General features: G+C 41.2%; 7 protein-coding genes across 7 annotated transcripts; 6 read left to right on the top strand and 1 right to left on the bottom strand.

The window, feature by feature from the left end:
• The first annotated feature begins 11,354 nt into the window (after positions 1–11,354).
• On the top strand, positions 11,355–14,548 carry LOC139468225 (uncharacterized). The gene is made up of 4 exons (XM_071250053.1): positions 11,355–11,376; positions 12,982–13,194; positions 13,694–14,008; positions 14,445–14,548. The coding sequence occupies exons 1-4, from the start codon at positions 11,355–11,357 to the stop codon at positions 14,546–14,548; spliced, it is 654 nt and encodes a 217-aa protein (XP_071106154.1).
• A 6,211-nt stretch (positions 14,549–20,759) lies between these two features.
• LOC139468656 (uncharacterized) lies at positions 20,760–24,309 on the top strand. The gene is made up of 4 exons (XM_071250778.1): positions 20,760–20,835; positions 21,496–22,053; positions 22,724–22,789; positions 23,720–24,309. Exons 1-4 carry the CDS (start codon positions 20,760–20,762, stop codon positions 24,307–24,309), a joined length of 1,290 nt encoding a protein of 429 aa, XP_071106879.1.
• Positions 24,310–29,545: 5,236 nt separating this feature from the next.
• On the top strand, positions 29,546–30,557 carry LOC139468788 (uncharacterized). The gene is made up of 2 exons (XM_071250924.1): positions 29,546–29,588; positions 29,980–30,557. Exons 1-2 carry the CDS (start codon positions 29,546–29,548, stop codon positions 30,555–30,557), a joined length of 621 nt encoding a protein of 206 aa, XP_071107025.1.
• A 29,896-nt stretch (positions 30,558–60,453) lies between these two features.
• On the top strand, positions 60,454–61,068 carry LOC139469618 (uncharacterized). Its single transcript, XM_071251838.1, has one exon. The coding sequence runs from the start codon at positions 60,454–60,456 to the stop codon at positions 61,066–61,068; it is 615 nt and encodes a 204-aa protein (XP_071107939.1).
• Positions 61,069–62,868: 1,800 nt separating this feature from the next.
• On the top strand, positions 62,869–72,888 carry LOC139468654 (growth hormone-inducible transmembrane protein-like). The gene is made up of 8 exons (XM_071250776.1): positions 62,869–62,971; positions 64,972–65,234; positions 65,905–66,016; positions 67,011–67,152; positions 67,712–67,910; positions 68,597–68,695; positions 69,425–69,596; positions 71,927–72,888. The coding sequence occupies exons 2-8, from the start codon at positions 65,027–65,029 to the stop codon at positions 72,009–72,011; spliced, it is 1,017 nt and encodes a 338-aa protein (XP_071106877.1). The 5' UTR covers positions 62,869–62,971; positions 64,972–65,026; the 3' UTR covers positions 72,012–72,888.
• Positions 72,889–76,879: 3,991 nt separating this feature from the next.
• LOC139469614 (octapeptide-repeat protein T2-like) lies at positions 76,880–77,227 on the bottom strand. The gene has a single exon (XM_071251829.1). It carries the CDS (start codon positions 77,225–77,227, stop codon positions 76,880–76,882), a length of 348 nt encoding a protein of 115 aa, XP_071107930.1.
• Positions 77,228–90,625: 13,398 nt separating this feature from the next.
• Positions 90,626–108,563, top strand: LOC139468653 (visual pigment-like receptor peropsin). Its single transcript, XM_071250775.1, has 6 exons — positions 90,626–90,763; positions 98,504–98,666; positions 102,448–102,575; positions 103,437–103,533; positions 105,480–105,717; positions 106,978–108,563. Exons 1-6 carry the CDS (start codon positions 90,700–90,702, stop codon positions 107,218–107,220), a joined length of 933 nt encoding a protein of 310 aa, XP_071106876.1. The 5' UTR covers positions 90,626–90,699; the 3' UTR covers positions 107,221–108,563.
• The last annotated feature ends 9,672 nt before the right edge of the window (positions 108,564–118,235 follow it).

Raw genomic sequence — 118,235 nt, 5'->3', positions numbered from 1 at the left:
CGAGAGAGAGAACAAACTATTCATTTAAACAGACACCATATTATTATGTGGTCTTTGATTTAAACATTCTCCTCCACAACCAAATACTTCCTCCCTAAGGAAACAGAAAGACAATCGTTTTAATTGCTTGCTACTTTAGGAAATGGAAATGCGATCTATTTAATTACTTGGTTTATGGATACGCCGACCAACCAACTCTCAAATGTGGAATAAATTATATAGTTTTCAGAATGTTCTTGGACTTAAGACCGTTTTGACAGCTGCTATGAGTGTAACATATCATCTGCTGTGTGGGAAGTAACACAATTTATGGTGCTGATCGGGTGCAGGCTAAAACGGCACCTCAGCAAAACGTCACCGATTTCTCTGGCGAAAACGGCACCGCATTTGGCTAAAACGGCTGCCATGTGTCGGGCGAAAACGCCACCTCTATTTTAAATAAAGACACGAACGATTTATGTAGTAGTATATCTTCTATAGTCTATCTATAGTTAGAGTAGAGGCTAATTTCTAATGTAAAGTTGTTTTACCATTTCAGTTTATTTTCATTTATTTGAGCAAGGTAAAAAAAAAAAATAAGGTGCCGTTTTCCCCAGGCAATAGTAACCGTTTTCGCTTGCTGATCACGTGATATTTTGTGAAATGCTTTTTTAAAATTGATTATAAATAATAGATAAATTTATAAATACAAATTATAGTAATAACATTCCGATATGGCAATTACTGTTGACGGCTCGGACTGAGTATATTAGTAATACACCCTCATCTTTTCGGTTTGGCTTGGCTTTGGCTTTGGCTTATGTTGTTTTACTTATTCAGTGTTCATGAAATCTTAGCCTGCCATCCCATTATTTCACTACTGTCACTTATCTGGACACCTTTCACTAAAATATTGCAGTGCATACTTTATTGAAAATATAAACATTAATGCTATTTATTTTTACGGTCAAGCATTGCATAAATTAGAAATGTATTTTGCTAAATCACCAAATTTTAGCATCACATGTTAGTGGAACTACGGTAAGAGTTGTCTTCCCTTCAGGGCAGCGGCGCTACTCTACTTCCTTTCAACTGGAATCCATAGCTGCATCTGCTAGGTGTGTTGACATGCTGATAAAATCCACCTTCATCTTTTGAACGAGAATGCGAAGTTATATATCACCAACGTTATTTGGATATAACATTGATAATGGCATTACTTAGCCGTACTATGTTTTTCCTATGACACGTTAAAAACTGAATATTTACGTGCTGATGCGGGCGTGTAATGGAGATTGTTTTCGTAGGAATCGTAAAATGTGATCAGATCTGTTTAGAGAAAATCCGTAAGGTATGACGACTGCACCACATTTATTTCAGCGTTTGTCTCCAGATACGTACTGCATTTCCATAGATATGGCCATATTTAGAATAAGCAACTAACATAGCAAGGCAGTAGGCCAAGCATGACACAAGGGTTCCCAAACTGTTTATATTTGTGTTCGGCGAGTACGAATTCGTATGGACAGTGTTACTATTTATCTATCTCTTTCACTTGTTGTTTGTGCATGATGATAACTTGACACCTCTTATCTGAAATATAGTGAGAGATTGTTTTTTAACTGATGCAAACATCAAGACATAATAGTCTATAGATCTGTTGACCATAGTGTCTATTGAATATCTTCCAATATGATGCATTATCAGCCCCCTAAGTTCGTTCTTGTTTTTGTTAAGGAGCCAACATAACGTTTTTAGGAGCAAACCCTTTTTTCTCAAGGAGCAAGACAGGGAATCTGAGATAGGACAAGTTTCCAGTGGTTTAATTTGATATGAGACCTATGTTTACAGGGGGTTCATTGTGTGAAAATGGGAATTCAGATGTAATAGACTTGTACATTAAACAATAATGTAAATATTTCCTTTTGATACAATATCAAGTTTAATTCAGGAAAATGCAACATGGTTACAAGTACCCTAGCTCTTTATGAAACCCCTGTAATTGTATTAACTGTAAATAAGTAAACATCATGATGTGAAACATTTTTTATGTATTATGTATTTGTTATTGGCCATGCAATCCCAACTTGATAAACAAGATTTGCAATTTATATCTTAAATAGATATTGTTGCGGGTTGTTTGCTTTTAGGTTAAACTTATAGTTAAACCATGAAATTGAATATGAACGGAATCATAAACATCAAAATGTTACATAATGGTGTGCAGCAACCACGTCAAATACATGCATTGGCACACATTTCGACAAACGTATGTGGTATATTTAATTTACTTTGGCAACTTAAAAGACAATAATTTACAAAAGTAATTACATGGTCATGTGCATGTTGTGTTGGGCAGCAAACCCGCCTGTTATTTTTGGTGAAATGATTAAGATAAGCAGCTGAAAAACTTAGAAACCGTTATTAAGGAAGGAGATTGTACCAAAAGGGAGGAAGGTATCTGGTATACTGCATGCTGAACAAGTTGTTGATTGATAGTTTCACCCCTAACTGCTCTCAACTTCATAGATCCATCTTCTCGAGGCAAGAGAGTTAACTGACTGTAAAAGTCCAGTTTCCATTCTTGCCGAACTAGGCTGGCATTACAGAGTTACATTTTGGCTGGACTAACGAGTCTATGCATAGTCCAATCAAAATCTCACATCGAAATCGGATTAGTAAACTGTCGTACAGATTTCGATAGATTGCAGGATTTGAAAAGCATGTGCACCACCAACTCATCAACAGATATTTTCCAAGTCTTTCCATGTTTTTGATCAAGGTGCTCACATGATTTGATGCACTTGGCCATGTTTTATCACAATATCAGACCGTCTTAACTGGGCGTAGCCATTTTGTTTTAAAGAAATGCAAGTGATACAAGAGGTGAAATCTGATTGGTCGATAGAGGCTTATTAGGGACATAACTCATAATAACCACTGGTGGCACTACGATCGAGCCCAGGAATTCCAGCCTAGTTCGACAAGGGTGCAAGCTGGACTTATAGTCAGTTAACTCCATTGCCTCGGGAAGATGTATAGATATAGCCCTAGTGTAAAAAATGTCTCTTGCGCTTTATGTAAATATCAAAGTGTTTTCAAATTTCTTTGACCTGTTGATGTTTGTGCATGATGAAAATTTGACACCTCTTATCTGAAATATAGTGAGAGATTGTTTTTTTTAACTGATGCAAATGTCAGATGATTAAAATCTAGTCCTTTCAGGGTAGGAGGAGTGTTGACTCAGATTATGTGGTTACAAAAGACATTTTGGGGCCTGTCTTTGATAAAAATAGAAGCTACAGTCACTAACCAGTACCTCATTACTGGTTGTAAGAAATGACGTGCTTGGACCTGGTGGTTAGGCTCAGTAATTGATTGCTGTCATGTCCTGATGGTGTGGACTCTTGGTTTCTGCCACAGGTTTGCCTTGTGAAGACTCACCCGTGAAGATTCCGGGGTAAAATAGGTCTTCAGCAACCCATGCTTGCCGTTTAAGGTGACTATGCTTGTCGTAAAAGGCGACTAACGGGATCGGGTGGTCAGGCTCGCTGACTTAGTTGATGCATGTCATTGATCCCAATTGCGTTGATCGATGCTCATGATATTAATCACTGGATGGTCTGTTCCAGACTCGATTATTTACAGACCGCCGTCATATAGCTGGAATATTGCTGAGTGTGGCGTTAAACAACAAACCAAGCAAACTTGTGAAGACTTGATTATTTACAAGAACCCTGTCTCTGTGATACTGTGTACATCTCGGCTCATTCCACAAAGTGACCTTGGTGCTACGGCCCAAGTCAAAGTATGGGAGTTCTGATCACCTTGGTGCTAAGATAGCTTTGTGTGACAGGACCCTTTAATATTGCTGACATTGAATAAGTCGCTGAACCTCGCATCCAGGGATAATGTAGCACTTTAATTTAAGTAACCATTGATTCAACTATTCCTATTAGTTGTCACCTGTATGTAGAATAAATTCCAAGCTTTGCAACAAAAGCAGATACTGTTTCCTTTATTGAAACAGTATTGAGATAACCTCACATCAGGGAATTATATTATGAAATGGAGCATTCTAGTGCGGGCATGGCACTTTCAATTTTGTAGTATTTCCATCACCATGTTAAATACTCATTTCTGAGATAAAGGTATTGTCCAAACAATGCTTTGGGATACATACACATTTCTGTTCCTAACTTCCTATTTAAGGACTTAAACACAGTGGAGGCTGCCATTATTTAGCTTTATTTTAACTGATGACAATGCAAACCCCCCACGAAGTGTAATTATTCATTTGTATTTATTTTCTTGCAGAGGCAAGATTCAGCAAAGAAGGATGGTGAGTCTTCACTATTTAAAATTTATACTCAATGATAGTGTTTGTGAGAAACATTTGTCTGTAAAAACCAAATTGATTATTTGGGAAGATCCGGGGTAGAATAATTCTTCAGCAACCCATGCTTGTCGTCAAAAGGGGACTAACAGAATTGGGTGGTCAGGCTCACTGACTTGGTTGACCCAAGTCATTGTATCCCAATTGCGTGGATCGATGCTCATTGGTGCCAATCAGTCTGGGCCAGACTCAATCATTTACAAACTGCTGTCATATAGCTGGAATACTGCTGAGTTAAGCATTAGACAACAAACAAAAACAAACTAACTTGGGCACACAGTAATTTTGTCTTTTCACTTTAAACATGATAAATCTTCGGAAATTGATAATCATAAATTCATAATGATTTAATATGATTTAAATCTGAGTTGTTTTCATGCCAACAATGTCTTCTTGATTAAAATTCTTGCATGTGATGCCGATAGTAGCTTCTATGACTCCCAGAAGCTCAGATGTTTTTGCACATGATGAAAACTTGACACCTCTTATCTGAGATACAAAGTGAGAGATTGTTTTTAATCTGAAGCAAACATCAATGTTTCTGCTAATAATGCAAGAAAACTACGGTCTAGCTCCACATGCTCCATGCTTGTCAACTTATTTGATATGTTCATATTTCAGCCTCAGCAGATTTCAGAAATCAAGGACTTTCTCCTAACAGCAAGGAGGAAAGATGCCAAATGTAAGCAAATATCCAGATTATTGAGGAGGTGATGTGATATCAGTCTGTGACTTTTGCTGCTAGCCAGAGTCTAGAACTAGTCTAGTAACATTTGCAAATAAGTCCATTCATTAACACTGAGATCTACAGAGATTGTCGTGCCAGGTTTGGGCTGGTAGACTCAAAAGTGTTTGGCAGACACTAATATGTATGAAAGGATCTGATAGGTTTAAATCCTGTATTTCCCCGTATAAGAATACGATCTTGGTCTTTCGGCACTGCCCACATTTGTTTAACCCAAGTGTTAAGTTTCCTCCCACATTAAGCTGACACATTTTGATATGACTGAAAGACTGTCCAAAGCAGCATTTGACTCTTAATTCATTTACTCAATGTCTGAAATAACCCACTTTGGTTAATTATGAATTCTGAATTTTCACCAAAGTTAAAACATGTTAATGGATATATTTCTTTTCACCTTGATTTTATGGATCTTGTACTTAAAACCTGAAATATTTTTATTTGTCATTCCAGCTGTTAAAATAAAGAAGAACAAGGATAATGTGAAATTCAAGGTGCGATGCAGTCGTTACCTGTACACCCTTGTCATCCAGGACCGAGAAAAGGCTGAGAAACTCCGCCAGTCACTTCCACCAGGTGTGTAACTGGTCCCTCACACATGACCACTTGCTGTAAACTGATGTGGTAATGTTGCAAGAAGTTGTGATCATCATAGGGCATTGCATTGATAGGGGAAGAGACTTTCATTGGTATTCAGGTAGTTAATTATACAATGATGATAATGATGATGATGATTATTATTATCTTACACGTTTATACATACCACATTTATTCGGGTACTAGTATCTGCTCAATTGTGGTTTATTTGCTCCCCCAAAGTGGATCCGTTTGCAGTCCAGTTACCATTTTCAACTCCCTGGGGAGTATACAACCCAAGCTGTCCGGGCGCTAGAGGTTGTTTACATCGACCTCACATATCGGGTGTCCCCTGTTCAGAAAGTGCTGCCAGTCATGAGTTTCTAGCCATTATCCTAAATGTAATAATTAACAGTTCAATTCACACAAAATGAAAACAGTACCATACAAAATTGAGTTATAAAACCTTGCCAAAACTAAGGCACTTCTGTCTCTTAAGCTTGGGAGGATTGTGAATCCAAATTAACTGTGGTTTCCTGGATTTGTCCAGGATTTCAAACTAAGTCCCAATGGCATGCAGTTTCTAAAGAAAATTGATTTGCTCGAATTGGTTACTGAAATTGGACACCTGCACAAAGCCATGACATTTCTTATTACTATATGACATGAATTAGGAAATTTGTAATTCCAATTTGGGAATATGTACTGGCATATGCTGCAGACTGTGCAGGCCTGATAAATCCCTGGGTTTGTCAGAAACGTGGGTTTCACATGAACTTCAGCTGACATGCTGTGATATCACTGAAATACTGTTCAGAATGGTGTTGAATGCAACTCGCTCCCTCCAAGGATCTTTGGCCCCAAAACAAGCAGAATTATCCAGTTTATCTGCACATTTGTTTCTTATGATTCATATAATCTGAATGAAAATATTTCATGATCAAGCCTTCCATTGAATTGGAAATTAAGGATTTGTATTTTGTTTTTCAGGTCTGGCAGTGAAAGAACTCAAGTGAAAATGCTGTAAATAAAAACAAGAAAAATCTCAGTGTTTTCTCTGTTTTATCCATTTGTCCTGTAAAGACCCTTCTGACCTTACGGGTGTGTATTGGAATGTTCTTTCACCAGCAGAACAAACCTTTACTTGAATTCACTAAAATCAGAAGTGGAGTCATTAGTATTGATCAGAGCTACAGATAAGTAGAGTATTTGCGTAAAATACCCCCAAAATATTCAACACTCAATTACAGTAAACTATGTTTATAACGAACACGCTTATACCGAACTGAGGGATATTACGAACTGTTTTGGGGTCCCGTCCATTTGCTGCATTTAGGCTGAATATGTGCCTATAACGAACCAAGTTAGTCCCTTTTAGTTCGTTATAACCTTAGTTTACTGTACTTTCAATTGACCAGGGTACAGAGACGCATGCATTAAATGAAAAACTCATACAACATGCCTAAATACCCAATAAAGCCTTTTCAGCATCGGACAAAGGAGCCAATTTCGGAAACACAATCAATCCTATTTATTTAGACCGTTATGTAATCTAAAACATTATTTCTTTATTTTAGTAAATCAAGGAAATGTTCACTCATTTTTGGAAAAAAAGACAATGGTGATGAAAAGATGAGTGAAAAAATATTGGTCACCCGATGAAAAATGTAATAACCCAATTAAAATAGAAACCTACGAGTAAAAACTCGAGTTATCTGGAGCTCTGATTCACTGTTATGAAATGTGGATCAGGTATTACTAAAATCAAGTGTGTTACTTGAATTGATTACGTTAGAAACCTGAGTCCTCCAAACACTATTGGATGTCATGTTAACCTAGCCAGGTTGATACTGCTTCTACTAAGAGCTTCGTACAACTGGTCACTAGCAAGTGGCGACTGAAATGGATCGTGTTGTCATCTGTCCTCGATTGACTTACTTACTTACTTACTTTGGAGATTTAACGTGCGCTTTCCGACTGATGCGTATTTCGCACACGGTCCTCGGTTGAGTGGGACTTTGCTCTTTTTACCAACCACTGGTTTGTCTCTTCCCAATTATTTACAGGCCATAGTGATGCAGTTGTATTATTGCTGACTTGGGCATGAAGCGACACCGTCGCTGTAAGCCAGAATGTTCCAGCACACAACATGCCTGTTTTCAGGGCTGGCTATCGTGAGGATCTAATGGACGCAGGGTGTGTGGGTGTCATTGTACCTGACAGCATGTGCGAAGTTCATGTTTTCGAGCACTGATCACAAGCTTATTTACAGATGCCACTGATACACTTTCCTTGAACAGTACGTTATGCTGGTGGTGGAGCGGTTCATGGGTTTGCGCACACCTAATACCCGGAATGGATATACCTTTATAGCAGAAATAGGAACATAATCGGGTATTACAAAGTTTCATTCGAAACAGCAACAAACGGATCCTGGCAGCCGACCATTTGATATTCTTAAGTTGTGGGTTGGGGCTCGTAGTTCTAATAACATAAATGTATCTTGTTTTTCAGCTATTGCTGATTTTTTTTTATCTGGTCTCAATACAAAAATGCAGGCCCCTCCACCACCAGAAAATCAAATGGTCGATCCAAAAGCAAGACACGCCTGGACTACTGGGCATTGGTCTCGAAACCAAGCACAGCAAATTGCAGGGCCGGCTTACAAGGAAGGCTTCAGAAACGATCAGTTAAATGTAAAATTGTTGCAGTATAAAGCACGATTCATTCCCCACCCCAAGAGAATCCTTTTCCTGAAAACAAATCCAAAGAAAATATCTTCATAATGTGTAAAAAACTTTCATTATTAATTCATTCGTGAACAACTTAATGCACAACACATTTAAAACGCATTCAGCACCTTCATTTAAGGTTATCAGTTCGCTAGGTGTCCGAAAGTTGGCAAATCGCATTATGCTGTGACTTGCCATTGTTTACCAATGCTTGAACGAGAGTGCATAAACAATCGTTGCACTTCGTACTCAATGACTCCGACACGCCCCCTCATGCGGGTAGGCAGGGTGGGTGACCTCATATTGGTCTTTATTGTTTCAAGGTCTGGAAGGAACAATTTAGGCAAACTACAAATGTCATATTGACGATGAATTCCGAACACACCGTGACGTCATCTTCGATCAGGCATCTGCAAAGGGAGAAAACTTTTTTTCCTGGCTTGACGGAAGATCGAGACCGAATGCATCGGTCCCCACTCGCCACTTTTCGCAACCTGCAAGAAGATTGTCCTGGAATGTTTGTTTGATTGTTTGTTTAACGCTGCAGTCAGCAATATTCCAGCTACATGACGGCGGTCTGTAAATAATCGAGTCTGGACCAGACAATCCAGTGATTGACATCATAAGCATCGATCTATGCAATTGGGATACGATGACATGCATCAAACAAATCAGGGAGCCTGACCACCCGATCCTGTTAGTTGACTCTTATGACAAGCTTAGTCGCCTTTTACGACAAGCATGAGTTGCTGAAGACCTATTCTACCTTATCTTTACTGGTCTGTCCCGGAATGACACGACTTGGGCACGAAAGGCCCTTCAGCTGGAATTTGACTAGTTCGACGGTTGATTTGCGCTAGAGCAAGAGCCCCGGTTTCCTGTAACAGTATACTGGTACATCACGGGACGCGAGCTGCGCACCTGCACCAGGCCCTGACTCTAAACTATGGTCACCATTATTGCAGAGAGAAGACATCATCTGTTACTTTAATCATTTCATTAGCAATAAACTCAATATAATCACGTGTAAATGTACACTGACAGCAATAACAGCGGAAAAATTGACTAGGAGTGAATCAAATTCGCAATGTTTAACATGTTTGAAATATGGTGACTATTGCTGTGTACGGCGTTAAACATTAAACCAACTAACAAAACGTATAAGGTATAGAATTTTACATTTAAGAATGATTGACTAACTAATCTGACAGACTGTCTTTCGCTTGCAACAGTTTTCTCTAATACTGAGACAATGCGTCTCTTTCTCCTATTAAGTGTAACATGCATTGTATGCCTGTATGGCTAGGAGAAAGTCTCATGCATTGCCCATCAGTCTTTGAGAATATCGCATGCATTGGACGCCTGTTTCGGTGAAAGTCGCATGTATTGCCTATGTCTGTCCTGGAGTGAGTGAGTGAGTGAGTATGGTTTTACGCCGCTTTTAGCAATATCACGGCGGGGTACACCAGAAATTGGCTTCACACATTGTACCCATGTCGTGAATCGAACCCGGGTCTTCGGCGTGACGAGCGAAGGCTTTAACCACGAGGCTACCCGACCGCCCCTCTGTCCTGGAGAAGGTCTCCTACGTTACAAGTCTACCAGGGGAAAGTCAGGTGTCTACATTTCTCTGACAAAGTCATACAGAATGTCATATCACCTATAAGTAGTACTGAATGTAATGCATCACTGCAGTGTAATAGTTTGTACTATTGGTGTTGTAAATACGCTGGTGTAAGCATCTGGCGCAATTCATTTTTTGATTCACCAGACAAACATGTAGTCCCCGAAATCATGTTATATTCAAATAATTCTATAAAGGAATACTCTAGTCTTATAAAGGGATGAGTTAAGGTATTTTGTGATTTTTCTATAATGATTTATTCATGAAAACGAATAAATTAATTTGTCTGACTGATTATCTAAAGGTTGGATATTTTTCTAATCACAATTTAAAAAATATAGTTCTTATCATAAAAAGACCCTGACATGTTAAAATTCCTGATCATTAATACTGAACGGTCTCTGTACATACCTACCGTATGTCTACTGAGACAGCAACTGTGAACATGTGCAATTAAGTTACAAATTAACCATTGTAATATTAGCAATTCTTCTTTTGCTTTAGTGATATATTCTCTCTTCGCTTAATTCCATGATCAAGGCGAACAATGCACAAACAATATATCCCTTTTTCAGATTTATCCAAACATGTGTTATCTTAACCTAAAACATCCATTTGATGGGCGTTTTGTTGTAGTCAAGGTCGAGTAGTCACATCTGCCGGACACCGAAGACTGTCGTATGGAACCACAACATATATGATACAAGGGGTCTGACGACCGGTAATTGCGCGTTCCAACTGTGGAACTGCATAAATTCCAACAGAAGGCATTCGTCACAACTTGCCCTTTCCGAAACCGGCTTGTCACGGAACGGTCAAAGAATGTCAGAAGTGCCTATCGCAAAACGATCGGATTTTCCCGGTGAAAATAGAATTTTTTGCGGGTACGGAAAGGGGCGAGGTTGGACGTAAGTAGAAGTGGTCCGCCTATGACGTCATAACGAAGATGACGTCATGATTTATTGATTTACTTCGTCAATACTGATCGTAACATTGAGGGATCCAAAAGGGTGGGTAATCTACAGTGTTTGTTTCCCCTTAATATCACTGTTTTGAAGCAGAAGCTACAAACAGCTTACGATTTAGACAGAAAAAAGCTTACGAAACGCTTCATAATTTTGGTTAGCTTTGTAGGATGTTGTCATGGCGTTGACGCTATTGTGACGTCATAGACAATCGTCATTCAGCACACTAGTCGATCTACTGCCACGCTCTACCAAATCACCATTACCACTGCGTTATTGGTTCTTTGAAACGATATTAACCTACTTTATTGTTTTGGTTGACTGACTGATCAACTTTCGGATGGATTCTAAAAGAAAAAAAGGTAAGAACTATTAAGATTTAGTTGTATGTCATGTTATCGTTCTATATTATCAGCATAATGTAACATCTCTACATTCTTCATGCTTTTGTTTTTAACGTCAACAAATGAAACATATAATACAATATATGATCCTTTCATATTGTATATTGAGAACATTTCGGCACCAGTATAGACAATAATATTCACATATTATATGAAATTCACTTACGCAAAACATGCTAACTAATTTGTGAATCTTCTGTTATCTGACTACTGACAATTGAACAGGTTCACGAATGACGAATTTGTATTACTTGTCGCGGATGCACTGTGTTATTCAACACAAAGATTTGCGTTTCAATTTTAAAACATGTCTTCAATACAAAATAATTGCAGATTCATTTTGTCATTTTGGTCAATATGAACCGGTATTGCCAATTCACGAATAAGCGTGAACTGGTTTAGCTGTGTTTCTCACTAAAATAGCAATGATATGTGCGAATTAAGAAAATTGAATTACCGACAATATAAAGACTTAAGTTCTTTCAATTTTCAATGCTTTCTTTTGTCCCTCAATTTATTAAAAATGTTTTGTACAGTACTGAAATACATGCAAACGTACTGTGTGACCTAAGATTTTGTGTTGTTTGTTTGTTGTTTAACACCGCACTTAGCAATATTCAAGCTATAAGGGGGCGGTCGGGTAGCCTAGTGGTTAAAGCGTTCGCTCGTCACGCCATGGGTACAATGTGTGAAGCCCATTTCTGGTGTCCCCCGCCGTGATATTGCTGGAATAATTGCTAAAAGCAGCGTAAAAACCATATTCACTCACTCACTCAAGCTATAAGACGGCGGTCTGTAAATGATTGAGTCTTGACCAGGCAATTCAGTGATTGACATCATGAGCATCCACACAATTGGGATCGATGACATGCATCAACCAAGTCAGCGAGCCTGACCACTCGATCCCGTTGGTCGCCTATTACGGCAAGCATTGTTTGCTGAAGACCTATTCTACCCCGGTTCTTCAGGGGTAGTGGCCTAAGAGAAATCAACAAGGCCTTTATGAATCAATAGATACTGGGAGATTCAGTTCAAGGTGAATTCGGATTTTTGTTGATTTAAAAAAATTAATGATTCTACTTACTTGATCTTTGTGAATTAATAATACTGAATTAACCTTGTTGTGAAGAGTTATGTCGTATATAAAGGATTCATTTTGAGTTATGAGGTGAGGTGAAATGGGGTTTAACGTCGCGTCCAAGATTATTGCACTTATATAGCGACGTGCATGTACGTGTGTGTGTTTGTGTGGCTGCTTGTACTAGTCCGGACTGATGCCGATTTATAGTGCTAGCTCACTGAGATACCATGCCGCAGTTTAACATGAATACCCCACTCAGACACAGTATACTGACTCAGAGCCGACCAGTCCTTGTTTTAGCCCCTTCATGCCGAGCGCCAGACAGGGTTACAACAAGTACCATCTTTTAACGTCTTTTGGTATGACGCGGTCGGGATCGAACCCCGGACCTTCCGCTCTCCGGGCGGACGCTCTACCACTAGACCACTGATTTTCTGAGTTATTAGACCAAGTTTCTTATCTAGTGACGAATATTCTTCCAGGGGTCAACTGTTTCCCGTACCCAGACACAGCCTGGCCCCGAGTATACAACATGGCCGGCACAGACATGCTCCTGTTTGCTGGAAGGATGGCTTTCCCTTCCGACCTCCAGCCCGCGTCCATTCATTCCGATCTCAGCGTTCCCGAAACATGCACTAGTCCCGTGGATGCCGCCATATTCTGGACGGAAAGACAACTTGACTATGTCCGAAACGGTACGACATCTAAGTAGCACTCCCTCCATCATTTGATGATATAACTGCCCGAATAAATTGAATTCATTGCTTCCTGTTGAAAACTTAACCGATATATCAATTTAAACAACATAAGTATATTTTTTTTAATTATTCAATCCTTAATTAATATTTTCAAAGGAATCTGGGGACATTTTGTTCACGCCCCTCCATCATTTGATATCATAACTCCGAGAATTTATTGTTTTGAATACTTAACCGATATATAAATTTAGAAAATGTATTTAAATTTTTTTTATTATTCAACCCTTAATTTATATTTTCAAGGGATCTGGGAACATTTTGTTCACGCCCCTTCATCATTTGATATTATAACTGCGAGAATTCATTGTGTTGAATACTAAACCGATATATCAATTTAAACAATATAAAAAATTATTTTTTTAATTATTCAACCCTTAATTAATATTTTCAAGGAATCTGGGAACGTTTTGTAATTTGATTAAATTGTTCCTTCCAGACCTTGAAATCATAAAGAAGACCAGTATGAGGTCATCCACCCGTCCGGTACCGCCCACCCTGCCTACCCACATGAGGGGGCGTGTCGGGGTCATTGAGTACGAAGTGCAGGAAGCAGAGAGACTGAGGCAGATCCGAGAAAGTAAACAACGTCGCGAGAGAGAAGCTTTGACTCAGGAGAGAGTAGTGACCAGGGAGGAGAGAGACATGAGAGACACTATGTCGGCTGTGGGATGGAGAAAGAGGAAACTGGAGGAGACAATCAACATGGCGGAAACCAGACCGAAGCGATCTCGGAAACCAAACTCCAAATATGGTAGGCACCGGTTTAGTCTTTTAGTAGTTGAAGAAAGTGGGAGGCTGTGGTGTAATGGTTAAGACCAAAGGTTATGTTCAAACGCAATCTCATCAAAATCAGATCTTTCATCTTGTGCCCGCTAAACAAGGATCTGTATTCAGCTGTTGGGAGAACTGCGATCTGATTTTTAATGAGATTGGTTCAATCGCTACATTTTAGGAAATATGAAAAAAAACAACCCCTGAACATACCGAGTAGACGGTTTATAATAGATTTAAGACATTTATTCATGATTTAAAATTTTGTAAAACTGACTTGAAACGAATCTGAATAAAATCAGATATTTTACGTCGAAACGATAATTCTCTTGAAACCAGGATAACATGAAACTTTGTCAACTTTTCCAACTTAGTAAAAAGCTATTGTTTTCGATGCACATGTTTCTCTCTTGCAGACAGTGGCACCTTCCTCGTCCACAACGTATCGGGCGGCTCCCGCCCATCCTCCAACATCGCCAACAGACTGAGGAGCAGGAGGACTGTGAAACGTGGTCCCTAGGTCAGTACAGGACATTATTAATATCTACACTTCGTGCTGAATAAATGAGTTCGTTGGTTGGTTGGTTTGTTGTTTAACGCCGCACTCAGCAATATTCCAGCTACCGGACGGCGGTCTGTAAATAATCGCGTCTGGACCAGACAATCCAGTCATTAATATCATGGCATGCATCAACCAAGATAGTGAGCCTGACCACCCTATCCCGTTAGTCGCCTCTTACGACAAGCATAGTCGCCTTTTACGGCAAGCATGGGTTGCTGAAGACCTACTCTACCCCGGATCTTCATGAATATATGAGAGTCGGTTTTATGCTGGTAATGTAATCAGCGTTTTTTTATGCTATTATTGTTAATCATCTTGTAGTAATTGGTGATGTCATTGTAGGTAGCAAAATAACTATTCAGAACAAACCAAACCACTCGTTTAGTGTCTTTACTGGCATTGCGTCAGCGTAGGAATGCGTCCCTTCCTTAATTGTGACGTATATTTATTTTCGACGATTTTTTTTATAATGCTACGGAGACGTTTCAATTTTTATTTAATTCCTAATTCATTTGATAGTATTTACAAATATTATTTAATACTATATAATCGTTCATAATTTAATGTTTCTTTTCTTTTGTTTTCAGAAGGTGGCTGCAGCCTAAAGTTACAGCCTGGCTATTATTACATGGAAATTCACGATATAGTGTTTAATACGTCAGAGTACTTACATTGATCTGTGATTGCTTGTGAAGTCTTGTACAACTTCTGACTTTTTACTTAAATTTGTTATATTTTATTTTATTTTTACATTGCAATTTTGTTATTTTTACAATAAATTGTTATGACGTTTACCATATGGCTGTGTTGTAACTGTCAATACGCGATACAGGAACGTTGACTGACTGGGGGCCTGATAACTCCCTACATGAATTCTGTTTGTGAAGCGCATACTTTGTGTATTGGCTGTGAAGCGTTGGGGTACATACCCAAGAGAGACTGATAAAGTGAGGACCGCCTCCGTGGTCTTGTGGTAGAGCGTCCGCCCGGAGAGCGGAAGGTCCAGGGTTCGATCCCGGGCCGCGTCATACAAAAAGACGTTAAAAGATGGTACTTGTTGTTACCCTGTCTGGCGCTCGGCATTAAGGGGCTAAAACAAGGACTGGTCGGCTCTGAGTCAGTATACTGTGTCTGAGTGGGGTATTCATGTTAAACTGCGACATGGTATCTCAGTGAGCTAGCACTATAAATCGGCATCAGTCCGGACTAGTACAAGCAGCCACACATACACGTACATGCACGTCGCTATATAAGTGCCTAAATCTGGGACGCGACGTTAAACCCCATTTCACCTCACCTCACCTCACCTGATAAAGTGAAACCTGTTTTAGAGGAAATACGGTAGAGAGACTCGGATGTGTGATGTGACTCCCCCTATGGGGATTCCAACATTTAACGACTGATCAAGAAATATATGCTCAGTTTTCAGTTGAAAGCTTATCTCAGTAATGGTAAATTCCCGGACTTCATTTTAGTCTGTGAATGTTGGTATTTGGTAACGCAGTCTATCTATCTTAGTATGCTCTCAATCACTGGACCCAACGTGTTGTATTGACAGGCAGGAATATTTCTGAATGCAGTTTCACTCACTCAAGTACATCCACTCAAAGAAGTATAGACGTCGTTGATCCACTTTATGGGGAAATGTCTGGCTATGGGTGCCGTTGTACAGACTGATCGTAGCGCTAAGGTGAACTCCCATACCTTAACATAGAAAGTGAGTGAGTTCGGTTTAACGCCGCTTTTAACAGTTTTCCAGTTATATCACGGCGTGCCAGCTTAATGTGGGAGGAAAGCCCGAAGTGATGCAGGTCTCAGACGTTTACCACTTCGGTGAAACCCACGAGCACGGGTATTGTGCCGACAAACCTAGAAACATAATCGGGTCGAACCGGGATTCGAACCCACAATCATAGGTTCCTGGTGTGTCTAAGGGATGCAACTCTGCACAGCGAATCGCGGCGCCTTAGACGACTGGGCAACCCGTGCCCCCACAGTAACTTAGATAGACTTAAGACAGTCGTAGCGCTAAGGTTGTTTTGTAAAACGGCACCATGATCACAATGGGCAGCACACTTCCGCTTGAGGAGGATACAGGGGAGTAGAAAAAATGTTCTAGTCCAAAGCTAAGAAAACTACCAAGGAACTCGAGTCCATCTTGAATAGTGGTGTGTGAGGACAGGGGTCTGTAGGTTCGAGTAAGGTACGATTTTAAAAATACCCAATATGAACTACTCCCTCTATTTTTTCCGATTTAAAAACGATGTTAAGTTGCACGCAGAGCGGAAGGCCAGGGGTTCAATTTTCGGCCGCGTCATTACAAAATACGTTAAAAGATGGTACTTGTTGTTACCCTGCCTGACGATCGGCATTAAGGGGATAAACAAAGGACTGAGTCAGTATTTTGTGTCTGAGTGGGGTATCAATGTTAAACTGCGGCATGGTGTCTCGGTGGACAAGCACTATGAATTCTGCCTCGTACAAGTAGTACATTATATGGTGAATCTTTCCACAGCAACAACCCGTCATAATGTTTCTGAAGCTACGCCAAGCTAACACTGATGTCCTGCAACGCAGCACACGGCCAACCAGCCACCTTTACATACAGATATGATCGGTAGGTTGGTTTGTTGTTTAACGCCGCACTCAGCAATATTCCAGCTATATGACGGCTGTCTGTAAATATTCGAGTCTGGACCAGACAATCCAGTGTTTGAAAGTTGGGATCGATGACATGCATCAACCAAGTCAGCGAGCTTGACCCCCCGATCCCGTTAGTCGCCTTTTACGACAAGCATAGTCGCCTTTTACGCAAGCATGGGTTGCTGCAGACCTTTTCTACCCCGGATCTTCACGGGTCGTACAGATATGAACCATATACTCTTTATAAGGTCTTTTGCATAAATAATCGCAATTTTAGCGATGACCGTGGCGACTCAGACGAGTGTGTCTTGGGGCCGACGGGGTTCGGGGGCAGATCAGGCAGCGGTGCTTAAAGATAACGGATTACGTTTATCGTGATATGCCGATTGTCGGATACAAGCGCCTCCGGCAGATACAGCGAAGTGATGATAATGATGGAGGGCGGTTAGACCCCTTGCACAGGGCCCAGCATATTTCGTACAGTCATAGCCGACCATTTTGTATTGGTCTTGTTGGCGGTGTCAGTGCTTCAAAACATTCAACATCTTTTATCCCCACAACTAAGCTGCAGTCTCTGCCCCTTAATCTCCCACGAATATGAAACGGTCGACCCCGATTTTCCACACCTGAATTACTTCTGGCTTTCGCGATAATGCTTGTCGAAAGAGGCGGGATCGGGTTGTCAGGCTAGCTGACATGGTTGATGCTTGTCATTGTATCCCAATTGCGCGGGTCGATGCTCATGATGTCAATCACGGGGTTGTCTGGTTTCTTACTCGATTATTTACGGACCGCCGCCACATAGCTTGAATATTGCTGAATGCGGCGTTAAACAATGCACAAACAAACAAAGACTTAATACTTTTCAAAGCGTCGTTAAACCAAACTCACCCACTCAGTCACCGTTTACTACGGCTTTCCTAGCGTTAAACGCCATTCTTCTCTCAGAAGTTCCAGGTAACAATTGATCTTCAGCAACTCATGCTTGTCGTAAGAGGCACCCAACGAGATCGGGTGGTCAGGCTCTGTGACTTGGTTGATGCGTGTCATCGATCCCAATTGTGTGCCATGGCCCAGTCGTCTAAGGCGCCGCGATTCGTTGTGCAGAGTTGCGTCCCTTGGGCACGCCAGAAACCTATGATTGCGGGTTCGAATCCCTGTTCGATTGTTTCTAGGTTTGTCAGCACCATACCCATGCTCCCGACCTGCATCACTTCGGGCTTTCATGTCACATTAAGCTGACACGCCGTGATATAACTGGAATACTATAAAAGCGGCGTTAAACTCAACTCACTCACTAACTCACTATGTTAAGTATGAGAGTTACGAGTTACTACGAGTGCTTCGTGGTATTAAAAGGGGAAGATGGACGATTTGTCCCGGTAAAGGCTGACTTGTACACACGTAATGTATCATGGTTTAATAATTACTTCTATGTATATGTTACAGGAAACAAGTATAATCAGTGATTAAGTCTAATAGCTGGAAATTTCAGTGATTATGTCTAATAACTGATTCACTCGGTGGTTATGTCTAATTACTGAAATCTTCAGTAATTAGACATAATCACTGAAAAGAACCAAGGGATATATATAAAGTATATGTACTTACATGATATTTCTTGTTAAAATAAATTATGAAACTTTATGTATATTTAACTGTTACGTAAAAGTGGTCCTGCACATGTTCAGCACGGTGACATCAGGATTAACATTCGTTTTGTAGCCGACATCACAACTGAACTGAAACAAATCATCGGTCTCAAGTCATCCTGTTGGCGTGTTCAGTCTCTCGTATTATTCTGCATCGTTGTCTCACCCACTCATCTATGGAATCCTAGAAGGGATATCATCGCCTTGTCGCTTTGTTGCGCTTACAAAAACAAACATAAAGTGTCAAATGTAATCAACACGCGAGAATGCGACTTAGTTATTTTACTAAATTTCACTAGATAAGATTTCTTGATGATATATTGTACACAGCTCCATAGAATGAATAATACGCGCCCGGTCGAAACCAGAAACAAGGAGGAGAGTTTGGCACGGAACAAGGAGTTCGGTATAACAAGGTGACACTGTGTACGTCGTTGTGCATCTGGATTGATACACCATAATGTGTCCAGTTAGTAGTGTTTTAAGCCGCTTTTGCAATATTCCAGTTTCACTTCAATTCTTTTCATAGCAACGTTTTTATGTACACTCACTTAATTGTTTACGAGCATAGAGTCAGAATGGCATAGTGAAGTTTCCATGTTAAACTGCGACATGGCTTCTCAGAGGGGTAGCGCTTTAAAACCGGCATTTTCCTGACTCGTTCAAGCAGCCACACCCACATCCACTTACCCACCAACCTACCCACCCACACAAAAGCCCGCACACACACTCCGCTGTGTAAATGCAATAATCTTGAGCGCGATGTTAAATCCCATCTCACCTCACCTCATAATGACAATACAAGATCCAATGCACGCCGTTGTGACCATCCAATCCCCAACTTACTCATCTGTTACAAGTACTGGATCTACAGCCTACCCCAAACCCCTAACCCCGACTTGTCTAGATTAAGCGTAATAACATTCGTAGAATGTTGTTTCCTATGAGAAAAATAACATTAACCGTTATACAACATGATGACAGGCATGGTTATCAGTTACAGCTCATTAACTCCAGGTAAGAATTATGAATTAAACAACCGTTATCGCGTCTCTTTGCATCATGAGGTCCTAGCGTTACGTCATGCCATGGGCTACTTACGACGGACAGCTTAAATAGCCGGTCCTTGCCGTGTAACTACAGTAAACACACAGGAATACATCAGGTAGGTCCGAGAGCATGTAGTGTGATGGCTTTATTTGGCCCACTGATTGGAAAATTTTGTAAATTGTAACAACGCGTTATGAAATGTATCTAAATGACTGTTATCAAGGCAGTATGTTGTGTGATCTTTATTCCCCAACATTTACCGTTTCAAACGACTGTGCTTGTAAGAGGCGACTAATGGGATCGGGTGTTCAGGCTCCAATGTCATCGTACCCAAATTGCGTGGATCGATGCTCATGATGTCAATCACTGGATTGTCTGGTCGAAACTTATTTACAGACCTCGGTCATACATTTTGAATATTGCCGAGTGAGGCGTAGTGCAACAAACAAACAAACATTTGTTTCGTCTGTCTAGGATGAGAACATTCAAAATGGTGACTTCATTCTTCTGTGTCATTTTTCTTTCAACATTTTTATCGGAAAACTTTTCACTGCGTGATTCTTGCAATTCTCAAACTAGATGACAAATACTACAGTAAGTCTGTTGTTTGAGGCAAATATTTTTCCTCCCCTGAAGTTGGCACGCGATGTGTATTACATAAGAGTTTAAGGCAACGTTCATAAAACTCAATCACAATATGAGTCTACCAGACTTTATGAAAAATGTATCTATATCTGTATATAACTGATGAAGCAACGACCCATTCATGCTGTCTGCTTCATACCAGTAATTAAACACCACCCATCTTCAACAACGTCACCGCCATGGTTCCGTCAATCAAGGTCATCGGGACGGCACTGGTCTTCCTCTGTGTGGCGTTAGAGGGTGCCCGCAGCAACTGTGAGTAAACTACACCAACTTGTTCAAAGAAAAGAGGCATTGAGTGAGCATGTACATGTGCGTGTGCGTGTGCGTGTGTGTGTGCGTGTGCGTGTGCGTGCCTGTGTACGTATCAAGGTCATAGGGACGGTCCTGAACGAACACCATTCATTGTTAGGAAAGTCGGTCTCCTTTGCCTTTATCAGTACCATGCCAATACTACTACTACTACTACTACTACTACTACTACTACTTCTACTACTACTACTACTACTAATAATAATGATAATAATAATGATAATAATGATAATAATGATAATCGGAGCAGAATACATAGAGGATATTAGTCTTACTTTGTCAATACCTTCTTTAGCTCATCGAGTGACCAGGGGCGGTCGGGTAGCCTAGTGGTTAAAGCGTTCGCTCGTCACGCCGAAGACCCGCGTTCGATTCCCGACATGGGTACAATATGTGTAGCCCATTTCTGGTGTCCCCCACCGTGATATTGCTGGAATATTGCTAAAAGCGCCGTAAAAACCATACTCACTCACTCACTCACTCACTCACTCATCGAGTGACCAACAAAGTTGATGTTGACATGTTTTTCGTTAAAACGTTTTCTGCCGCTATCAACTAAACTGACTGTACGCTGACTCACAACCATCGCTTTTGTTCCCTCAGACTGTAACGTGGCCATCAACACCGATATCGTCATCGCCATCCACGACAGTGCATCAACGATGCAGTCGTTTTGGGGAGGGTTAGTTATCTCCCCTGGTTTAGCCAACTTTCTCCGCTCATTCGTCACTCTCTTCGACTTGACCAAGGTCCGGATCTCGCTGGTTGCATACGGTACAACGACACGTGAGCTCACCGGTTTCACAAACCAGCCACAAACGCTGCAGACCGCGTTACAATGGAGGCCGGAATTCGGAGCAGCAAGAACCTATGACGCTGTCCGCTTCATCAGCAACCAATTCAGAGCAAACGCCCGCCCCAACACAGCCAAACTCGCAATCTTCCTCACCAACAGAGCGTCTGATAATTATATAGCTACAGTGTCCGAGAGCATACAGTTGAGGGCGGAGGAAGTTGCTGTCATCGGCGTGGCTTTCGGACAGACTCCTACCAGAGAGTTGGTCATGATGGCGGGAGGGAACGGCCAACAAGTCGTCTCAACGACATCGGAGTACCTTCTGGTGCAACAAAGCCCTAGGATCAAGAGGACCATCTGTTATCGTGAGTAGGACGTTAGAGAGGGGCACAGTCTGTTGACCACTTCTAGACTTTTAAAACCAGCAAGCCATTAAGTTCAACTGTCAACATGACACAGGGGGGCACGGGTGCCCGAGTGGCATGCCAGACACTGTTATCGTGGTTCGAATCCCAGTTCGCCCTGATTATGTTTCTTGCTTTGTTAGCACCATACCCGTGCTTGTCGGTTTCACTACAGTGGTAAACGTCTGAAACCTACATCACTTCGGGCTCTCACACATCAAGCTGACACGCCGTGCTACTTAAATACTGTTCAAAGCGGCGGTAAATTCAACTCCCTCTATCACACTACTATCATAGGAACCCGAAGCTCTGATCAAAGTAATGCTATTTTATGCCTTTTGACATACACGTACATGTGTTACAGTCAATGTGTACAATGACTGAAATTTTCACTTAAGCACTTTACCAAACGTCAAACTATTTCAGTCATTTTACAATCATTTTTCCATGTATTATGATAACGAATTCCAAACATTTTATGCTCTATTTCATCACCCAGTGACTGAAAATGATACGATTAAAAGAAAACGAAAGTCAATGTATTTCTTAATATATATTTTTCGGCTTCTATTCCTTTGTAGTAAGTGACTTTTTATGCGTGTTTATATTAACAAGCTTCGTTTTTTTATAGTTGTTCAGCTGTACCAGCAAATATTGGCGAGACGACCCACTACAACTTCGACGGTCACTCCACTCTGTAAGTATTGGGCTCTGTAGAATAGGTCCTCAGCAACCCATGCTTGCCGTAAAAGGCGACTATGCTTGTCGTAAAAGGCGACTAACGGGATCGAGTGATCAGGCTCGCTGACTTGGTTGATGCACGGTCATCGATCCCAATTGAGTGGATCCATGCTCATAATATCAATCACTGGATTGTCTGGTCCAGACTCGATTATTTACAGACCGCCGTCATATAGCTGGAATATTGCTGAGTGCGGTGTTAAACAACAAACAAACAACACAAAATCCTAAGTCACACAGTACGTTTGCATGCATTTCACAGACATGCTGGTCGCTTCCACATTCATCCTTGATTCTAGTTTGACATCGGTGGGGTAGCCTTGTGAGTGAAGCAGTTGCTCGTCACGCTGAAGTCCCGGGTCCGATGCCAATTGCGGACAATGTGTGGCGCATTTCTGGTCTCCCGACGGAACACTGCGTTAATCAATACTCACATACTGATTCTCGTGGGGTTTTCCACTCACAAGAAGTCGGCACGCCGTGATATAACTGAAATACTATTTAAAATGGCTTTTAACATAACTCACCCACTCAAGAAGGAAGCTCTCTAGCAGTGGCATGATCAGCTGACACATCTTATCAGCTATATCAGGACAACCTGGTATTTGGACAAAATGTGCTTGTTAATGGTGATTGTGATACAATATTGATGCACTTACACAAATAAGCATTGCTTTTGGGTCACTGTGACCTAGTGGTGTAATTTGCCGTGCGGAGTTGCGTTCCGTATCCATGCCAGGATCTGATGATGGCTGATTCGATTATACTAATTTTTCTCACCTTCTATTACCCAATCTTGCTTAAAGCGTCGTCAAACTGAGCTCACTATCCCTGAATCGTTTTGGGATTAATAATTTAATACATACTCCTATAATCCGTGTTTCAGCTGTCGTGTCAAACATCATGCTGGTGTTGGACCACTCAGACAGTACCAGACGTTTTTCGGGCCTCACCTTCACCTGGGCTTCTGCTCTTTCCAACTTCGCCAATGCATTTGCCAATCGTATAGCTCCCGCTAACGGAGCCTGTACCATCGGACTCACAACGTTTTCCGACACGGCGACAATACGACAACAACTTACAGGTGACACGACCACCTTCACGAACGCAGTGAATACCGTAGCAGGTGACAGCACCATCCCCTTCGCCGGATCCAACGTCGCAGGTGCCATTACACAGGCTGCCAATGAACTTACGAACAACGGCAACGCAGGAGCTCAGAAGGTGATTTACGTCGTTGTTGACGGGTCTCCGAACGATGCAGCCGCCGTGGAAGCTGCTGCCCAAGCCGCCGCCGCTGCTGGCATCACCGTATACGCTGTCTCTTTGCAGACGCTGAGTGGCCTGGCGGTGACACAGGCGACTCTCGACTCCATCGCACAGGATCCTCTCCGGACATTCCCGAATCGGGTGGACGCAAATCTTGTAGATTTGACAACGAGTCTTCCTACCGCAATCTGTCCCCCTGTCCTCTAGTAATGAAACGGGGACGTGTGTTTCTCACATTAAGATCATTGGTGATCTACGGTGTCGGGTAAATTTATTGCCCATAGAATACGGGTTTGGGTCAGCGTTATTGTGAAGTCTCCCTGATACGCTAATGCTCACTTCAACTCCTTTGGGTGTTGGTCGTCTTAATTAAGTTTAAATCACGATACGGATCTTGGAATACGACTTACGACTATTATGGACTATGAACACTTTCTATAAATGTCACATCAACAGTGCCAGTTTATCGACCCCTAATTATCATCTGTCTTGACTATCAGTAGTCTTGTGCGATTTTGATGTCAACTAAAGATATTTTAAGTGGTGTTTTGATGTATTGTTATCGGGTCAGGCTAATTGCAACAGTGTTTGCGCATGAAGGGCACAGATCTAGCTTATTGTGATACATGTGTTGAATGTAAATATTTATTTTCATTGAATCATCTATGTCATGTAATTTATGAAAGATGAATACATTGTTTAGAATCAATAAATGATTGCCATTTTGTCTTGATTTTGTGTTTTTGTATAGAAGCGTCTGGAACAATGTTTATTGTATTTAGTGTTATTGTTGTCTCATGGTGTTTACACAATACAATGGTAACAGTTAAATGCAACGGATGTGTTGCTACGAACATTATTTGAAATATGCTGGCTTTCGTGACATCCTTGAACTAGAAGAGAACATGATTTCACATGATCCACATGTGCACGATTGAAATGTTTGTATAATATATCTTGGTCCAGTCGTCTAAGGCGCCGCGTTTCGCCATCAAGAGACACGCCCCTTTAGTGTACCCAAGACTTGGGATGGTTGTTTCGAATTCCGGTTCGCCCTGATTATGTTTGTTGGTTTGTCAGCACCATACCCGTGCTCATGTGTTTCCAAAAGTGGTAAACATCTAAGACCTGCATCACAACAGGTTTCCTCTAACACCAAGCCGATACGCCCTGATATGACATACATAGCGTACATACTTGCGTCAAAACCAACTCACTCACTCTTTCGGCAAGTCGGTCGTGTTTAATGATGTTCCATATCACACGTTATGACGGGCCTTGACTTCTCATACCGCGTCATCTTATGTAGTTTATGTATATTCGGAAATAAGCCCTATTCCTTTCATTGGCGATACAGATACTAATGTACAGTAAACTACGTTTATAACGAATATGCTTATAACGAACTGACGGATATAACGAACTTATTTTTAGTCCCGATCATTTGATGTATATATATATATGCTGTAAAAATGCTTACGGACTACGGTTATAACGAACTGAAATTAGTGGTCACTTTGAGTTCGTTATAACCCTAGTTTACTGTATGCCATTAAACACAAGAATATTTCCAAAATCTGTTGAAAACATTCTTGAACATATCAAAGTAGGAACTGACGAAACGAAATAAAGGACCCAGTCAAGAAGGAAAGCGAGTATTCGGCACAACTGTTTGAGCGTGCAATCATCTGCAAAATTCACCTCATTACGATGTCATAAAGTTAAAGGTCACCAAGACGTATTGTAAGGCTGAACATCATATGGTAGAGCTGAAATAACTGGTTCACGAGGTCATGACTTGCACTTCCCATACAGTATCCCAGCAAGATTTGCTGATAGGGGAATGTAATAAACAACAGTAATAATCAGTAACACATATTTCCTACAGCAATAAGATAAAGAGGATTGGATTAAAACAATAGACAATTATTCTATTTTGGTGTTATTCACAGTTAGCAACAGAACGACGTTTTCTTAAAATATAAAATCATACAAGTAGTCATTTATTTACTCAATCTTAAGGCGATGTTCTTGTAACTATCTTGTCACTGGATTTTTGGGTCCCCCGATCACCTAAATGTCTGGCTTGTTTACAGGCCGCCGTCAGGAGTACTACTGCGCGGCGTCAGACAATAAATGTTTACCTTCTTTATGATTTGCGTGGATGGCGTGAACTATCAGCAGGGCAGGACATGCTTGTTCTTTTCGCGAACAGCTGGTGTCTTCACTGATATTAAGTGGTACATTCATATGACTGTCCCAGCTATTTTGGCCTTTACGCCACATGGAATCTGTTTCGGCAGATAAATATATCATATTTGTATGAAGAATGAATAATTGAAAAAAACTCTTTGACTATCAACCTATTCTAAACGGATACAGGGCATATAAAACGTCCTTTATCAGTCAAATATGTTCGTCATTTACAATTACAGTAGAACACGGATATAACGAACCCGGATATAGCGAACAAACGGATACAACGAACTGTTAAAAAATCCCCGATTTATCTCCTATATAATATCACATAAAATTTACGTATATAACGAACTCTCTACAACGAACTAACGGATACAGCGAACTGATATCTGATCACCGACAAGCCCATCAACCACTAATTAGTGACGTAATCTGTTTTTATGTCATTGTAAGATTCAAACGTTCAACTTTTATAAACAAATGTGAAACAGTTCTGAACCTGATCTCTCCCAACAACGTTATCCCACCTGCATTCAAAACGTGAGATATTGCACCGCTGTTGGTGTTTTAAAGAGAAAAAGAGATGATGTACAACACAGTATTTTTATTCATTTCTGATACAAATTTGTTGATTCGGGCCTTCAACTTTGGAAACAAAAGTGAAACATTTCAGGACCTTATCTCATACACCCCTACAACGTACTTCTCAGCTGAATTTACGTAGCAGCCATGTCTCCAGGCAGTGTTTATCATCATAATTATATTAATCTGTTCTAATCAACATGAAGTGACATCGTTCTTGTTTACGCTCGATCTGCGGAATTGGGACTGCGCTGGATGTTTGACCTCAGTCCAGTTTGATCTTGACCCCTGGGCAGTGGCCACTTGGCTATATTAGATGGAACAGTGGAAGCGTTATCATTCTCGTCTGTACATAGTCTGTACTGCGTCCACAGAGAGAGCATTGTATGTTTGTTTCATTTTTGAAACGTACACTATTTTCAGCAAGGTCTGTCTCGGTGGATTTACCGTCAAATGTCCAAAACTGGGTTAGGCTTGAGTGCCATTTAGATGTGATTCTACCATTGGGACTAAAGGCTATTTATTTTGGTGAGAATAATTTGATTCCCTTGTAGACATTCAAGTATTATTGCTCGCTCCATGACAGATGAAAGTCCTGATGTCGTCTGCTCGCCTCCATCTCGTCTGCCTGGTCGTCTGTTTCCTGTTGGGGGGAAATGCCTCTGCTTCACGTGAGTAATCGCGACTGAAACACTTCTTTAATGGAGAAATGTATTTGAAAAGGACAAATGCTATCTTACAGAGCGTCCGTATACTCAGATGTCAAATTACTTTGTGACAAGGATAAACATCATATGATATGACCTAAGTGAATGTAGTATGTATAATATAATAAATGTATATTTTCCTATTCATTTGATATACTACAGTAGACTCTGTGTACACCCGAGTAGGACAAGATTATATATATGGTTGCACTACCCAGGTATCAGTTTATACAAGTGCTGAACTAATTAATATCAGACAGGTTTTACTATTTTACATTTAGTACTGGTGTGTCATGTTTCCTGAGACCAAAAAACCATCGTACGTGATCTACACTCACCACTGATAAACATCGACAACTTTTGATAGATTCAAATGATGTCGAATGAACCATTTCTGGATGTACATCATGCGATACGTTCATAAATATAAACAATCAACGCAAAAGAATAACGATCAACTAAAACATACTGCATTGGGCGTAAAAGACAAAATAAGGGGGGAGTTAAATGAATGGACCCCTGAAACTAAGCACATGCAAAATGTCTGAGCGGGCATATTGGCTCCAGAGGATGATATCTTGTATAATGAAATAGAACTGACAACTCAGAAGATAAAGTACATTACCGCATTTAGGTATCGTGTAATACAGAACACTTTCATTGACCACAACTGTAAAATTAGCATGTGGCTTTATTTGATGACGTTTTCAGCATGTTCGCTGTCCATCGACACCGACGTCGTGATTGCCGTTGCCGACTCCAAGGCGACCATGTATCACAGTTGGGGAGGAATCGTCCTCTCCCCGGGGCTTGTCCACTTCCTGAAAACATTCGTCTCACAGTGTGACTACAGCAAAATACGAATGTCCATTGTCGCAGTCAGCAACACCGTCAGGCTCCTTGCGCCATTTACCAACAACCCAAACGACCTTCACCAAGCCATTCAGTCTTGGAGACCGCAGTTTAAGGGAGCAAAACGCTCTCTAGCTCTGAGGTCCATCAGATCGTACTTCAAGACAGACGCTCGTCCAAACGCTGCTCGCATCGTCATTGTCGTCACCCCACAGCAATCCGAAAACTACTTCGCCACACTGTCCGAGAGCCTGCAGCTGAGGTCGGATCACGTCGCTATCATTGGCGTCGGTTACGGTCGCTTCGCCCCCTCTCAAGAGTTGGCTGCTATGACCGGAAGTCGTAATCGAGTCTTAATAACGGCCAACGATTACTTCCTTATTTACTTCGTGAAGCCAATTAAGCAACTTATTTGTACACGTGAGTAAAAAAGAATTATCAGATCGTGAAAAATAACGTCCATATTACCAACCGAATTAACGGTTAAGATATATAGCTAAAAATGTAAATAATGACAAAACTAAATTGAAACTATACGCCCGTAATTTTATTCATATTTTCTTTGACAGTGAGCCAGGCATTTCAGAACAAATTGACCACAGGTATGTACTTTTATTCACAGAACTGGATACCATAAAAATTTCATAACGGAAAACTACATCCGAAAATCAATACCCCGAGGTGTTCAATTTACATGTCGCAATTCTCCATAGATAACAGTGAGTGAGTGAGTGAGTTGTTTTTACGCCGCTTTTAACAGTATTCCAGTTATATCACGGCGTGTCAGCTTAATGTGGGAGGAAAGCCCGAAGTGACCCCCCTCCCAACCCCCCCCCCCCCCCCCCCCCATAGATATCAAGGTGCGTGAACACCACCCTTCATCTCCAGTGTACGTGGCATCATGGCCAAGTACTAAGCCAGTTATGTAAATGGTCTGGATATCTTAATAGTAATTATTTGATACAGAAATGAAAAAATCAATTTCTAAACGACGTGTTACGCTTTCTATTCCTATTCATTTTGTAGTTTCATTAACTACCTCTACCGCTACTACAACGACACCCACAACAACTACAACGCAAACAACAACGACTACGGCTGTGATGGTTATGACTACGCTGGTTGATGAGGCAACGACAACCGCCGGTAGATACATTACTTTATCAGTCAAACTGCTATCTTTTCAGTCATACATTAGACAGGTTATAAAAAACAGATGTGTTCTGTCAATTTTGCTAGCAATATTTTACCAACTAATCAAAGGCATTATAAGACAATATTTCACCCATGTACCGTTAGTTCAGAAGCTCTGGAACCATACACAGTACCAAGTGTTTTAAATGCCTTCTTATGTGCATTTGGAACATTTTAAGTGATTGAATAGTTTTGTTTATGTCGCCGTCGACTCCAGCTTTATTTTTTTTTCGTAGAATAGTATTGCAGTTATATTGTCATTGTCATTTTTCAACCCATCGAGACCTATTCTGACCCGTAATCCCCGTAATCCCCACGTTTGTTTGTTTGTTTGTTTCGATAGGTACTATGGTGGACATTATGGTGTTGTTAGACCACTCGGCCAGTACAACCCGTTCTCAGGGCATCAATGTCTTCTACAACCCCGCTGTCATTGACTGGTCCAACATGTTCGTCGCCAATCTCCCCCTCGACAGATGTCCCGTCGGCTTCACCATCTTTGAGGACAATGCTCAGACACGACAGACCATCACCAGCGATAACACAATGTTAACCGGCGCCATCAACGTCCTAGCCACCGACAACACCACCCCCTTTGCCGGTTCAGCGGTCGACTTAGGCATCACCGAGGCAACCAGCCAGCTGATCAACAACGGTAATGCTGGAGCGAAGAAGGTGTTGGTAGTCCTTATCGATGGATCGTCCAATAACGATGCTGCTACGGAAGCTGCTGCTATTGCTGCCGAGAATATGGGGGTGGAGACGTGGGTAGTGACACTTCCGACCCTCATGGGCATGGCTATCACACAGCCCCAGCTTGAGGCTATTTCCCGCAATCCAAGTCGTATTATCAGCGTGAACGACGACCAGGAGCTTCCACCGGTTGCAAGCAATTTGGTCTCTAGTGTATGTCCTATGTAGGCCTGGTAGAGCGTGGAGTCAGCGTTTCAGTGTGGTCAACTGTCTGAGATGCTCGTGCAATGTTTGACAATTTCTTTGTTAAAACGGATTGTTCAAAGCTACTTCTCTTTACTGTAGCAAAAGGGGCGGTCGGGTAGCCTAGTGGTTTAACGCCGAAGCTCGTCACGCCGAAGACCCGGGTTCGATTCCCGACATGGGTACATTGTGTGAAGCCCATTTCTGGTGTCCCCCGCCGTGATATTGCTGCTTAAAGCGGCGTAAAACCATACACACCCACCTAAGGCTAACATTGTTTTTCACGATGCGATTCCCCTTGTTTTCTTCGTTGATTTGTGATATCTGTAAACTACTAGTGACGTTTTGATAACGTTTATACTATGTTTGTCAAATACGTTCTTATACACAGCAGTTTTTTACTCAGGTAATGTATAATTAAGGTGTATTTACTGTGTCATGATTGTAAACTAAATGTTTCTTTTCGAAATCGAATAAAACTGATTTATCGGATGAAGTAATTTACTTATATATATTCAAAGTGTATATATGATCATGTCTGAGCTTTAAACACAAAATGTGAACATGCGTCCATCTCCTCGTCTTTTATTACATAGATCCTTAAACCAATGTTTCATTTCAACTTGCGGTGGAGTAGCCTCGTGGTTAAAGCGTTCGCTCATCTCGCTGAAAGCCCGGGTTCGATTCCCCACATGATGTTCCCCGTCCTGAAATTGATGAAATTGTAACAAATATGGCATGGAACCACACATACTCACTTAAACCAACTTGCATGACGCTGTTTTGAGACGCACGAGAAAGGGTCCGGTGCTTGTAAACAATCAATCATACTCAGGACGAATCACGGATTCAAACCTGCAATCATAGGATCCTGTCACGCCTAAGGGAAATAAGTCTGCATGGTAAACAGGTGACTGGGCAACCCATGCCCGTATTTGATTCATAATTTCCATCCTTTCAAACAGTTCAATTTTCCAAATAGTTTTAATAAAGTCTTGACCTCCTGGGGTCATCAGTAGGTTATCAGTACGTCTTTCGTGTCGTAAGGACTAAAACAAAATGAAAATCTCGCGACTTTGTCTCTGGAGAGTACCAAATAGCATGGATCGTTGGTCATGATGCCAGTCACTGTTAAGACTTTGTCATATAGGATTCACCCACTGATTATATATAGGAATAGTGAGTGGCTATAGGAATAGTGAGTGAGTGAGTGAGTGAGTTGGGTATTACGCCACTTTGAACAGTATTCCAGTCATAAGTGTCAGCCTAGTGTGGGAGGGAACGATGCAAGTCTTACGCGTTTACAACTTTGGTGAAACCCACAAGCATATGACGGATTTGGTTCTGGCAAACCAAGAATCCGAGTTGAAACCCATTGGCATACTAAAGGGACGAAAATCCGCACAGCGCCGATGCCTTTGACGACTGCGGGGCCACCATAGCCTCAATTTCGGAAAGATAGATTCAGTGCATTAATCTTTTTAATATCTTTAACTGGGCCCTACTACAGTTACCTGAACGTATTGCAGTTCCGCGCCGGCATGGTCGATGTACGCCATGACCCTACAACTCGCCTGGTCAGCCAAGAGGCATTTAAATCACGGCGTAATTGGTCTATCGTCCCTTAACTCAGAACTATCTCCATCGGCATTACTGTGTCGGCCCTTACACACAAGGAATTAACACAACACCAGGTTTATACTCACAAACGTTTACTAACGCTTCAGTCCATCCTGCAAATACAACTTCTGAACAAGACGGGTTAGACCTCGTTACAGAGTGGGAAAATTGGTAGTGGTATTGAAATGCTTCAGTATACTGTGTTAAACTGGGGTATTCATGGGTATCAGTGGACCCGCCCGCCCGCCCGCCCGCTTGCATGCACGCACGCACGCACGCACGCACGCACGCACGCAAGCACGCACACACACACGCACGCACGCACGCACGCACGCACGCAAGCACGCACCTTTATGTAAGTGCAATAATCTTGAACGCGACGTTAAACCTCACATCCCCTGATCTCACGTTTTATAAGGCTCCATCTAAAGGGCAGACCTTTTTAAAATCAAGACATTGACTGCATGAAAATACTTTGGACATGGTTTGAATTTTATCCATCTTTGTTACAGATCTTATTTCGTGACGATCTAAACTATCATGGTCTACGACCCATACGATGTCACACAGATTATCCGTCCATGACCCGGTGTCCCCGACTCACCGTATTTGTGAAATTATTATTGCCTCGTTGTTATCTTCATTTAATATATAACTTCAACTCCAGAGAATAACCAAACTCGATTTTCCGCCGAAACAGATTACACTGGGCATTAAGGCAAAAAGGCAAAATAGCTGTTAACATTATTTGAATGGATCATCGAAAATCACGATGACACAAGGTATTCGCGAACAGGGTAAGCATGTCCTGCTCTACCGGTAGCACGCGTCACTCACAATTTGCATAAAAACGGAAGTATTTGCTTGTTGCCTGAGGCGGCACAACATTATTCCAACCAATAAGTGTTTCGAGAATGGCAATTATTTCAGCAGAAAATACAGATAGATGAATAAAAAAGCAATACCATAACAGTCAATTCTGAAGGATGGTCATACCCAAATAGTTCTGTTATCACAAATGGCCCCAGAGGCTCTTTGACAATATGTGTAGAGCAAGAATATCTCCCAGTTCGACAAGAAAAAGACTGACCATTTCCAGAACACTACGTTCATACCACGTTTGAAATGTGGGGTCGACAGAACTTTGACGCGGCCAACTCTTTATATCTGTATATCTACTCCGGGCGGTATCAGCACATCATGTATATGGTCACCAAACAGTGCCAATTGTATAAACATTCACCCATGCAAAAATGAACACGTAAGATATTTCCTTACTATACACACGAACTAAAACAAATATAATAACCTTCATTCCTACAATCTCAACCTATGGATTAAGACAGACACGATTGTTTGAAATAGTTCCACTGTTATGCATTTTATATCTAACATCACCACATCTGCTGTGCCAGTTACAAACTACTTCAACCATGGTCAAAGAAAGAAACAATAATTTACATATAGGATGAAGACACAATAATTATGATTGTAGTGATGTAAGTATTTAGAGTGAACATGTCAGATCACTTTTCACGTAATTTTATATCTTCAATTGAAAATAGCTTTTACTTTTTCTGAGAATGTGTTAAATATCATTCCATTAGACCAAATCCTTTTAAGATTTTGAAGACGGACACTCAACCAGATTTGGAAACATTAGTATATATTATAGTAATATACATCTTAGTTTCATATAATGTGTGTGTGTGTGTGTGTGTGAGTGTGAGTGTGTGATGGTGTGTGTGTGTGTGTGTGTGTGTGTGTGTGTGTGTGTGTGTGTGTGTGTGTGTGTGTGTGTGTGTGTGTGTGTGTGTGTGTGTGTGTGTGTGTGTGTGTGAGATGTGTGTGCGTCTATCAACGTTTGTATGGAAAGGGACAAACTCTTTTCCCGACCTTTTTGTAGAGACAAAACAATGTCAACTAAAGCATTTTGGTCGAAAGCTTACCTCTCAATATCATTTATAGTGTTCGGGGGGCATGGGTGGCACAGTCGTCTAAGGCCCCGCGATTCGCTGTGCAGAGTTGCGACCTTTTGGCACGCCAGAAACCTATGATTGTGGGTTCGAATCCCGGTTCGCCCCAATTATGTTTCTAGGTTTGTCAGCACCATACCCGTGCTCGTGGGTTTCACCGAAGTGATAAACGTCTGAGACCTGCATCACTTCGGACTTTCCTCCCACATTAAGCTGACACCCCGCGATATAACTGGAATACTGTTAAAAGCGGCGTTAAACCCAACTCACTCACTCACTGTTTGATTTTCATGAACACATACTTATTATATAGTCGGACTCGTATAATGGACAATTGGTAGAGATTTTTCTCATTTATAATGTTCATACAATGGACTCTGTTTACGATATGTTGATTATGAAATTTTGTGTATGTCGTTTTTGAAAATATTTTTTTCTATATTTGTTGTACACAATTTCAAAACATGTCACTATAATATATATTCCAACATAAGACTAATTCCGCCTCGAACACTGGATAGCAGAATGGTAGGGAGATATCATTCTTTACAGAAACATTTTTTAACAGAATTAAGCAGTAAGAGGCCGCCAAGGCAGTTTGTGGGTGATTGTGCGCATGGCGTCCAGGTTGCATAACAGTGAACAGTTAATATCATGTCTGATACAATGCTATTCTCAAATTAATTCTTCTGGCATGACTAGTAATTAAACAGTTTGTACCATACTCCATGTAATACACTTGTAACGGCTGGATAACGCCGAGAAAAACACGACTTGGGTGTGAATCCGTTTATATTTACTAGATGTAGAATATTATTACCCTGTAAACATCTATTATAATTATGAAATATATGAACAGTATAGATCATATCAGATTCAATAGAAGAGAAAATAAGGGAGATGACTGAGATTCGTGTCACATTGTCACATTACATAAATACATTTATAAAACAATTTCCCCTGATATTTCTCTTACATAATGGTAGTTGGTATATAGAAGGGATTCATAAACAATGCATATATTCTCCGCATGAGAATGTAATTTACATCTTAATATTTTGTATTCAAAACTGGCTCACCCGTCTATATGACAAAGCAACTCCGTAGTCTCTGTGAGACATCAAACGTACACCTTATACCTAAATGAAAACTGACATCATATGTACACGCATTCAACATGCGCTTATAACAAGCACACATAACCAATAACACATTATTCCTCACATTCTCATAACCTGTTATCACAGCGCAAACAACCTACTCACTTGATACTGGCAATAAATGTAATATTTGTGTTAATTGAAACATTAACGTTATGAACTTTGCAACCTGAACGAGTTTAGCAAAACAAAGCGACACATTCACGTCTATAAAATGCTAACATCAAAATTAGTTTAATAGACCTTTTAGTCTAGAACTTTAGTCTATATATAATACTAACCATTCTTGGACCTAATAACAATAATACCTTTTTCCAACAAATATTCAAACTAACCTGGTGACCACTCTTGTGTTTAACCTCCCATGTTCAGCCCTCAACATGCAAATGGAAGCCGAACCACGAGGTACAATTTCATTGAAGCAGACGATCAAATCAGCCAATCAAAATCCTCAATATTGCAACTAAGAATACCTCTAACATGAAATACACGGGCTATGCACTTTCATTAACCTGGCCCAGACAAGAAACAGGCACAGCGAATACCAGGAATAATACTGTTGTCCACAAAACTGTATAACACGAACAAGAAATGTTTTTGTTTACCTTTTTTTGTCTTTTCAAATAAAACAAAATAGAATGTGAGAACGTCACTGCTACACACTCTACCAATAATTCTGTTACCAGCTCGACTTTCGTCAACCTATTTATATCATGTTTGATTTAGTACTACCCACTTACCTATTCTTCTACTAGTGACTCGCTGTTAAAATTTATATATTAATGCGTGATATAATAATGAGCCAACCAATCCATCCTTTGCGAGCATAGCATCTTTTTAAACAGTTTATATTTTGTTCAATGTCAAAATGTCCTCAGGCTTTGCAAAACTCTTTTGAACATATAAAAAATGATTAAATGTCCAATTTAAGTTGATACAATTCACTCATTAGCGCCATCAGTCGGTACAGCTAGACTACACCTACTGAGGTAAGGTCTGCTCGTTGGTGAGAATTAAGTACCCTTACAAAACACGTGTGGTATAGAAGTGGTACAAAATATACATATTAAAATGTCAAAGTGTTCATCAAAAGCGAAAGATCATTGTCCAAAAAATAATCATTATTAATCAAACTGAAAAGTTGTTATGTACGTGAAAATACACTCCAATACCACTGAGTTAATGTAACTTGTTGATTCATTTCTGATACATTCGAAAGCCTTCAACAAATAGAAAACAATTCAAAATAATTTGAACATGACTAAGAAGTTATGTCCGACACTACTACAACGTACACCCCACCTGCATGTTACATACAAGCCATGTCTCCAGGCAGTGTTTATCATCTTAATTATATTAATCTGTTCTAATCAACGTGAAGTGATTCCGTTCTTGTTTACGCCCGATTTGCAATATTGGGGAAGCGCTGGATGTTTGACCTCAGTCCAGTTTGATCTTGACCCCTGGGCATTGGGCACTGGGCTATATTAGATGGAACAGTGGAAGCGTTGTCATTGTCGTCTATTTTTAGCGAATACTGGATCAACAGAGTGAGAACTGTGAGATTTTTGCATTGTTAAAAGTACACTATTTTCAGTAAGATGTTTCACTATGGGTTTATCCGTAATATCCTAAATTATGTTAAATTTGAGTGTCATATAGTATTGCGAATAAACCCTATTAGTTTTGGTGATAATAATTCAAGTATTGTTACTCTCTTCATAAAAGATGGAGGTTCTGATGTCGTCTGCTCGCCTGCATCTCGTCTGCCTGGCCGTCTGTTTCTTGTTGGGAGGATATGCCTCCGCTTCAAGTGAGTAATGCCGACTGAAACATTTCTATTCTGGAGAAATATATATGTAAATGGATAAATATTATCTTACACAGCGTCCGAATATTCAGATGTCGGTTGAGATAGAATGTCGGACTACTCAGATGTACGTATATACGTTTTCTGAATATCACTATAGAACATTCACGTTCACTGAAGTATATATTAAATAATTAAAAGAGTTGGTCGTTTTCAGCATGTTCGCCACCCATCGACACCGACATCGTGATTGCCGTTGCCGACTCCAAGGCGACCATGTATCACAGTTGGGGAGGAATCGTCCTCTCCCCGGGGCTTGTCCACTTCCTGAAAACCTTCATCTCACAGTGTGACTACAGCAAAATACGAATGTCCATAGTCGCAGTCAGCAACACCGTCAGAGTCCTTGCGCCATTTACCAACAACCCAAACGATCTTCACCTAGCCATTCAGACTTGGAGACCGGAGTTCTTGGGAGCAAGAACCTTCCTTGCTCTGAGGTCCATCCGATCTTACTTCAAGACAGACGCTCGTCCAAACGCCGCCCGCATCGTCATTGTCGTCACCCCACAGCAATCCGAAAACTACTTCGCCACAGTGTCTGAGGGTCTGCTGCTGAGGTCGGATCACGTCGCCATCATTGGCGTCGGTTATGGCCACTATGCCCCCTCTCAAGAGTTGGTGGCCTTGACCGGAAGTCGTCATCGAGTCTTGATAACGTCCAATCCTTACTACCTTGTCTACTATGTGAATCCAGTCAAGCAACTTATTTGTATATGTGAGTAAAACAGAATTATCAATTCATAATGAGAGACAACCTACACACGAACTACTGCTTTCGATCTGTTGCTTAAGTAATGTTTTCTTGTTAACTTGGATATGAAATTGTACGTGCATAAGTACTTAAGGGATTTATCTTTTCATTGACAGTGAGCCAGGAATTCCAGGATGCTTTGACTACAGGTGAGACCTTTAATGATACAACCCAATAATACAAGTATTGTTTGTTTGTTGCTTTACGCCACACTCAGCAACATTCAAGCTATATGACGATGGCCTGTACATAATTGACCGGACAATCCAATGATTGGCGTTATGACGTTACAAGTCCGTTTTGTGACTTATATCAACGCCTGTCATACATGTAAACAAGTAATAATATATTTGTTGAAAAGGAACACAGATGCTATGTTTCTCTGTCTATATATTCTTCCTTATTCTTTAGCTACGACAACGACGTCAACAACAACTGCGACTACAGCTGCGACTACTGAGCTCGAGGCTACGGCTACACCGGTTATGACAACGATGGATGATTAGGCAACGACCATGAATATATACCTCATACACGGATCATTGTTCCTTTCAGAACTAAAGTTGTTTTAAATATATGTTAGTATGCATCTTTGTTTTCAAATACTTAAGGCAATGTCAGTCATTCTTTTACCCATGTAGTGTCGTGTGTGAAACTCAGATGTTTGCTTATATCCCTGTACATATTCTAATTGTATATTCTATGACATATTTATACATGATTGATACGTGTGAGTGTTCAAGGCAGCATTGTGTAAACTACTTGCTATATAAAACGTCCACCTGACTCCTTGTTCTCCTCATATTACTACACCAACACCTTTCTTTGAAAAATCTGACTTTAAACTGTAACATACAATGTTACGCCACGTTAAAGTTTGGTACATGGTGGTAACAAAAGCTGGAACTGTGTTCACTTTTGATAGTGAGTGAGTGAGTGAGTGAGTGAGTGAGTGAGTGACTGAGTGAGTGAGTGAGTGAGTTGGGTTTTACGTCACGTTCAGCAATATTCCAGCAATATGTCGGGGGATACAAGAAATGGGCCTCTCACATTGTACCCATGAAGTGATTGGTTGATTGGTTGGTTGGTTATTTTACGCCGCACTCAGCAATATTCCAGCTATATGACGATGGTCTGTAAGTATTCGAGTCTAGACAATCCATTGATGGATATCAAGAGCATCGATCCCGTTTGTGGCCTCTGACGGCAAGCATGGGTTGCTGAAGACCTATTCTACCCCGGATCTTCATGCGTCACCACTGGGTTACCCCATCGCCCCCGTATTTGACAGTGTTCAGAAACAATTATTTTGATATAAATTGTAGTCGTACAAAAGGACTCAATGGATATGTCTCATGGTTATGGAACCACTTTGTCGCTGTTATATATAAGTATTGGCAGATAAGTCTAGATTTTGACGGGCGGAGAGAGGATCCATAACTCGGATAATATTTACTTTGTTGGAACAGACCAATCCCGCTTATCCGGACGATTTACATATTTAAAGGAGATCTTACATTCAAAGCTTTATTTGCTCAATCAATTGAGACATTGCATAACGTATGAACATGTGATACTATTACAGTGCCGGGCAAAAGAAAGTGTACACCAATGGTGGTTTGATGGTGACTAAAAATGAAACAAACAAGAAATGGTTATTCGATGGTGATTGTATTTTATATGGATATCATAGTTGTGTTTTGGACCCTGTTTTCAGTGTTTCACCGGCACTTTTCAACCTATTAATGTTTTGATAACGTTTGTAATGTTTCGGTTAACATCCAGTTTTCTAGTGTATACCTTCTTTTGCCCATCAGTTCATATTGTTCCAACCCTCTGGTATAACCTAATATATGCGAACTGATGACGAAATAGTATGGGTGCTTGTTTATTAGCGCTGTTAGACTCTACACCGAGACTTTGTCACAGTTAAAATGGAGAAGTTGACCTTCCATACTATCTTGTCACCAGCCAATGAAAGATTTTATAAGTTATTTAAACCCAGTCCCATCAGATTGAGATATTCATTTTAATCATCAGTCCTTGTTGAAGGTTTATGTGACATTCGAAAGCATTTTGGTATTGCATAATGGTCTCCGTTTTAAGCTGGATAAACATTTTCAAAAAAGGAATGCTGATTTTATACTTTAACAAGTGAGGAATATAAATAAACATCCAATATCTATCAATCAGTTAATATGAAACGCGGTCCGAGGTGATTCCGGGGTGGAATTAGCCCTGTGCTTGTTCAAAGGGTTCCGCCAAACACGAAACAGGCTCTATGACGTCACGCCCTGATTGCTTTGGTCGTGTTGATTAGTACAAAACACAGAATGAACAACAGCATCACCTAGAAAAGTATACTACACTCTAACAGACGCATCATGAGGCAATTCCATTATTGCAACAGCTTATTTTATTAATGTTACCATGTCCGATCATTAGCATAATATTTAGCACATCTTAAAACTGGACGAACCCTAATTATGATGTATATATATCGGGGCAGTCGCGTAGCGTAGTTGTTAAAGCGTTCGCTCGTCACGCCAAAGACCCGGGTTCGATTCCCGACATGGGTACAATGTGTGAAGCCCATTTCTGGTGTCCCCCGCCATGATATTGCTGGAATATTGCTAAAAGTGGCGTAAAACCATACTCACTCACTACGATGCATATATATTTAAAAATATATTATCCGTTTTGTTCACACATGTTCATGGCCCTATCGTCACCCCGTACATGTTTCCATTACCAACAAAAAGGGTCGTCTACCATCCATGGCCGCCAAGAGTAGTTGGTTGTTGGTTGGTTTCTTGTTCAACGCCGCACTCAGCAATATTTCAGCTATTTGACGGAGGTCTGTAAATAATCGAGTCTGGACCAGACAATCCAGTCAGTAATATCTTGGGCATCGATCCACGCGTTTTGAATCGATGACATGCATCAACCAAGTCAGCGAGTCTGACCACCCGATCCTGTTAGTCGACAAGCATAGTCGCCTTTTACAGCAGGCATGGGTCTTCACGGGTCGCCGACAAAAGTAGAACATATCTGAAGGACAAAGCAGGCTTGACAACGGTATAAGGATCTATACCGAAACGTCGCCTTTACAGTAATTAAAGAAGGTATTATCCATTACTTGTGTCTACTTTGTCATCCGTCAACAAGTAATGAAACAAATGATACTTTGACGAATACAATCCATATGTATATGTTTCCATTACCAACAAGGAGGCTCGTCCCCCATCCATGGCCTCCAAGAGTAGAAATGGTGCAAGCTAATCTAAATGCACGTTAGGATTGGGATACTTTGATGAATATAATCAATATCTATGTATGAATTATGGCAATATGAGATCATCTCAAAAGTTGGTTAAAATTTGTTAGTGTTACTCCTCAACGTATATGCATTATATGATGTGCGGGGTAGAAATATACAGTATGATAGATTCAAATATACCACAGTCATTCTTTACCGTGCGTGACTACGTTTCAGGGCTACTTGGTATCTATTCATTTGGGTGAATACTGATTATTCTAACTATTAAAATCTAAACTCCAAGTATGAAGTATTTGCGACGTATTCTAGTACACACTTGTTTCGAATATACCAAGAAAACTAATGCATCAGAAAGACAACACAAATCTGTAACTATAAGATCAGGACAACATGTACTGAAACATTAGATGTGGTTCAATGAACACGGTGTAAGAATCTACATTGAAACGTCACTATGTACAATAAACCAGAAGTTATTATCCATAAAGTTGTACGTTTTTGTTCTGACTCAACAACTTCGAGAATGCCAATCAAACAGTTACTTAATTCCTTTTGTAAATCTTGAAGTGAGGTCAAATGCTAAGGTGTAACGAATACACATGATGGCCAGTGATATCTTCCTCCCACATTTCTTGCCAAGGACTGAAAAATTGTATCTTTTATACCGTTACCATCCAGATATATAACGGCAACGCCAGAGACCAATCAATCTCAATTGTCTGAAGAAGCAGATTCCATTGGGTGTTAATGGAATTATATGTATAAAAATCGTAGTGGTGGAAATTATATCAATAGATCACAGTCTAACATCATTACAATGACTGTAGAGTAAAGACTGTTCTCTCTCTAATTATAAGATACTTTCATAGAAACCTCAGTTAGACCATATCTTTATCCCTGTTTTGACTTTTACCTATGGTCCTGTTTTGTTCGGGTGAACAATTGACTAGCCTTTAGACAGACAGACAAAGTCAAAACAAGGTAATTTGGCCAATAAGTCTAATTTAAGCTTAAAGCAGGTAAATCAATGATCTGAAATCGTTCAATAACAATCAAACATTATCCACATGTGACAAAACATTATCCACAAGACTGTATGACAACAGGGATGACTTCAACTTTCCAATAGTCCACTTTCCCTTCATGTCGAGCAATATTCCAGCAGCTCCAACATTTGGTGTTCTAATTTCACCACTTAAACAATTTCAACCAAGATTTCATAGAGCGTCATACGACTTTTTCTCTAAAGTTGTTTGATCAAGGTTACAACATTCAAGAGAGAGAGAAAGAGGTTTAATGTCTCAGCCCAAAAGATCAAAATACATTAATGATATGGGTGTATCAATTGGTTATTGTTGTACTTACTTACAATATTTACCGTACATTTATGGCCTAAGATGCTCCAAACATTAAAATCTGCCAGAATACATCCATAAATGTATCACCATTTCCACGTGACAATAGTCATGGAATAGTCTGTAAGAAACTTAAAGCTGGGGCTGCAGTGCGTCTGATATTCGTTTGAGAGCTGTCTCACTGTGTCGGCGGTACTGTAATACTGCATCTGAACTGTGTCCTGTTCTGGATTTGACCGGGGAAGCGTTCGCTCGTCACGCCGAAGACCCGGGTTCGAATCCCCACATAGGTAAAATGTGTGAAACCCATTTTTGGTGTCCCCCACCCTGATATTGCTGGAATATTGCTAAAAGAGGCGTAACATCCAACTCACTAGCTGTTTAATCCAATTTAGTGGTTACTATGACGTAGTCGTTCAAATATGAGTTTTGTGTAATAGCTTTTGTCATACTAGTATTTAATATGGTAAATAGTAACGACGATAAAGCATTATTAGAAAATACAGTGATTGACATCATGAGCATCGATCCACGCAATTGGGACACGATGCACCAAAGAAGTCAGCGAACCTGACCACCCGATCCCGTTAGTTGCCTCTTACGACAAGCATAGTCACCTTTTATGGCATCTACACACTGAGAACTGAATCTAGTTTGTTCTGAGGCAGATGGGACCGAGGACGTTGATAGCAGGGGCCAGACACAGGAATATGGTTCAAATATATCTCAGGCATGGCAGCGATACGTCTCCCTAGACAAAGATCGTTTGAACGTTTTTTGACATTTTTCTTTTCACCATTACGCTTTTTTCCACCTTTTTCACACTAAATGTAATCATCACTATCCATGGCTGTAGCTTTCTCATGACAGTAGGTGTATATCCAGATAATGGGATACTGGCACTCGTCCTCAAACCATTTTTGTCTTTGTCTATAACAGTTGTCATGTTTCACGACCACCAAGAAATATTCTCCACATATCATATTTGATATTATAACAAACCCACCAATCATCCTTATTACATGACTGGCCTCTCAACAGTTTATATCTTTATATCTGTTGTTATATCTAATAGCTTCACACTTTTTACCGTTTTGGAATATATTAAAAGAAATCCTTGAATGACTAATATAATTAAAATTCCATCAATCAGTACAGTTGCACCTCGCCTTGGGGAGTACGGATGCCTCATAGGTGAAAATGAAGTCCCCATACCACTGTTGGTGGTTTATGGAGAAGAATAATACAACACAGTATTCTTATTCATTTCTTAAAAAAACATTTTGTTGATACGGACCATGAAATCTTGTGAACAAATGTGAAACATTTCCGAACCTTATCTCCCTCACTACCACAACATACACCCCACCTGCATGTTACGTAGCAGCCATGTCTCCAGGCAGTGTTTATCATCTTAATTATATTAATCTGTTCTAATCAACATGAAGTGACATCGTTCTTGTTTACGCTCGATTTGCAATATTGGGGAAGCGCTGGATGTTTGACCTCAGTCCAGTTTGATCTTGACCCCTGGGCAGTGGCCACTTGGCTATATTAGATGGAATAGTGGAAGCGTTGTCATTGTCGTCTGTCCTCAGCGTGTACTGGATCAACAGAGTGAGAACTGTGAGTTTTTTGCATTATTAAAAGTACACTTTTTTCAGTAAGATGTTTCACTATGGGTTTACCCCTACTATCCTAAATTAAGTTAAATTTGAGTGTCATTTACTATTGCGACTACACCCAATTAGTTTTAGTGATAATAATTCAAGAATTGTTACTCTCTTCATGAAAGATGGAGGTTCTGATGTCGTCTGCTCGCTTGCATCTCGTCTGCCTGGCCGTCTGTTTCGTGTTGGGAGGATATGCCTCCGCTTCAAGTGAGTAATGCCGACTGAAGCATTTCTATTCTGGAGAAATATATTTAAAAGGACAAATAATATCTTACACAGCGTCTAAATATTCTGATGTCGGTTTAGATAGAATTTCGGACTACTCAGATGTACGTATATACGTTTTCTGAATAAAACTATAGAACATTCACGTTCACTGAAGTATATTTTATAATCAGAGGAGCTGGTCGTTTTCAGCATGTTCACTGCCCATCGACACCGACATCGTGATTGCCGTTGCCGACTCCAAGGCGACCATGTATCACAGTTGGGGAGGAATCGTCCTCTCCCCGGGGCTTGTCCACTTCCTGAAAACCTTCGTCTCACAGTGTGACTACAGTAAAATACGAATGTCCATTGTCGCAGTCAGCAACACCGTCAGAGTCCTTGCGCCATTTACCAACAACCCAAACGACCTTCACCTAGCCATTCAGACTTGGAGACCGGAGTTCTTGGGAGCAAGAACCTTCCTTGCTCTGAGGTCCATCAGATCTTACTTCAAGACAGACGCTCGTCCAAACGCCGCCCGCATCGTCATTGTCGTCACCCCACAGCAATCCGAAAACTACTTCGCCACAGTGTCTGAGAGTCTGCTGCTGAGGGCGGATTACGTCGCTATCATTGGCGTCGGTTTCGGTCTCTACGCCCCCTCTCAAGAGTTGGTTGCCATCACCGGAAGTCGTAATCGAGTCTTGATTACGTCCAATCCTTACTACCTTGTCCACTCTGTGAATCCAGTCAAGCAACTTATTTGTATATGTGAGTAAAACAGATTTATCAATTCATAAAGAGAGACAGACTACACTGGAACTACTGCTTTCGATTTGTTGCTTGAGAAATGTTTTCTTGTTAACTTGGATATAAAAATGTACGTGCATAAGTACTTAAGTGATTTATCTTTTCATTGACAGTGAGCCAGGCATTCCAGGCTGCTTTGACTACAGGTGAGACCTTTAATGATACAACCCAATAATACAAGTATTGTTTGTTTGTTGCTTTACGCCACTCTCAGCAACATTCCAGCTGTATGACGGTGGTCGATAAATAGTGGACCAGACAATCCAATGATTGGCGTTATGACGTTACAAGTCCGTTTTGTGACTTATATCAATGCCTGTCATACATGTAAACAATGTAATAATATATATTTGTTGAAAGGGAGCTTTAATTCTCTGTATATATATTCTTCCTTATTCTTTAGCTACGACAACGACGTCAACAACAACAACCACGACTACAGCTGCGACTACTGAGCTCGAGGCTACGGCTACACCGCTTATGACAACGATGAATGATTAGGCAACGACCATAAATATATACCTCATACACGGATCATTGTTCCTTTCAGAACTAAAATATTTAGTGCAATGTCAGTCATTCTTTTACCCATGTAGCGTCGTGTGTGAAACTCAGATGTTTGCTTATATCCCTGTACATATTCAAATTGTATATTCTATGTCTTATTTAGACATGATTGATACGTGTGAGTGTTCAAGGCTGCAATGTGTAACTACTTGCTATATAAAACGTCCACCTGACTCTTTGTTCTGTTCATATTACTACACCAACACCTTTCTTTGAAAAACTGACTTTAAACTGTACCATACGATGTCACGCCACGTTAAAGTTTGGTACATGGTGATAACAATAGCTGGAACTGTGTTCACGTTTTGATAGTGAGTGAGTGATTGAGCTGGGTTTTACGTCACGATTAGCAATATTCCAGCAATATGTCAGGGGGACAAGAAATGGGCCTCTCACATTGTACCCATGAAGTGATGGTTGATTGGTTGGTTGGTTGGTTGTTTTACGCCGCACTCAGCTATATTCCAGCTATATGACGATGGTCTGTAAATATTCAAGTCTAGACAATCCATTGATGGATATCAAGAGCATCGATCCACGCAATTGGGATCGATGATATGCTTCAGCGAGCCTGACCCGATCCCGTTTGTGGCCTCTTACGGCAAGCATGGGTTGCTGAAGACCTCTTCTACCCTGGATCTTCATGGGTCACCACTGGGTTACCCCATCGCCCCCGTATTTGATAGTGTTCATAAACAATTACTTTGATATAAATTGTAGTCGTACAAAATGTCTCAATGGATATGTCTCATGGTTATGGAACCACTTTGTCGCTGTTATATATAAGTATTGGCAGATAAGTCTAGATTTTGACGGACGGAAAGAGGATCCATGACTCTGATAATATTTACTTTGTTGGAACAGACCAATCCCGCTTATCCGGACGATTTACATATTTAAAGGAGATCTTACATTCAAAGCTTTATTTGCTCAATCAATTGAGACATTGAATAACGTATGAACATGTGATACTATTACAGTGCCGGGCAAAAGAAAGTGTACACCAATGGTGGTTTGATAGTGACTAAAATGAAACAAACAAGAAATGGTTATTTGATGGTGATTGTATTTTATACGGATATCATAGTTATGTTTTGGACCCTATGTTTGCAGTGTTTCAGCGACACTTTTCAACCCAGTAATGTTTTGATAACGTTTGTAATGTTTCGGTTAAAATCCACTTTTCTAGTGTATACTTTCTTTTGCCCCGCAGTTCATATTGTTCCAACCCTCTGGTATAACCTAATATATGCGAACTGATGACGAAATGGTTTGGGTGCTTGTCTATTAACGCTGTTAGACTCTACACTGCGACTTTGTCACAGTTATAATGGAGAAGTCGACCTTCCATACTATCTTGTCACCAGCCAATCAAAAATTTTATAAGTTATGTAAACCCAGTCGAATCGGATTGAGATATTCATTTTAATCTTCAGTCCTTGTTGAAGGTTTATGTGTCATTCGAAAGCATTTTGGTATTGCATAATGGTTTTCGTTGTAAGTTGGATAAACATTGTTAAAAAAGGAATGTTGAATTTATACTCTCAAAAGTGGGGAATATAAATAAACACAGAATATCTATCCATCAGTTAATATGAGACGCGATCCGAGGTGATTCCGAGGTGGAATTAGCCCTGTGCTTGTTGTAAGGGTTCCGCCAAACATGGAAGAGGCTCTATAACGTCACGCCCTGACAGCTTTGGTTGTGTTGATCAGTACAAAACACAGAATAAAGAACAGCATCACCTAGAAAAGTATATTACACTCTAACAGACGCATCTTGAAGCAATTTCATTATTGCAACAGCTTATTTTAATAATGTTACCATGTCAAATCATTAGCATAATATTAAGCACAAGTTAAAACGTGACGAACCCGAATTATGATGTATATATATATATAAAAATGAATTGTACACACATGTTCATGGCCCTATCGTCACCCCGTACATGTTTCCATTACCAATAAGAAGGCTCGTCTACCATCCATGGCCGCCAAGAGTAGTTGGTTGTTGGTTGGTTTCTTGTTCAACGCCGCACTCAGCAATATTTCAGCTATTTGACGGAGGTCAGTAAATAATCGAGTCTGGACCAGACAATCCAGTCAGTAATATCTTGGACATCGATCCACGCATTTGGAATCGATGACATGCATCAACCAAGTCAGCGAGTCTGACCACCCGATCCCGTTAGTCGCCTCTTCCGACAAGTATAGCCGCCTTTTACAGCAGAAATGGGTCTTCTCGGGTCGCCGCCAAGAGTAGAATCTATCTGAAAGACAAAGCAGGCTTGACAACGGTATACGGATCTATACCGAAACGTCGCCTTTCCAGTAATTGAAGAAGTTGTTATCCATAAATTGTGTCTACTTTGTCATCCGTCAACTTCAAAGTAATGCCTATGAAACAAATGATCTGAGTGTACGTGAGGATTGGGATACTTTGATGAATACAATCCATATAGTCCAGGCAAAATAAGGTTTCACTTGGAACAAATTGCAACAGAACTTATTTTACCACAGTGCAAGGTCCCGAAAACAACATACTAAAAGTCCCAAGCAATCCCTGTTTGGGAAATATGTCTAACTTGCATAATCCAATATGGCCACCAATTATCAATAAAACTTCCATATGTCAGATGAGGGTCAATGCTTTGATGAACAAAAACATGTGTTGTCTTGCGAAATAACCATATTATGTTTCTAAAAAGATATTCACAACAACTGAACGTTTTCGACAATTGACAAATCTGCAAAAATTCAAGATGGCCGCCAATTTAAAGATGGCCGCCAAGTTTCCTAAATGTGTGTTTACACTGTTGATTCGTTTATCTCTAAAACAGTGTGCTAGGGCTTACATGCATATAACTTGGCACACTAACTCACTGAAGTATAGTTAACACTTTTAGTTAAGAAATTCCGTCACCAGAGCCCCCTGATGGCCCAACATTCCATGATGGCCGACAAGAGTTTGATGGCCAGACTTAGAATGTCAAGACACTGTTGGTCTCTGATGACATATTTGAGTGATTTGAACTTCTACATTGGGGTAAACAGACTCAAGGATGTATGTAGAATACTCAATCATTTGGATAAATCCAATATGACCATCAAATATCAATATTTATCTCTTAAATGAAATGTTTTGGCGAGTTTAGATATCAATGTTGATTGATATTGTCTGAATCTACTTATTAACATGACAATAAACGCGATAACAAGTTTCGTTTTCATTCATCAAAATACTTGTTGGAAACAAGTATGACCTATATGAGGTCCCCTCAGAATTTACCCCAAACCAGTTGTTTCACTAGAATCGATGAGTTATCTCTGTTGTAGTTCATTTGTCGAAATCCAATGCAGCCACCAAATACCAATATTTGAATATAAATCTGAAAACGTTTGATCCACGTACTGCTCTTTCCGTTTCATGATTGTGTGATTCATGAACATCATCAGCTTGTACAATGGCAACACTTAAATGAGACCATATTTCTGGTAAGTGCTTGTTCTTGTTTTACAAGGGGGCACGGGTGGCTCAGTCGTCTTAGGCGCCGCGATTCGCTGTGCAGAGTTGCGTCCTTTGGGCGTGCCAGAAACCTATGATTGTGGGTTCGAATCCCGGTTCGCCCCGATTATGTTTCTAGGTTTGTCAGCACCATACCCGTGCTCGTGGGTTTCACCGAAGTGGTAAACGTCTACTTTGGGCTTTCCTCCCACATTTAGCTGACATGCCGCGATATAACTGGAATAGTGTTTAAAGCGGCGTTAAACCCAACTCACTCACTCCCATTTGCAATTACAGCAGATGGTGTCCAGGACTGCTGAAAGTGTTGCAGGCTGCAGGCAACGTCCATCTATCCTGTGTCATCCCCACCCTGATGGATTCATATTGAATCCTTTCCACAATGGTAGTGGACATGGGGGGGCTGTGGCTACAGAGGTTGCAATGGCGACAGTGTTGGTGGCTTACATGTGGTAGGTTCTTTGTCACCTTCTCACAAAATCACTTGTGCCTTAAGCTATCCAGTCCTTCCTCCTAACATCACATAAAGGCGCAAGTTAATGTTCGCCTGTTTTGTATGTACAGAAGTGCACCCAGATCTATCCAGTTAGTCACCCAGACGTGCAATAAAGTGCTGTTTGTTTTTTGCGATGTTCATGAATGCTTCCTTCTTCGATCGAATGACCATTTCCTGTGAAATAAACTGTCATTCCACTACAGTACTGTTCTTACTTGAACTACCAGCACTGTTCAAGTAAGAACCCTATAGTCACCCGCCAGCATTGTTTGAATTATCTGCAGGCCAGGAAGGCAACCTTTGCTGATGCTATCTGGAAAACCCTCCAAGTTAAACAACAAGAACCTGGAAATGTCCAGTACATTCTTGATGGTAGTGCTATACTTCATGGGCTACCCCGACCAAGAGATTCTACGTTATATCGCGTATTTGAACTGCAGTGTATATACCATCTACATGTTGTGCAGAAATATTGCTGCTAACATTGTCTTGTATGGCCAATGGCTTCATGGCACACATGAGAAGAACAGGTGCCTGTTCTAGTAAGACAGATTATTTCACGGGGGAAATGGTCATTCGATCGTAGAAAGGAGGAATTCTTGAACAAAGCAAAAATCAAACAGCGTTTTATTGCCTATTTGGGTGACAAACTGGAGAAGCTGTCAAAACAAGACGATGTCACATCTGCAAGAAAAACAGACACAGATTTGCTTATCCTCCTTCCTCATCATGTTGAAAAGGAAGCACATAACGTTTCTGGCACCAGAACCCAAGCAAGCTTCAAGAAGGAACAGGATTTCATGCATGATCAATCAAAGCGGCTGCTGGGCAGTGATGTATGTGAGCATGTGCTCTTTTTACATGCAATTCTTGGCACCACTTCTCGACTGTGTGGCTTGGGAAAGGGTCTAGCAGTGAAGAAAATCATGAATGATGCCTTGTTCTGCCATCAGGCTAAACATTTCAGCCAAACAGGGAAACTGGGGATGAAAAAGTCATCACCGAAGCAGGTGAACATATGTCTTTATATGGCGGATATAAGGTGGAAGGACTGCATAGCTTATGATACAAGCAATTTTTGGGAGAAGGTGGCGAATAATTGATCACATGCAGAGCCATAAACTCTGCCAGCAACCTCTGCAGTCGCAAGATACCACAGCCCCCGTGTTAACTACCTGATAAAGGAGTGGAAAGGGTCCAATGTGAATCCATTTGAGCGGGGATGGCACAGGACACATGGACGTTGCGTATCAAAACAGACAGATCAGACTGCAGCACCTTCAGCGCTCCTTTATGTTATCTGCTGTAATTTCAAAGAAAGACTGTAACACGCGAAGATGCACTTGTCGGAAATATGGTCTCACTTGCAATGTTGTGTGCAGGGAATACCATGGTACAAGCTGTACCAATAAACAGTTACCAGACTTCTTGGGGGATGACAAACCTGTTGAGACTTTCGAGGTACATGTATATAATGACCCAGCAACGTCAAGCTGCAGCATTCACTGTGACATTTATTCCAATGTTCATCAAGTAATAATGTTCATGGATCACACAATCATGTGACGGAATGCGCAGTGGATATTAAGTTTCAGATTTATATTCAAATATTGGTATTTGGTGGTTATATTGAATTTCAGCAAATGAACTACAACAGAGATAACTCATCGACTTCTTGTGAAACAACTGGTTTGGGGTAAATTCTGAGAGGACCTCATATAGGTCATCCTTGTTTCCAACAAGTATTTACAGGAATGAAAACGAAACTTGTTATAGCCGTTATTGTCATGTTAATAAGTAGATTCAGACAATATCAATCAACATTGATATCTAAACTCGCCAAAACATGTCATTTAAGAGATAAATATTGATGTTTGGTGGTCATGTTGGATTTATTCAAATGATTGAGTATTCTACATACATCCTTGGGTCTGTTTACCCCAATGTAGAAGTTCAAATCATTCAAATATGTCATCAGAGACCAACAGTGTCTTGACATTCTATGTCTGGCCATGAAACTCTTGTCGGCCATCTTGGAATGTTGGGCCATCAGGGGGCTCTGGTGACGGAATTTCTTATCTAAAAGTGTTAACTATACTTCAGTGAGTTAGTGTGCCAAGTTATATGCATGTAAGCCCTAGCACACTGTTTTAGAGATAAACGATTCAACAGTGTAAACACACATTTAGGAAACTTGGCGGCCATCTTGATGTTTTGCAGATTTGTAAATAATCGAAAACGTTCAGGAGTTGTGAATATCTTTTTAGAAACATAACATGGATATTTCGCAAGACAACACATGTTTTTTTCATCAAAACATTGACCCTCATCTGACATATGGAAGATATATTGATAATTGGTGGCCATATTGGATTATGCAAATTAGACATATTTCCCAAACAGGGATTGCTTGGGAATTTTAATATGTTGTTTTCGGGACCTTGTAGAAATGCACTGTGGTAAAATAAATTCTGTTGCAATTTGTTCCAAGTTTAGTGAAAAAATGGCCTAGATTGCCTGGACTAATATGTATATGTTTCCATTACCAACAAGGAGGCTCGTCCCCCATCCAAGGCCGCCAAGAGTAGAAATGGTGCAAGCTAATCTAAATGCGCGTAAGGATTGGGATACTTTGGTGAATATAATCCATATCTATGTATTAATTATGGCAATATAAGATCATCTCAAAAGTTCGTTAAAAATTGTTAGATTTACTTCTCAACGTATATGCATTACATGATGTGCCGGGTAGAAATATACAGTATGATGGATTCAAATATACCATAGTAATCGTTCTTTACTGTGTGTGAACACATTCCAGGGCTACTTGGTATCTGTTCATCGGGTGAATACTTATCATTCTAACTATTAAAATCTAAACTCCAAGTATGAAATATTGTGTTCGCATTTTAGTGTATTTGCGACGTATTCTAGAACACACTTGTTTCGAATATACCAAGAAAACTAATGCCTCAGACTTGTTTCGAATAAACCATGAAAACTAATGCATCAGAATGACAACACAAATCTGTAACTATAAGATCAGGACAACATACATGTTGTACTGAAACATTAGATTTGGTTCAATGAACACGGTGTAAGAATCTACATCAAAACGTCACTATATGCAATAAACCAGAAGTTATTATCCATAAAGTTGTGCGTTTTTGTACTTTTTCACCAGCTTCTAGAATGCCAATCAAACAGTTACTTAATTCATTTTGTGAATCTTGAAGTGAGATTAAATGCTAAGGTGTTACGAATGCAAAATGATGGCCAGCGATACCTTCCTCCCACATTTCTTGCCAATGACTGACAAGAATTAAGTCATTTGTGTCTTCATCCTTTGAATTCCGAAAATCTTTGTTAACTTTTATCTGTTATATAGTTCCGGTCTAGATATATGAAGGCAACGCCAACGTCTCGAATATCTGCCGAAGCATACTCCATTGGTCGTTAATGGAATAATATGTATAATAATTGCAGTGGTGGAAATTATATAAATAGACCACAGTCTAATATCATGACGATAATCCCTATTTTGACTTGTATTATATGTTCCTGTACTTTTCTCAGTTGAACAATTGACTTGCCTTTGGACAGACAGACAGTTTATTCAGTAATTTATTCATCAATGCACATAGTACAATGCAGATTGCATATTAACATTTCTACATGATTATATTTCAAATCGATTCACACATTTCTCATTATAAAGACATATTTTTAAAATACAGCAACAGCATACATCATATACCGTATTTGGACCTGCGACATACATTTACATTAAAATTGTGCAAATATATTCTAACTTTACAATACGCTCAGATTAGGCTTTTTAAACAAAATAAATATCACTTTGCTGTAATCGCTAAGATAAAGTGATACAGAAATGCTCTGATGCCACTGCTGACAAAATATATCCTTTAGTATCTGCTTAAATGCATTTAAAATAACTGTGGATCTCCCGAGTATTGGGAAATCCATACATATGTAAAACCACTAAAAATAACAGATTTACATATGTAAAACCAATAAAAATAACAGATAACTCAATTATTAAACAATAATTACAAAGTACCTTTAACATTTTGTAACACTGATATGGGTATCTATCAGGCATCATTCTAAGTAACTTAATCCAATACTTTTTTACCTTTAACTGGCTGGATACAAACATATTACTACGGCATGTTTGACCAAGGAACATTTAAAATATGAAGTGTGAACTTTTTCAATTACAAAATACTCAGCACCTCATATTTCAGAGCCATACAAAAGTATAGGCAATATTTTGTCTACAAAAAATGTTTCATGCTGTGAAAAAAGACACACAACTATTTTTCCTGAATACATTATAAAGAGGCATAACGGCTCAACAACGAATTGTTCACATGCCATAGACCATGACAATCTTGAGGTGAGGTGAGGTCCAAGATTATTGCACTTATAAAGCGATGCGCATGCACGTGTGTGTGTGGCTGCTTGTACTAGTCGGGACCGATGCCCATTTATAGTGCTAGCTCACTGAGATACCATCTTTAACATGAATACCCCACTCAGACACAGTGATGATGTAAGTCATAGTCAAGTTGTTGTTTTTTGCAACATTCCTTTAAATCACCTTTAGCTTATATGTACTGCTCCAAACTTGAATCACACTTGCAGCTTCTAAATTTCTTTGTGACATAATACCACCCAGTCCATCATTCGTCTGCTAACAGGAGTTGTTCCAAAGTTGATATCATGTGTGATGCATTTTACATTTTAATATACAGTAGTTCTCTTTCAATTTCAACGGAATTGAAAAACGATGACCAGCTGCAATTTAGAAAAAAACACACACTTTAAATGTACTTGAACATACATTTTTGAACATAAGGGCAATCATTGTGTCAAATTCCTTAAAAAAAACACTCAAGAGATAAGTCAATATTTCGTACTTTCTTTAATAATGCAAACATGGCATTCGTTGCATTTAACATTTTTATTGCTGTTGTGAATACCCAAACAGGTTTCTCAGTAAGTTATGCTCTGTCTTTGTTGTGGAAATATAGAATACATGAACAAATAATTTATAAAATGTAACAACATCTGACATTAGACATTGTTCATATACATATTGGCAGAACACAGGTGACGACTGGAGTAGACCATTATTCTATAGGTAGGCTCGTTTTACCTTCTTCTATTTTTAGTAGTCATAATGGGAATACTCACAATGTGATTGACCGATACTCACCGCAAATCATCCTTCTAGCATGACTTGTTTCATTAACACTTTATATCATGTTTGCTATAAAACGAACAACCAACTCACCCTTCCTCTTTCAAGGCTAGTCAGTGTACTTGTCATATCATGTCTGATTTTATAACCCTACGATTTTTAACGCTATTGAATATACAAATATTTACAAATCCTCGAAGATCATCATATTATTTATTTCACTTCCATCATAAGCTCCATCAGTCAGTACAACTGCACTACACCTACTGAGGTACGCCTTCTCATGGGCGAGCATTAAGTACCCTTACAATACACTTCAATATTTACAGGTCTCGATGTACACAAAAGGTGAAAGATCTATATTTAATGGACAAAGACTACATTTTAAGCTAAGCCATCTATCTAGTTTGTCACCAATGCCTGGTGTACATGTACAGGCACTGTCAAACTGTAATAGGTATAACACTGTAAACATTGGGACGTTATGTCCGACACTGCTACAACGTACACCACACCTGCATGTTACGTAGGAGTCATGCCTCCAGCAGTGTTTATCGTGTTAATTTATTAATCTGTTCTAATCAACGTGAAGTGATTTCGTTCCTGTTTACGCTCGAGTTGTAGTATTGGGGAAGCGCTTGGTGTTTGACCCGGGTCAGATTTTGACCCTGGGCAGTGGACACTTGGCTACATTAGATGGAACAGTGTCTGTTGTCATTTCAGTCTGTCCATGACTTGCACTGGGCCATGTTCAACAGACAGAGAATGGTGAGTTTATTGCACAGTAAAGGTTATTGCTATGGGTTTACAAAAAATCGCCACATGGTCAAACTGTAGCGATATACATACATATATATTTATATATATATATATATATATATATATATATATATGTGTGTGTGTGTGTGTGTGTGTGTGTGTGTGTGTGTGTGTGTGTGTGTGTGTGTGTGTGTTTCCTTTTGTGTTAAATTGGCTCAGTGTGACACCACAAAATAACAATTAGTGTTTGTTTGAATGTTATATATGTGTTTTCTTTCAAATTTAGTCGCTTCATGAAAGTTCATTCAGTTGGGTTGACATTGAGATGGCGTCCATGATGTCGTCTGCTCGCCTGCATCTCGTCTGCCTGGCCGTCTGCGTCTTGTTGGGAGGATATGACGCATCTTCACGTGAGTACTGCCGAATGAAACCTTTCTCTAGCCTAACCGAGAACCATATCGCTGAATGACGTTTTGAAATAAAGATGAATGTTATTATACATATACTACACAAACAAAACGATACCAACATCCGCACGGTGATTTAGTTGACAAACGTTGATGATCCCTTTTGTGTACAGAAATTCCTCATGAACGTATATCAATACCATTACATATGTTCATGTAGGAGTGAGTTTGGTTTAAAGCCGCTTTTAGCAATATTCCAACAATACATGTATCACACTGGTGGACACCGGAAATGAGCATCACACATTGTACCCATCTGAGGAATGGAACCAAGGCCTTCGACGTGACGAGCGAACGCTTAAACCACAAGGCTAGCCAAACATCTTTTAGTACGCTATATGTTTAATTTTCAACATTCATATTAATTATATATATTAAAGTGGTATCTCTCTGAAGTTATAGTATTTTGATTACAATTATGCATTTCGCCGAGGACAATGCGTACAGTTGTTTAAGGCAGGACGTCTGACAGCTCAGATGTCGGTTTAGACAGAATATCGGTGTACACAGGTGTCGGTTAAGACAGAATATCAGTATACACAGATGTCGTAATATACAGGATGTCGCTCAACCGATATCGATGTTTTTACAACATGGCAGTCTTCTCATGTATATATGCACTTTTTGAAATACTGGGCGATAAACGTGTGACAATGACATCCCAAAATAAAATTGTATTGAAAGGCTGATTAAAGCTGTTGTGACAAGCTTAGATATACATTTATCTGTGAAATTCGTACCAAAAATGTGTACCATGTTCAGAGAAAACTGGACATTGTGTACACCAAAACTAATTGATTTGGCAACTATTTCTTATTAATGTATTACAATAATTGTTTTAGCTATGTTTCCTCAAACTTTGCAATGAAATGCTCCACTTTATATGCAAAGTAACTTGTTACATATTATACCAAAGGAGAACAGAGTGGTTTACATGCTTCGTGGACACCGTAACTTACGCTGATTAGCCAAAGGGTAAGAAATCATCTACCCTTCTGTTTAAGTTCTTCCGTAGTGAAACTGTTATTCAAAACCAAATATATGGCAAGAGTGACAAGGTGCATTTTACTTTACATATTTTGATGTAAGTGTGTAGGTTACATGGAACCGGGGCGGTCGGGTAGCCTAGTGGTTAAAGCGTTCGCTCGTCACGCCGAAGACCCGGGTTCGATTCACGACATGGGTACAATGTGTGAAGCCCATTTCTGGTGTTTCCCGCCGTGATATTGCTGGAATATTGCTAAAAGCGGCGTAAAACCATACTCACTCACTCACTACATGGAACCTATGGCCCAGTGTTGAAATACTCCACATATACCATTTGCATAAATCAATAGAACAAAGTTGTTAGATTATTACATGTTTTGGTCGTATTCGCTTAAAAAACATCATTAATCAAATTGTTACTTTCTTCGACAATGACTGTTTAAGCATGCTCACTGGCCATCGACACCGACATCGTGATTGCCGTTGCCGACCCCAAGACGACCATGTATCACAGCTCTGGAGGAATCGTCCCCTCCCCGGGGCTTGTCCACTTCCTCACAACTTTCGTCTCTCAGAACGACTTCAGTAAAGTACGAATGTCCATTGTCGCCTTCAGCAACACCGTCAGAGTCCTTGCGCCTTTCACCAGCAACCCAAACGACCTTCACCTAGCCATTCAGACTTGGAGACCGGAATTTAAGGGAGCAAGAAGCTTTCTTGCTCTGAGGTCCATCAGATCGTACTTCAAGACAAACGCTCGCCCGAACGCCGCCCGCATCGTCATTGTCGTCACCCCACAGCAATCCGAAAACTACTTCGCCACAGTGTCCGAGAGCCTGTTGTTGAGGGCAGATAACGTCGCTATCATTGGCGTCGGTTACAGCCACTACGTCCCCTCTCAAGAGTTGGTGGCGATGACCGGAAGTCATCACCGAGTCTTGATAACGGACAATCCTTACTACCTTGTCTACTATGTGAATCCAGTCAAGCAACTTATTTGTATATGTGAGTAAAACAGATTTATCATATCATCGGTAGAGATTCAGATAACAACCATTGCGCTGACTGCCGGTTTAGAATGAGTGAGTGAGTGAGTATGGTCTTACGCCGCTTTTAGCAATATTCCAGCAATATCATGGCGGGGGACACCAGAAATGGGCTTCACACATTGTACCCATGTCGGGAATCGAACCCCTGCCGGTTTAGAGTTAAGGTTAATCTATATATGAAAGTATACACCCATGTTTGATGGTGGCTTAACCGAATCAGAGTAGAAATGGTTATTTGATGGTGATGTATATACGTCACGGGTATCATAGGCGATACCACAGTACACGCATCGATCCGTGAAGATCCGGGTGGGAATACGTCTTCAGCAACCCATGGCAACCCATGCTTGTCGTAAGAGGCGCCTAACGGCATCTGGTGGTCAGGCTTGCTGACTTGGTTAATGCATGTCATCGTATCGCAGTTGCGTAGATCGATGCTCATGATGTCACTCACTGGACTGTCTGGTCCAGACTCGATTATTCACAGGACGCCGTCATATAGCTGGAATATTGGTGAGTGCCGCGTTAAACAACAAACAAACAAACAAACAAAGTATATGGATCATATTACTGAGTATCTCACAACAGGTTACGTGCATGTGACGACCTGTGAAGATCCGGGGTAGAATAGGTCTTCAGCAACCCATGCTTGCCGTAAAAGGCGACTATGCTTGTCGTAAAAGGAGTCTAACGACACCCCGTGGTCATGCTTGCTGACTTGGTTGAATCATGTCATCGATCCCAATTGCGTGGACCGATGCTCATGATATTAATCACTGGATTGCCTGGTCAAGACTCGATTATTTACAGGCCGCCGTCACATAGCTGGAATATTGCCGAGTGCTGCGTAAAACGACAAACCAACCAACCAACCTGCACATGACATCTCAAGGAACAAGGGGTAGCAATTTCGACGACTGTTTTCAAGTGAATACTTTTTTGCCCAGCAGTTTGTATGAGGACGTAATCAGTTATAATGATTTATCTTTTCTTTGACAGTGAGCCAGGTATTTCAGGACGCGTTGACTACAGGTAAGATTTTTAATGATACACCGCACTACACAAGACATGAACCGTATTAAGGGCGATTAACTGTACAGTGTAGCGGCATTTACAAGCCGTACAGTAGTATCACTGAAACAGTTTGGTTTCATCACTCGCGTGTTCATGTTTATTGTTTCAGCAGCCTATTTCTCTTTGTTACTTCCCTTTATGTGAACGTTCCGAGGTTGGACGATTCGATTTACATGGGAGGGGACTGAGGTTCGGTTCAGGGGTTTGGATTATTGAGTTGCATCGTGTTCGTGGGTATTTTTTTATGCCGTTTTAGCAATATTCCAGCAATATCACGGCGGGGGACTCCAGAAATGGGCTTCACAAATTGTACCCATGTCGGGAATCGAACCCGGGTCTTCGACGTGACGAGCGAACGCTTTAACGGCTAGGCTATCCGACCGCCCCAATCGTGTTCGTAGCCCACGTGGTGTAGGTATGGATTTAATGAGAACTTAAATTTAAATCCATATCATCCTTGAGGAGATCGTTTTTAACTCAGGCCCGCTATTTCATTTGTCTCCATTCTCTGATGGACATGCGGGGGCACGGATGGCCCAGTCGTCTAAGGCGCCGCGATTCTCTGTGCAGAGTTGCGTCCCTTGGCCACGCCAGAAACCTATGATTGTGGGTTCGAATCCCGGTCCGCTCCGATTATGTTTCAAGGTTTGTCAGCACCATACCCGTGCTCGTGGGTTTCACCGAAGTGGTAAACGTCTGAGACGTGCATTCCTCCCACATTAAGCTGACACGCCATGATATAACTCGAATACTGTTAAAAGCGGCGTTAAACCCAACTCCCTCACTCACTGATGGACACGCACAATCAGAACAATTAAGCTGTAGTTCTTTACTATGTGTTATGCGTGTCATGTATGTAACGCAAATTCCTACTTATCTTTAAGTTGCAACAACTACCTCTTCCGCGACTACCGGTATCACTGCTGCTATGACATCAACGACACAAACAGCTACGACGTCAACAACTACAACGACTGCTGCTGCGACTGTTGTGCTTGAGGAATTGGCTACACCTGTTATGGCAACGATGGGTGATGAGGAAACAACGACTGCAGCTGCGACTACGGACTTTGAGTCTACGGCTACATCGGCTATGACAACGATGGATGATGACCTAACGACTGCAGCTGCGACTACGGACTTTGAGTCTACGGCAACATCGGCTATGACAACGATGGATTATGACCCAACGACTGCTGCTGCTACGGTGCTCGAGGAATTGGCTACACCGGTTATGGCAACGATGGATGATGAGGAAACAACGACTGCAGCTGCGACTACGGACTTTGAGTCTACGGCTACATCGGCTATGACAACGATGGATGATGACCTAACGACTGCAGCTGCGACTACGGACTTTGAGTCTACGGCAACATCGGCTATGACAACGATGGATTATGACCCAACGACTGCTGCTGCTACGGTGCTCGAGGAATTGGCTACACCGGTTATGGCGACGATGGATGATGAGGAAACAACGACTGCAGCTGCGACTACTGACATTGAGTCTACGGCTACATTGGCTATGACAACGATGGATGATGACCCATTAACGACTTCAGCTGCTACTACGGGGTTTGAGTCTACGGCTACACCGGCTATGACAACGATGGATGATGAGGCAACGACCATGGACATATGAATCATACACGGGTCAACTAGTATTTTTACCTTATAATTACGTTGCGTTATAAGAAATATGTCTGTTATTCAAGATGCATTTTGTTTTTATATTGTCTAGACAACATTTGACTTTCAACAATATATCGATAGGTGTTAAACTCTAGCTTACTCCAGATAACAGCGTACTAGGCCAGTGCTTTCAATTTGCATATTTTTAAACATTTCAAGTTATATGTTCCTTGACATATTTAGACATTCATAAATGTGAATGTTTAATGCTATAGTGTGTGTGTGTGTGTGTGTGTGTGTGTAAGAGGAGTTATGTATGATGTCAAACTCTTGTTCCCCTTGTTCTCGTCTTGTAACTCCATTTAACAATGTACATTGAGTAAGAGGAAAATATCGGGTCGTCCATCTTTTGAGTAGTATATTATTATACCAACATCTTTCTTGTAAGCGTACACACAATGCGAGTATTTTACATTTGAAAATATACCACTAGATATCATGACAGTGTTGGGTTTGCGTTTCAATTTTTTTAAAGCAGCATATGAAGATAATCCTTGGTTTAATAACTTTAATTTTAACGATGAAGATAAAGTTGTATATTTGAGGAACGAAAGACAAATACAAAGCCTTTCAGACTCAACACTTTATAAAATGTTTCGAAGAAAGCAAATTTTGTAATCTATTTTTATACAACCAGGTATTGATTTTTTTAAAATTTTTATATATTTATTTTTTGGGTATTGTTACTATTGCATAATTCGATTATTGTATCACATCGGCCAATTTGTGGCTCGACACACTGTATTTTATATGTATATATCGTGTATATTGTCCATGTTCAGTTGCGTGTAACACTTAAATAAACAACTTAAACCACTACTGTGGTTACAGCTTACAGCTGATATCTTGTTAGTGTGTCTGCTGGACTACGACAGGTGGAGAGAATTCATTACTGGCTCTGTGGAAAAAAATCTCTCAAATTATTCATTCTCAGAGTCACTTCCCTGTAACTTACAAACATATGCTTCACGCTATGTGACGTCATGTCCGGTGGCGTTTATTATTTACAGGACGCCGTGATATATGCAATATTAGTGGCTGGCCTCAGCGTAAAACAACATTCACAAACACAATTTCGAACGATTTTTGTTGGCAAGGAACGTAACTAAAGTTGTGGACGAGTTCAATGTTTTATATTCTAGATGACACATATATAGTAAGTAAATGTGTGCTTATCAACTCTACCGTCGAAAGAGGCGACTAACGGGATCGGGTGGCCAGGAGACAGAAACAGAACAAAAATTAATGTTGTGAAAGAAACCTGCCGCATGCTTGGAGATTTTGAGGCTGGCAAGACCTGCTTCATCTTCCATATTGATCCATTCTTCAAGAGGACATGTGTAGACATTCGACAGGAAGAAAACAGACTGTAATTTCTTTAGCTTTTAAACGAATTTGTAAAATATGTGCAGATGTATTTTATAAATCCGTGAACTAAGTATATCACGTACGAGCCGTGCCAGCATCATTACATAAATAGGACAAACGACAGTGTAGATATTATTGATGGGTTTTAGTCCCAAGTAGACTTTGCTTGTTGAAAGGGTCGACTAAAGTGGGTGAGGCTCTTTGACGTAGATTGTGTCAGTATCATTAAATAAACGAACACTAGGTAGAATCATCTTGAAAAACAAAGCGTCGCCCAGGAGCGCAATCTCTACCCACGTTCCCATGTTGTTTTCACCATTTCCGGTTAACTTGGCAGCTGGGCTCCGTCTCTGTATAAATATGCGCTTTAGCTTGGTTCTGTCTCTATAAACCGTAGGTTTCGTCATCGCAGAGAACATGTAAAACTTAATAACTATTTCGTCAGTTTCCAGGTCGAGGATTTTCGGATTTCGTACACATTTTACGTAAGTGGTCAGTGTGTCTGTATAGTTTCGGCTCTACCCTGGATCAGTGTGTTTGTGATAATTGTACGCTCACATAAAGTCCTTGAGTTTGTCCTTGATCCGCGTAAGATATTTCATTTGGTGACATTCAAAGGTAAAATGTGGTCTACAACATGGAACATCAACTAGCCTGCTAGTAGCACCAGCTGACACTAGTGGAGATCGCTTACAAGTTGTGATTTCATCAGGTATCTCGAGACTAGCTCGTCATCTCTGCTTTATATGTGAGAGTGTAAACTACGGCCGTACTGGCTCCAATATCAACAGATCATGAGGTTTTGTTTTATAATTTGGGCAAAAATCCCATTTGTGCTAGCGAATGGATAGACCAGAGACACATTGAATAATTTGTAACTCGTCCGCTCATTTCAGACAAATCAAACAACTGAAAAGAAAGTCCTCGGTAGTCTTGGTAGTTTTCACTTAGCCTCGGACTTGTCAAATATGAATTTAATGTCTTACCCTTCACAGTCTGTCATAGAAGGATATTAGAAAATATAAACATGTTATATTATTTCTATGCTTAAAGGACATTACGTCGATCTTCTTAAAGCATTGCTCGTAAACAATTACTTTTTACCCCAGAGCTTACTCGACTCTGCCCACCTTATTCCGCGAGAGAAGTTCTGCTGCAGTGACCACGCCACGAGTTTAGGCTTAAAATGTTTGCCAACTTTTCTCCAATCTGTAAACAAATGCACGTTTTCCTAAATAAGAACAAACAGGCCAAATGCAAACTTTTCGGTGTTCTTTACATATAGTTTTACATAATTATATAGATATGCTAAAGCAACTGCAACAGTGAGGTGCATGACAAATAAGACTTAAACACCAACATGGTCCAACCTGCTGCATTTCACAGCAAAGTTAAGTCTTGATGGAAATGGAGAGAAACAACTACAGATGTTAATAGTTGTGCTGGGGCTCACTCACTGATCATGGAGGGTTGGTTGGGTTGCCTAGTGGTTAAGTTTGTCACCCTGAAGACCCGGGTTTGAGTTCCAACATGGTACAATATGTGAAGCCCGTTTCTGGTGTCCACAGCCATGATATTGCTTGAACATTGATAAAAGCAGCATTACACCACACTCAATCACTTATTAAGTTGACATATTCGTACTGATTATTATTATTATCCATGGTTTGTTTACACCTTACAGTACTGATGGTTTACTCAGGGTTGCGATAGTCTATGACTAGGGTTGGCGTTTTGGCACATATATCATATTGCAATATCTCAGTATGGAGAGCTGTATTGAGATACATTTGGAATATGTATTGGAGCCAATATTATTTACATTTTTACTTTTCAAATGGTACATGTTCTTAAATAATCCAGACTTCAGTTAGCGAGTGGATGGATGAACAAGACTGCCTATATATTATGGAATGTTAATGTAAACAGCATGAAGCTTGTGCTGTTGACATGGTTTAAATAGGAAACCAGTCCATCCAAATGCCGCAAGTAGTAGATATAATATACATAATAATATATTAATTCTTCTGGGACTGTATCAGGAAGTATTGATATGCAAAGGTTATATTGTGATATGTGTATTGATGACGGATGTATATCAGTACAACTTCATGTGTTACTTTTTAGTCTTGTTTCCATAAAACTGCTGACACTCACTCACTCATCATGTCAAATTAGTGTTTTTGACTGATGTTTTGTTGGCTTATAGCAGGAAACAAGTTCATTATGTTGCAAAGTGTTGTAAAATCAATTTCAAACTGTATGACACTTTTCAGTTTTGATAATAAATTATAATATAGAACAGTGTCCTATCAAATTTAGCCAATATTATGTCCTAATGACATCTGTCGCTAGCAAAATCTCTGTATGGTTATTCTGTATGGCCTATTATTCCAAATAAAGACTGAAGCTGAAAACTGGTGAAGTCACTTCTCGATCCCAAAAAGCATTTTAAGCAAAAATTCTTTTCTTAAACATGGTACAGGTTCCAGTTATACAATCATCAAGGCATCTACAGAACAACAAAGCAACAAGCAACAATGCTAGCCGCAAGGTTTGCGTCTGTGGGAAAGATCCCTCTGACAGCCTTTGTCACAACATTTGGACAATCCACAGCCCGATCAGCCAGCCGACCAGGTGTCGTCATCAGGGTACAGAACTATGCCTCTCAAACAAGATCTGGCCTCAGCCGGCGTGCCAAGGCTCGCAGTTTGAAAGAAATGGCAATGGCCCCTGCAGGGGATTCAGGTATGGTGGTTTATTTGTCATAATCATGATAAGACATTTTTGGTTCTCAGGCAATGACTTTTGAAGATATAAAGCGAGCGGGCGGGCAATGTGTTGTTCAAACTAGTATGTAATCAAATAAACAGATGTGTACCATCAACCTGGGAAAGGGCCTCCCAGCATAAACAAGCATGCAATCTTCTACTGCTGCCATGACCATAACACGAGATATGCAGTAAAGCTGTGCGCATGTAATGGGAAGTTACTGCATGCTATATTGGATCGCATTTGTATTAGGATTTCTTTTCTTTTTGAAAATGGAAATATAAACAAAACGTGCGGCAGACTTAATGATGATGCGGGCAGTGCCTGAGAACCAAGAGAGATTGGGTTCAGCAAGTACTCTTTTCTGCTGGACAAAAACCAGTCAATATCAATGAGTACCAGTAATTTTTAAGTCAAGAGTGCAATAGAAAATAGTGGGAAGTTTTAATTTGTATTATATTGATGACTTGAATCAATTGAGCCCAGTGTCCCTTTACATTACTTTTCCCTAACTAGAGACATGTGTATGAAGACATTCAACGGGACACTGTGACATTACTGTTACTTAGTGTAAGAAGATGAAATTGAATACAGGTAATCAATGCAATTGTCATCTTTACCAAATATCTATGTATATTTATTGCAGCCTTTAGCATTGGGCGAGGTGTTGTGGCCGGCGCATCTCTGGTTGGCCTCGGTGCACTGTGCTACTATGGTCTAGGCATGTCCAATGAAGTCGGAGCCATTGACAGATCTGTGTATGTACTTTCTTCATATCACTCTATGATATGTTGGCACAGTTTGCCAAAGGCAATAATTTGCTTTGCAGAATTGTCTCCCTTACTAATGTAGAGTTGCCTCCCTTTATCTGGTCCGAGTCAATATCCACTATTTGACTTCCTATCATCCTTGGTTTGTCAGCACGAGACCTTGGTACACTGTATCATTTGAGGCTTTTCTCCCGCAGCTGAGATTACTAAAATACTGTTCAAAGTGGAGTTACCATGGTTACACTAAATTCACAAATTAACTCTGAGTGATTTGAACAGACAACGTATACAGTGTTGCCAATATTCATGATCAGACTCATGTCATTGTCATTGTGTCCCAGTTGCATAGATCGATGCTCCGGATGTCAATCACTGGATTGTCTGGTCCAGACTTGATTATTTACAGACCATAGTCATATAGCTGGTATATTGCTGCGTGAAGCATTAAACAACAAACATACAAACCAATATTCATGACTGTCTCTGACCCAACACTTGAACTTCCTTCAAAATCTTGTTTCTCTGGGACGATTGGGTAGCTTAGTAGTTAAAGCATTCACCTGTAGTGCCAAAGACACAGGTTCCTTTCCCCAACTGCGTACAATGTGTGAAGCCCATTTCTGCTGGAATGTTGCTAAATATGCTAAAGGCAGTGTAAAACCACGCTCACTCAAGCTGTTGTTTCTCAGTTGTTGTTTGTCAGATCATGGTGATGAGCCAAACCAAAATGTTCAAAACTCCAACTTAGCCTTCTAATGAGTCATATTTCATTTCAAATTTAATATTGATATTTGAACTACACAAGCATATGTAGACTTTGTCATATAAAACATGATTTAAAGGTATCAAAGAATTAGATATATTGGAACATTAGAAGCGTGTCAAACCCTGAACCAGAAGGATTGTTTTGTTTGAAAGTACATATTATGGTTATTATTATTATGATTATTGTTATCATTATCAATGTGCTCTATATCTGCAGCCTATGGCCTGAGGAAGTGAAGAAGAGGATCCGAGCGACCTACATGTATTTTGGTGGGAGTGTGGCCATCACAGCTCTGTCCGCAGTGGCTGTCAGTCGCAACCCTGCCATGATGAGAATGATGATGAAGAACTCCTGGATGGTGAGTTGATAACAGAAGAACATGCAAGAACTTTCAATCAATGCCTAAGAACTTTCAATCCATGCTAAGAATTTTCAATCCATGCTAAGAACTTTCAATCCATGCCAAGCACTTTCTATCCATGCCAAGCACTTTCAATCCATGCCAAGAACTTTCGATCCAAGCTGAGAACTTTCAATCCATGCATCAAACTTTTGATCCAAGCTGAGAACTTTCAATCCATGCATAGAACTTTCAATCCATACTAAGAACTTTCAACCCATGCCAAGAACTTTCAATCCATACCAAGAACTTTTTATTCTTGCGTAAGAACTTTCAATCCATTCTAAGTACTCTCAGTTCATGCTTAGATTTTTCAATCCATTCTAAGAACTTTCAATCCATGCCAAGATTTCAATCCATGCCGAAAACTTTCAATCCATGCCGAGAACTTTCAATCCATGCCGAGAACTTTCAACACGCACGCCCGCCCGCACGCACACACACTATATGAGTACAGTAATCTTAAATGCATGTTACAGCCCATTTCCCCTCACCTTATAATCTGGTATGTTGTCAGGCTATAGGAGCAACGTTTGCAGCTATGATAGGAGCAGGCATGGTGTGCCGGTCCATCCCCTATAATGAAGGGTTTGGGATGAAGCAGCTGGCCTGGATCGGCTACAGCGGTGTGGTTGGAGCAGTCATAGCCCCGATCACCATGTTGGGGGGCCCACTGCTGATCCGCGCGGCCTGGTACACAGCTGGCTTGGTGGGAGGTATGTGATTGCTGTAGTGTTGGTGGGCTTTAATATCTTCAAAACATGTACCCCTTGGGGATTCCAGATTAGAATAAGTCCCGAGCAAGGAGTCGACTTGTGGATTGTGATGCTCGGTGATTGGTACATTAAGTGTCATCATGGCTTGATGGCCTGGATTGTTGCTCATAATATCAATCACTGGATTGTCTGGGTCCTGGATGTCATAATGTAGCTGAAATATTGCTGAGTTTGAATCCCAGGATAGATGCCAGGGTAGAAAATTGGTCCTCAATTACCTATTCTTCTTGTAAGATAGTTAGATATTTACATCTGATATAGCTGGAATGATGCTGATAACATTGTTCAACAACATTCACTCACTCATTAATCATTGCTTGGAATCACTGTGAAATGTTTGGCCTGGAATGTCAAAGAAAGAATATAAGGACAACATGACAAAGTCCCAAATGATGTGAGATTAGAGAGTAAAGCGACTACAACTGAGTTCAGGTGGTTCACCTGTAGGGACTTTTATGCCTGGAATACAGCTGATGATGACATTTTTATGCCTGAACCACTTGCACATCATCTTACGGAAGGAATTGAATCATCCACGTTTATTGTCATATGAGCCTACTGATTCTACAAGCTTAAGATAAGCAGAATGCAACCATAATTCATTATCTGTCTTCTGTGTGTTCCAGCTCTCTCTACTGTGGCAATGTGTGCCCCAAGTGAAAAGTTCCTCAACATGGGAGGCCCCTTAGCTATCGGACTTGGAGTTGTGTTTGCTTCCTCCATTGGTGAGTTGTCTCCCTTGGAATTGGGACCCTACCCAAAAAGTGTTTCGTCCAGATTCTATTCCAACGATTGAGCAATATATATCCCTAAGGAGTTCTGTATGGTTTCTAATACATACAGGTATGATATCATATCGATTAATGCAGACAATTTGGTGGAGCCAGTGTGTAGCGCTATAAGCTAGAGACATGATTGGAAGAATTATTGACATTATCAAACGTGGTACCAATTCCTGGCTTGGAAAGGGAATCGGCCACTAAAAGTGTACGTTGTTTCAGAAATAGTAGTTAGATAATGACTATCTACCCTGTATTGTGACTTCAAGTGTATTGATGTGCACAAATTTGAATTATGTACAATGCTATGATTTGAAGTGAAAATCAAAATGGTATGTGACAAACTCTTTGAAAGATGCGGTTTCATAGATTTTGTTTCCAATACCATGTGGGTTCTAAACTTTTTCTTGTCAAGGTGTATATGTACATATATTTCATTAGCTCTGGTCAAGACTTGATGATTTACAGACTGCCGTCATGTAGCTTGGTAGATTGGTGAGTGCAGAGTTAAACAACAAACAAACAAACAAACATTAGATTTTGTGTTGTAAAAAAATGAAGGCGAGCCAGAAAGGATTTTAAGATGCTTAATTTTTTTTTCTCCATTTTTATGGTCAAGAGACTTGACTAGCACTGTGAGAAATGTTTACTGATGTTTGTATTTCATCGCTTCAGGAGGGATGTTCCTGCCACCATCTACAGCGCTGGGGGCGGGGCTGTACTCCATCAGTGTGTACGGTGGCCTGGTGCTCTTCAGTATGTTCCTGCTCTATGACAGTCAGAAAATCATCAGGAATGCCGAGACATATCCCACATATGCTGCTCGCAAATATGACCCAGTTAATGCGTAAGTAGAAATTTGGTCAAGGTATCAATTTGTTTTAAAACATGGTTGAATTGGACATGATGTTGCTATGATAAACACGGGAAATTTCTGTATTCTGAAGCAGCCACATAAACTGGGATGGTGAATTTGAGCACCTACAATAACCTAACCTTTGTCTTTAGAACCACAGGGTGCTTGGAAATCTTCGGATTATAAGGCATATCTCAATTATAGTCCTGGGTGCTGTTGTACAAAACAACCTTAGCACCACGACTGTCCTATGTCTATGTTAAGGTATGGGAGTTATGATCACCTTAGCGCTGATATCGCTTTTTACAACAGCACCCTGACACTTTGACATGTCAGGGGTCAAGGTTATCCTCAAGACCTTACCTAACCTTGAAATGGATTTGCTGTAGATCACTGAAATTTGCATATTGTGAATATCTTCCTTACAACTCCTTTTTCTGCAGATATTCTATATGTCTTTAGGATGTTCTTGTGTTTTTTGAATACATGTCAAGGTTAAGTCAAAGTCAAAATGATCTTAGTGCTATGATGATAGTAACGCCCATACTCTGACATAGACTTTAGATAGTCCTAGTGCTAAGATTGCTTTGTGCAAGTAGACCCAGGTCATCTTAAAGGTCATAGCCAATAAAATATTGGCATTTTCACCATTACATATAATGTCAATTTGAATACACATCATGTCAATGGTCAATGTTATCCTCAAGGTCATCGTCTTGAAAATGGTTTGTTTGTTGCCAAACTTGAGAAGAACTTACTGTAGGTTAATGAAATTTGTACCTGTCTTCCTTAGCAGCTTAGGGTGGGGCAGATATTGCAAAAGGTCTTGTGTTACCTATCTATGCTGTTAACGTCATAGTGAAGGTCATTCGTAAATTATGTTTGCCATGTTCTCTAAGATGCCTATTTCTGCATATATAAGACTTATACACATGTGTACATAGGCTGTCATGTCTGACCAAAGTTACTTTGAGTACGCAAATTGCTACCCATGAAAATAAAGTAAATTTGACAATGAGCTAAAAGACTACTAAATTGTTCTGAGGACAAATAAAACTCCAACGATGGTAGTCCTCATAGAATACTAGCATTTGAGTGGTATGATTCTGAAACAGTTCTCAATGCGTCAATCTGGCTACAAACTGGCACTGAATAAAACTGATAGAAAATGTAAACATAGTAACCATTTTTGTTTTCTTCAAGCAGCACTAGCTGAATACTCTGAGGACTAGTGAAATAAAGTTTCCACTAGTCCTCTTGGCTAGTCTTATAAAACCAATTTCTAAAGCTGGAATAGATCCCCAGTTATCAGGTTGTCACAGAAACAATGATTGGGACTTTGTTTTATACACACCTGTGGGTGAGAAACCCATTTGAGATAACTGGTATCAAACATATGTGTGAGATCAAATTCCAGGCCAGTGATTGGCTACTCCATGGTGATGACCTGCGGTCAGATTATGATAGACTACTTTCCTGATTGTAATTCATTTATAAGATAACCGTACTTCAGTTGAATTCAGTCTGTGAGAAAACTTTATTGTTTTAGAATATTAATAAACTCTCTTGGATTTCGTCTAGTTTGCCTTATCAACCTTATTAACCTTATCAACCTTATCAACAGTACCTTGATAATCCACAGATATGGCGAATTTTTTGTGTGGAGGGTAACACTAGAAATAAGTAGTCCGGATGACATCTCCATGCATCATCACTGCTACTGTGAGAACAGACAAACTATGAGAAATATGCATCAATGCTAAAATTGTGAGATTTTAGTTTGTGTAAGAAACAGATTACGGTACTGCCATCAGGCCTGTCAGATACCATTTATCTCACAGCTTGCTTTCGCTTGTTAGATACATCTTGAAACAACTCATTGTAAGTAAAATGGTATCAGACAGCCACATGAAGTCTTTGATAGGCATTTAGAAATTGAAAGAACATGAATACATGACACTTTTTAGCAACTTGTTTTATTCTTTGTCACAATGTTTCAGAGCTCCTCCTTGACAGCCACACATGTAGTAATCTGTATGTTGTAGCCTTTATGTATCAGGGGCGATCGGGTAGCATAGTTGTTAAAGCGTTCGCTCATCAGGCCGAAGACCTGGGTTCGATTCCCGACATGGGTACATTGTGTGAAGCCCATTTCTGGTGTCCCCCGTCGTTATATTAAAAGCGGCGAAAACAAAACTCACTCACACACTATATGTATCAGGGTTTGTTGTCTATGACCACTGGTTTGTCTTGTCCAGACTCAGTTGCCTGTTGGCTGCTAGGATATAGCTGGAATATTGCACTCACTCCTTCTGTTACAGGTGCATTGGAATCTACCTGGACACTGTGAACATCTTCATCAGGATAGCGATGATCCTCTCTGGTGGAGGGGGACGAAAAAAGTGAACAGGTGCTTAGTTTGTGTGTGAATGAACTGAGGTGTTGGCTGGACATTGTGATAGATGGGACACCCGCCCAGGCAGGTGGTGTCACCTGGTTGAACTGGCTGCATCTCATGTGACAGAAGTCAGGAACTACAAGAACTCTGCTGACTTAGCAATTTAAGAAAATAATCAACATACATTTAACCCAAGGATATTACTGCAGCGGGAATTGTTCATATTGTTTACAAGTGTTTCAACATTGTTTTTTGTGTTATCTTTACCATGTTTAGATGACCATTACCAGTGATGATATATCTTCCAGAAAGCATCGTTTATTATCAAATGGTTTACAGGATTATGGGATTGTACTTCTCAAGAGTAAATATAAAAAAACTTAAGTTTAAAAGTGAAAACTGATGTTCTTATTAAGCCTATAATGATATGTTCATGATTATTTAGCTGATGTATTGATACACGCAGTAAATGAGTAGTAGTTTTGAGTGTGACAATGGTTTGTAAAATTTAATTTTCTGCTGGTACATATTCAAGAGTTCTTTGTTTGATGGTTGTCTATGAACAACATGATGAAATATGCACTGATTGAGCCCAAGTCATTCCCTGTGATGTGTACCATGTATCTCTTGGTGTATCCTATGATGTTCCCACCATCACGATACATCATCGCAACAAAGGTGTTATGAAAGCCCTAATCCATTGTAGAAGGTTTTTGTGTTTCTCTACTGGAAAATCTTCAGGTATCTTTCTGCGTCTCCGTCAGGTGAACATTTACAGGTCATCAAAACCACCTGGATTAAAGTATCAATTTTCAAAGATGCCAGTTCTACGTTATTTGAGAATGAATACACCAATATTTAAAAAAACTAATAAAATAACTTGAATAAAACAATTTCTGTGTTGCATTTTCATTTGTTGATATTAGTAATAGTAGACACAGAGTTGCTTCCCTTAAGGCTTCAAATATTTTCTGCTGAAAAGTTCCCCCCCCCAAAATGGTTACTCAAAACAGCAGTGTTTAAGATACCTGCCTGCTTGACAGTCTGAGATGGTCTATTATGCTGACAAACGGTCAGGTTTGAAAAAATGCACCATCAATGATCGGGAGTTGAAGTAACTATGTTGACATTCCAACAGTTTTAATGTTGTTTTCTGAACTAATTATAAACAGTTTATGTTTACCCTTTTGTTACTTTTTCTTGTTAGTCTAAAACATTCTGGACTGGCAACATTTTAACTGTTCTGGTAACATTGCAATGTTGTCTGACTGAATTGGGGAATTTTATAAACTGGGCTTGGACAGATCGTAGCCCATTCCTGGGGATTAAGCAAATGGGCATCCTAAAATTGATCTTGTGTCATGTGACTTTCTTTATTCACACATGTATTATTCAAGGTTAAGTTATGAGAACTTTTATGTGTAGTTTCATTTGAAGGAGATTTCTGAGAGATAATCTCCTGCCAGTTATCAAGACATTGCTGCTTGAAGTTTCTCTGCTGCAAGTGGAAGATGGTTTCACTTGTTCTTTGTATGAAAATGTCTCTGACCCAAATCCTCCAGTTTAATGATTTTAGTTAGTTTTAATCACATTGCATTATTTGAATTATCAGTAACTATTGCATTTTTGCAAACGCAATGAATTTTAACTGGAGTCAGGAGTTTATGGTGAAGGTGGGGTAGCCCAGTGGATAAAGCTTTCACTTGTCACACCAAAGGCCCAGGTTTGGTTCCCTACATGACAAGAATGTGGCCAGGTCGCACATCAGGCATCTTCCCGAGGCAAGGGAGATAACTAAATGTAAGAGTCCAGTTTCCACCCTTGTCATCTCAGGCTTGAATTCTGGAGTTACATTCCGGCTGGACTAACGAGTCTATGCATAGTCCAATCACAATTGCACAACGAACTAGACATCAAGTTCGTAAACAACATGGAATTCAACCTGCAGGATTTGCAAAGCATGTGCATTGTCAACAGGGCGCCGACAGATATTTTTCAATACTTTTCATGTTTTTAATCAAAGTGATCAAATTATTTTATCACTACCGCTACCGCATCTTCCCGAAGCAAGGGAGTTAACTGACTATAAGAGTCCAGTTTCCACCCTTGCCGACCCAGGCTGGAATTTCTGTCCTTGATCGTAGCGCCACCAGTGGCTAGTGCGAGTTATGTCCCTTCTATGTCCCTCCTTTGGACCAATCAAATTCCATCTCCCATATCTCTTGCATTTGCTTAAAACAAAACGGGGGCACTTAGTGACGACGATCTGATCAATAATCCACATCTATATTGTGATAAGACTGGTCTTACTTCGAGAAGTGCATCAAATCACGTAAGCATTTTGATTAAAAGCATTAAAAGATTTGGAAAATATCTTTTGACGCTATACATGCATTGCAAATTCTGCAATCGACCGAAATCTGCACGGATTTCGATTTGTTTACGATTTTGATTGGACTATGCCTAGTCTCGTTAGTCCAGACAAAGTATAACTCCATAATTCCAGCCTAGTTCGGAAAGGGTGGAAACTGGACTTTTATAGTCAGTTAACTCCCTTGCTTCGGGAAGATGCGCTTTGTTTAGCGGTAGTGAGAACTGAGATCTGGAAGGGACAGAAAATGTTTCCCTACTCACGGATATTTGAATGAGTGAGTGAGTATGGTTTTACGCCGCTTTTATCAATATTCCAGCAATATCACGGCGGGGGACACCAGTAATGGGCTTCACACATCGTACCCATGTCGTGAATCGAACCCGGGTCTTCGGCGTGATGAGCGAACGCTTTAACCACTAGGCTACCCAACCGCCCCTCAGGATATTTGAACAAAGGCAGGGAGATTTGATTGCCTTGGTGGGTTTTGTGTCCTCGCGCACCATTAGCATCGTAGGTCTTTGTTCGTGCTATCGACCACTCGTTTATCTGCCTTGACCTGTCTCGACCTGGCTGTTTACATGTTGCGTGGATACGGCTTTACTGGAGCCATGAAAGGGATTTCCCCATCCCTACAAGATTTATGAACAATCACCACCAGTCTACGGCGAACGCGGCTTTTGCTAATCAGATGCATGTCATGTAGCATTTGGATCAAGACCTGTCTAGCCAGCACGACCAATATAAGACTGATAAAGCTTGCGTGACAGGCAATACATGCTGCGTGGTTCCATTGACATGTCAATGTTAGCTTATATACTACTCAAAAGAAGTGAAAGACCACCCGATTCTTTCATATTACTGGCATTCCAGATAAACTATACATATATGAAAGAAAGGTGTTCCTTAATTTTATTTTAGTAGAATATCTTATAGGGTTTCGTAAGTCCTGTTGTCACTGGGAATCTTTTTATCTCATCATCAACTGAACATTTCAATGTCATTTTCACCAAACATGTTCCACACGTCCCTGACCACAACTTTTATTATGAAAAGGGGGGCGGTCGGGTAGCCTAGTGGTTAAAGCGTTCACTCGTCACGCCGAACTCCCGGGTTCGATTCCCGACATGGGTACAATGTGTGAAGCCCATTTCTGGTGTCCCCCAGAAGTGTCTGGAATATTGCTAAAAGCGGCGTGAAACCAGACTCGATCACTCACTCACTCATTCTGAAAAATGTCCTGAAACTTCTTGTGAGCACCGAGTCCAAGGTCTAGTGGTAGAGCGTCCGCCCGGAGAGCAGAAGAGCCGGTGTTCGATACCCGCGTTATATCAAAAGACGTTATAAGGTGGTACTTGTTGTTTCTCTGCCTGATGCTAGACATTAATTGTATAAAACGGTCCGAGGCTTGGAGTCAGCTCAGCTCGGAGTCAGTATACTGTGTCTAAGTGTGGTATCCATGTTAAACTGCGGCATGGTAACTCATATGACTATGATCTGCATCACCTTGAACTACCCTCCCACACCTAGGTGACAGCCGCGACAAGGCGGCGTAAAATCCTAATCACTCACTTATTGCTAATATGGTGTTTGAAATTAATGGCATATCCAGTTTTGTCTACTCCATGCTCATAGTTCTTGTAAGAGTGTACATCCTTTAACCCCACTCTTCGTACAACTCAACCCGTTCCTCCCCTCTCTCCGTCTCTCGTCTCCGCTCTCTACCTCTCGTCGCTCTCTGCCTACCGTTCCCGCTCTCTGCCTCTCGTCGCTCTCTGCCTACCGTTCCCGCTCTCTGCCTCTCGTCGCTCTCTGCCTACCGTTCCAGCTCTCTGCCTCTCGTCGCTCTCTGCCTACCGTTCCCGCTCTCTGCCTCTCGTCGCTCTCTGCCTACCGTTCCCGCTCTCTGCCTCTCGTCGCTCTCTGCCTACCGTTCCCGCTCTCTGCCTATCGTCGCTCTCTGCCTACCGTTCCCGCTCTCTGCCTCTCGTCGCTCTCTGCCTACCGTTCCCGCTCTCTGCCTCTCGTCGCTCTCTGCCTATCGTTCCCGCTCTCTGCCTATCGTTCCCTAGTCTGTCTTACAGACCCTGATACATTTATATCAACTACAGCCCATGCAAGTCTATAATGTTTGGCAAGTCTAGATTACTGCAGTCTGAAAATGAAGAGAATCACTGGGCTCCCTTTTTATTAGATTTTTATTTTCTGTATGATATGTTCATTTCAGAGACTATATGTTAGTCTAATCGTTCCCGCTCTCTGCCTATCGTTCCCGCTCTCTGCCTCTCGTCGCTCTCTGCCTACCGTTCCCGCTCTCTGCCTACCGTTCCCGCTCTCTGCCTCTCGTCGCTCTCTGCCTACCGTTCCCGCTCTCTGCCTCTCGTCGCGCTCTGCCTACCGTTTCCGCTCTCTGCCTCTCGTCGCTCTCTGCCTACCGTTCCCGCTCTCTGCCTCTCGTCGCTCTCTGCCTATCGTTCCCGCTCTCTGCCTCTCGTCGCTCTCTGCCTACCGTTTCCGCTCTCTGCCTCTCGTCGCTCTCTGCCTACCGTTCCCGCTCTCTGCCTCTCGTTCCCGCTCTCTGCCTCTCGTCGCTCTCTGCCTATCGTTCCCGCTCTCTGCCTCTCGTCGCTCTCTGCCTATCGTTCCCGCTCTCTGCCTCTCGTCGCTCTCTGCCTCTCGTTCCCGCTCTCTGCCTCTCGTCGCTCTCTGCCTCTCGTTCCCGCTCTCTGCCTCTCGTCGCTCTCTGCCTCTCGTTCCCGCTCTCTGCCTCTCGTCGCTCTCTGCCTCTCGTTCCCGCTCTCTGCCTCTCGTCGCTCTCTGCCTCTCGTTCCCGCTCCCCGCCTCTCTTACCATCCCCCGCCTCTCTTACCATCTCTCCGCCTCTCTTACCATCCCCCGCCTCTCTTACCATCTCTCCGCCTCTCTTACCATCCCCCGCCTCTCTTACCATCTCTCCGCCTCTCTTACCATCTCTCCGGGTCTCTTCCCCACTCTCTGCCTCTCTTCCCCTCTCTCAGGCTCTCTTCCCATCTCTCCGCCTCTTGTCCTCGTTCTCCGCCTCTCTTCCCTGTTCTCTGCCCCTCTTCCCTGTTCTCTGCCCCTCTTCCCTGTTCTCTGCCTCTCTTCCCTGTTCTCTGCCCCTCTTCCCTGTTCTCTGCCTCTCTTCCCTGTTCTCTGCCTCTCTTCCCTGTTCTCTGCCTCTCTTCCCTGTTCTCTGCCCCTCTTCCCTGTTCTCTGCCTCTCTTCCCTGTTCTCTGCCCCTCTTCCCTGTTCTCTGCCCCTCTTCCCTGTTCTCTGCCTCTCTTCCCTGTTCTCTGCCCCTCTTCCCTGTTCTCTGCCCCTCTTCCCTGTTCTCTGCCCCTCTTCCCTGTTCTCTGCCTCTCTTCCCTGTTCTCTGCCCCTCTTCCCTGTTCTCTGCCTCTCTTCCCTGTTCTCTGCCCATCTTCCCTGTTCTCTGCCCCTCTTCCCTGTTCTCTGCCCCTCTTCCCTGTTCTCTGCCTCTCTTCCCTGTTCTCTGCCTCTCTTCCCTGTTCTCTGCCTCTCTTCCCTGTTCTCTGCCTCTCTTCCCTGTTCTCTGCCTCTCTTCCCTGTTCTCTGCCTCTCTTCCCTGTTCTCTGCCTCTCTTCCCTGTTCTCTGCCCCTCTTCCCTGTTCTCTGCCCCTCTTCCCTGTTCTCTGCCTCTCTTCCCTGTTCTCTGCCCCTCTTCCCTGTTCTCTGCCTCTCTTCCCTGTTCTCTGCCTCTCTTCCCTGTTCTCTGCCCCTCTTCCCTGTTCTCTGCCCCTCTTCCCTGTTCTCTGCCCCTCTTCCCTGTTCTCTGCCCCTCTTCCCTGTTCTCTGCCCCTCTTCCCTGTTCTCTGCCTCTCTTCCCTGTTCTCTGCCCCTCTTCCCTGTTCTCTGCCTCTCTTCCCTGTTCTCTGCCTCTCTTCCCTGTTCTCTGCCCCTCTTCCCTGTTCTCTGCCCCTCTTCCCTGTTCTCTGCCCCTCTTCCCTGTTCTCTGCCCCTCTTCCCTGTTCTCTGCCCCTCTTCCCTGTTCTCCGCCTCTCTTCCCTGTTCTCTGCCTCTCTTCCCTGTTCTCCGCCTCTCTTCCCTGTTCTCTGCCTCTCTTCCCTGTTCTCTGCCCCTCTTCCCTGTTCTCTGCCCCTCTTCCCTGTTCTCTGCCTCTCTTCCCTGTTCTCTGCCTCTCTTCCCTGTTCTCTGCCTCTCTTCCCATCTCTCCGCCTCTCTTCCCTGTTCTCCGCCTCTCTTCCCATCTCTCCGCCTCTCTTCCCTGTTCTCCGCCTCTCTTCCCTGTTCTCCGCCTCTCTTCCCTGTTCTCTGCCTCTCTTCCCTGTTCTCTGCCCCTCTTCCCTGTTCTCTGCCCCTCTTCCCTGTTCTCTGCCTCTCTTCCCTGTTCTCTGCCCCTCTTCCCTGTTCTCTGCCTCTCTTCCCTGTTCTCTGCCCCTCTTCCCTGTTCTCTGCCCCTCTTCCCTGTTCTCTGCCTCTCTTCCCTGTTCTCTGCCTCTCTTCCCTGTTCTCTGCCCCTCTTCCCTGTTCTCTGCCTCTCTTCCCTGTTCTCTGCCCCTCTTCCCTGTTCTCCGCCTCTCTTCCCTGTTCTCTGCCTCTCTTCCCTGTTCTCTGCCCCTCTTCCCTGTTCTCTGCCCCTCTTCCCTGTTCTCTGCCTCTCTTCCCTGTTCTCTGCCTCTCTTCCCTGTTCTCTGCCTCTCTTCCCATCTCTCCGCCTCTCTTCCCTGTTCTCCGCCTCTCTTCCCTGTTCTCCGCCTCTCTTCCCTGTTCTCTGCCTCTCTTCCCTGTTCTCTGCCCCTCTTCCCTGTTCTCTGCCCCTCTTCCCTGTTCTCTGCCTCTCTTCCCTGTTCTCTGCCCCTCTTCCCTGTTCTCCGCCTCTCTTCCCTGTTCTCTGCCTCTCTTCCCTGTTCTCTGCCTCTCTTCCCTGTTCTCTGCCTCTCTTCCCTGTTCTCTGCCTCTCTTCCCATCTCTCCGCCTCTCTTCCCTGTTCTCTGCCTCTCTTCCCTGTTCTCCGCCTCTCTTCCCTGTTCTCTGCCTCTCTTCCCTGGTCTCTGCCTCTCTTCCCTGTTCTCTGCCTCTCTTCCCTGTTCTCTGCCTCTCTTCCCATCTCTCCGCCTCTCTTCCCTGTTCTCTGCCTCTCTTCCCATCTCTCCGCCTCTCTTCCCTGTTCTCTGCCTCTCTTCCCTGTTCTCTGCCTCTCTTCCCTGTTCTCTGCCTCTCTTCCCTGTTCTCTGCCCCTCTTCCCTGTTCTCTGCCTCTCTTCCCTGTTCTCCGCCTCTCTTCCCTGTTCTCTGCCTCTCTTCCCTGTTCTCTGCCTCTCTTCCCTGTTCTCTGCCCCTCTTCCCTGTTCTCTGCCTCTCTTCCCTGTTCTCTGCCCCTCTTCCCTGTTCTCTGCCTCTCTTCCCTGTTCTCCGCCTCTCTTCCCTGTTCTCTGCCTCTCTTCCCTGTTCTCCGCCTCTCTTCCCTGTTCTCTGCCTCTCTTCCCTGTTCTCTGCCTCTCTTCCCTGTTCTCTGCCTCTCTTCCCATCTCTCCGCCTCTCTTCCCTGTTCTCTGCCTCTCTTCCCATCTCTCCGCCTCTCTTCCCTGTTCTCTGCCTCTCTTCCCTGTTCTCTGCCTCTCTTCCCTGTTCTCTGCCTCTCTTCCCTGTTCTCTGCCTCTCTTCCCTGTTCTCTGCCTCTCTTCCCATCTCTCCGCCTCTCTTCCCTGTTCTCTGCCTCTCTTCCCATCTCTCCGCCTCTCTTCCCTGTTCTCTGCCTCTCTTCCCTGTTCTCCGCCTCTCTTCCCTGTTCTCTGCCTCTCTTCCCTGTTCTCTGCCTCTCTTCCCTGTTCTCTGCCTCTCTTCCCATCTCTCCGCCTCTCTTCCCTGGTCTCTGCCTCTCTTCCCTGTTCTCTGCCTCTCTTCCCTGTTCTCTGCCTCTCTTCCCATCTCTCCGCCTCTCTTCCCTGTTCTCTGCCTCTCTTCCCTGTTCTCTGCCTCTCTTCCCTGTTCTCTGCCCCTCTTCCCTGTTCTCTGCCTCTCTTCCCTGTTCTCTGCCTCTCTTCCCTGTTCTCTGCCCCTCTTCCCTGTTCTCTGCCTCTCTTCCCTGTTCTCTGCCCCTCTTCCCCGCTTCCCCGCTCGTCGGATTTGAGGTACACTTTTGATCACTCTTTGATATCGGCGGAAGAAATAGTGATGTCGATATATAAACGTGTCACGTGACGAGACGTTTTTCGCGCTTTTACGTGAACGTCTACCAAGCAGGCCTTGAAATGCCAACAGGGGGCCAGTCAGACAAACAGCATTGAACTGCACATTAGCACACTTTCACAGCAGTCTTCTTTCTACGCGTGGGTGCTGAAAATGCATTAAAATCAAGGAAAGTATTACATTTTTATGACACGCAGAGTCAATGGCGGGTATAATCGCTTCCAGGCCCTCTCATAAGCCGAAAAATACCATGAATTGCTGCATCTGCGAGATGAGAGCTTGTTTCGTCTCACAGCCAAATGTTCTTTTTTCGATTTCTTTTTTGACATTGACTGTGATGATTTCCAGAAGCTGGTTGTTGTTTTGTAATAAAATTTGTTATTTAGCGTCAGTCGTGATCTCAAGCCGTGAAGATTGGTCTGATTTCAAATTGGCAAATTATTTATGTTTGATTTGCTTGTCTGTGTGTTGTTTAACGCCGCACTCAGCAATATTCCAGCTATACGACGGCGGTCTGTAAATAATCGAGTCTGGACCAGACAATCCAGTGATTAACATCATGAGCATCGATCCACTCAATTGGGATACGATGACATGCATCAACCAAGTCAGCGAGCCTGACCACCCGATCCCGTTAGACGCATCTTACGACAAGCATAGTCGCTTTTTACGGCAAGCATGGGTTGCTGAAGACCTATTCTACCCCGGATCTTCACGGGTCTATTTATGTTTGAGTTCAATTGTAACAATGGAAACGTGCCAATACCTCGCTTGATTATTCTTGTAACACAAGAAAATAACGTCTCTCGTATAAACAAATAGTGAAAAAAGCATAGTTGAGTTTTGGACCTTAAATTTGTCAGTGCTTCGGCGTCAGTTTTCAGCCTCGTAACGTCTTCGTAAGTAATTTTTGGGGTCAAATCCAATATTTATGTGTATACTTTCTTTTCCCGGTAATTTATTCCAAGCCGGTTGAAAAGTAAGCGATGTATAAAACAAGCACCATCAATCCCAATCTAATCATTTGATGAGGACAAGATGGGTTCAGCCCAGGCGCTGCATCTTTTCATCAATACTACATTTTGGTGGAACATATTGTTTGGGGATATAGTGTCATATATGTACACCTTTGTCAATACATGACAAAATATAGTGTTCACATTGCTAATTTAAAAACCTTACATCATTTAGGTATACCGGCCAATCTTCAATATCCATTTCTGTAAGCGTTAACGTTATAGGTTAATGAACGAGAACCTGGACTCACATGCACAAAGCGATCTTAGCGCTGAGATGAACGTAACTCCCATACTTGGCATTGGCTTACGGTAGTCTAAGATCTAAGCACTAAGATCTCTTTGTGCTAGTAGGCCCTGGTAATTAATCGTTGAAATGGCAAGTCCAGTCGCAAACGACTTCAACCATTGAACGATTAGACGTTAGGGGTCAGTGTGATCCAACCTACTCAAACAATGGACAACATTCCGAGAAACTCACCAGAAATATATTGAAATACTATTGTTTCGAAATCGTATTTGAACAATGTTTGAGAACTCTATCTGAATCGTCTCTACTAAATTCACGTGTTTCCCACACCTTTCGCACGTGACTCTTTGGCGACCCCGGTTATGAAATACATGTTCCAGGGGCCAGTATACAATTCATATAGGACCAGGTCGAGCACATTTGACAATCACTTTAATATTACATGTCCATTTTGATCGGTCTGTTACATGCAAACATAGTCCTAATAAAGAAATGAAAAGGTTTTTTTATTGAAACGCTTCAGTGTGTGGAATGACATATAGTGTTATCTAGATAATGTTAAAAAAATTCCCCTGTGTCGCAGTGCCATGATACTATATTGGTTAGCCTTCGGTACGTTAATTAGAATCCCACTGGAGCCACGCGTTTTTCGTCAAAGTTAATGATAATAGGAGAAGAAGTTTTAACTGCCAAGCCATTTAGTTGAAGCAAAGTAGAAGACAACGAGTCTCAGTTGAATGATATTATAGTAACTCGTGTTGCTAAATAGTTAAACAAGAACTTTCTTTCACAAAATTGGAAATAACGATTTTGTATTACATGTATATCATATGCTTGTGCTTTTTTTTATGCAACGTATAATTTTAAGAGGTGTCATGAGACCGACCTTTGCTTGCCTTCTAAAACCAATGAGTCAGCGAGTGAGTATGGTTTTACGCCACGTTAAGCAATATTCTAGCAATATCACGGCGGGGGAAACCGGATACTAGGCCTCATATATTGTAACGTGTCGGGATTCGAACCCGGGTCTTCGGCGTGACGAGAGAACGCTTTAACCACTAGGCTACCCGACCGCACAGAGTTAATAAGAAAACTGGTCGAGAAATTCAGAAAAATAATACAGCATCGTACTGGTTCTTTTGAAATATACTCCATGTTTCTAATTATTGGTGGGGGCACGGGTGGCCCAGTCGTCTAAGGCAACGCGACTCGATGTGCAGAGTTGCGTCCCTTGGGCACGCCAGAAACCTATGATTGTGGGTTCGAATACCGGTTCGCCCCGGTTCATTTTCTAGGTTTGTCAGCACCATACCCGTGCTCGTGGGTTTCACCGAAGTGGTAAACGTCTAAGACCTGCATCACTTCGGGCTTTCCTCCCATATTAAGCTGACACTCCGCGATATAATTGGAATACTGTTAAAAGCAGCTTTAAACCAAACTTACTCACTCACTCTAATTATTGGTCAATTATGTTTAACGGTGACTTTTCCACAATCGGCTCATAGCGCTTCATTTGTTTTCAAAATTTGATCCCCTCAGTCGCAACTCCATTCCATCATTGCACTGCATCTCCATTGCATCAGAAAGTCATACAGCCTTCTTGGAATTCTCCAGAATCTTCCACGTGTGGGAATCTCAACTGCATGACGCGCCACGTGTATGGAACGTTCTCGTGAAGGTGAGGAATCACGACCTGTTAGTCTGTTTATCCATCCAATCAGCCAACGAGCGGCCTGGAAGTTCGCGTCAGCATTGACCAGCAGCCATATCGTGTAGCACTTGTGATTAAACCTTCTCGGAGAAATCGGATAACGAATATGTCCTTTGTCAGCCTTGACTCCGTGTACTACTGGGGGATTAGACAGAACATCGACTTGCACGAAAGCTGGAGGTTACCCTGTAAGCCATTTATCTATAATTATCTCTGAGTATTCTTGTGCATGTGATGCTGTAGGCAACTGAATGGCGGTACCTTTAATGTATAGTCAATTAGCTGGTACGATATGGAACCTCTCTCCCCCCACCCCCCACCCCCCCCACCCCCCCCACCCCAATACCAACAAAACGCGTCATTATGGTTGGCGTTTTGCTGCTAGACTTAATCTGTAAGGTGGCTCAACCAAATCCACTGACATGGATCGATGCATGTTTGAGACACTGGTTCACCTGGTCCAGACTTCATCATTTATATGTCGCCGGTGAAACAATATGTTCACTTTTCTCCCAAAATACACAACCCGTGAAGATCCGGGGTAGAATAGGTCTTCAGCAACCCATGCTTGCCGTAAAAGGCGACCATGCTTGTCGTAAGAGGCGATTAGGGATCGGGTGGCCAGGCTCACTGACTTGGTTGATACATGTCATGGTATCCTAATTGCGTGGATCGATGTTCATGATGTCAATCATTTGAAAGTCTTGTCCAGACTCGATTATTTACAGACCGCCGTCATATAGCTGGAATATTGTTGAGTGCGGCGTTAAACAACAAACAAACACAAAATACGCGCTTTTATTATATTCCCAATCAGTTGTAAGAATATAGAATGTTTCTCTCTTTACAGTGCAATGTTCAATGTATGAATCTGGTCGTCACAACTGCCGGTCAGTGTTAAAGGGAGGCCTGGATGAGGCCTGACTGACACCCACAGTGTTCACTGTGTTCATTATAACCGATAGATATTATTTGACGCACTTGCCATCATGACTACATGAGTGAGTGAGTTTTGTTTTACGTCGCTTTTAGCAATATTCCAGCAATATCACGGCGGGCCACGGCTTCATCTGAATGAATTGAGTTTCACGCCACTTTAGTTTTAGCAGACTTCTTTCTCTCCTGTTATTATAGTTCCGTGGGAACCCAAGGAAGAATAGGTTCCAGTAACGGACATTTGCCTGAGGAACTGGCTAAAATAAGGATAGGGTGGTTACAACGTGTGACCAAACGAGTTCATCTCACTTGAGCAGAGAAGTTCGTTGCTCATGTCATGACACGTACATTTGGGCATATTAAGGACCTAACTTGTAATTAAAAGCGACAAAACCCTTTCATATTCATAAGAAATCTCAGCCAATACCTGAGCAGATTGTACGATTCCGACTGTATCATGATCTTTTGTTTATAAATCGGTATCACATAGTGATCACACTAGGTGTTCGTGAAAAGGTGAGCATATCCTGCCCCACCGGTGGCACCAGTCACAAATACACGCAAAGGAGAGTCAATTGTTCACCATTAAGTATTGTCTCCTGCTTCTGTATTCCAAATTGTGATCAGTCCCAATGACTGAATGAAGCTATAACGATATACGTGTAACTAGGTTGTAAAGGAATACAACATGGTGATGGTATCCGGTAGGCGTTGATTGTTGCTCAAGTATTGGCTGATGGCTTCTCAGCATTCTCCTGTAGAACACCACGAAAATAGAGCTGAGATATTGCTGACAACTGACACTCACAGTCAGCATTCTTCCTGTCACATTTTTTAGATTTTACCCTAGATCAATATCTATCTTCTCCAGTTTTCCAGTTTTCACTCCTCCGTATTCACTGGCACTTAATTAATGAATCGGATGGTCAGATTCAGTGACTTTGTTGATGGCGTGGTGAAGTACCCCGACGTCGTGCATCATTGGTCATGGTATTAGTCCCCGGATTGTTGAGTTCAGTCTGAGTGGCGGTTGCTACTGGTAAAGCAAGACTTAATTACCCTTTTCTCGAACACCTGGTACAATCACAAATTGTCAGTGATTCATGAATACACTTTTCATCACTATTAGGGCTGGTTCAACAGTTCTAAGCCTAACTAGCATTCAACTATGGGCCATAACAAAGTGAACTAGTCAATGTAGTACATTGTTTGAGTAGTTCATTGCAAGTGTATTTGGTCTGTTGAGGCCATGTGTATAGTAGTGACATCCAGTTGAACGTGATAGGGATCCAAATGGACACAGAAATGGAAAAAGAACGAGTACCGAGCAGTCGTGAAGCTTTTGATTTTAGAGGAAAATACTCCCCAAGAAATCAAGATTCAATCAAGAAGACAGAAAAACGTATACTGTCAGATGTCAGATACAGATTGTTGTACGTGAGCAGGTCGAAGACATGGATCCATTGAAACTATTATTCATGAACATTTACAGATGAATAAGATATCTGCTCATTGGGTGCCAAAGCTTCTAAATTCTGACCTTAAGGAAAAAGGAACTGACATTGCCAGAGAAAATTCAAAGCTTATTGAGGAGGATTTCGTCAAATTCAAAAAGAGTTTAGTAACGGGTGACGAAACACGGCTTTACCTATATGATCCCGAATCAAACGTCATTCCATGGAATGGAACCATTCCTCTTCTCCGGCAACATGGAAATTCAAGTCTTAATGATCAATGAAGAAAGTTATGGCCACTATATTCTGAGATGCAAAATCAAAAGACGATTACCGGTGCCTACTATGCTGATTTTCTTCATCGCCTGAGAGATTCTCTCAAAGAACAGCGGCGAGGAATGCTGACTGCTGGAGTTCTACTATTTCATGACAATGCCTCTTCTCACACCACTCGACTTGCAAAAGCTGCTGTGCGAAAATGTGGGTTCGAAGAGCTTCCTCACCTTCCATACTCGCCAAATCTGACATCGATTGATTTCCAACTGTTTCCTAAACTAAAAGAACACATTCGTGGAAAGCGCAATGACGACAACGGTGACCTCAAAGCTGAATTAATTTTACAGGGTGGCTTCAGAAAACTTCTTCCTGACTGGAATTGAAAAACTTCACTATCGATATGACAAAAATATTGAAAAGCAGGGCAATTATGTTGAAAAAGAAAATTAAAAACACTTTTACAATTGTTGTTTCACAATTAGATTAGTGGATGAGCCGGGGGAAATGAGTTTAGCTGTAAAACCTAAACAGTTTTCTCCTCTTTATGTAATTATGTATCTTGTAGCAGTGGCAGCTGGCGTTTCCTTCGTTAATCCCAATCAACTGAAGAATATCAACTAGAATGAAATATTGATGCTGCTCCAATTCATTCACTCAAAACACGTCAGTTTGCCTTTTCAGACAAACGCTAGACAATTGGAGTTGGACAGGCTATAGTGTTAGCATGACCTTAGCACAGTCAGACTACACAGATTCTTGGTAAACAGAGTTTAACACTGACCTTGTTGCAGACACTGGAGGCTGTCTCTGAGGTTATTCTTCAGAGTTATAGTATATGTATTTTATGCATCGAATTCCTGCATGCATGTAGCATGTAATCTGTAATGTATTTGTGCATTTTATACCTGTCGTATCTTTGTGCATTGCATAGTTCATTTGTGTGCATATAATTCCTGCATGCATTGCGTGTGTAACATCTTTTCTCCATGTTATAACCCCTTGTATGGAGTATGTAAGATGTTTTGTGCATCGTATACATTCATGCATTAAATATATTAATGAGAATGTAGTATGTTTTAAGCGTTTTACTTCTACACGCACGTAGAATGTTTTGTGGATTTAATACCTGTATGTACGGAGTGTGTTTGTTATTAGAATGTACTATGTTTTGCGCATCTTATACCTGCATGAATTTAAATTTTGTGAATGTCTGGAACATGTATTTTGTGCATCCTCTACCTGCAGTAATGTAGTATGTAGTGCATTTTATGCATTTGATACCTGCATGTAGTGTGTTTTTGTGCATGTTTTATCTGCATGTATGGAGAATGGTTTGTGCATATTATACCTGCATGTATGGTGCATGGTGTGTGCACGTTATGTATTCATGCATGTTGTATGGTTTGTGCGTGTTATGTTTGCATGCATAGTGTATGGTTTGTGCATGTTATGTTTGCATGCATAGTGTATGGTTTGTGCATGTTATGTATGCATGCATAGTGTATGGTGTGTGCACGTTATGTTTGCATGCATAGTGTATGGTTTGTGCATGTTATGTTTGCATGCATAGTGTATGGTTTGTGCATGTTATGTTTGCATGCATAGTGTATGGTTTGTGCATGTTATGTTTGCATGCATAGTGTATGGTTTGTGCAGGTTATGTTTGCATGCATAGTGTATGGTTTGTGCATGTTATGTTTGCATGCATAGTGTATGGTTTGTGCATGTTGTGTTTGCATGCATAGTGTATGGTTTGTGCATGTTATGTTTGCATGCATAGTGTATGGTTTGTGGGTGTTATGTTTGCATGCATAGTGTATGGTTTGTGGATGTATACCTGCATGCATAGTGTATGGTTTGTGCATGTTATGTTTGCATGCATAGTGTATGTTTGTGGATGTATAACTGCATGCATAGTGTATGGTTTGTGCATGTTATGTGGTAGGTGTTGTGAATTTTATGTATGAGTATAAGTATGTACATTTTGTGTAACATATACCTGCATTAATATAGTATGTACTATGTTTTATGCATGTATTTGGGTATACCTGCATGTATGGAGTACGTAGTATGTTTTGTGCATTTTATACATACATGTCTGGAGTATGTTTTCTGCATTGTACCTGCATGTATGGAATATGTTTTGTATGGAGTATGTATGCTTTGTACATTTTATACCTTCATGTTTGAAGTGTTTTTACATTACACACCTGCCTGTATGCATTAAGCTGTAGGCAGATCCTACCTGCATGTATTGAGTAAGTAGCATGTTTTTGTGCTTTGTATACCTGGATGTATATGTAGTATGCTAAAAAGGACAAAACCCCTTTCCATAGCCACAACAAATCTCTCCTAAAAGTCGATTTACGATTCAGACTGTATCATAAGCATGTATGATACTGCTTTCTTATAAATATAGAAATAATTTTGTCACTTATATTAACAATGCTAATTCTTGAAATGTAATAGCAAAAGCAAGATCAATTATTTGTAAAAATAAGTAATGCAAAAGGTTAAAAAAAATGCCTGTAACGATGAACTTAATCCATGATACATGGCAAAAACACTACGATAATGTCGGCAGTGACTTCATATGAATTACAGTCGTTATGGAACTACATCGATAAACAGTGATAACAAGTCAGCTACTGGACACTGTACAAGGATGAAAGACATTGGCATGATATGATGTCAGGTTTGAACACAACTACAAATGTCACGTTATTCGAACACATTTACTTCCTGATGATCTATCCGAGCTTCGAGCACTGATCATTGGTGGTTTTCTTGAGGTTTACTATATTTGTCAAGGAACAGCAGCGAGGTTTATCATTGTTTTTCCCACATGAGAGCACATTAGCAACATATTTGTATGGGTTCTGAAGATAGGATAGTTACGTTGATATGATCATTTGGATTTTGGAATGGAATATCCCTTTTAGTGTATGTATGTTAGAAGATGACTACTTTTATCAGACATGCGTCATATAGTGAAAACAGACCAATGGCATCTTAACAGCATTTCCGCGTGGCTCGTTGCGTTCTCTGGGCTCGCAAACACTCTATGATCCTGGGTGAGATTCGTCCTGATAAGACTTCTTTGCTTATCATTACCATCACCGTGCCTGTGGTTTTAGCCTGTGTGGTAATCATGGAAGACCTGTTCTGTGTTTTTCTCCCAAATTATTCTGACACGCTGTGGTGTAACTGAAGATGATTTTGTCGGATCCAATAACTTGCAACTTTGGGTTTTACGATTTGTTTCCAACGTTTAGCTTTTCAACTGCTTCTTTACGTCGCTAATTAAGTGCAGTAATCTTGAATGCTATGTTAAACCCTATTTCACCTCACCCCACCTCTGTGTTGCAAGAGGAACATATTTCTTAAACGTTTCTCTCTTAGTCTCTTTACTAAGCAGCAGAATCTCTGTCTTTATACGCAGACGACTTTCATCAGCTATTGCGCTGTTGTGTCACTGGATTGTCTAACCCAATACTTGATGGGTCAACGTCGTATGGCAGGAACACCGCTGTTTGGTTTCATAACAATACTTATCATTTGATGTAAATTGTTTGAAAATGACGATTGCTACTGGTATGGCAGGACAGACATGCTTATCCTTTTCGCGATCACCTGGTGTGGTCACGGATGTTTAGTGATCCTTTCATATTATCTTCACTGCTATTTTGCCTTTTACGCCCAATGAAATATGCAGATAATCGAGACTTATTATTCTCTGGCGTTGACGTTTTTAATTTCAGTAATCTTCAGGAAGGTTAGGCTACCTGTCTGACAGGGCCTGTATTCTGTACTAAAAAATATTAAATGAGTTAGTGAATACGTTTTTACGCCGCTTTTACTAATATGTCAGCAATATAGCGGCAAGGACACCAAATAATGGGCTTCACATATTGAACCCATGTGGGGAATCAACCCGGGCCTTCGTCATGACGAGCAAACGCTTTAACCACTAGGCTACCCCACCTCCCCTTAAAATTATTGATGAGTACTTTTGCATGCTTGAAAAAGAAAATTGTTCTCGAGTCGTGAGTTTATATTTCATTTGAAAACGCCAGGCTGCACGAATCAGATCGTATTGCTTTGTAATGAGGATTATCGCGACCGTTATCTCTGCACACCTGTTGACTCGTTGCGAACAACCTAAACTGTTATATTAGCTCTCAATTAGGAGGATGGTCAGCATGGGGTAATTGGGGATTTGAGATGCCATCGACCAGGTATTAAGGCTGTGAAGCATGTAAATATATATGTGGCCTTTCCACATTAGCGGAAGTACATCTGGACATCACCAGGTCGGCGAATCACGACCAAGAGATGAGAGGAATTAGACAGCGCCCAGAGTATATAGCGTGACAGTCATCGATACTCTCGCTGCTAGTTGACCCAGCTGGGAGAAGAAGGTCGCGCAGACGACAGTTGGTGAGTAGACGACAGCTGCAAGCAGACGTGAGCAGAGAAGTAGACGCTACAATGGTAACCGGAGAATTCTCCCGCTTTGAGCACTCAGTTGTTGGGATTCTTTATATGCTCTTTGGTAAGTCCTCTTGTGACCTATGTGTGTATGTATTAATCCTTAGATCTTATTGTTTTTACGTATTACAGACATGTAGGTTCAGAAAGCTTATTTTGATGCTCAGTATTGTGCCCTTGGTGCAGATTATAAATTGCATATCTATAAATGTTTGTGTTGAAACACAATAACATGACACGTTATCTCACATACACCCTCTTTACATCCATCTCACATACACCCTCTTTACGTCCATCTCACATACACCCTCTTTACGTCCATCTCACATACACCCTCTTTACTTCCATTTCACATACACCCTCTTTACATCCATCTCACATACACCCTCTTTACATCCATCTCACATACACCCTCTTTACTTCCATCTCACATGCACCCTCTTTACGTCCATCTCACATACACCCTCTTTACATCCATCTCACATACCCCCTCTTTACGTCCATCTCACATACACCCTCTTTACGTCCATCTCACATACACCCTCTTTACGTCCATCTCACATACACCCTCTTTACGTCCATCTCACATACACCCTCTTTACTTCCATCTCACATACACCCTCTTTACATCCATCTCACATACACCCTCTTTACATCCATCTCACATACACCCTCTTTACATCCATCTCACATACACCCTCTTTACTTCCATCTCACATACACCCTCTTTACGTCCATCTCACATACACCCTCTTTACTTCCATCTCACATACACCCTCTTTACGTCCATCTCACATACACCCTCTTTACTTCCATCTCACATACACCCTCTTTACATCCATCTCACATACACCCTCTTTACATCCATCTCACATACACCCTCTTTACGTCCATCTCACATACACCCTCTTTACGTCCATCTCACATACACCGTCTTTACATCCATCTCACATACACCCTCTTCAAAGTGGTGAGCATCACAAACAAAACATACATTCTATTTATCCATTGATCCGACTGCACTTGACTCATATAGATGTATCCACATCATCGAGTCGATCTGACTTCAAGGCCGACAAATACTGAAGAGATATTCTGAAACAATTACGTATCGCTTTGATATAATGTTTATTTTGCAGATGTTATAGCTTAACGATTCTGTGGGAAATGGGTCCATTTTGACATTAACATAATGCACAAGGGACTATCGACGTGTGCCATTATATGCTGCTGAGTGTCACTCTGACCGCAACAACATACCAGTGTATCGCATGTAAATGTCATGTACGTATTGACATATACAAATAGAAAAGGTCTCCGATTAGCGAAGGATGACTTAATTTAGGAGCGGTGGGGTAGCGTAGTGGTTTAAGCGTTCGCTCGTCACGTCGAAGACCTGGGTTCGATTCCCAACATGGGATTCAGCCCATTTCTGATGTTCCCCTCCATGAAGTTCCTGGAATATTGCTAAAGCGGGCTGAGACCATACTCACAGTAGTTGTGCATTGTTTTAGATTACTATTAGTGCCTTTTAAGGACTTCATGAGCCCATCCTCCACGTTTCTTCTACACGTACCTTATTCGAGTGAGTGAATGAGTTGCTGTTAGCTTTGGGTACGATTTCAGTTCTATCCTGCCCTCGCAACGTAATGAAGGTGGAACGTCTGAAGTGATACAGGTCTTAGACGCTTAACACTTTGGCGAGCATGGGTATGCACTAAACTATGAAGCTTGATCAGGGTTAATCAAGATAATAGCTTATTGGACGTCTAAAGGATTCAAATGGTAACAGCGAATGCTAGACGACTGTGCCACACGTGCCCCCACCTTTTTTTTTTTAGAAAACACTAGTTTTTAAATGAACACGGCTCCAGCTTAATTTAAATACGCCAGAGATTTTTTGTTCTTCATAAGGATCTTTCACCGGCAGTAACTGAAATGTTTTATTTTCTGAACTCTTTGTGCACTCCACATCCCTTTGCCCAGTTCTGTTTGATGTCTAGATTTTGTAATTTATGATATGTGTGGAAAGTAGACAATGCATCTTTGGATACACCGACTTACGTGATAAAATATTAAAAACAGTGTTTTAAGGAATGAGTGAGTCAGTTGAGTTTAACGCTGCTTTCAGCAGTTTTCCAGTTATATAACGGCGTGAAAACCCACGAGCTCGAGTATGGTGCTGACAAACCTGGAAACATAACCGGAGCGAACCTGGATTAAGACTCAAAATGATAGTTTTCTGGCGTTCCCAAGTGACGCATCTCTGCACAGCGAAACGCGACGCCTCAGATTGGGCCATGCCCCCTTTAAGGGCACGGTTTTCCGGGAGTAGTGCCCCTTTAAATGGAACTAACGTCAAGTTCAAGAAACGAGTGTCGGATGTTGATTTTGTATTTGAATGGAATTCGTTACATCCGGAGTTGACAGTAGTCTTAAACACATTTTCCAAACATATACAGACAAAATACTCGAGGTTTAGTGGAAACTAGAGATACATATCTAGGAGATACATATCCTGTGGGTTTTTTTAGAGCTCCGTAATGTGTTATGTAACCGCGCTAAATTGTATTGCAAATGACAATTGTATTTATCATTATTCTAAATATCTACGGACAGTGATCAAGAAAGAATATTTTTTTTGTATAAATATAAGCCTTAGCGGCGACGAGCCCGTCAAATCAGGAATTTCAATCATAGGTGGTTATTTTGATTTGATAATCATCATATATTTAAAGGTCAAAAGACATGGCTACTACTTTGAAATATAACGGGTAATTTAGTCATCATCATACTGGCGTGCTGGTTCTCGATTGTATCATGTTCACGTTGTTCAACCTAACTGTACGTATTCACATACCGCAATAGAGATCGCGTCTCACTTGCACACAGTATCACAAATCTCACTGGCGAGCCATCTGCTATAAATTGTTGTGTCCACGTTGTCCACGTTCACAACATCGAGGAGGAAACCAACCAACAGATTCAGTCAATAAACATCTGTCAAGCACAATGGAACTTGCATTTTAATCCCATCCTCCAATTTGATTTTATCACGCTGGAAAACCGTGAAATACATCATGACACCAGCAGCAATGTTTCCTTGTCAATTAGTACCTTGAGTTGACAACACACGTGTCAACTGATGATAATGAGCATCTATACCCCGTGGTGGTTGCCGCCCACGCACCTGTCAGAAACAACCTTCTCAGGATCAAACGACTGTTAATGAGTTGGCTAGAACAAGCTGCAAATGTACCTTATAAAGTCAACCATATTTATGACTCAAAGACGGAAATAGACATTGACGAATGTTTCGTTTGTTATTCTTGTCTAGGTTTTTGATAGTATAGTAGCTCAATGGTTGAATTAATTCACAATTCTATTCTGACTTCCTTAGCTCTCTTAATGGTCAAAGTCACAATCCTGATCTAACTTCCAGATCATACTTCATGGTTAATTTCACAGTTCTGTTCTGACTTCTATAGAACATACGTTAATTTCCACACCGACAATTGTAATTATGTTGAGATATTCTCATGCAGATATAAGGTGTGAGATTAAAGAATGACCTCATTGAATATGTGGTTCTGTCAGCATTATTGTGACATAAGTGTCGTTTCTCTACTACTACTAATGTCGTGCTTTTATCTCACTTACACACGCACACAAACACACACACGCACACACACACACACGGGCACACAGACACGCACACACACAGAGACACACACACAGACACTCAAGACACAGACACACAAACACACACACACACACGCACGCACACACACAGACACATGCACACAGAGACACACAGATACGCACACATACACAGACACATGCACACACACACACACACACACACACACACACACACACACACACACACACACACACACACACACACACACACAAACACACACAAAGAGACACACACATACACACAGAAACACTTATATATACTAAACGTATTACAAATGGATTAATGACACCAATCTCGATGCACTATGGATTGCCAGCTGGAGAGATCAATACCATTAATCATAGGCCAGTTTACATATTGGATGTAAGTGTGGGTTTCTCAAGACAGTGTGTTGCCATGGAGATATATGTCGGTGTTATTTTACGATGACCATGAGGATCGATGGTCATCTCAGTAAACGTTTATCATTTTGGCGAAACCGACGAGCACATCATAATCGCGTCAAATCTGGGATATCTTGGGACCTATTCCTGGAAGCTTAGACACTCATACTGTAAGAAATGATAAATGTTAAGTGGCCTGCGTTCACTTTATTATGCACTGTCGCACATACACATACATATAGTCACACCATACAATCTGTACACCATGACGGTGCAACGGAAACTATGAACCCTGAGAAAGGTCTGAGATACCCCGTACACATTTCGAATACTACCTGTCATTTTAGTTTTGTCAAATGCTGAAGAACGCTCGTGAGAACGCATCACAGATTTAGTGAGTGAGTGAGTTCGGTTTAGCGCCGTTTTTAACAGTATTCCAGTTATATCACGGCGTGTCAGCTTAATGTTAGAGGGAAGCCCGAAGTGTTGCAGGTCTCAGACGTTTACCACTTCGGTGAAACCCACGAGCACGGGTATGGTGCTGACAAACCTAGAAACATGATCGGGGCGAACCGGGATTCGAACCCACAATCATACGTTTCTGGCGTGCCCAATGGACGCAACCCTGCACAGCGAATCGTGGCGCCTTAGACGACTGGGCCTTCCATGCCCCCGCATCACAGATTTAAACACGGTCACTGCACAAGATGTAATTCGCGCTGACTGCAGTGGTGTATTTCAATTACAATGACCATATCTTCTCGAACAATATCCCAGTCAGATTCTAAGAAGGTGAGAGCAATTTTTGCTTCTTATTGTTCAATGAAACAAATAATATATGATATTACATGTAAAAACAGATTCAGTGTCACACGCCAGTTCTTACTCAACGATCGATGATTTGATTTCTGAGCACAAAAAACGCCTTTAAAAATGCCTCACTACAACCAATAACATTATTGTTAAGTGAAACTGAATTATTAAACTTAATGTATTTGTTACGTTGCATTCTGATGACAATTATGTTGGATGTTATCACTTATTTGTGAAAAGGATGACGGTGCAAACATCGCTGCAGTTCCTATTTCTGCTATACGAGTGAGTGAGTATGGTTTTATGCCGCATTAAGCACGGCAGAGACACCAGAAATGGGCTTCGCACATTGTACCCATGTCGCGGATCGAACCCGGGTCTTCGGCTTGAAGAGCGAACGCTTTAACCACTAGGCTACACGACAGCACAGAGTTAATAAGAAAATGGGCCGAGAAATTCAGAAAAATAATACAGCATCGTACTGGTTCTTTTGAATTATACTCCATGTTTCTAATTATCAGTGGGGGCACGGGTGTTTCCCAGTCGTCTAAGGCAACGCGACTCGATGTGCAGAGTTGCGTCCCTTGGGCACGCCAGAAACCTATGATTGTGGGTTCGAATCCCGGTTCGCCCTAATTATGTTTCTAGGTTTGTCAGCACCATACCCGTGCTCGTGGGTTTCACCGACGTGGTAAACGTCTGAGACCTGCATCATTTCGGGCCTTTCTCCCACATTAAGCTGACACGCCGCGATATACTGGAATACTGTTAAAAGCAGCTTTAAACCAAACTTACTCACTCACTCTAATTATTGGTCAATTATGTTTAACGGTGACTTTTCCACAATCGGCTCATAGCGCTTCATTTGTTTTCAAAATTTGATCCCCTCAGTCGCAACTCCATTGCATCATTGCACTGCATCTCCATTGCATCAGAAAGTCATACAGACATCCTGGAACTCTCCAGAGTCTTCCACGTGAATCCCCTGCAATACGAGGATAGGTATCAGATGGCTGATGCCCACGGCAGACTTCACAGTTTTCAGGGTTAGATTTGAGCTGTAAAAACGGTGTCTCCATAGGCAAGTGACCTTGTTCCATTTGACGTTATAGTCCGTTTGCTGCAAATTCGTACCAATGACAAGCAACATAGATATAAATCTGAAGCAACAATTCGTTTTAAATCGCATGAATTTTTTTTTATTTGTCCATACCAACTCGTCACCATAATTTCAGAACCATCATGGTTGGGAGAAAAAGTTGTTTAACAAACGATCATGTAATTGTTGGTGTTTCAATGCCGTTGTTACAAGGGTATCTGCACTGTAAACTGAACAGCCCTACATTCGCACGTGAAATTTGCGCGTGTTAGGCCAATCTACAACTGCCTGTTCTGTAATAAAATCATGTCAAATGAAAAGTTTAAATCAGAAGCGTATCGTTCTGTAGAAGTTATTAAACGGAATATACAATGCTAATCTGTAAACTATTCACAGAGCAATGTTAGTGATGTTCTTGCTATTGCTATTCAGCTAATTCCAAATACAAATAATAAAATAAACAGAACAAGCTCCATATATCATTACAATACGGTACGTGATGAAATTCACTGATAATTTGAAAACCTTGATAGTTCAGGTTTAAGATAATTGCAGGTCGGAGAGGCTGCATGGACAAAGTTGAGACCGGAAATGAGCTTCATATTGTAAAAGAGATGGTTTAGATCACGCAGCTGTTAGTCAAATTACTATTTCAGTTCAGAGTAATTCCAGAATAAAAGTTTCGAGACCATCCCTGTGTTCCGGGATGCCCTTCAGCGGTTACGTTTATTGCGCAGACCCCTTGTAACAGCGGCATTGAAACAATTACATGATAGTTTGTTAAACCGCTTTTTCTCCCAACAATGGCAATGTCTGAAACTGTGGTGACGAGTTGTTATGGACAAATAAATAACTTCCATGCAATTTAGGACCAATTGTTGCTTTTTGGATTCATAACTATGTTGCATTTCATTGGTACGGTTTGCAGCAAACGGACAAAAGTTAGGTTGAGATATGTAACGTGGGTGCAAACCTGCTTACGCCTAACAGCAAGCTTGGTTTGTATATTGAGTTGAGAATGCAAATTGAACGTTCACTGACCCCAGTTATACGTGGTGGACTTTGAGCATAATATTGTGCAATTGTTATGATTAAATGCAGATTAAAATACAGGCATGCAGCAAAGAGGGGTTGGGTGATCCTGGCACAGTCAGGCTGGTTAGGCTCATCACCAGCTCAGGACCTTTGCCCCCTCTACACGCAGCCCAGACAGTGAATGGGGCTTCTCCCAGAAAAGCTGCTTAGTCGAACCCACCTAGAACCTTTGGGAGAATGTAACACTGCAGCCTTCTGCATTACCCACATTGTCAGAAGGGCTGTATTCCTGTAGGCAAACCGGGGTACTCTCCTAATGTCAGTCTACCGATTGGGAGGTACCAAACCCAAGGCTCCGAGAACAATGGGGAGTCGGACTAGTTGGTCTTTGGGATACAACCGTGACTTTTCGAAAGCGAGGTCCGCATATTGGCCATATTTTTCCTGAATCTTGTCACTCACATTAGGGTCAAAAGGGACAGAAAATTCAATGATTTATTAATTAGATTTATCAAAAAGGACAAAATCAGATCTTTTGACCTTGATAGGTCTGAGGCTGAACAACGGGACTATTCAAAACAATTTTGTTTTAGATCGCATTAAGTCGGTATAAAATTTCATGGTGATTTATACGTTAATTTAGTGTGTCGTCAATGTCATGACTATGTACAGCCAGAGGTAGATACAGTAACACAGAGGTACCAAATTGGATAAAATGCCATGGTTGTGAAAATTACTGTCATTATCTAAATCAGTTTATTTCATTACCAGGCGTCGTCGGCGTGATCTCCAACTTGATGGTCATTCTGACGTTCCTCCGAGAGAAGTCGTTGCTGAAGTCGTCCAAAGCATGGCTACACATCAGTCTTGCTCTTTCTAACATCGGCGTTGTTGGTCCCTCTCCGTTTCCCGCATCTTCAGCTTTCAGTGGCAAGTAAGTCAACCAGCAGTCCTGTGGTTTACATCAACAGCTTTATCCATGGCAATTTCAGTGACAACAGTCATACCAACAGTAGCTTTATCCATGACAAGAATCTGGGCGAATCTGAGATTTGAACCAACGATTCTAAGATCCTCCTGGCTGGCTAAGGGACTCAACTCTGTACATCGTAATGTGTCGCCAGTGAACTAGAATCCTAAAGATATCGTGGCGCTTATACGTGCATTTAAGATACATATATTAAGTACTGTGTAGGTCAATGGATGTGTGTTATCACGCGTGGCCATCGATGTGTTTTGTGCTGCTCGTTACATTTAATGATGAAATATTATTTTGCCCCGAGGTAAATTAGACTTTTCCTTCCGTTTCAAGTTCCTGCATCATCCTTTAGCATTAAATTGAAACAAGATACTTTTTTCCAGTACTGTGGAAACCTTGAGAATACACACGGCTAAGTATTGATTTCAGGCCTTATGTCTGGCTCAGCACGGTCTCCTCACTTAATAGACAAATTATGTTGATAATCACATACAGAGGAAATTAGGCAGGTTACATCAGAGCAATTGCTTTTGGTTGCAGAAGATAGGAAGGTTTCACAGAAGGTTTGGAACACCTGGTATTGTCGTTATTTGATATTGATTCATGAAGTCTTGCTATAGTTGTATCGTACACTCGACTCTGCTTTTAGCAGACATTTCGTATAAATACGAGGGCTGGTCCAAAATGTCTAAGCCTAACAAACAAAACCAACAATTGTGAAAGAGTTTTTTTATCTTATGTTTCAATATAATCTCCCTGCTTTTCATTAAACTTCTCATATCGAAATTGAAGCTTTCAGTTCCAGTCTGAAAGAGTTTTCTTAAGCCACTCTGAAAAAAACCATTTATGGCAGCTTTGAGGTCATCGATGTCGTTATAACGCTTTCCACGAAGGGGTTCTTTCAGTTTAGGTAACGGGTGGAAATCATTTTGTGCCAGGTCTGGCGAGTATGGAAGGTGAGGAAGCTCTTCGAACCCACATTGTCGCACAGCGGCCTTAGTAAGTCGGGAGGTGTGAGAAGAGTCATTGTCATGAAGTAGTAGAACTCCAGCAGTCAGCATATCTCGCAGCTGTTCTTTGATAGAATCTCTCAAGCGATTAAGCAAATCAGCATAGTAGGCACCGGTAATCGCCTCTAGGCGTTCTATGTAATCAACAAGGATCACACCCTTTGCATCCCACGATACAGTAGGCATAACTTTCTTTACAGATCTTGAAGACTTGAATTTGTTTGGTGCCTGAGAAGTGGAATGGTGCCATTCCATTTATTGACGTTTTGACTCGGAATTATACTGGTAGACCCATGTTTCATCTCCCATAACTAGTTTTTAATTTGACGAAATCCTTCTCAATCAGCTCTAAATTTTCTCTGGCAATGTCAGTTGTTTCACCTAAAGATTATGATTTAGAAACTTTTGCACCCATCGTATTCATCTGTAAATGTTTATGCATGATAATTTCAATGGGCCCATGGTTTAGATCTGTGTCTTCCTCAAGTTCAGCATTTGTCATACGTCTTTCTGACAGCATAGGTTGTTCTATCTCCTTGGGGGACAGCCTGACCTAGGGTCATCATCTAGGCTTGTTCTTCCAGCCTTAAACACGGCTGCCCAACGTTTGACAGTGGAATAGCTGGGGCACTTATCCCATACACTTGTGAAAGTAAAAAACTTCATGACTGCTCGAAACTCGTTCTTTTCCAGTTTTGTGTCCATTGGATCCCAATCACGTTCAACTGGCTGTCACTAATATACAAACGGCCTCAACAGACCAAATACACTTGCACTGAAATACTCCAAGAATGTACTATATTGACTAGTTCACTTTGTTATGGTCCATAGTTGAAAGTTAGTCAGTCTTAGAAATTTTTAACCAGCCCTCGTATCGAAAGAACTTTTGCGCTTATATTTGTATTGCAGTCGTGGGCATGATACTATTATTACCCATGTCAATAGATCATTGAGCTCTCATATGTGATTCTCAGCTCCCTAGGCAATATACATAATATTGCGATGCAAAATTCTACTCATTCACTCACATAACTCTTCATTTGGAAAGGTCATACTGTTACTGCGTGCCCAGTGCCTCTCTGCAATAAGACACATCACAACGAATTACACATAACGTGCACAGTAAGAATATTCCCAATTGATCGACCTGCAAGACGAGGCACGTTCCCTGAGCACGCGAATTCTGCTATTACTGCTAATTACATTTGTTTACTTAACAAGTTACTGTGGCCTATGAATGATATTATTGTGTATTTGTCAACGTTTTCGTCGGATTATGGCTGCTTGATCCAAAAACAATATTATAGCTCTATGGTTGTTTACTCTGGCCAATTGGTAGGCATTAGATGCTGTATTCGTTCATTCAAATATTATGATACATGTCAATCTAATAATTAATAATGGCCCTTAATAGGAAAGTGCCTTAGCTGCGCACATGACGCTTCTGTCCGCGAACACCTGTTGTCATCACTATTTCATAGTGATTCTTAAACCCATGCTAATGATATATTCGGAATCTATGCTTTTAGCAGCGATTTCTCATAACATTGGATAGGGTTTTATCTCCTATATATATATATATATATATATATATATATAACGCCCACACCTTGACTGGAATCGCCATGATACCATGGAGCGTAGTCCCATTTATCGTTGTAAACATGAGCATGTAAGACCATGCAAGAGTTATTTTAAGTACATTTGCATTTTTTTAAATTCACATTTACCCCTGCGGTTCTAATGGTGTTCTCTTGTTGGGAGCTCATGCAGCAACTATTGGTTACTACTGATCCGATTACTTACACGCCACTATGATAAAAAAAAAACCTGTAGTATTGCTGACTGCGGCTTAAAACAACATTCACCTTCAGGTATTTGAAAGGCATTTAGAAGTGATTAACATAATGAAGAGAATATATAGATGTCAACATTCTCTCACCTATCAGTGCTAATCACTAATTTCTACGAAGATTTAACAGAGCGTTAAACGACTCTTGCTCAAAAGTTGTTTAACCAGGGTTACACCATTCAAGGCCTCAGTTAGGCTTTCGAAAGGTTTTATAGTAGACGACATTTCCAATCTTGACGTATCAGTGATCAAAATGAGATCTGATGCCGTTTCCTATTTTGTTGAACACTGGACTGCCCTTTGCACGTGCCTTTGAAGGGCGCCGCCAGAAGGACAGAATACGCTCACCATATCGCGAACACCTGGTATCATCACTAGTTGATAGTGATTCATAAACACATGTTTATGATAACATAGGAATCGTATAATCGAGTCTGCTTTTAGCAGAGATCTTGTGATTATGGAAAGTGTTTTGTAGCTTTTGATTATATATTATATGAAATTTGTTAACAAGCCGAATGAATTAAAGGTTGGTCTTAAGTATTTACTGACCCGTGAAGATCCAAGGTAGAGTTTGTTTTCAGCAACCCATGCTTGCCGTATAAGGCAACTATGCTTTGTCGTAAGAGGCGACTAACGGGATCGGGTGGTCAGGCTCGCTGACTTATTTAATGCATGTCTTCTTACCCAATTGCGTGGATCGATGCTCATGATGTCAATCACTGGATTGTCTGGTCCAAACTCGATTATTTACAGACCGCCGTCATATGGCTGGAATATTGCTGAGTGCGGCGTTAAACAACAAACAAACAATCAAACTTAATGTTTTACTTATAGCGTCGTCTATTACCAATACGCTCTTGTCTCTCTCCAGGTGGCTGTACGGAGAGACGGGATGTCAGCTCTACGCCTTCGAGGGGATGATGATGGGGATCGCTGCCATTGGCAACGTCATCGCTCTGTGTGTGGAACGCTACCTCGTCTCCACGCGAAAAGAAGCCAGTGAGTTGACATCAATCCTTGAACACGTGTTGTAATTTCCTTCGCCCACGTAGGTTTTTGAAGGACACATGTTTTTAACACTTTTTACGTTGATGGACAAATAAGAAAGATATTTCTGTCGTAATCAAACTCCTCAGTGGTTCGATGGCTGTAGTTACAGCATACAGTAGGGATTATATGCAACTGTAACTATAGCGGAAGGAGAAGTTAAGGACCTGCTTGTCCCTTAAACATCTTTCGAAAAGTCATCGATTAAAATAGTTTCAGTTATTTGTTATTAACTTTCTGAAAAGAAACTCCAGCCTCCTTTTGAGAATGATAAGTGTCTCTCGCTCGTTTTGGTAACCCGCAATTTTCAATGGAAAGTTGCGCCCCTTATCTGTGCCAGGATCCACTGATCGTAGTTTAGAATCTTAGATTCAAACCGATTATAAAATATGGTAGGCCAGCTTCATGACCGTTCTCATGGGTATCACCTGATTAAGTGCTGCATACATAACAGCTTCGTCACTTTTGTTTTCTTTGTTTGTTATTTAACGTCGCACTCAGCAATATTTCAGCTATATGGCGGCGAATTGTAATATTCGAGTCTGACCCAAATAATACAGCGATTACATTACGTTGGCATTACGTTGCTTGGGACCTATTATAACACGGAATCCTAATTCCGATATTATTAATCCAAAACGTCGTGATGCTTATGCTGAAAAAGAAATGTTTCTAGCCTTATAAACTATAAATGTTATGTCGTCTTCAATACCAAGTCATAACTCATATCACAATATTCATCAACTAGTATTGGCCACGTCAACAACAGCTTCAGCCGGATTTTTCAACATGCATATGTGTCTTATGTTACAGTGGAGACCAACTCGGGTGGCTTCTACTGGCTGTCGACAGCTGCCGTGTGGCTCAATGCCTTTTTCTGGGCCATAATGCCGGTTCTTGGCTGGAGCAAGTATGTCATTTCAGTTACAGTTAAACCCCCTTAATCCGGACCCTGATAATCCGAAACCCCACCTTACAGACGATAACCAATGACAAAAGCCATTACTCCTTACAAAGTTCTCCTTTATCCGGAACTGTGTTCATACGGGCCATTTCAGGGCCACTTTTCGTCCGGATTTACGGGGTTTTACTATATTCATCTTATTGTTGAATTAATAATTAACTGTATTTTCATATTCTTCTTCATTGGTTAGGGATTACCGTTTATTTGATCACTAAAACAGAAATAAAACATGTTTCATGACGTTCAAGGAGGGTTGGGGTAACCACTTGGTTTAAAAGCGTTCGCTCGACATTCCGAAGACACGGGTTTGATTCTCCGTGCTTACATTGTGAGATGTCCATTTCGGGTGCTCTCGTGATATTGGTGGAATACTGTCTTGAGCTGCGTAAAACAAAGTGTATTAAATCGTAGAGTTTCTAAACGGAGTAAATGGCTGGGTTTTATTACGGGGACTTTACCGAATGTTAACCACGAGGTCGTGAGTCGGGGTTTGGTTGTGCCCGTTGTTAATTGTCGAGGAGAAGTTATATAACGTACAGATGACTTACGGAATCTCGTGTCGCTGACTGTATGAGCCATTTAACTTAAGGTTTCATCTTCAGATATGATCGGTGAATGATGTTCAACACATAGATAAGGCTTATATTTATAAACAATAAAAAATACATTTTTCAAATGTCCTGCGTCATATGAAACAGACTGGTATCACGTCTGTTGGTATCCTTGGTGGGAAAAAATGCGCAGAAATATCGACGTGATTTAAAATTAGGTTCCATCAAAAAAGCGCGGGACAGACAAAATATCAAGGGGGACGAAGTTGAAGCATTCGTAAAATCATCATAATCTCATTCGGTGTCTTGCGGTATTACAGTTCTGCCGCTGATTTACATACCAGTTTTGTCATAAGATATTATGTGTCATTATTACCATGTTCAATATAGACCCAAATAATGATTGCAGTGGTCGTGGGCTCCATTTCCATAATCGCCCTATTTATGATCCCTGAAAAGTCAGAACCATGCTCGTGGCTTTTACCATAACTGGACATATCTATGACCTGCATCACCCGTGGATTTATTCAAACATCATGCTGAAACGGCGCGATAAAAATGAACTAGCTGCATTAACCGCAGTCATTCTCTCACTCATAGCGTGTGCCAGACACACAGTAGTTTCTCCTTGAACACGTCACCGGAGGTTCTACTTCATACTGTATACCTGCTCTATATGTACCGTGATACGATAAGCTTCATACTGTATTTACACAATTATAAAAATCAACGCATTCACTCAAACATTCACACACAGAAAGAAGAAGGATGAAAAGCATTTATAGTGTTTACTTAGCCTTATATAATTATTAACTTAACACTATGGTGACACAATCACCATACCAGAGATAAGCATGTTAATAATACTGAAATAGCATTCCACATAACTTAGATAGCATAAGTTATACTATTATACAAATACATACATATATATTAGCTAGCATTTTTATAGATTACTAACCTTAACAATAGAATTATTTATCCAAGATGCGTCCAAGTCCAAATTGTTGCCTGACTTCTGAAAAGGTGTAGTGTCTAGTGCAAGATGGATGAAAAGTGCACAGTTTGAACAAGCCAATGAAAATAAGGCTTGGGTTAGAACAGGAGAAGAAACAATGACACAAACATGGAACAAACATGGACCAACCCAACCATCCTCTACATTATAAGTAAACTAATCCAGAAGCCCACGATAGATATTGAACTAAGAACCTACTTTACTAACAACTTAAAATAATATTACAGACTTAAAGGACCTCAAATAGAAAAACATATGTACAACAAAACTGTATGTTAACACTTGTGTCTGCCACATATATACACACAACGCCTTGATTGCAGGTACGTCCATGAGCCCACGGGTTCATCTTGCGCCATCAACTGGAGGGATGCTGACGAGGGCTACCCGTCCTACATGATCATGCTGTGCATATTCAGTTTCGGCTTTCCCCTGGCCATCGCCATCTCCTGTCTGTGGGCCTCTGGGGAAAGTAGCACGATTCAGCAGGCCCCACCCTCATCTGCCTCATCCAGCCAGGTGGATGCGTTCACTGGATTTAGGGAGGACCAGTTAAAATGGGTATGAGCTTACGTTTTATGACGATTTAGTGGCGTACTTGTTCATCGCTTATTATGTGGAATCGTAATGAGGCTTTTTTAACGAGACCCAGTTTGGCAGAAACACTAGACTAGATAAACCTGATATAACTGTAACGATGTAAGAATTTAGGGACTTTTCTATATTGATCTGCGGTTTTTCAACTAGGGAATATTTCATGTAAAGTTTGATCCAGAACGCTAACGGAAATCACAGGTAATACTCCTTAATGTCATTTAAGGGGTGGTCGGGTAGCCAAGTGGTTAAAGCCTTCGCTCGTCACACCGAAGATCTGGGTTCGATTTCCGACATTGGTACAACGTGTGAAGCCCATTCCCGCCGTGATACTTCTAGAATATTGCTAAAAGCGGCGTAAAACCATACTCACTCACTAATGTCATTTAATCACGTGGATCACATTCCAGTAAATATGTAGACAATGACGTTTAGTTCATTTTAATTTGATATTGGCTGGGATTTGAGTGGGATTCTGACAACGTGACAGTTTATGATCAGAAATTTGTATTGGTTACAGTGTATTGATTCTTTGATATCAATCTCTATCTATTACAACATGAGGTTTAAGAATGACATAAAAACGAATGCCAGATCTACTGGTATCACGAACATTGACAGTAGCAATGCCAGTATCCACTAGCTTCTGTCCCATGTTATATGCCGCGGGAATTCTGCTGAAATGATTTAAGGCTTTCACTTGCGGAGCAGATGAATATTAGTCATATCCAATATTCTAGAGCTGCATTACAGCATTTTCTTCTTAGATGTTATAACGTATCGCAGAGTAAGTTAGACAACCCGGGATGGATACATGTTATTCTGTTCTGTTTGATTTTTGTTGAACGCCGCAACCAGCAATATTCCATCTGTATGACGGCGGTCTGTAAATAATCGAGTTCTGACCAGACAATCCAGTTATTGGCATCATGAGCATCGATCTACGCAAATGGGATACGATGACATGCATCAACCACGTCAGCGAGCCTGACCACCCGATCCCGTTAGTCGCCTCTTAAGCACAGTTGCCTTTGGTAACCAGAAGTTGCACCATTGTATTGTTGTCCAAGAAGGAGTAAGACACGCGGGAAAGACATCACGTAAAATGTAGGCCGGTTTACACAAGACATGTGGGACATTTGTGATGGACCAATAACGGAACACAGACGTGTATCATGAGTCTATACAGGTAGAGTTCATATACAATGTTAATGCTTTAATTTCCAGCTGTGCTATTCACATCTGCTCTTCACCGTGATTGGCTGGGGACCATTTGCCTTCTTGTGTCTGTGGGCGTTGTTCAGCGCCCCCGTCCAGGTCTCCATGATCGCCGCCTGCATCCCGCCCCTCGCCTGCAAGTCCATGGTCCTCATGTACCCCTTCTCATACATCGTCGCCAACGAACGTTTCCGCAACTCCTTCTTCAGCGTCCTCTCCCTCACTGGCTCCACTGTTCCAAAAAAGGATTAGGCGGGGATAGACTAACAACTACCCCATGGAACGACCAAAGATAACTCTAAGAAGACGTCTAAGAAGGACATGCTTTCCCCTTTCGCGCACACCAGGTGTCATCGCTGATTTTCAGTGATCTATTCATATAAGTTTCATCACTATTTTGTCTTTTACGCCAAATGGAATCTGTTTTGGCAGATAATCAGGACTGATTGTTCTTAGCGTTGACATTTTGAACTTGAAGACCTTGAGGAGAGCATGTAACCACAGCAGCCTATCGAGAAAACTGGCACTGCACTCGGATCCACTCGGCTTATTCCGTTGGTAAGAATATTGATTCCTCCAAGTGTCGACCCAATCTGCCAACAGAGGGCGCTGGCATAACCAGACTTGACGGAAATAGCCGAACGTGAGATTGGTATCGACCGAGATACTTATTGGTTTGAGGCGAGCTGGACAGTTGAGATGGAACTATGAGGACGATTTGAAGCTGGGCTTCAGGACTGCTCCTTACAAGTAGACCAAGTAACGTCCACTTCTTTAAACTTATAGCGTATTTCCATGCAATCTCGAATGGTACAATATTACACTGTTGTTTAAAAATCATTCAGTTCATATTTGTATCACTACATCGATATGAAAAAGGAAATATATCAAAGGTGCTTTGTTTTCCCATGTGAGAGGAGATCGTATTTACTCGCACCTTATCACCAGTTAGGACTGCCATTTTCTGTTTCAAAACATCGTGTTGCAGATCAGTTTTCGATGGAGTTGATGGAGTTGATGTCTTATTTAGAGATATCTCTGGTCGAACTCATTGATGTCTGCATGAAAATATTAGTATTTGTTCATACATTGTGTCACTACGTGCGTGATTAGTCCATTCCTAGGTTCAACATTATGCTTTCACCAGTATATTTTATGTACCAGCTGAGTTTTTATGATGTCTTGATATTGGATGTGTATGTTTGTTATTTGTATCAATGATTCAGTGTGAAAAGCAACGTTGATATAAGTTTGTCAGTTTTTCTCAGGTTGTCTTTCAAAGTAAACTTACGCTTTTAGTAAACGCAATTTGTGTAAAGCGTACATCGATCACCCTGTATGTGACATAGCTGGAATAGTGAAACACTATTCTCTCACTCTGTGCATTCACGTTCTTAACATACCACCTACGAATCCCACGCTGTAGAATCGGAAAGGATTGCTTATATTTTATTGAAGGACAGGTATTCCACAGCAAAATACCTGGCGTGTTTGATGTTATGAGACTGTTGGCCTATTCTGTTGTTAATCCGAAGCTGCATTTCTGATGTGTGGTTATATGTTTATGTGATGTCAACATGTATTCCTTGTAGATGGTGTCGTACAGCAAGAACAAGTGTGTTTGTTTGCTTTTGTTGACTGCTCAAGAATAAAATATATGAGAATAAAACTACGTTTTTGTTGTGCATAGAAAACACGTTGGTGACCTTGAATCATTACATGGATGTCATATGGAAATGGAACAAGTTGTCAAAACTTAATTTTTAATTTATATTAATACAGCAACAGGCCTAACCATCTGTTTGAGAATGCCATGGTGACATTAACTACAATGTTTGTCGACATCACAAACAATTCAATTACACTCAGTCCCCGACCTGGGACATCTTGTATCCCAACGGTAAATTGAGTGGTATATTGTAGAGGATTGTAAATCAAATGATAAGCACGTAAGAAAGTCACATTTCCTTAAAACTGTGGATAAGTATAACATATTTTCCTAGACGTTCAGACATTAATACTTCAAACATTTGCACGTTATCCACAATGTCAGTCAAAGTAGAGTGAGTGAGTGAGTTGGGTTTAACGCCGCTTTTAACAGTATTTCAGTTATATTGCGGCGTGTCAGCTTAATGTGGAAGGAAAGCCCGAAGTGATGCAGGTCTCAGACGTTTACCACTTCGGTGAAACCCACGAGCACGGGTATGGTGCTGACAAACCTAGAAACATAATCGGGGCGAACCAGGATTCGAACCCACAATCATAGGTTTCTGGCGTGCCCAAGGAACGCAACTCTGCAAAGTGAATCGCGGCGCCTTAGTATATAACGGCGGCCTGTAAATAACCAAGTGTTGGCCCCGCAAACTAAAGATTACAAACATGAGCCACGCTCAGCGTGTACGATGACACACATTCAGCCATATCGCATTGCTTGACCCCCAAATCCTCATGTTAGGTCACCATGACGACAAAAGTGAGATACTGGGGGTGAGGTAGGGGGTGAGTAGGGTGGGGTGGGGTGAGGTGGGGTGGGGAGACCTATTCTGACCCGGCATCTTTATGTTGGGACAATTTATTATCAAATCTGACTGGCAATGAAACACATCAACTGGATTTATTTAAGAATTAACTATGGTTTACGTTTACGGAGTCATAACGTAAGGACTGGTGTGTTCACTATGCGCAAATCCGCTACGGTTCGATTGGTTTGTTGGTTGATTAACGCTGCACTCAGAAATATTTCATCTATATGACGGCGGTATGAAAAATAATGGAGTCTGGACCAGACAATCCAGTGATCGACATCATGAGCATCGATAGACGCAATTGGGAAATAACGACATGAATAAACCAAGTCAGCGAGCCTGACCACCTGATCCCCAAATCCGCTACGTAGCAGATTTACGCAAAGTGTTCACGCCAGCTTTTACATTTATAATATACTCACCCACAAAAGAAACGCGAATACCATACATGTTGGTTAATAAATTTATATGAAGACTTACTCATATTCAAGAGTTATAAGATTGGTTCGATGCACACACGAACATACTGGATTGTTTGTGAACTGATGGTCATGAATGCATCACACGTGACGTCATAGATCCATGACTCGAGAAGCACCATTTGTCTCGTGCTGGATCAGCGTGTTAAGTTTGGAAATCACATGCAGCTCATCGTGATAAAAATAAAACGAAAAAACCTTTGACTGATTGTTAGTTTTGTCATTAAGTGGTACACACTGGAAACAGCTTTTCTTAACGGTCATACGTCTCTATATATTTCTATGGTTCGCGTCTCTTTTGGCAGTAAGTATTCATATTGAAGTCAATTCTTATAAAAAGGTCAATAATGTTTTCCTCACAAAGTACTTATTTATTCATTTATTTATTTATTTATTTATTTATTTATTTATTTATTTATTTATTTATTTATTTATTTAAACAAAAATGACTGTTGACAACAGTACGAAATCTGTGACATCGTTCAGATCTGTTAAGCAACACACGTCCCGCCCTTTCTATGATCAGCCAATCAGAAAACAGCATTCCGTTAGTAGGTGTGGCTTCTTCCTTTTTTAGGTTTATGGAAACATAAACGCATACAATTTTGCTTGGTTAGCCAATCAAATGCCACGGAATCAGTTGTAATTCAAATATATTTTTAAGCACATACATAAGGTAACATTACCTATAAAATACATAGAGCATACTACACTCATTCTCGTTAGATACTACTTTTACGAAAGCTCGGTCAGATACCATAGGAAGTTCACGAGTTTCGTAAAAATGGTAACAAACGTTAAAGAGTGTGGTATTTTATTTATTACCAACGTTAAATATATATTTAAGTGTAAATACATGACAACTTTCGTTCGTTGACAGACAATCTGGTTGCACATTAATATTGATATATGCCCAAATATGGGCATTGTTGACATGCTGTTGTGTTTGCAAACAAAACAGCACTGACGCTCAATATCCTTTGGGAAGAATTTCTTCAACTTATGGTAATTCAAGCGCCATGTTGTTAGTACGCAGGACACCTATAAGAAAATTTTAAAAGACACATTAGCGTCGCCTTCACCAACAGTCGGTCACTCGCACTTCGGGGATTGCGTCCGTGCAATAAAAATGGTTTGGTTTACTTGATCTATCAGCTGGATTTATATCATGTCCGTACCATCTTGGAAGAGGGAAATCAGAGTGGTGGCCAAAGACATTCATGTTAACTGTACCACCCTATACTGGAGACGTGAAAACTTAAGTCTGCTTGCATATAAGTGAAAACTTCGAACGATCGAAGGGCAAGGTCACCACCGGAATAAGGAAAGACAACCGTGATCTACTCACAGCGTTTTACGCTAGTGAATAGGGAATGTTATTGTTCACATTTGGGATAATTTGGGCCACATAATCAGAGGTCTGGCACACTTCAACGGAGTTTTCGAATGATTTGTATCGGAGGTGTTCACTTTGAGTGATCTGGTCGTGCAAACGTGAACAAACAACTTCCGAATGAGTGACACAAAATACGCTTCGAAGGGGACACTGATGGCCCAACCGGACCATTCCAAGTAAGTCTAGATACTTGTCCAGATAGCTCAAACTGACTTCATTTCACCTCGCTGATCCTTTTACGTTAAATCGAATTGAAAGTTGCGAAAGTGGCCGGGTGCGTCACGCTCATGGGGACCCTCGATCTATTGATCGGTAGTCGTACATTGTAAATGGATATACATTGCAGCTCGGTCATATAATGTCTGTAGAAGCTATATGCATAACTTATATAGAATGCAAACTGAATTTGAAGCGTGTGACTATCATGTTTGGTTTAATAAAGTGTTTGTAAATATCTCTCGTTCTCTCGCGATTTTTTATGAATGAAAAAAGTAGTCCCGGGGTGACAGAGGTCACGGTTAACCAATCAAAACGAATAAAAAAGGTCAACCTTCTACCACACGTGTGACGTACGGATTTAATATCTGTATCTTCACCACGTGGGTAATACAGAACTGTGTGTCTGCCCGTCCATCTAGCATATTATAATTCCGTGTCAAATGCATTTCCGTGGTTATGTATATTGATTTACCTGCACGGGCCTTTGCGTGTACGTTGTGCTTATAGACGACTGGCTATTGGCTTAGTCACAATGATGACATCGGTAAGAGCATCACACTGAGACGAGTAAGCTATTTATCTTCACAGTGCTACTTATATGATACAATACGTCTTAATCCCGTCACAAATCATTCTTGTATTAGACCGCTATCGAAACCTCCAGTGATACCTCCTCGTTCATAGAATACTGTGAGAATAGAATGTACATGTACACTACCCAAAACAAGTTGAAGACCACCATAATTGGAATGCTGTGTGTTGCAATACTAACCAGCCATGACAGATTAACTATCGTCATATGAAAAAAATAGGGAGTCCTTTCACTTCTTCTGAGTAGCTATGGTATATATCAGGACAACTAAGGTGTCGATATTGAACTTCTATCTAATGCATATCACAGGGTATTTGTACAATAAATAACATTAACAGTAAAACAACGAATGAGTGTTGTTGAACGCCGCCATCATTTTTCCAGCGGCATGTAAAGGGGCCAGAAAACCGGTGTTTGAAAACATCGTGACTACCCGATCCAATTTGGTCGAGAAGAAATTGAATGATTGGAAGGTGGTTTAACCAACGCGTAAGATAAGACAAAATAATTTTCGTATAGTTTTAAACATGGAAATAACACATTTATTATTTTTCCATCGGAATTGATCAAAATAGGTCGCTGACAACGACGTTAGTGACGATATTATCATCATAAAAATAAAATAATCCTTAAATCGTTATTTATATGTAATTATCTTTCTCTGTTGATGAAGGCATGGTGTGCTTATTGACGCACTGTATTGAACAATGATTCTGTAAATAGACATTTAGGTTTATTTAGCATTTGTAGAATCTATATAGGGCAGCATTTATTTCCTGGAAGGAATTCTGCAGCAATAGCATGTTCTCTGATGAAGAAACATGTCACGGATGGTTTTACGCAACTAGAATATCACAACTGGAATATGGTATCTGATTATGTAAATATGCTTATATTTTAATGGTGTTACAATTTTACAGAAAAAACATATACAAACTGAAAGTCTTATTTAAATTTCGAGGAAGATCTTAACAAGGGACATACGATGTCGCTGACACAGCAGATGCAATGCAAAGACACAATTCACTGGCTTCATCTGAGTTACAAGTAGAACTTGAATATCAGAGCACTGAACATGCAACCGTGACACTTTGCGAAAATTGATTTAAAGTCACGCTAGACATTGGCATCAGCTTCAAGGATAAAGCATGTTCGCAACTGCTGTGAAATAGATTGAGACAGCATCCCTGTCTGCTGAAACAAGCCAGACGCCGGGTCACACCATCGGCCAAGTGAGTGAGTGAGTGAGTGAGTGAGTGTCTTTTTCGCCAGTTTTAGCAATTTTCCAGCAATATCACACTGGGTAACACCAGAAATGGCCTTCCCACATTTCACATTGTACCTATGTGGGGAATCAAACCTGGGACTTCGGTGTGACTAGCGTGCCGATTATTAACGAATTGGCCTCCCAGCCGACCTGTCGCATGAAGTATGGTTGGCTGTGTAATTATCAAAATAATGACATAAAATACGCTACGTATTCACCAGTCGACCTGGCATGGGATGGCAGTAAATATTTTACATATATATGTGCCCACTGTGTCAACCAGTCACATAGAGATTACGGCAGTTGTTGTTTGAGGCACAGTCGGCTAGAACCACAAAGAACCATAAAGAACCACACTTCGCTGTGCAGAGTTGCATCCCTTAGGCCTACAAGAATCCCAGATTATCATCGATCCATGGTGTGCCATCACTAAAGTGACCAACGTCCATGACCTGCAACACTTTGCTTATTGATCTGACCAGTCGAATAAATTGAGAAGATCCGGGGTAGAATAGATCTTCAGCAACCCATGCTTGCCGTAAAAGGTGACTATGCTTCGTTTAAAGAAGCCACTAACGGGATCGGGTGGTTAGGCTCGCTGACTTTGGTTGATGCACGTCATCGTATCCCAATTGCGATTGTAATTGCCACTGGATTTTCTGATCCAGAATCGTTCATTAACCGACCGCCGTCATATAGCTGGAATATTGCAGAGTTCGGCGTTAAACAAAATAAATGACAAGTCGAATACGGAAATGCTCCTCAAATTGACACAGTCATTACAGAATGTTAACCTGTTTCGCGGATACCTGTTATCATGAGTGGAAGTGTACGTGTTGTAATTCTTGAGTGTAAGTTCCAGGTCATTTGCGGTTGCCTTGCTTTTGATTGGACTCGGATAACGACATATGAGCAAACCTCCAACAATTTGCAATTAACATTTTGATTTTGACCTATCACCGGTGTGAACGTTAATAAAAATTATGTTAATCCACAAGTCCGACCATTATGGGCCTTGTGGCCTTGCGGCAATGCAGTGAAATTTGGTGGTCTTCCATATGTCGAATAATTTGCAGTGACACTCAAGCTGTGTGCCGATATTATACCCTAGTGTTGATATCAATTCGACAGGGATCTAACTGTACCATCTTACAACATATATCAGGTTCGATAATGTTTTATAATGTTTAACGCCGCACTCAGCAATATTCCGGCTATATGACGGCGGTCTGTAAATAATCGAGTCTGGAGCAGACAATCCAGTAATTGACATCATGAGCATCGTTCTACGCAAATGGGACACGATGACATGCATCAACCAAGTCAGCGAACCTGACCACCCGATCCCGTTAGTCGCCTCTCGCGTCAAGCATTAGGTTACTGAAGACCTATTTCTATAATTCGGAATCTTCACATGTCAAGGTAATGAGGTTATGCTTAACATAAGGTTTTCAAAAATATTCATTTTGACACATTCGATACCAACCAGACTATATATGTGGAGACTGACACTGGGGGACGAAGCGTGGCTGGACTACACGAACTATTGAAAATGTAAACCTGCTCCAAAGGTCGAAAGGTGGTGAAAATAGTTCCTACATTAGGTTACTGACGTTCTTAATTCACAGGAAAACAGTAGAGTTCGTTGTTAACTTGCTGCCGATGTTCGTTTACTAATTTAAAGACTCCAGCATTACAACTGAACGGACGTAAACGTATGATGATATCGGTGGAAGTGGCGGTAAAATGGTTGAACTTGTACCACTAATGATCGACCACTAATGATTTGGAAAGTTTGTTTCATATCACTTTCAGTAGAATAGCTACAAAGTCACATCAACACCTGAAAGTCTCTTGAACTTGCGCGGGCGTGGAACACCCATGCTGCTACCATATACACTATGAGGCTAATACTGGTGAGCGAGTGAGTAAGGGATTTAACGCCGTTTTCTTTAACATTCCACGTATATTACGGCAACCAGACACCAGGCACCAGCCACCCGGCACCCAGCACCCGGCACCAAAACACCAAACAACTAGACTAAGTGACGGCACGCGTGAGCCCCAAACCTCTCTAGGTTGACTTTAATCAAAGTTTTTTTAATGAGGCTACATAAAAAGGTTGAATTTGTGCCATGATGATAAAATCTTCAAACGAATGGCATTAGGCCAATGGTATCTAAAATCGGAGTTCTTATTGCAAGAGGCGACAATAAAATCCCCCACAATGGTTAATGGGTTATTGAGTGAATGGGTCCAACGCCGCATTCAGTTAGTTTGCAACACTGTCTCAGTTGGAATAGAGTGAGTGAGTGAGTGAGTTGGATTTAACGCCGCTTTTAACAGTATTCCAGTTATATTGCGGCGTGTCAGCAATGTGGTAGGAAAGCCCGAAGTGATGCAGGTTTAAGACGTTTACCACTTCGGTGAAACCCACGAGCACGGGTATGGTGCGGACAAACCTGGAAACATAATCGGGGCGATCCGGGATTCGAACCCACGATCATAGGTTTCTGGCGTGCCCAAGGGACGCGACTCTGCTCAGCGAATCGCGGCGCCTTAGACGACTGGGCTACCCGTGCCCCCCCCCCCCCCCCCCCCCCCCCCCCCCCCCTCCCCCCCCTCCCCCCTTGGAATAGAAAGAACAGTTTCAATACATTGGAACCAAATGATGATCAGCCAAATTACTAGGATCTGTGTAAGTAGTGAACGCCACTAACCCCTACGGCTCCGTGACTTCCCCTAATGTCCCTCGGTCCCCATGACTGTCGTCATCCAATTGAAGTGGGGATTAATATATTGTGAACTTGTCAAACTTATCAACTTTCAAAACAATAATATTCTTTTCTGCCTACTAGTCTGACTATTGCCCATCATATACAGATCTAAAACAGTAGCATTTCAGTTTTTCGAAAGGCGGATGAAAAATAACCGCATATCTTAAAAATGTATCAAGAACTATTTATACAGGGCAAAATTCATTCGACATGTTAACTCCTGGTACGAAAGCCTCAATATCCAGTAAATATAACATACGAAGATCTTTATGTTCTGTGTTTGTCTAGGTGAACACATGACTTGCCTCTTCTGACTTTAAGCATATGAAGCTTAAATTAATCATTTCTGTTCGAGGTTTACGGACAAAAACCAAATTATTTCACCCTATTTGTTGGGGGCGTGGTTAACTCGGGCGCTGGGTCAATCACGGATATACACAGATTCGTTCAGACGCATTTGTGCAAAGCATGCCCGGGGCGATCCAAAGGTGTTTGATAAGTATGCCTTTGCACGCAGAGCAAGTGCACAATAGAACAGCTGGCAGCCACATGGCGATAATGTCACAGTTGACAGTCTTCTTGCATTGGTTTGCAATTTATTAGAGAACGTCAACGTGACATGATTCGATTTCTTAGAAACATTATTGTTAAAATCTGGTTGTGTTTGATTCGCCTTATTGTTCGTTGTCTACTGTTCAGTGTTCTATATAGCGGGTGGGTATAGTTTTACGCCGCTTTTACCAATGTTCCAGCATTATCACGGCGGGGGACACCAAAAATTGGCATACACATTGTACCCATGTGGGGAATCGAACCCGAGTCTTCGGCGTGATGAGCGAACGCCTTAACCACTAGGCTGACCAACCGACACTTCCATATTGTGTTCTGTATTATGCTGCGTGTCATTTGGTCTTGTGTCTGCAATTATAACTCGGAAATGCTTTTGCTCGCCTTGTTTTGAGAACTATCAGCATGAAGGTTCAGTTTATTTACGTGATTTGGTACCAGTGTTTGATTTGCCTATTTACCTATTTGCAAATCATTACAAAGGCCCTTGATATATTTCTCTTTTCTCGGCAACATAGAAGAGCTTGGCCACATAAACAATTACAGCATGTGCTCACAGTTTTATTTTCCAATGCGAGCGGAAATGGTTAAGTAATTGTCAAAATGCCAATTGCAATATGTTACTGACGTAGTACATTTTACAGACACCATTGCCGAGATCGCCAATACCAAGGTCGAGTTTCATAAGCTTCGACATTCAAGCCGGACGTTTTGATTTTAAAAGTACCTAACAGATGGACATACGACGGATAATGCGCTATGATGTATGCTCATTCCTTTCTGAAGTAGTCTGAGGGATGATGAAGTTTACGAAGAGAGGAACGTCTGGTGAACTTGACTGTGTCCTGGGGCCATAACAGATAGGAAGTAAGATGCCGGAAAAGGACATTAGCAAAATATTCAGTCCGTAGACACGGAGGCAACAGGCGCTGGCCTTGATCAGTGCAAATGTCTACAACAGGATAATAGGAATGCTGATGGTTACTCGTCATGTTCCCCTCGTTCTGGACACTTTGTAAGTAATGGTTAGACGCAGATTGCAGCTACACCTGGAAACATCAAATGCCGCCATCAAAAGATGAATGAGAGATTACGATCCATGTGAGTCGAGCTAAAACGAGTCATGATATGAATGAGTGAGTAAGTATGGTTTTACGCCGCTTTTAGCAATGTTCCAGCAATATCACGGCGGGGGACACCAGATATGGGCTTCTCACATTGAACCCATGTCGGGAATGGAACCCGGGTCCTCGGCGTGACGAACGAACGCTTTAACCACTAGGCTACCCGACCGCCCGTCTAATGATATGGTACTGCCATTACACGATCCAAGAACTTGGTCTTCACACGATGTATACTCACCGTCATTATTGAGATTCACGATAAAATGAGAGATAAAGGTATTTAAAAATAGGCGCATTTTCAACTTCCAGTTCATTTGCATC

The sequence above is a fragment of the Haliotis cracherodii genome, unplaced genomic scaffold (assembly GCF_022045235.1).
Source record: "Haliotis cracherodii isolate W230 unplaced genomic scaffold, xgHalCrac1.p SCAF_2, whole genome shotgun sequence".
NCBI lineage: Eukaryota > Metazoa > Mollusca > Gastropoda > Lepetellida > Haliotidae > Haliotis > Haliotis cracherodii.
The sequence above is the reverse complement of the archived record's forward strand: the minus strand, read 5'-3'. Positions and strand labels throughout refer to the sequence as shown.

Bases quoted from the DNA above. Each gene is read 5' to 3' on its own strand.
- LOC139468654 (XM_071250776.1), top strand. From the start codon at position 65,027: ATGCTAGCCGCAAGGTTTGCGTCTGTGGGAAAGATCCCTCTGACAGCC. The intron at 65,235-65,904 runs GTATGGTGGTTT...TATTTATTGCAG, and splicing joins GGCCCCTGCAGGGGATTCAG to CCTTTAGCATTGGGCGAGGT. The intron at 67,911-68,596 runs GTATGTGATTGC...TGTGTGTTCCAG, and splicing joins CACAGCTGGCTTGGTGGGAG to CTCTCTCTACTGTGGCAATG.
- LOC139468788 (XM_071250924.1), top strand. From the start codon at position 29,546: ATGGTTATGACTACGCTGGTTGATGAGGCAACGACAACCGCCG. The intron at 29,589-29,979 runs GTAGATACATTA...TTGTTTCGATAG, and splicing joins TGAGGCAACGACAACCGCCG to GTACTATGGTGGACATTATG.
- LOC139468225 (XM_071250053.1), top strand. From the start codon at position 11,355: ATGGATTCTAAAAGAAAAAAAG. The intron at 13,195-13,693 runs GTACGACATCTA...TGTTCCTTCCAG, and splicing joins ACTTGACTATGTCCGAAACG to ACCTTGAAATCATAAAGAAG. The intron at 14,009-14,444 runs GTAGGCACCGGT...TCTCTCTTGCAG, and splicing joins GAAACCAAACTCCAAATATG to ACAGTGGCACCTTCCTCGTC.
- LOC139469618 (XM_071251838.1), top strand. From the start codon at position 60,454: ATGGGTGATGAGGAAACAACGACTGCAGCTGCGACTACGGACTTTGAG.
- LOC139469614 (XM_071251829.1), bottom strand. From the start codon at position 77,227: ATGGTAAGAGAGGCGGGGAGCGGGAACGAGAGGCAGAGAGCGACGAGA.
- LOC139468653 (XM_071250775.1), top strand. From the start codon at position 90,700: ATGGTAACCGGAGAATTCTCCCGCTTTGAGCACTCAGTTGTTGGGATT. The intron at 98,667-102,447 runs GTAAGTCAACCA...GTCTCTCTCCAG, and splicing joins TCTTCAGCTTTCAGTGGCAA to GTGGCTGTACGGAGAGACGG. The intron at 103,534-105,479 runs GTATGTCATTTC...CCTTGATTGCAG, and splicing joins CCGGTTCTTGGCTGGAGCAA to GTACGTCCATGAGCCCACGG.
- LOC139468656 (XM_071250778.1), top strand. From the start codon at position 20,760: ATGGTTCCGTCAATCAAGGTCATCGGGACGGCACTGGTCTTCCTCTGT. The intron at 20,836-21,495 runs GTGAGTAAACTA...TTGTTCCCTCAG, and splicing joins AGAGGGTGCCCGCAGCAACT to ACTGTAACGTGGCCATCAAC. The intron at 22,054-22,723 runs GTGAGTAGGACG...GTTTTTTTATAG, and splicing joins CAAGAGGACCATCTGTTATC to TTGTTCAGCTGTACCAGCAA.